The sequence below is a fragment of the Taudactylus pleione genome, unplaced genomic scaffold (genome assembly GCF_031769625.1).
Source record: "Taudactylus pleione unplaced genomic scaffold, aTauple2 ptg000404l, whole genome shotgun sequence".
Classification (NCBI taxonomy): Eukaryota; Metazoa; Chordata; class Amphibia; order Anura; family Myobatrachidae; genus Taudactylus; species Taudactylus pleione.
In genome coordinates, this window is record NW_028284806.1 from 175969 (window position 1) to 293587 (window position 117619).

Consider the following 117619-nt stretch of genomic DNA (forward strand, 5'->3'; position numbering starts at 1 on the left):
AGGTAGAACCCTGATGCCACTGGGAAGCACAAGGATAATACAAATCCCCAGGTTGTGATTAGCAGTAGAACAGGGGTTAACCAAAGCTCCAAGGGCAGAGCAGGAGTGCAACCAAGGAAGCAGGAGTAGAGAGGCACTGAATGCAGACTGGACTCCGACAGAAAAAAGAGACTAGGACTACAAGTACCAGGAGGGAGCAGGAAGAACCACTAAGCACAGACTGCAGCCTGAGACTATCACCGGCAGTGAAGTGCAGGGCTGACTGCCTTTTAACAGGACAGAGGGCCAACAAGAACCCAAGGAGACCTGTCCCTATATTAGAAGAGTGCATACAGTTGGAGAGCTGCACGTATAGAAGTGTCCCGGCTGATAAGTTAATTTCCAACAAAGAGCAGAAGGCTTTCCAAAATTGGTAACAAACTGAGGGCCTCTGACACAATATCCGATGGTAACTCATGTAGCCTAAAGACATGTATACACCGTGAGGCACTGGGAAGTTTTGCTAAGGGAACAAAGTGGGCAATTTTGCTGAAACGATCCACCACCACCCAGACGGTATCATATCCCGAGGAAATTGGCAGATCCACAATGAAATGTAATGATATGTGTGACCATGGTTTGGTAGGAATGGTCAGGGGGAGGAGATGTCCAGTTGGTAGCATCTGAGGAATGTTATTCTTAGCACAGACAAGCCTGAATACATTCTTTAACATCCAGAGAATTGGACGGCCACCAAACGGAACGAGATAGCAATTCCAGCGTCTTAGAAGTTCCAGGATAACCAGACACTTAATTGGAATGAAATTCCATCAACACAGTACCCCTTAAACTTTCTGTAATGTATAGAAGTCCCATTGGGGTCTCAGGGGGAGCCTTATCTTGCATGGATTGTAGCTGTGTGGTGAGATCTGGTGCCAAGCCAGCATAAATAGAGGTTGCAGGAATGACGAGTATTTTGGTTGTAGCGGTTTCATGTTCTCTAAGAAAGCTGCGTGACGAGGCATCTGCCTTTATATTTTTTTGAGCCAGGTCTATAGGTAATCGCAAGGTTAAACCTGGTAAAGAACAGGGCCCATCATGCTTGTCTGGTGTTTAGTCATCTGGCTGACTCGATATATAACAGGTTCTTATGGTCAGTAATGACCGTGATGGTATGCTTGGTCCCCTCCAACTGATGTCTCCAGTCCACAAAGGCCCATTTGGTAGCTAGTAATTCACTATTCCCAATATCATAGTTTGCTTCCACAGTTGAGAATTTGCGGGACAGAAAAGCACAAGGATGTAACTTATCTTTTGGGTCCCTTTGGGACAGAATAATTCCAACACTCACTTCAGAGGCGTCTACCTCAATAATAAAGGGTAGTTCAGGATTTGGATGAAGGAGTACTGGTGCAGAAATGAAAGCCTGTTTAAGAACTTTGAAGGCTGACACGGCCTAAGGGGACCAATTAGAAGGGTCTGCACCTTTCTTGGTTAAGGCAGTGATTGGAGTTGTCAACACAGAGAACGAGCGAATGAAGCCTATAATAATTTGCAAAGCCTAAAAACCTTTGGATGGCTTTCAGGTTAGTAGGCCTAATACAATTGATGATGGAGTGAAGTTTTCCGGGGTCCATGGAGAACCCCTTAGGGGTGAAGACGTACTGCAAGAAAGACACTTCTTTCACTGTAAATTCACACTTCTCAAGCTTGACGTATAGATGGTTTTCTCTAAGTTTCAACAGGACTTGCTTCACATGATCTCTGTTGCTTCAAGGACTGGGAATAGATCAAAATGTCGTCCAGGTAAACTACTACGAACTTCCCAAGGTATTCATGTAGAACATCATTTATCAAGTCTTGGAACATTATGGAGGCATTAGAGAGGCCGAAGGGCATAACCAAATATTCATAATGCCCAGAGTGGGTATTAAATGCGTTTTTACACTCGTCACCTTCCATAATATGGATGCAAGTCAATTTTGGAGAAGACTGTGGCTTCCCTGAGATGGTCAAATAATTCTGAGATCAGAGGCAGAGGATATGTGCTCTTAATAGTAACCTTATTCAGGGCCCCGTAGTCAATGCAGGGTCTGAGGCTACCATCTTTTTTGGCCACAAAGAAGAATCTTGCACCCACCGGGGATTTTGAGGGCCTGATAAAACCCTTGCTGAGATTCTCCTGGATATATTCATCCATGTTTTGAGTCTCGGGAATTGACAAGGCATATAGTCTTCCTTTGGGCAAGCAGGCACCGGGCATTAAATTAATGTCACAGTCATAATCCAGAGGAAGGGGTAAAATATCTGCTTTCTTGGAGAACACATCAGCAAACTCATGGCACTGGGAAAGCAAACCTTCAGGGATTAATTGGAGAGTCCGGACCGGCAAGGATGAACACCCCAAAGCACAATTTGTCCCCCACTGGGTAATTTCTCCAATCTCCCAATTGATCATAGGATTGTGACTTCTAAGCCAAGGATGGCCTAAAATTAGAGGTACCATAGGACAATGAATGAGGTAGAAAATAATTGTTTCACTGTACAAGGCACCCATGGTCACAAGCATTGGGGGAGTCTGAAGATTTATTTTGCCATTAGGAAGGGGATTGCCATCAAGACCACGGATGGTAACTGCGGGATTGAGGTCACACAGGAATGCCAAGTGTTAGAGCAAAAATTATGTCCAGGAATGCAGATATTTCTGCTGTCTGTTCATTAGAAGAAACCTGAGCTGGAACTAACACAGAATTTCTGAAACACCAGACGTATGCCAAAATGAACCTCCTCCAAATTCTCAGCCAGACACATTCGCATCAGTGTCTGTGGCTTTTGGTGGTCACCCATCTGTGACGTCATGCAAATGCCACTATGAGGCCCTATGCTGGTGTACAGCCGTGCGTCCAAATGTGCGAGATCCGAGACACCCACTTTCAGAGTCTGTAGACGTTGAAATACCGATCGAAGCAGATGCCCCATCGGTCACACTATGGCAGATGCCGTATCTTCATCAGATCATGGCCACCTATGTGAGTGGTTGAGCATCCTTGTACGGGAGCATTTTCAGTGACACGCCCACGAATATAAGGTGGACTATCTCCGTGCATCCGCTAAGCCCCCTCCCTGGAACATCTTCAAGACATCTCTGAAAAAATGTTAAAAGGCATTCACCAAAATGTACTAACAAATGCATTGGGCCATTTTCTGTGTTATCTTCTCCTGCTACAGTCCTACTCTAGCTACCCAGTAACATTGTGGGCCTGATTCAGAGCCACTCGCAATTAGCGCTCGCTCGTTCAGAAAAAGGGGGTGGCTATTCTAATGAACCGTTCGCTCCTTGCGGTCTGTTGACGCCTCCATGTCTGAACGAGCGAGCAAAACATACGCTCGTTTATTTGATAAAATTGCCCCCTGGCCGCTGGCATCATACGTCATGTCCGCTATTTATTAGATTAATCGAGTACATCGAACAGCGTATGAACTGCTCGCTAGTCTTGTGGTTGGTTTTTCCTACCGCAATCTTGCGAGCAGTTTTGGCTAAAAGACACCCAACTGACGTGGTTGATGACGCTGCTGTATTAATTATGCACACCCATAAAACGCCCGCTTTGACCTTTAAGCACGCCTGCGTTCGGATCTCCACTCCCCGTTTTCAAACACCTTACCCTGTTACCACCCACATACGCCTCATTCTGTCACTCAAAATAGCAGGCACTCGCTATCTAGCGGACAAACAATTTTCCGCCGCACAGACTGGTTCGTGCATGCGTATTACAATCCGTACGCATGCGCAATTGTGCAAACATCGCTCGGAGCGATATAGCAGCCGCTAACGAGCGGCTCTGAATCAGGCCCTGTGTTCATCCAGCATTTCATGTCTCTTAAACTAAGAAAACTTTTCCAGGATTCAGAAATCAAGGGTCTCCTCAACATGATAAAATTTGTGGTCATGTGGATTACATTGTGGAGTGGATTCTCAACTCCTGTTCAGTCGGGAGGCATGTTCGACTTCAAATTAAATGGAAGCGGTTTAGCTTGGAGGATTGGTTCTGGGAACCTTTCAAAAATATTCATGTTGACCTTCAACATTTGTTTCATCAGAATCCAAACAAGCCTGGTATACCTGGAAGTTGCCCTCGAGCAAAGAGCTTGCTGTCAGAACTCACCAGAGCATCGCAGGTTGGTGTATTGCAGGATACAGGAAGGTCTGCTGCGGTGGTCCAGGTGTAGTTGTCTCTTGCCAGCTGAGGTCTACATGGTATCAGGGCATTCATAATTAGAGATCATGGCAGTTTTCTACCATGGCGATCCTCTGGGACGCTGCCAGCATCTTGGTCCCACAGTGCATAACATGTCATTGTTGTACCAGTCTCCCACTCCCTCCGTGGATGACGTCTCCTGCCAACTCCACCTATGGCATCCCAAGGACAAAGTGCTTGGTTATTGCTACAAGCTATGGGTGTTCAGAGTGTGTTCTCCTACATCTTGTTTCCAGAAGTCTCTTGTCCGGTTTGCAGTGAACCGACCTCTGCCTGCATATTTCACCAGTCTTTGGGTCTCTCTTGAACTGTGCCTTACTACTTCAATCTCACGGTGTACCGAACGCTGCTTATATATTGTATCTGTTACCAGATTGTCCTGATGTTTTATCACGGTGCCATACAGTTCAACTGTGTTCCAGCTGGTTTGTACTCTGAACCACCAGAGTTTCCTATGAACTATACTCTGCAAAAGAGGATCTTTATTAGTGCCTATTTGAATTCCGCTCCACTCCATGCAATTGCTTTGCAGTTCTCAACAGTGACGCCTGCTGCCAGCTTTCAGAGCCCACTTCTATATCTCAAAAACAAAAAGCACTTACTGTGACCAGATGACCTCACTCGGATGACCACACAGATATTTGTTACCGATAGAACAGAGGGTGGGTCCTCATCTTATCCACGTGGGGGGAGTCAGTATGTGACAAGTATAAGTTTGTTTGCTGACAGCTCAGTTCACAACATCAAACCAACTGTTTGCTGTGCCTGAAAAGAATAAAGCTTCATGACATATATAAAAAATTCAATCTATTTTCCAACAGTAATTTCCTCAACATCGTGTTTCACTCATCAGCTATAATAAAGGATTGACCGCTTCACAATTTTCTTAGCAGCCTATCGGTATTAGAGAGTAATATTTACTCCGTTTTGAAAATGTTCACATTGTAATTGATAGAGGTCCACCAGAAGCGGATTGCGTGAGATGTGGATGATATGGATAAAATAACTGTTAGGAGTAAATTTACTAAAGTGAGAGTTTTTAGCAGTGGAGATGTTGCCTATAGCACCCAATCAGATTCTAGCTATTATCTTAAAGAAGGTGCTAGTTAAATGTTAAGTAGAATCTGATTGGTTGGTATGGGCAACATTTCCACTTCTAAAAACTCTCACTTGAGTAAATTTACCCATTAGACTGATAGGTGGGGTAGGTCCTCTCCAAACCTACCTCGGATTTTTCCTGGCGTGCTTACTCGTGTGACCAGTCTATGGCGGTTGAACTGTAATAAGGATCTTGAAGGTAGTTTGAAATCCAGTTTGACTATTGGATGACCATCTCACCCCTGCTATATATATATATATATATATATATATATATGCAGCAGAAGATCACAGCGCCAGTTGGGTGCAAATCCCTCAATGTGGTATTTTATCAGTTGTGTGTCTATTGTCTCACACTAAAATTTGTAATAATGTGACACTATTATAATGCACCCCCAAGAATGTGTGAGTGTCAGCTCAACCAGCAAAATAATGTAACAGTGGTGATCTATTACATATACAAACAAATAGAAAATACAAGGAGCTGGTATAGAGCGCCTACTGTGCTTATATAGCTTATTATAAAGTGCTAACAATATAAAGTGATATCGTGCAATAAAAGTGCTAATGCAAGGATAGTAATATCAAATTATCACTATCCTCAAATATTTATGCAATTTGTTATATATAGAGTATAACTTATAAAATAACAACGGTCTGTATGACTAAAGTGCTATTGCAGAGATCCTTCAAGGATCATAAACTGAATTAACAATCACAACATTCCATAAACGTGTGCAAAAAATGCATAAATAATTTAAAATGTGAATCAATAAAAGTGCAAAAATTCATTTAAAATAACAAATTAATTTTAATCAGACACAACAATAGATATCCTCCTACATGAAGGATAAATGACATAAAAACACATAAAACCATGGACAAAAATGTGTATATATAAAAAAGGACTATAAATTTATCAGAATAAATAGGAATAAAAATCGTAGCTTATCTGATAAAAATGGCAAGTTCATGAATGGAAAGATAATAGCAGCCTCCAACGCGTTTCGTCCGTATCCTGGACTTCTTCAAGGGATATTTTAGCTCCTGTGGGGTATCCAATATTTATACCCCCTCTAATAATGACAAACAAGAATTGACAGAGCTCCTTAGTGACATCACTTCCGGTTTTCTAAACAGTTCCTCTCTATTAAAGTGGAGTAACCACTTAGAATCACATTAGGCCATTTCCTTTATTAAAACATTGTTAAATTGGAAGTCTGTTTCCTAAATATAAATTATTTGCTAGCATATTACTCCTTCCTTGCTGTGTATCGCGTCGCGTCACTTCCGCCCTTGTTATTCGTGCATCGCGGTCCTTCCGCCCTTACTTAAACAGTTCACTACATCACTTCCTCCTCCGTTGTCAACATCCCCATTGCGCGCTATGCCTCCTCCTTCCTTGTGCAGGATAGGACCTTTTATCCACTCGTCCGCCCTTCACGTGTGTCACGTCCAGCGTCAAAGCATCTCCAGTTACTGGCGGCCTCCATCTTTGTACTCTAAATGTATCCTTTGCCCGCGGCCATCTTGCTACTCTCATAAGTTCCATTTTCTTTGCCATATTTATGCTCCCATCTGCATCATGTTATTTATAATCCTGGGGATAGTAGTTTAGTTATTATTTCCTATATGGAATAATGGATGACAATATTAGTTTAAATATATATAACCAGCCATATGCTTGGACTCTAAAAAATGATGAGAAATTGTGACAGTTTCTAATTATTCTCCACACCTATTCAGAATCATAACTAGAATTCAAACAACTCCATAAATAAATAAATATCACATATATTGATGTATAATGTAGACTTATATGTGGACACTAGTAAAAAATCCTAAAATCATACTATTGGGGACTAATATAGTACATCCTTAAAAAATAATAAGTAATGATGATATTAAAAATTCTTCTTAAAAAAAAATGGATGGCAATCTTCTTTAGGGATTTTATAGTTCATATGCATATATATATATATAGTCTTTTCACTCTGTAGGGTCAGTTGGTTCTTATGTGAGTCTTGAAACATGTAATCGATATTGTTGCATTCTGGAAATTCTTACTCCCATCTTCGGATTTATAAATCAGAGAATTCTTCTTAGGTCGTATGTCTTGGGGGATTCATGCTTATATGTCACATAAAGATACTACCGTACCTGGTCTTCCATAGAGGTCTCCCATCCAAGTACTAACCAGGCCCAATGGTGCTTAGCTTCCAAGATCAGACGAGATTGGGCGCTCTAACCCAGGTATGACGGTAGGTTATATTAGGACCTAACATGAAATCCCTTTTATCTTTTTCATCTTCATTAAAGAAATGGTGCTATCTCATAATTATCGTTAAATCCTCTAGGAGTCATAGTGTCCAATTCGAAAATCCAGAACATCTCACGTTTGGATAATTTATTTGCAAGATCTCCTCCTCTCTCTCCCAATTCCACATGTTCTATAGCTTTGAACGTTAGGTCATCTGGATCCGATCTATGGTGTGAAATAAAGTGTCTTGACACCATATGAGTCTCCACCTTGTTCTTGATATTCCTTATATGTTCTTGTATACGAAGTTTTAAAGGTCGTTTGGTCTTTCCTACATATTTTATTCCACATGAACATTCCAAGAGGTAAATGACTGAAGTTGAATTGCAATTAAGATGTTGTTTAATTTTGTATTCCTTGGTATTTGCAGAATTACTGAAGTTTTTTCTCTGCCGATGTAAAAATTTGCATATATTGCACTTGCACAGATATTACTGCTCCCACAGGCTGCATAGCCGGAGGCTGCCATAGTCTGTGTTAAGATTCAAAGTGTTCTGATTATAAGTGTAAATTACAACTACTGCTCCCATCAGATGCTGTTTTAGTGATTGCCTCAGCACAGTTTTGAAAATTTATACTGGGTAAATTACAACTACTGCTCCCATCAGATGCTGTTTTAGTGATTGCCTCAGCACAGTTTTGAAAATTTATACTGGGTAAATTACAACTACTGCTCCCATCAGATGCTGTTTTAGTGATTGCCTCAGCACAGTTTTGAAAATTTATACTGGGTAAATTACAACTACTGCTCCCATCAGATGCTGTTTTAGTGATTGCCTCAGCACAGTTTTGAAAATTTATACTGGGTAAATTACAACTACTGCTCCCATCAGATGCTGTTTTAGTGATTGCCTCAGCACAGTTTTGAAAATTTATACTGGGTAAATTACAACTACTGCTCCCATCAGATGCTGTTTTAGTGATTGCCTCAGCACAGTTTTGAAAATTTATACTGGGTAAATTACAACTACTGCTCCCATCAGATGCTGTTTTAGTGATTGCCTCAGCACAGTTTTGAAAATTTATACTGGGTAAATTACAACTACTGCTCCCATCAGATGCTGTTTTAGTGATTGCCTCAGCACAGTTTTGAAAATTTATACTGGGTAAATTACAACTACTGCTCCCATCAGATGCTGTTTTAGTGATTGCCTCAGCACAGTTTTGAAAATTTATACTGGGTAAATTACAACTACTGCTCCCATCAGATGCTGTTTTAGTGATTGCCTCAGCACAGTTTTGAAAATTTATACTGGGTAAATTACAACTACTGCTCCCATCAGATGCTGTTTTAGTGATTGCCTCAGCACAGTTTTGAAAATTTATACTGGGTAAATTACAACTACTGCTCCCATCAGATGCTGTTTTAGTGATTGCCTCAGCACAGTTTTGAAAATTTATACTGGGTAAATTACAACTACTGCTATACTAAGAGCAATTTATCTAAAGGAAGTTAGGAATGTATTGTGAATCTGTGTTGGCCTCCCCCTTCTCACAAATTGTTTATCTTAGACTTTATTGCATCCCAATTTAGTGTGTGTTAGAGCTTTTGGGGTGGGGTCCCAATCAGTGAGCACAGAGACACATGTTTGTAACTTTAGATATTACTGCTCCCACAGGCTGCATAGCCGGAGGCTGCCATAGTCTGTGTTAAGATTCAAAGTGTTCTGATTATAAGTGTAAATACAATTTGATAACTAAGTCGGAGTTACGCTGGAGTTAAACTGGAGGAAAACGAAACTCAAAACCAGAACACTTTCTGAACAACAAGAAGCAACATACTTATGTGAATGAACAAAATCAACATCTTCTGCTGTATCCAGGCAACTACTTACTGCACTCACTGCTTGGACACTGCAAGTGCTCCCCTGTCTGTGTGCTGCTCTTGTTGATTGATCTTTGTTGATCAGAACACTTTGGACTGGATCAGCTCGGGTACATTGTAATTTTGTCCTCATTCATTTTGCATTGCCTTTTCCAATTGTGTCACATCTATCCACATTAATAATTTGTTTATAAACTAATTCCTGCACCCACTACTCACATACCTCTCCTTTATATATCACTTTTGGAGCTGCGCTCATACATTAGCAGCACTGTTCTTTACATGTATTTTTGAACATTTAACAACTTTAATCCACACTGACTCTATATCTCACTGTCTCTACATCACACAGCCTCCACATTACACTGTCTCTATATCACACTGACTCTATATCTCACAGCCTCCACTCCAGTTTACATCTCAATTATTACCTTGTCCACAGCATGAACACCCTTACTTCACACAACCCCCATATTCTATGTCCACATAATCCTCTACTTTATCCGTCCCTCTCTTCCCCCTCCTGTTTCCTCCACTTGCTGTTCTTCCTTTTTTTCTCTCATCAGTCTGCTTCCAACCCTCTGCTTCTTTCCCCCACTTCTCCTATACCTCCACTCTCAACCACCTCCCTCCATGGTCTTGTTACCCCACTACTAAGCCCCATTCCCTCCTCGTTCTGTCACCTCCAGGGCTGCCAAGAGAAATTCTGGGCCCGGGTACTGCAACATCCTGTGGGACCACATCATGTATGGCTGCACCCATTTGTGAGTGGGTCTAGCATGTGAGATGCACCCACTCACAGGAGCATGGCATAGCACCCAGCAGCTGGAACTAAAGTAGTCACTACTGTATTAGGATGGCGGGACAGTCCCATAATAGCTGCATTTCTTGTCAGGCTGTATATAGATGCTAAAATGTAACACACAAATTAAAGTGCTTCTACTTTACTTTGTACATCTCTCATGTAAATAACACAAACAATCTATTTTCTATCATAGAGATAGATGTATGAAGGACTTAATTTTTACATAACATCAGGTCGTCTTATACACACACATTCCGCAGCACATATCCTAACCCACTGCTCCATGCTCCTTCTTCACTATCTACCCCTCTGTGTCACCCCTGTCTGTCTGCCCTTCCCCCTTAGAATGTAAGCTCTCACGAGCAGGGCCCTCATCCTCACGTGCTTCTCCTCCCCCTACTTATAGTATAATTTACTCCTAACTCCCTACAATGGCACCTACCACCTGGTTGCTCATGTCCTGCTGCTTGTGTTTTGCAGCTGAGTTTATAACCTTGTCCTTGTCCTGCATTGTTTTGTATTACTATTAACTGTTTTTCTTGTGTGCTCATTTATGTACTGTGTAAGGCGCTGCGGAACCTTTGTGGCGCCATATAAATAAAGGATAATAATAATAATAATAACTTGCCACATTTGTAACTCCCTGGACAGTTATGGATAATGTTGGATTTTGAAATATTAATATCACTTAACATACTAGGTGCTAGAGAATCTTTGAGATTCCTTGCCTTTCTGAATACAATGGGGGGTCTGGGTGGTAGAATTTCTTTTAAGACTGGATCCATTAGAAGGATCTTCCAATGCTTATTAAGGGAAATCTTAATGTCTCTCTCCTGTGCGTTATATGTTGTGATGGATGATATTCTTCTCTTCCTCTTCCACATTCTTATATTCCAATAACATATTCCTCTCCATGGTATCCATTTTCTCCTTTGCTTCCAATAATAACCTTGGAGGATATTCTTTCTCTAAAAATCGATTTGTATATATTTGGATTTGCTCGTTACATGTTTGTGTTTCACTGCAATTTCTTTTTATTCTGTGAAATTGTGAGTACGGAATATTCTCTTTCCATCTTCTTAGATGTCCGCTCTTAAAATGAAGATAACTATTGGTATCTACTTCCTTTATGAAGTTCTTTGTAATGATCGTGTTTTCTTCTCCACGTAGAACCAAATCCAGAAATTCAATAGTACTCTTATTTATTTTCGATGTGAATTTCAAATTCATATTATTCTCTGAAATGTGATTTAAAAACAATTGGAAATCTTCCTCCGACCCTTCCCATATTATCAGAATATCATCTATATATCTCTTAAAAAATATGATGTTATTTCTAAATGGATTATTTTCATAGACATAATTCTTTTCCCAACATCCCATAAAAAGATTGGCAAAGCTAGGGGCAAAAGTTGTCCCCATAGCAGTGCCGCAAATTTGCCGATAAAATTGGTGTAAAAATTTGTGTAAAATTTTAAATTTTTACACCAATTTTATCGGCAAATTTGCGGCACTGCTATGGGGACAACTTTTGCCCCTAGCTTTGCCAATCTTTTTATGGGATGTTGGGAAAAGAATTATGTCTATGAAAATAATCCATTTAGAAATAACATCATATTTTTTAAGAGATATATAGATGATATTCTGATAATATGGGAAGGGTCAGAGGAAGATTTCCAATTGTTTTTAAATCACATTTCAGAGAATAATATGAATTTGAAATTCACATCGAAAATAAATAAGAGTACTATTGAATTTCTGGATTTGGTTCTACGTGGAGAAGAAAACACGATCATTACAAAGAACTTCATACAGGAAGTAGATACCAATAGTTATCTTCATTTTAAGAGCGGACATCTAAGAAGATGGAAAGAGAATATTCCGTACTCACAATTTCACAGAATAAAAAGAAATTGCAGTGAAACACAAACATGTAACAAGCAAATCCAAATATATACAAATCGATTTTTAGAGAAAGAATATCCTCCAAGGTTATTATTGGAAGCAAAGGAGAAAATGGATACCATGGAGAGGAATATGTTATTGGAATATAAGAATGTGGAAGAGGAAGAGAAGAATATCATCCCATTCATCACAACATATAACGCACAGGAGAGAGACATTAAGATTTCCCTTAATAAGCATTGGAAGATCCTTCTAATGGATCCAGTCTTAAAAGAAATTCTACCACCCAGACCCCCCATTGTATTCAGAAAGGCAAGGAATCTCAAAGATTCTCTAGCACCTAGTATGTTAAGTGATATTAATATTTCAAAATCCAACATTATCCATAACTGTCCAGGGAGTTACAAATGTGGCAAGTGCAATATATGCAAATTTTTACATCGGCAGAGAAAAAACTTCAGTAATTCTGCAAATACCAAGGAATACAAAATTAAACAACATCTTAATTGCAATTCAACTTCAGTCATTTACCTCTTGGAATGTTCATGTGGAATAAAATATGTAGGAAAGACCAAACGACCTTTAAAACTTCGTATACAAGAACATATAAGGAATATCAAGAACAAGGTGGAGACTCATATGGTGTCAAGACACTTTATTTCACACCATAGATCGGATCCAGATGACCTAACGTTCAAAGCTATAGAACATGTGGAATTGGGAGAGAGAGGAGGAGATCTTGCAAATAAATTATCCAAACGTGAGATGTTCTGGATTTTCGAATTGGACACTATGACTCCTAGAGGATTTAACGATAATTATGAGATAGCACCATTTCTTTAATGAAGATGAAAAAGATAAAAGGGATTTCATGTTAGGTCCTAATATAACCTACCGTCATACCTGGGTTAGAGCGCCCAATCTCGTCTGATCTTGGAAGCTAAGCACCATTGGGCCTGGTTAGTACTTGGATGGGAGACCTCTATGGAAGACCAGGTACGGTAGTATCTTTATGTGACATATAAGCATGAATCCCCCAAGACATACGACCTAAGAAGAATTCTCTGATTTATAAATCCGAAGATGGGAGTAAGAATTTCCAGAATGCAACAATATCGATTACATGTTTCAAGACTCACATAAGAACCAACTGACCCTACACAGTGAAAAGACTATATATATATATATGCATATGAACTATAAAATCCCTAAAGAAGATTGCCATCCATTTTTTTTTAAGAAGAATTTTTAATATCATCATTACTTATTATTTTTTAAGGATGTACTATATTAGTCCCCAATAGTATGATTTTAGGATTTTTTACTAGTGTCCACATATAAGTCTACATTATACATCAATATATGTGATATTTATTTATTTATGGAGTTGTTTGAATTCTAGTTATGATTCTGAATAGGTGTGGAGAATAATTAGAAACTGTCACAATTTCTCATCATTTTTTAGAGTCCAAGCATATGGCTGGTTATATATATTTAAACTAATATTGTCATCCATTATTCCATATAGGAAATAATAACTAAACTACTATCCCCAGGATTATAAATAACATGATGCAGATGGGAGCATAAATATGGCAAAGAAAATGGAACTTATGAGAGTAGCAAGATGGCCGCGGGCAAAGGATACATTTAGAGTACAAAGATGGAGGCCGCCAGTAACTGGAGATGCTTTGACGCTGGACGTGACACACGTGACGGGCGGACGAGTGGATAAAAGGTCCTATCCTGCACAAGGAAGGAGGAGGCATAGCGCGCAATGGGGATGTTGACAACGGAGGAGGAAGTGATGTAGTGAACTGCTTAAGTAAGGGCGGAAGGACCGCGATGCACGAATAACAAGGGCGGAAGTGACGCGACGCGATACACAGCAAGGAAGGAGTAATATGCTAGCAAATAATTTATATTTAGGAAACAGACTTCCAATTTAACAATGTTTTAATAAAGGAAATGGCCTAATGTGATTCTAAGTGGTTACTCCACTTTAATAGAGAGGAACTGTTTAGAAAACCGGAAGTGATGTCACTAAGGAGCTCTGTCAATTCTTGTTTGTCATTATTAGAGGGGGTATAAATATTGGATACCCCACAGGAGCTAAAATATCCCTTGAAGAAGTCCAGGATACGGACGAAACGCGTTGGAGGCTGCTATTATCTTTCCATTCATGAACTTGCCATTTTTATCAGATAAGCTACGATTTTTATTCCTATTTATTCTGATAAATTTATAGTCCTTTTTTATATATACACATTTTTGTCCATGGTTTTATGTGTTTTTATGTCATTTATCCTTCATGTAGGAGGATATCTATTGTTGTGTCTGATTAAAATTAATTTGTTATTTTAAATGAATTTTTGCACTTTTATTGATTCACATTTTAAATTATTTATGCATTTTTTGCACACGTTTATGGAATGTTATGATTGTTAATTCAGTTTATGATCCTTGAAGGATCTCTGCAATAGCACTTTAGTCATACAGACCGTTGTTATTTTATAAGTTATACTCTATATATAACAAATTGCATAAATATTTGAGGATAGTGATAATTTGATATTACTATCCTTGCATTAGCACTTTTATTGCACGATATCACTTTATATTGTTAGCACTTTATAATAAGCTATATAAGCACAGTAGGCGCTCTATACCAGCTCCTTGTATTTTCTATATATATATATATATATATATATATCAGCTCCACCCCTCAGCTGCTCCACCACTCCTGCTCCCACTTCTATCCCCCACCTGATCCCATCCCGGATAAAAATTTCATAATAAAAGTTATGTTTGAAATTATAGGACCAATGCACCCTAATACTATCATATGATGACTGACTGACTCATCAATGCCCAGCCCAATCCCCTGGACCTAATTTAGGAACATGAAAATCAAGGAGCATATGCCCTCCATGACGTAGGTGCCCACTAGGAAGGGATGCCTCAGGACACTTGCAGAGGTGCCTCAGGTTGGTGGTCCAGCACCAAATCAAATTCTTTATGGTCAATGTAATGTAAATATGTGCACAAACAGAAGTGCAAACCTGTACACCACCACATAACTGAGCCTAAGGATGACAGGTAAGCTCAATTTACTTCACTTCATTTTTTTCTGAATTTCTCAATAACAAACTTAATCTTAGGGGTGCCATGTAAACAATGATGATACTCTAGGGCGCCGTGATTCAAAAAAGTTTGTTAACCACTGATCTAAGGTCTACCCTGGTGAAACCGGGTTCATCTGCTAATATATATATGTATATACTGTATACTAGGAAAGGGTAAGAAACAAGCGCTCTCTGGTGCAATAAATTAGTAGTAAAAGGAGATACAAAGGGGCATATGCAATTGGGCGCAAGGTTTAGCGTGGTTAAAAACCTTGCGTCCAGTTGTAGAGTACTGTGGGTATGCACGCTCCCGATACCTGCTGTATCAAAATATTCAGAGCTGAAAACCATGCGGCGCGAGAAAAGGAAATAAAGATTCTTCACTTACCTGCCCGGGGGTCTCCGTGGCTCCTGGTGGCCTCCCCTCCATCTTCTCTCTGGAGAGGAGGCTGCTGGGAGTCCTGGGGGCTGCTGGTAGGCTCCAGGGGCTGGTGGGTGGGGCAAGGGCTGCTGGGAGATGTAGTTCTCCCAGCACCCCTTCCGGGGAAGGGGGGGGAGCACACACACTTACAAACACACACTGACATACCCTGCAGCAGAGGACCGAGGACCCGGCTTCCGGCGCTGGATACAGAAGACAGCACTGCAGTAGGTGAGTAAATTAGTCCTCAAGGGGGGTGCCGCCGAGATCTGGAGGTGCGTGAAAATAACCTCCCGGGGCACAAAAATGAAAAAAAAAAACACGCACCTAATTGACTAGCAAAAATCCCGCGCCTGCACAGGTGCGGGATTTTTGCAGTTCACACACCCAGTTGAATAAGCCCCATAATATGCTTACCACAGTGTTGTATAAAAGATCATCAAAGTGGGTCTTTATGGAACCAGCAGGATCATCCTGCCAACCATCAGAGGATTACCAGGATACACCTCAGTGTGTATTATTCATGTGGATACAACAAATATATGCTCCCATGGTATAATATTGTAGTAGGAGTTTATTTGTACACACCACATATAAATACAAAATATAATAAAATCTTACATTCAGTTGCACCGGTTGAAGAAAGTACTGGTACAACGCTATACACTCAATGCGTTTCGTCTCTTATGCCCAGGATTAGACTGGTGGCCAGCAGTGATTGGGACACTGGGGCCGTAGTCGTGGGTGCAGGGGCACTGGGAGGTTCCTCACTATGGTTTCACAATTGGAGACAAACTGATGGTACAGTTGATCATCAAGTGGTGAGTGATGTAGAAGCCTCAGTGAAGTGGTGAGATTATCAACATTTCCAGGCCCCTTACAAGACCCCCTCCCATGCCCCCCAAATGGTGGCTCACCACACCAGTGAGTTGTACCTTTAGTCTAATGATCATTGTTTGATAGTGGAAAGGTTCTCAGTTCCAGCTGTAATGCTGTGATTATTCCCCTTGCATAATCCATTCTTCAATAAAGTTCCCATTGTGAATGAGATCTGAATAGTAGCATCAAATCAACATTAATCACCCACAACAGGAGTATGCACAGGTTGGACCATTGAGAGGACACACGAGCTTGGACACTGAGTGGGGCCCCGCCAGGCCTCTCCAACCAGTCCGGGCCCGGTCGAGTACTGTGGAGTGTGCAGGACACTAGATAGAACTATGAAAAAAGTGATTGTGTCACCATGCTGTAATCTTTGTCATCAAGTCATTGCCCTGATTGTTAGTGAAGGAGGAGGAGGAGGATGTACCCTGCTGCAGCAGTGCCACATCTGAGCTGACCAGCAGTATTTGCCATTAAAGGTATCTAGTCATCTGATTGCTGAACTAGGGAGACTAGTAGGTGCCTGTTTTTCCATCATATATTATATTTTCTGAAGATTTAAACCACGAGAAAATGGCCGCAGCTGTCCAGCGCATAAGGACCGGTTTCACTATGAAATTTGATATTGACCCGGCTCCTAGTGTTTGCTTCCACTAGGTACTAGGGGGTGTGACGTCACACGCTCCATATATGGTCATCCCCCTTGACCGCACTAGACGGGAACACTAGCCAATCAGCGCTCTAGAACCACCGTCTCCCGCCTAATCACAGCTGAGGGCTACATGTGAGGGCGGGACTGCAGCCACCTGGGGAAGGATAAATCGGGCACCATCCGGCGAATGGAACGCACGCTGCACAACCCGGAAGTCAGATTTAAAGAGATGCTTCTGTATTTATATCATACACTCCTAGAGGCTGCAGGTAGGTAGCTCATATTGTCACCTCATACACAGGAAGGCAGGAGCCTGCTGCTAGAGTGCCATGAGCATGTAGTCAGGTAGGAAGTGGTTATTTATCAGATTTATTCCTATTTTATACAATATACCATGACCCCTGCCATGTGAGCCGCATAATCAGAGGATTGGTCTCTATACAAGTCTTGCCACAGATGGTTACACCATATAATCTCTTGATAATCCTGATAAACGTCCGTCTCCGACGTGTGCAGACCGAGCTGGATGGTGCCTTGTGCGTGCCCCCTACTCACAGCTCCTGATGCTGCACGTTTAACGCCCCTCCCCCGGGCCAACTTGGCTAACCCACCTGCCAGCCCTCCCCAATACTCAATGGAGATATCGCTGTTTTGCTGTCCAGTTCAAATTTGGCAGGACGCACACATGGTCGCTGATGGCGCCACCGTCTTTTTATTTTAGAATTGCAAAATAAAATATAATACCGGACAGCAGTAGCACTGAGTCACCGTACTGCCCCCCCCCCTTCCCACACAGACAGACTTTCCCAACTGTAGGAGCCCCACAGATATTGGGGTACAAAGATGTGGGAAAAGGGGAAAAGAGAGAGAGACAGAAAAAGAGGGGGAGACAAAGAGATGGAGACAGGTAAAATGTGGGGGAGGGGGAGAGAGAAAGATGTGATGAGAGAGAGATACCGGAGGAAGAGGGGGAGATAAATTGGAAGAGAGAGAAAAGAAACTCCGGCAACGTCGGGCAACACAGCTATAGGTAGCCCCGTAGATCAGAGAGGTTTTTTCATGAATTTTGCAGGTTCGTGGTAAGGTTAATGATGGGCCTAGAATACTAGTTTTTCGCTTTAGGATCATTGTATTACTAAGCACCGCTCCCTGATACTGTGGTAATTGTTATATTACTTCATTTGATTTTACATTGGACAAACGGAAGCTGAGATGGCAGTAACTCAGTCCCATCTTTTGTTTATAACTTAGAGGACTTATGTGGGTCTCTATGGCGATCATCTAATTGGAAACAATTCAATTGTTCATCTTCTAACAGTCCTTGCTAGGAAGTGGAGCAGATTGCACCACATTGGTGACTGGGAAGACCAAGACTTCTAGCTACAAAAGGACCATTGGTTTCACCTTCAGCAGTAGCACATTGTGTGTAAGGGATTGGTACGCGGTTACCGGCGCTCGCGATCCCGGCGGTCAGAATCCTGACGCCGACATCCCGACCCAGGTTAGAATACCGACGCCCCCAGGTAAGTAACTTTAACCTAACCCTACTCCTAACCCTCCTTCCCTGCAGCCTAAACCTAACCTGCCCCCTAATGCCTAACCCTCCCGCTAGTGCCTAACCCTAACCCCTTATCCTAACCCTCCCCCTAATCCCAGTATTTATCTTCGGTATTCTGGCGGTCGGGATGGCGGCGCCGGTATTCGGATTCTGGCGTCTGAATTCTGACCGCCGGAATCCCCGCGGTCTGCATTCTGAGAGACTGCCATAGGGCTGGTGCAAGTTTTATCACATAGAATACATGAAAAGTTCATAAATCTATACGTTAACGGGGTCTTTTCACCCATTGATAGTTTATCAGGGATTTTTTTCGGGTCTCACCAGACCCCCCAAAAAAATCGCCGTCAAGGACTGGCTAATTGGATAGTCCCGGGGGACTAGCATACAGTGAGTTACCATGGCTAATTATAATCCCTCATTAGTGTTTCATATTTGATTATATATTTAGAGTGTGTTGCATTTATACTCTGTAATGCTTGTTATATTTCTAAACAGTTGAGCTGTGTGGATCAAGAGAGTCAGCATCAAGGTGGAACGCCCTGTATAGGTCAACGAGGATGGCCAAGGACCAGAGTCACATGACCAACAAAATATTAAATCTCACCCTGGAGATCATTTACCTAGTGACTGGGGAGGTGAGGGAGTCTGGGAGTGTCACAGTGACATCACTATTATCTCTTTTACTAACACAGGGACCTGACTGGGGAGGTGAGGGAGTCTGGGAGGGTCACAGTGACATCACTATTATCTCTTTTACTAACACAGGGAGCTGACTGGGGAGGTGAGGGAGTCTGGGAGTGTCATAGTGACATCACTGTTATCTCTATTACTAACACAGGGACCTGACTGGGGAGGTGAGGGAGTCTGGGAGTGTCACAGTGACATCAGTATTATCTCTATTACTAACACAGGGACATGACTGGGGAGGTGAGGGAGTCTGGGAGTGTCACAGTGACATCACTATTATCTCTTATTACTAACACAGGGACCTGACTGGGGAGGTGAGGGAGTCTGGAAGTGTCACAGTGACATCACTGTTATCTCTATTACTAACACAGGGACCTGACTGGGGAGGTGAGGGAGTCTGGGAGTGTCACAGTGACATCACTCATATCTCTATTATTAACACAGGGAGGTGAGGGAGTCTGGGAGTGTCACAGTAACATCACTATTATCTCTATTACTAACACAGGGAGCTGACTGGGGAGGTGAGGGTCTGGGAGTGTCATAGTGACTTCACTATTATCTCTATTACTAACATAAGGAGGTGAGGGGGTCTGGGAGTGTCACAGTGACATCACTATTATCTCTTTTACTAACACAGAGACCTGACTGGGGAGGTGAGGGAGTCTGGGAGTGTCATAGTGACATCACTAGTATCTCTATTACTAACACAGGGACCTGACTGGGAAGGTAGATAGAAATGTTTATGCACTTAAAGTTACAATCATATGTTTGTGAGTGGATGGTTCGTAGTTTTTGATCAACCCAGTAACCCTTATCACCATCACCATATACTAGTTCATCTTTTAAGGAGAGAGCTCTGTGACTCTCAGTAAAAGCAATTACAAAATCGCTGTTACTCTATTCTTTTCTGACACCTATAGAACCAGCTCACATCATTTTCAAAATCTACATAAACCCATTTCACCCACTAGCATTACAAATTCACATATGTGACACCCTAACTAATGATCAGACACAAAGACATCACAAGTGTAGTGCTCTAGCAACCTCACGAGAATAGAGTATGGAGATGGGACACCTCCAGCCTAGAGCAGCTCCCAAACCATTGACCTTGCACCACCAAACGCAGTTCCCCCTGCAACCATATTGCCTACTGATACAATTTTATTTAAATGTCATCATAATTTTATACCTAAAAACATTTGTTATAGAACATTCACACTGCGTGTTAACTAGGGATGTGCGGGCTTGGATTAGTTCGGATTTTCCCGCCAAGTTCTGATTTTTCCCGCCAAAAATCGGGACTCAGAAAGAGGCAAAACGTCATCTTTCATGGACAAACATCATTTTCCATGGAACTTTATCTAGGAATGATGATGTGTATCCATGAAAGATGAAGTTTTGCCTCTTTCTGAGAACCGATTTTTGGCGGGAAGTCTGAATTTGGCGGGAAAATCCGAACTAATCCAAGCCCGCACATCCCTAGTGTTAACAGCAGCTAAGAATTAGTACTGGGCACCTTATTAACATCGAAACAGTGAACATATTTCCGTAGCTTATTTTCATATATGGTTAATAAATTCATGAAAATTTGGAATTTTTCTTTTTTTTTTAATAATTGTTTTCAATTACGCTTTACAATTAGCTATGATTAGTTTTTAATAATATCTCTCAATGCACAGGATTACACAGTAGTGAAGAAGACATCTGGAGAGTGTGTGATACCCAGCAGCCGCCCCCGTGTGTCAGGAGGACTGAGCAGGACCCAGAGCCCCATCACGGTGCCTCCACCTCACTCACTGGTACATGAGAGACACAATGACCAGAAGATCCTGGACCTCACCAACAAGATCATTCAGCTGCTGACTGGAGAGGTGACTGCTGGGAATGGGACATTATACAGTAACATCGGGGGAAGTGTCTGGGTGATGACTGGAGAGGTGACTGCTGGGAATGGGACATTATACAGTAACACCGGGGGATGTGTCTGGGTGATGACCGGAAAGGTGACTGCTGGGAATGGGACATTATACAGTAACACCAGGGGATGTGTCTGGGTGATGACTGTATCATTGTGTGTCTCAGGTTCCTATAAGGTGTGAGGACGTCACTGTCTATTTCTCCATGGAGGAGTGGGAGTATGTAGAGGAACACAGGGGTCTGTACAAGGACGTGATGATGGAGAATCACCGGCCCCTCACATCACTGGGTAAGAGGAGACTGTCATGTACTGTAATGGGGAGAGCAGCTATGGGGCCACCTATATACACATCATCTGATAATCACATATATACAGTGTAATCAGTCACTGTGTGTCTCCTACAGATGGGGTCAGTAACAGGAATACCCCAGAGAGATGTCCCCGTCCTCTTTATTCCCAGGATGATACAGAGGAGAACCACAGTGTCCCACAGGAGGATCAGGTAGGTGGAAGTGAAGGTATCACCTAATATCAGAGATATTCTGCACTATATGGTCTGTAGAGAAGCTCTGTGGGTCTCATCTTAAGAGTGTTGTATTTATGACTCCCCTAATGCCCTGCACGTTTTGTTGGTTTCTCAGATTTTCCCTAACTTTACACCATTGCAGGCCTTGCTTGCGGGTAGAATTATACAGAAAGGCCCTCCCCTGTTGATGCAAGCTATTAAGATATGGAAATTGGTATCTAGTATTCTACAGTTTACGGGATTAGATCCAGACACTTCTCTATGTAGTTATCGTATATTACCTGAACTGGCCTCTTTACAGCTTGAGGTGACATGGGGTTCTAACGGTGTAACTACATTGGGTCATTTATATGACACTTCAATTCTTAAATCTTTTGCACAACTCCAAGAAGCTCATCTCCCTCAATCATATTTCTATAGATATTTACAATTACGGCATGCTCTCTCGGCTCAATTTTCAGATGGCCCTCCTCTAATTCAAATATCCCCATTGAAGTCATTCCTTTTATCTTTAGGTCCCCGGAAGACGCTTTCTTACTTATACTCCTATATATTGTCTTCTTATCATAGGGATAGTTTACCACATCTTAGATCAAAGTGGGAGAGAGATATTGGCCTTATAAGTGATACGGAATGGGATAATGCTCTAGAAGCTCCTCGTATTTCCACGACTTCTATAAGATTTCAACAGATTCAACTGTTTATTCTACACTGTACCTATTTAACTCCTGTTCGTTTGCTAAAATTTGGGGGGAGAGCATCTGACATATGCCCTAAGTGTAAAATTAGTAGCGGTACTTTCTGGCACCTTCTATGGGATTGTCCGGTGGTTAGCATTTTTTGGAATAAGGTTCTGAGAGTTTTGTCCAATACAGGTATTGCTCCCACTTTAGCTACGCCATTGACGTGCTGTTTAGGCTCTATGGACGATGGGGTAGTGGACAGATATCTTAAGCAATACATTGTCAATATGTGTACACTAGCTAAGGTATGTGTGGCTCGGTCGTGGATGGCTCCTACAGGACCAGATTATAATGCTTGGCTGTCCTTGGTCCGTACCACTGTTGAACATGAAAAACATGTGTTTATTTGTCGCAAAGCTGAGAAGAAGTATGAACGTATCTGGAGCAGTTGGCTTAAATCCTGTTATGCCCGTGCACTGCCTAATGATTGACCGGTATATTATTGTTAGGATAATGAGGTAGATTATTACTTTGTTGGAGGTAATGTGCTGTGTGATAAGTTGAGAGCAGAATTTATTGGGATCTAGTTAATTTTGCCAATTTTTCAGGTGTTATTTTTGACAATATTCCAATATTTGTATAGTGTGGTATATAGATAGATAGATAGATAGATAGAGATATATATATATATATATATATATATATAGATATAGATATAGATAAAAATAAATTATATATCTATATATATATATATATATATATATATATATATATATATCTATATATATATATATATTTTTTTTCTCTATGTTTATTGTTTTGGTATACAGATTAATATTATATTTTTTATAAGCAATGGATCTGGGATGCAGTTTGTAGATCTAGGTTTTATATTCCATGTGTGTGTGTGTGTGTGTGTGTGTGTGTGTGTGTGTGTGTGTGTGTGTGTGTGTGTGTGTGTGTGTGTGTGTGTGTGTGTGTGTGTGTGTGTGTGTGTGTGTGTATATATATATATATATATATATATGTATGTATATATATATATATAATACACACATATATGTATATTATATATTTTTTATTTATTTTGTTTGGTTATTTGTTGATGTTGTTGTCTATAAACCAATAAAAATTTACTCAATCTAAAAAAGAGTGTTGTATTTATTAACAACTTATTTCTTTAATATGTGATATTTGTATTGTGTTGGGAAATTATTTAGGATGAAGACCTAAATGATAGTAAAGTAGATGATAGAGAAGAAGAGACATGTGATGGGTGATCAGCAGAAGGAAATCCCTACAGATATCAGCACAGGTGAGTAATAATCACTAAGTACAGAACAGTCACATATTCTCCTTGTTCTGTCACTACAGCAATCTCTTATCCTACACCCTCCTCTGTCACTACAGCAATCTCTTATCCTACATCTTCCTCTGTCACTACAGCCATCTCTTATCCTACACCCTCCTCTTTCACTACAGCCATCTCTTATCCTACACCCTCCTCTGTCACTACAGCACTCTCTTATCCTACACCCTCCTCTGTCACTACAGCACTCTCTTATCCTACACCCTCCTCTGTCACTACAGCCATCTCTTATCCTACACCCTCCTCTGTCACTACAGCACTCTCTTATCCTACACCCTCCTCTGTCACTACAGCACTCTCTTATCCTACACCTTCCTCTGTCACTACAGCAATCTCTTATCCTACACCCTCCTCTGTCACTACAGCACTCTCTTATCCTACACCCTCCTCTTTCACTACAGCCATCTCTTATCCTACACCCTCCTCTGTCACTACAGCACTCTCTTATCCTACACCCTCCTCTGTCACTACAGCACTCTCTTATCCTACACCCTCCTCTGTCACTACAGCCATCTCTTATCCTACACCCTCCTCTGTCACTACAGCCATCTCTTATCCTACACCCTCCTGTCACTACAGCCATCTCTTATCCTACACCCTCCTCTGTCACTACAGCACTCTCTTATCCTACACCCTCCTCTGTCACTACAGCACTCTCTTATCCTACACCCTCCTCTGTCACTACAGCCATCTCTTATCCTACACCCTCCTGTCACTACAGCCATCTCTTATCCTACACCCTCCTCTGTCACTACAGCACTCTCTTATCCTACACCCTCCTCTGTCACTACAGCCATCTCTTATCCTACACCCTCCCCTGTCACTACAGCACTCTCTTATCTTACACCCTCCTCTGTCACTACAGACTAATGAGGACAATATATTTGCCTAGTGGAGGAGTCAGGAGCCATCAGCCCCTATTATACTCCTGCTCTCCTCTTCACATCCTGTCACTGTGTGTTACCAGCCCAGAGATCTGACCAGTCACCTCCCCACACTCTCTGGTGTATCTCATACATCAGGATCCATCAGCCCCTATTATACTCCTGCTCTCCTCCTCACATCATGTCACTGTGTGTTACCAGCCCAGAGATCTGACCAGTCTCCTCCCCACACACTTTAATGATAAATAGTCTGTTTCCACAACAAGTCGGACATGCAAGGGATGAGGCAGAGTAGACCGGGTAGGGGCAGTGTGTGTGAGGGCTCCTGGACAACCGCCCTGCCTATAATCCGGCCCTGTTGACCACAGATTACTTAATTAGTACCTCAGTCAATTTGATTTATCCACCAATGTTCAACCATGGATATCTCTAAAACCTGAATTGTTAGGGTGCCTTGAGGACCACGTTTGGGAACCTCTTCCCTAGAGCTTTAGTAATCTAAATTATATTGGTGCTAAACAAATTATCTGCAGTGTCTACATTAATTGAGCTGTGCCTGCCATAAAAACAGATACGACTGGCATCTGACGAGTTTCATTAGATTTCCCATCTCTTGTTGACGTGGGCACAAATGACACCCCTAGTACTGAAATGTGACTATAGAATCATTGTAAAATTAACTTTTTTAGTTGAAGCTTTTATCTTTCCATCCATTTATTCCCAGCAGATGGACAGAACAGCTGGAATTCCTTGGAGGGACTCATCCTTTTATCTGATTGTGAAACAGAAGATCACGCCATGACATCAGATTTTCCAGCAGGATATATTGTTACCTCAAACATACATCCAGTGCTGCATAGTACAGATAATGCAGATATTATTACCAATAACACAGCTCTTACAGGCGATAAAAAAATGTCCCTCCGCAGAAGGTGAAAATTGTTTTGCCGCGAATGTGAATATAAATATTTATCAGAGAACCCGTGCGGGCAAGAAACTATTTTCATGTTCTAAGTGTGGGAAACATTTCACCCGTAAATCGACTGTTGTGAGGCATCAGGCAGTTCACACGGGTAAGAAGCCGTTCGCGTGCTCCGAGTGTGGGAAACGTTTTAGGCGCAAGTCATCGCTTACTGGACATCAGAGGATTCACGCGGTTGATTAATTATTTTCGTGTTCTGATTGCAAGGAGAAGCTTTACGCACAAATCAGCTCTTGTCCCACATCGGAGAATCCATGCGTGGGAGAAGCCGGTTTCCAGATCTGAATGTGGGAAATGTTTCGTCAACAAGAAGCCATTTTCGTGTCTCGAATGTAAGAAGAGGCTTACACCGAAAGCCAATAGGGCTGTACACCGGTCACAAGGACCTTTTCATGTTCTGAGTGTGGGGAAGGTTTTACAGAGATACCATGTTGTTGAGCACATCATTCACTCACATTAAACATTAGATGTGGATCTTTATCCATCAGCCCCAGGGAACAGACAGTAGGGGTAAGAATGACTTGAGGGTCCCCCATGGCAGAAATCGCCTAAAGTACCCTGTCCCAGAAGGCCCGTATCAGGGGACACTCCCATAACAAATTCTATAAGATTTCCAGAGGTGCCTTACATTTAGGTCATAAAGAGCTGGACCGTCCCCCAATTCTACATAAATGAACAGGAGACTGGCAACTGAATGGCCAAAACATGTCGGAGCTATATGCACTGATAAAAGTGAGTGGAAGGTACACCAAATCCCAATTTAAGCTGAAGCATATAGCTGCCCAATAGAGAACACTCCCCACCTGCCCCACACGTCACTGGTTTGCAGTGCTGGTAGCTTAGAAAGTCCCCTGACATGCCACAAAGGAGTAGCTAGATCCAAACCCCAAGTCTGGAATATTTTTGTGACTAAGTAAATAAGGGGATCTTTGCGCCAAACCTCCTACCACCAAGCAATGCCTGAAGGGTGATGGTGGTGGTGTGTTCTGGGGTTGCCTGGACTACCAGAAGAGTATGTAATGCATTACTATAAGAATCTCAGAACCAATACCATAGGTGAGCCACCTTGGAAGCATAATACTAGAACTGGAAATGAGGGAGTGCCAGACCACATGGGGATCTAGTGCGTACATTAAGCTAACCACCCACCCAGACCAGAGAAGAAACAAGGCTATCTGTAAGGCCGGGTACACACTAGACGATATGTCATCCGATCCTTTGGATCGAGACAATATATCGGGCACATCGTCTCGTGTGTACCCACTATGCGCGCCCCAGCTGCCCGACATCGGGATCATTCCTTCGTCCATGCATGGGCGACAGAGCGACCCAGCTGCCGACGCTGGCAAGTTCAATGGTGCCGGTGAATAACCTATCAGACGGGCAGTCAATGGATCATGCAGTGTGTACCCTACCGCCCAATATGTCGTTCACCGGCACCATCGGGTGGTCGCCTAATGTGTACCCACCTTGCGTCACAAAAGTTTAAGTGGGAGGAAGACCTGAGATTGTTGGAAAACGTATAAAAGTTTGGGCTGTATAATAAATGTAACTAAATGAACACGAGCAGTGGGAGAAGGAGAAAGCCTACTCCATACTCTCTTACGGGCCTTAAGGTAATATAACTGCGGCTGACCATATAAAGCTACATAATTCCGGGAGCATTAGATACAAATATACACAGTTATTTACCCACTGCATCATGGGAGAGGCACAAGGGGACACACAGGGCGCCTACCTCGACGGGGAAAAATACAAGACTGGTATCCGGTCAGAAGGTCGATATTCAGGATGTCAACATAGACTTTAGGTCGACAACCCATGTGTTGACATTCAAGAAAAGTTGACATGGTTAAAAGATTGACATTGTTCATTATGTCCAATGTTGACATACATTTTGTTTTCTTCATGTGGACATTCAGAACCTGCTGCCATTCTTAATGTTGACTCTTCCTACCACACCCTACGAGACTTATCCCAGTTTAGAGTAAGTCCCGATAATGTGCCATATTGGTTTATTAGCTTAAGCATAATAGGGGGGTCAATCCGGAATGAAAATATGATATTCAAAAATAAAAAGCAGCTAATCATCAGCATATAGTGCCACCTTATCTGTTCTGGAGCCCAAAGCAAGGCCCTTGGTACCATGATGAAGCCTGTGTTAGGCATGCCAAGGGCTCAATCGAAGGTTAATGGAAGTAGATTGGCCTGGCATAATTCCCATCTGGTCTGGGTGGATCAAAAGCATGATCACTTGATTGAGCCTTGTAGCCAAAGTTTTGACATCTGTAGGGAGAAGAGATATAGAATGATCAGAATCGGGAAGTTTTTGGGTCACTCCCCGGTTTAGGCAATAATAAGAACTTCTGACATAGATTGCGGAAGGAGCACCCTCTCGTACAACCTACGATATAACTCAAGAAGACAACGGCATGTTTTTTGTACACCACCAAGTCCAGGAGCCTTACCGCCAGGGAAGGAAGGAATGGCTGCATTGACCTCTTCTGGTGGCGTTAGCTGAGAGTCCAAATAATCCATATCCTCATCAGACAAGGTGGGGAGTGCAACGGCAGTGACGTATGATTGCAGGTCAGCCAAACTACAGGTCAATTTAGACTTTCACAAAGACTGCAGAAGTATCCGGGGTCTGCACCCAAAGCCACCCTGTCAGTATCAAGAATCTCTACTACAACCAATGGAAGACAGCTCTGCCCAAACCACATTGGCAAGATAGCTGCCCTGCCTCTCAGCTCTGCCAAAATGGCTGCAAATCAACCACTACTCCAAGGAGTGTCCGAGGCGGCACTCCATCAAAACGGTCAGAGACATTATTAATATTTCCCAGACATACAACTGGGTTATCAGGAGACATAGCCATAAAAGCAGCAGCTTTTTTCAGGACTTCATGGAAATAGGCCGAGGGGATATAGATAATAGAAGGGGCATATAATTAATCCTACACTGCAGAAGCACATAATGCCCCCACGGGTCACTTTGCATAGATTCTAACATAAAACAGTTTTCCGTATAAGAATAGATAATCCCATAGAGGAGGAGATGTGAGAAACATGGAATAACCAGCCAACCCAAGGTCTTTTGAGGGACATTAGCATATCGACCACTAAATGAGCTTCAGTTAGACAATATCGGAGCCATAATGACGGATCTGGCGGAGGATTAGGGATCACTTAATGTTATCACTGATCCAGCGATTCTGAGATAAGACTGTAAGGGGGAGATTTAATAAAGCTTGGGGAGAGATAAAATAGGAGATAAATAGCACCAACCAATCAGCTCCTAACTATCATGTTACAGGCTGTGTTTGAAAAATGACAGGAGCTGATTGGTTGGTGCTATTTATCTCCAATTTTATCTCTCCCAGCTTTATTAAATGTCCCCCTAAGTTGGTTAACAGACATAAGATACTAGCAGGAATCGTACCAATATTCCCTCAAAAGCCAAGCAGCCCGCGTAGTGTCTTAAGGAAACACGGAATATCTGCTTGTACACGCCAATCACAAAAGAAGAAAAACAATAATAAAAAACCAGCAGAATAAACAATCGCAATGAAACAAAACAAACGAACCAAACCCATCCCAATTAATTCCCCCACCCTGTATACCTAACCCCAACTGTGGCACACCTGGAGCCCAAACCTAAACTCTACCGACTAACCTAACAGGTTGTGTGTCAGAACTCCCCCCTCCTTCCCCAAAGGATAGGTGGATCAATGAACCAAAGAGTCCCCAAGCCAGGGAACCCCCCCATCCAATTAACCATGTATATCATATAGAAGACAATTTAAAGGCCCCGGAAGTAAAAAAGGGGGTCAGTAGAACAGAGTACAACATAAAACAAATGAACAATTCATAGTTCTCAGATAAGGAGCCCACAAAAGACATCTGCCAGTAGTGACATGTCCAATGAGGATAGGTACTACGTGAGTCATTAGCCAATTGTCTTTGGCCTGGCATGCGACGGTAAAGCCACATAGCAGCTTCCCCCGGAGACAGGAAAAACTTGATATCACCATCAGCATTGACTCAATTCAGAGGGAGAAAGCATGGCCTATGTGAGATTTAAATTAACATCTCAGTGGGTAGAAGTTGAGCCAGGTCCTTCTGGGAACACCGATATCCGGCATCCATTTTGTTCCCATGGACCCTTGGTACCAGCCAATTGCAGAACGGTGTCACGGTCCTGGTAGTGGAGACATTTCTCTGTAAGAGGGAGCAAGGAAGTTGTACACGGGGAGCAGGGCTATTGGAGACGGGTGTTGTACACGGGGAGCAGGGCTATTGGAGACAGGGGTGTTGTACACGGGGAGCAGGGCTATTGGAGACAGGGGTGTTGTACACGGGGAGCAGGGCTATTGGAGACAGGGGTGTTGTACACGGGGAGAAGGGCTATTGGAGACAAGGGTGTTGTACACGGAGAGCAGGGCTATTGGAGACGGGTGTTGTACACGGGGAGCAGGGGTATTGGAGACAGGGGTGTTGTACACGGGGAGCAGGGGTATTGGAGACAGGGGTGTTGTACACGGGGAGCAGGGATATTGGAGACAAGGGTGTTGTACACGGGGAGCAGGGATATTGGAGACAAGGGTGTTGTACACGGGGAGCAGGGGTATTGGAGACAGGGTTGTTGTACGGAGACAGTGGTATTGCCTACCCACCAACATGACCCCTTCCATCAGGTACAAAATACTCTGCCCCTGGACTTACCACCTAATGTATGATTGGCATCACCTGTGTTGAGCTAGTTAATTGATGAGACAGGTGTTTCAACATAGGTGGCTGCACTCATCAATTAAGAAAGAAGTCCAGGAGCAGAGCATTTTCTACCTAATGGAACGGGTAATGTTGGAGGGTCTGGTATTGTACACGGGGAGCAGGGGTATTGTACACGGGGAGCAGGGGTATTGGAGACAGGGGTATTGTACACGGGGAGCAGGGGTATTGGAGACAGGGGTGTTGTACACGGGGAGCAGGGCTATTGGAGACAGGGGTGTTGTACACGGGGAGCAGGGCTATTGGAGACAGGGGTGTTGTACGCGGGGAGCAGGGCTATTGGAGACGGGTGTTGTACACGGGGAGCAGGGCTATTGGAGACGGGTGTTCTACACGGGGAGCAGGGGTAATGGAGACGGGTGTTGTACACGGGGAGCAGGGGTATTGGAGACAGAGGTGTTGTACACGGGGAGCAGGGGTATTGGAGACAGGCGTGTTGTTCACGGGGAGCAGGGGTATTGGAGACAGGGGTGTTGTACACGGGGAGAAGGGCTATTGGAAACAGGGGTGTTGTACACGGGGAGCAGGGGTATTGGAGACAAGGGTGCTGTACACGGGGAGCAGGGATATTGGAGACGGGTGTTGTACACGGGGAGCAGGGGTATTGGAGACGGGTGTTGTACACGGGGAGCAGGGGTATTGGAGACAGGGGTGTTGTTCACGGGGAGCAGGGGTATTGGAGACAGGGGTGTTGTTCACGGGGAGCAGGGGTATTGGAGACAAGGATGTTGTACACGGGGAGCAGGGCTATTGGAGACAGGGGTGTTGTACACGGGGAGCAGGGGTATTGGAGACAGGGGTGTTGTACACGGGGAGCAGGGATATTGGAGACAAGGGTGTTGTACACGGGGAGCAGGGGTATTGGAGACAGGGTTGTTGTACGGAGACAGGGGTATTGCCTACCCACCAACATGACCCCTTCCATCAGGTACAAAATACTCTGCCCCTGGACTTACCACCTAATGTATGATTGGCATCACCTGTGTTGAGCTAGTTAATTGATGAGACAGGTGTTTCAACATAGGTGGCTGCACTCATCAATTAAGAAAGAAGTCCAGGAGCAGAGCATTTTGTACCTAATGGAACGGGTCATGTTGGAGGGTCTGGTATTGTACACGGGGAGCAGGGGTATTGGAGACAGGGGTATTGTACACGGGGAGCAGGGGTATTGGAGACAGGGGTATTGTACACGGGGAGCAGGGGTATTGGAGACAGGGGTGTTGGAGACAGGGGTGTTGTACAGGGGGAGCAGGGGTATTGGAGACAGGGGTGTTGTACACGGGGAGCAGGGGTATTGGAGACAGGGGTGTTGTACAGGGGGAGCAGGGGTATTGGAGACAAGGGTGTTGTACAGGGGGAGCAGGGGTATTGGAGACAGGGGTGTTGTACACGGGGAGCAGGGGTATTGGAGACAGGGGTGTTGTACAGGGGGAGCAGGGGTATTGGAGACAGGGGTGTTGTACAGGGGGAGCAGGGGTATTGGAGACAGGGGTGTTGTACACGGGGAGCAGGGCTATTGGAGACAGGGGTGTTGTACGCGGGGAGCAGGGCTATTGGAGACAGGGGTGTTGTACGCGGGGAGCAGGGCTATTGGAGACGGGTATTGTACGCGGGGAGCAGGGCTATTGGAGACGGGTGTTCTACACGGGGAGCAGGGGTAATGGAGACGGGTGTTGTACACGGGGAGCAGGGGTATTGGAGACAGGGGTGTTGTACACGGGGAGCAGGGGTATTGGAGACAGGCGTGTTGTTCACGGGGAGCAGGGGTATTGGAGACAGGGGTGTTGTACACGGGGAGAAGGGCTATTGGAAACAGGGGTGTTGTACACGGGGAGCAGGGGTATTGGAGACAAGGGTGTTGTACACGGGGAGCAGGGATATTGGAGACGGGTGTTGTACACGGGGAGCAGGGGTATTGGAGACGGGTGTTGTACACGGGGAGCAGGGATATTGGAGACAGGGGTGTTGTACACGGGGAGCAGGGGTATTGGAGACGGGTGTTGTTCACGGGGAGCAGGGGTATTGGAGACAAGGGTGTTGTACACGGGGAGCAGGGCTATTGGAGACAGGGGTGTTGTACACGGGGAGCAGGGGTATTGGAGACAGGGGTGTTGTTCACGGGGAGCAGGGGTATTGGAGACAAGGGTGTTGTACAGGGGGAGCAGGGGTATTGGAGACAGGGGTGTTGTACAGGGGGAGCAGGGGTATTGGAGACAGGGGTGTTGTACACGGGGAGCAGGGGTATTGGAGACAGGGGTGTTGTACAGGGGGAGCAGGGGTATTGGAGACAGGGGTGTTGTACAGGGGGAGCAGGGGTATTGGAGACAGGGGTGTTGTACACGGGGAGCAGGGGTATTGGAGACAGGGGTGTTGTACAGGGGGAGCAGGGGTATTGGAGACAGTGGTGTTGTACAGGGGGAGCAGGGGTATTGGAGACAGGGGTGTTGTACACGGGGAGCAGGGCTATTGGAGACGGGTGTTGTACGCGGGGAGCAGGGCTATTGGAGACAGGGGTGTTGTACGCGGGGAGCAGGGCTATTGGAGACGGGTGTTCTACACGGGGAGCAGGGGTAATGGAGACGGGTGTTGTACACGGGGAGCAGGGGTATTGGAGACAGGGGTGTTGTACACGGGGAGCAGGGGTATTGGAGACAGGCGTGTTGTTCACGGGGAGCAGGGGTATTGGAGACAGGGGTGTTGTACACGGGGAGCAGGGGTATTGGAGACAGGGGTGTTGTACACGGGGAGCAGGGATATTGGAGACAAGGGTGTTGTACACGGGGAGCAGGGGTATTGGAGACAGGGTTGTTGTACGGAGACAGGGGTATTGCCTACCCACCAACATGACCCCTTCCATCAGGTACAAAATACTCTGCCCCTGGACTTACCACCTAATGTATGATTGGCATCACCTGTGTTGAGCTAGTTAATTGATGAGACAGGTGTTTCAACATAGGTGGCTGCACTCATCAATTAAGAAAGAAGTCCAGGAGCAGAGCATTTTTTACCTAATGGAACGGGTCATGTTGGAGGGTCTGGTATTGTACACGGGGAGCAGGGGTATTGGAGACAGGGGTATTGTACACGGGGAGCAGGGGTATTGGAGACAGGGGTATTGTACACGGGGAGCAGGGGTATTGGAGACAGGGGTGTTGTACAGGGGGAGCAGGGGTATTGGAGACAGGGGTGTTGTACACGGGGACCAGGGGTATTGGAGACAGGGGTGTTGTACAGGGGGAGCAGGGGTATTGGAGACAGGGGTGTTGTACACGGGGAGCAGGGGTATTGGAGACAGGGGTGTTGTACAGGGGGAGCAGGGGTATTGGAGACAGGGATGTTGTACACGGGGAGCAGGGGTATTGGAGACAGGGGTGTTGTACAGGGGGAGCAGGGGTATTGGAGACAGGGGTGTTGTACAGGGGGAGCAGGGGTATTGGAGACAGGGGTGTTGTACAGGGGGAGCAGGGGTATTGGAGACAGGGGTGTTGTACAGGGGGAGCAGGGGTATTGGAGACAGGGGTGTTGTACAGGGGGAGCAGGGGTATTGGAGACGGGTGTTGTACAGGGGGAGCAGGGGTATTGGAGACAGGGGTGTTGTACAGGGGGAGCAGGGGTATTGGAGACAGGGGTGTTGTACAGGGGGAGCAGGGGTATTGGAGACAGGGGTATTGTACACGGGCAGCAGGGGTATTGGAGACAGGGGTGTTATACAGGGGGAGCAGGGGTATTGGAGACGGGTGTTGTACAGGGGGAGCAGGGGTGTTGTACAGGGGGAGCAGGGGTATTGGAGACAGGGGTGTTGTACAGGGGGAGCAGGGGTAATGGAGACAGGGGTGTTGTACAGGGGGAGCAGGGGTATTGGAGACAGGGGTGTTGTACACGGGCAGCAGGGGTATTGGAGACAGGGGTGTTGTACAGGGGGAGCAGGGGTATTGGAGACGGGTGTTGTACAGGGGGAGCAGGGGTATTGGAGACAGGGGTGTTGTACAGGGGGAGCAGGGGTATTGGAGACAGGGGTGTTGTACAGGGGGAGCAGGGGTATTGGAGACAGGGGTGTTGTACAGGGGGAGCAGGGGTATTGGAGACGGGTGTTGTACAGGGGGAGCAGGGGTATTGGAGACAGGGGTGTTGTACAGGGGGAGCAGGGGTATTGGAGACGGGTGTTGTACAGGGGGAGCAGGGGTATTGGAGACAGGGGTGTTGTACAGGGGGAGCAGGGGTATTGGAGACAGGGGTATTGTACACGGGCAGCAGGGGTATTGGAGACTGGGGTGTTGTACAGGGGGAGCAGGGGTATTGGAGACGGATGTTGTACAGGGGGAGCAGGGGTATTGGAGACAGGGGTGTTGTACACGGGGAGCAGGGGTATTGGAGACAGGCGTGTTGTTCACGGGGAGCAGGGGTATTGGAGACAGGGGTGTTGTACACGGGGAGAAGGGCTATTGGAAACAGGGGTGTTGTACACGGGGAGCAGGGGTATTGGAGACAAGGGTGCTGTACACGGGGAGCAGGGATATTGGAGACGGGTGTTGTACACGGGGAGCAGGGGTATTGGAGACGGGTGTTGTACACGGGGAGCAGGGATATTGGAGACGGGTGTTGTACACGGGGAGCAGGGGTATTGGAGACGGGTGTTGTTCACGGGGAGCAGGGGTATTGGAGACAAGGGTGTTGTACACGGGGAGCAGGGCTATTGGAGACAGGGGTGTTGTACACGGGGAGCAGGGGTATTGGAGACAGGGGTGTTGTTCACGGGGAGCAGGGGTATTGGAGACAAGGGTGTTGTACACGGGGAGCAGGGCTATTGGAGACAGGGGTGTTGTACACGGGGAGCAGGGGTATTGGAGACAGGGGTGTTGTACACGGGGAGCAGGGATATTGGAGACAAGGGTGTTGTACACGGGGAGCAGGGGTATTGGAGACAGGGTTGTTGTACGGAGACAGGGGTATTGCCTACCCACCAACATGACCCCTTCCATCAGGTACAAAATACTCTGCCCCTGGACTTACCACCTAATGTATGATTGGCATCACCGGTGTTGAGCTAGTTAATTGATGAGACAGGTGTTTCAACATAGGTGGCTGCACTCATCAATTAAGAAAGAAGTCCAGGAGCAGAGCATTTTGTACCTAATGGAACGGGTCATGTTGAAGGGTCTGGTATTGTACACGGGGAGCAGGGGTATTGGAGACAGGGTATTGTACACGGGGAGCAGGGGTATTGGAGACAGGGGTATTGTACACGGGGAGCAGGGGTATTGGAGACAGGGGTGTTGGAGACAGGGGTGTTGTACAGGGGGAGCAGGGGTATTGGAGACAGGGGTGTTGTACACGGGGAGCAGGGGTATTGGAGACAGGGGTGTTGTACAGGGGGAGCAGGGGTATTGGAGACAGGGGTGTTGTACAGGGGGAGCAGGGGTATTGGAGACAGGGGTGTTGTACACGGGGAGCAGGGGTATTGGAGACAGGGGTGTTGTACAGGGGGAGCAGGGGTATTGGAGACAGGGGTGTTGTACAGGGGGAGCAGGGGTATTGGAGACAGGGGTGTTGTACACGGGGAGCAGGGCTATTGGAGACAGGGGTGTTGTACGCGGGGAGCAGGGCTATTGGAGACAGGGGTGTTGTACGCGGGGAGCAGGGCTATTGGAGACGGGTATTGTACGCGGGGAGCAGGGCTATTGGAGACGGGTGTTCTACGCGGGGAGCAGGGGTAATGGAGACGGGTGTTGTACGCGGGGAGCAGGGGTATTGGAGACAGGGGTGTTGTACACGGGGAGCAGGGGTATTGGAGACAGGCATGTTGTTCACGGGGAGCAGGGGTATTGGAGACAGGGGTGTTGTACACGGGGAGAAGGGCTATTGGAAACAGGGGTGTTGTACACGGGGAGCAGGGGTATTGGAGACAAGGGTGTTGTACACGGGGAGCAGGGATATTGGAGACGGGTGTTGTACACGGGGAGCAGGGGTATTGGAGACGGGTGTTGTACACGGGGAGCAGGGATATTGGAGACAGGGGTGTTGTACACGGGGAGCAGGGGTATTGGAGACGGGTGTTGTTCACGGGGAGCAGGGGTATTGGAGACAAGGGTGTTGTACACGGGGAGCAGGGCTATTGGAGACAGGGGTGTTGTACACGGGGAGCAGGGGTATTGGAGACAGGGGTGTTGTTCACGGGGAGCAGGGGTATTGGAGACAAGGGTGTTGTACAGGGGGAGCAGGGGTATTGGAGACAGGGGTGTTGTACAGGGGGAGCAGGGGTATTGGAGACAGGGGTGTTGTACATGGGGAGCAGGGGTATTGGAGACAGGGGTGTTGTACAGGGGGAGCAGGGGTATTGGAGACAGGGGTGTTGTACAGGGGGAGCAGGGGTATTGGAGACAGGGGTGTTGTACAGGGGGAGCAGGGGTATTGGTGACAGGGGTGTTGTACAGGGGGAGCAGGGGTATTGGAGACAGGGGTGTTGTACAGGGGGAGCAGGGGTATTGGAGACAGGGGTGTTGTACACGGGGAGCAGGGCTATTGGAGACGGGTGTTGTACGCGGGGAGCAGGGCTATTGGAGACAGGGGTGTTGTACGCGGGGAGCAGGGCTATTGGAGACGGGTGTTCTACACGGGGAGCAGGGGTAATGGAGACGGGTGTTGTACACGGGGAGCAGGGGTATTGGAGACAGGGGTGTTGTACACGGGGAGCAGGGGTATTGGAGACAGGCGTGTTGTTCACGGGCAGCAGGGGTATTGGAGACAGGGGTGTTGTACACGGGGAGCAGGGGTATTGGAGACAGGGGTGTTGTACACGGGGAGCAGGGATATTGGAGACAAGGGTGTTGTACACGGGGAGCAGGGGTATTGGAGACAGGGTTGTTGTACGGAGACAGGGGTATTGCCTACCCACCAACATGACCCCTTCCATCAGGTACAAAATACTCTGCCCCTGGACTTACCACCTAATGTATGATTGGCATCACCTGTGTTGAGCTAGTTAATTGATGAGACAGGTGTTTCAACATAGGTGGCTGCACTCATCAATTAAGAAAGAAGTCCAGGAGCAGAGCATTTTGTACCTAATGGAACGGGTCATGTTGGAGGGTCTGGTATTGTACACGGGGAGCAGGGGTATTGGAGACAGGGGTATTGTACACGGGGAGCAGGGGTATTGGAGACAGGGGTATTGTACACGGGGAGCAGGGGTATTGGAGACAGGGGTGTTGTACAGGGGGAGCAGGGGTATTGGAGACAGGGGTGTTGTACACGGGGAGCAGGGGTATTGGAGACAGGGGTGTTGTACAGGGGGAGCAGGGGTATTGGAGACAGGGGTGTTGTACACGGGGAGCAGGGGTATTGGAGACAGGGGTGTTGTACAGGGGGAGCAGGGGTATTGGAGACAGGGGTGTTGTACAGGGGGAGCAGGGGTATTGGAGACAGGGGTGTTGTACACGGGGAGCAGGGGTATTGGAGACAGGGGTGTTGTACAGGGGGAGCAGGGGTATTGGAGACAGGGGTGTTGTACAGGGGGAGCAGGGGTATTGGAGACAGGGGTGTTGTACACGGGCAGCAGGGGTATTGGAGACAGGGGTGTTGTACAGGGGGAGCAGGGGTATTGGAGACGGGTGTTGTACAGGGGGAGCAGGGGTATTGGAGACAGGGGTGTTGTACAGGGGGAGCAGGGGTATTGGAGACAGGGGTGTTGTACACGGGGAGCAGGGGTATTGGAGACAGGGGTGTTGTACAGGGGGAGCAGGGGTATTGGAGACAGGGGTGTTGTACAGGGGGAGCAGGGGTATTGGAGACAGGAGTGTTGTACAGGGGGAGCAGGGGTATTGGAGACAGGGGTATTGTACACGGGCAGCAGGGGTATTGGAGACAGGGGTGTTGTACAGGGGGAGCAGGGGTATTGGAGACGGGTGTTGTACAGGGGGAGCAGGGGTATTGGAGACAGGGGTGTTGTACAGGGGGAGCAGGGGTATTGGAGACAGGGGTGTTGTACAGGGGGAGCAGGGGTATTGGAGACAGGGGTGTTGTACAGGGGGAGCAGGGGTATTGGAGACGGGTGTTGTACAGGGGGAGCAGGGGTATTGGAGACAGGGGTGTTGTACAGGGGGAGCAGGGGTATTGGAGACGGGTGTTGTACAGGGGGAGCAGGGGTATTGGAGACAGGGGTGTTGTACAGGGGGAGCAGGGGTATTGGAGACAGGGGTGTTGTACAGGGGGAGCAGGGGTATTGGAGACAGGGGTGTTGTACAGGGGGAGCAGGGGTATTGGAGACAGGGGTATTGTACACGGGCAGCAGGGGTATTGGAGACAGGGGTTTTGTACAGGGGGAGCAGGGGTATTGGAGACGGGTGTTGTACAGGGGGAGCAGGGGTGTTGTACAGGGGGAGCAGGGGTATTGGAGACAGGGGTGTTGTACAGGGGGAGCAGGGGTAATGGAGACAGGGGTGTTGTACAGGGGGAGCAGGGGTATTGGAGACAGGGGTGTTGTACACGGGCAGCAGGGGTATTGGAGACAGGGGTGTTGTACAGGGGGAGCAGGGGTATTGGAGACGGGTGTTGTACAGGGGGAGCAGGGGTATTGGAGACAGGGGTGTTGTACAGGGGGAGCAGGGGTATTGGAGACAGGGGTGTTGTACAGGGGGAGCAGGGGTATTGGAGACAGGGGTGTTGTACAGGGGGAGCAGGGGTATTGGAGACGGGTGTTGTACAGGGGGAGCAGGGGTATTGGAGACAGGGGTGTTGTACAGGGGGAGCAGGGGTATTGGAGACGGGTGTTGTACAGGGGGAGCAGGGGTATTGGAGACAGGGGTGTTGTACAGGGGGAGCAGGGGTATTGGAGACAGGGGTATTGTACACGGGCAGCAGGGGTATTGGAGACTGGGGTGTTGTACAGGGGGAGCAGGGGTATTGGAGACGGGTGTTGTACAGGGGGAGCAGGGGTATTGGAGACAGGGGCGTTGTACACGGGGAGCAGGGGTATTGGAGACAGGCGTGTTGTTCACGGGGAGCAGGGGTATTGGAGACAGGGGTGTTGTACACGGGGAGAAGGGCTATTGGAAACAGGGGTGTTGTACACGGGGAGCAGGGGTATTGGAGACAAGGGTGCTGTACACGGAGAGCAGGGATATTGGAGACGGGTGTTGTACACGGGGAGCAGGGGTATTGGAGACGGGTGTTGTACACGGGGAGCAGGGATATTGGAGACAGGGGTGTTGTACACGGGGAGCAGGGGTATTGGAGACGGGTGTTGTTCACGGGGAGCAGGGGTATTGGAGACAAGGGTGTTGTACACGGGGAGCAGGGCTATTGGAGACAGGGGTGTTGTACACGGGGAGCAGGGGTATTGGAGACAGGGGTGTTGTTCACGGGGAGCAGGGGTATTGGAGACAAGTGTGTTGTACACGGGGAGCAGGGCTATTGGAGACAGGGGTGTTGTACACGGGGAGCAGGGGTATTGGAGACAGGGGTATTGGAGACAGGGGTGTTGTACACGGGGAGCAGGGATATTGGAGACAAGGGTGTTGTACACGGGGAGCAGGGGTATTGGAGACAGGGTTGTTGTACGGAGACAGGGGTATTGCCTACCCACCAACATGACCCCTTCCATCAGGTACAAAATACTCTGCCCCTGGACTTACCACCTAATGTATGATTGGCATCACCGGTGTTGAGCTAGTTAATTGATGAGACAGGTGTTTCAACATAGGTGGCTGCACTCATCAATTAAGAAAGAAGTCCAGGAGCAGAGCATTTTGTACCTAATGGAACGGGTCATGTTGAAGGGTCTGGTATTGTACACGGGGAGCAGGGGTATTGGAGACAGGGGTATTGTACACGGGGAGCAGGGGTATTGGAGACAGGGGTATTGTACACGGGGAGCAGGGGTATTGGAGACAGGGGTGTTGGAGACAGGGGTGTTGTACAGGGGGAGCAGGGGTATTGGAGACAGGGGTGTTGTACACGGGGAGCAGGGGTATTGGAGACAGGGGTGTTGTACAGGGGGAGCAGGGGTATTGGAGACAGGGGTGTTGTACAGGGGGAGCAGGGGTATTGGAGACAGGGGTGTTGTACACGGGGAGCAGGGGTATTGGAGACAGGGGTGTTGTACAGGGGGAGCAGGGGTATTGGAGACAGGGGTGTTGTACAGGGGGAGCAGGGGTATTGGAGACAGGGGTGTTGTACACGGGGAGCAGGGCTATTGGAGACAGGGGTGTTGTACGCGGGGAGCAGGGCTATTGGAGACAGGGGTGTTGTACGCGGGGAGCAGGGCTATTGGAGACGGGTATTGTACGCGGGGAGCAGGGCTATTGGAGACGGGTGTTCTACGCGGGGAGCAGGGGTAATGGAGACGGGTGTTGTACACGGGGAGCAGGGGTATTGGAGACAGGGGTGTTGTACACGGGGAGCAGGGGTATTGGAGACAGGTGTGTTGTTCACGGGGAGCAGGGGTATTGGAGACAGGGGTGTTGTACACGGGGAGAAGGGCTATTGGAAACAGGGGTGTTGTACACGGGGAGCAGGGGTATTGGAGACAAGGGTGTTGTACACGGGGAGAAGGGATATTGGAGACGGGTGTTGTACACGGGGAGCAGGGGTATTGGAGACGGGTGTTGTACACGGGGAGCAGGGATATTGGAGACAGGGGTGTTGTACACGGGGAGCAGGGGTATTGGAGACGGGTGTTGTTCACGGGGAGCAGGGGTATTGGAGACAAGGGTGTTGTACACGGGAAGCAGGGCTATTGGAGACAGGGGTGTTGTACACGGGGAGCAGGGGTATTGGAGACAGGGGTGTTGTTCACGGGGAGCAGGGGTATTGGAGACAAGGGTGTTGTACAGGGGGAGCAGGGGTATTGGAGACAGGGGTGTTGTACAGGGGGAGCAGGGGTATTGGAGACAGGGGTGTTGTACAGGGGGAGCAGGGGTATTGGAGACAGGGGTGTTGTACACGGGGAGCAGGGGTATTGGAGACAGGGGTGTTGTACAGGGGGAGCAGGGGTATTGGAGACAGGGGTGTTGTACAGGGGGAGCAGGGGTATTGGAGACAGGGGTGTTGTACAGGGGGAGCAGGGGTATTGGTGACAGGGGTGTTGTACAGGGGGAGCAGGGGTATTGGAGACAGGGGTGTTGTACACGGGGAGCAGGGGTATTGGAGACAGGGGTGTTGTACACGGGGAGCAGGGGTATTGGAGACAGGCGTGTTGTTCACGGGGAGCAGGGGTATTGGAGACAGGGGTGTTGTACACGGGGAGCAGGGGTATTGGAGACGGGTGTTGTACACGGGGAGCAGGGATATTGGAGACAAGGGTGTTGTACAAGGGGAGCAGGGGTATTGGAGACAGGGTTGTTGTACGGAGACAGGGGTATTACCTACCCACCAACATGACCCCTTCCATCAGGTACAAAATACTCTGCACCTGGACTTACCACCTAATGTATGATTGGCATCACCTGTGTTGAGCTAGTTAATTGATGAGACAGGTGTTTCAACATAGGTGGCTGCACTCATCAATTAAGAAAGAAGTCCAGGAGCAGAGCATTTTGTACCTAATGGAACGGGTCATGTTGGAGGGTCTGGTATTGTACACGGGGAGCAGGGGTATTGGAGACAGGGGTGTTGTACACGGGGAGCAGGGCTATTGGAGGCGGGTGTTGTACGCGGGGAGCAGGGCTATTGGAGACAGGGGTGTTGTACGTGGGGAGCAGGGCTATTGGAGACGGGTGTTCTACACGGGGAGCAGGGGTAATGGAGACGGGTGTTGTACACGGGGAGCAGGGGTATTGGAGACAGGGGTGTTGTACACGGGGAGCAGGGGTATTGGAGACAGGCGTGTTGTTCACGGGGAGCAGGGGTATTGGAGACAGGGGTGTTGTACACGGGGAGCAGGGGTATTGGAGACAGGGGTGTTGTACATGGGGAGCAGGGATATTGGAGACAAGGGTGTTGTACACGGGGAGCAGGGGTATTGGAGACAGGGTTGTTGTACGGAGACAGGGGTATTGCCTACCCACCAACATGACCCCTTCCATCAGGTACAAAATACTCTGCCCCTGGACTTACCACCTAATGTATGATTGGCATCACCTGTGTTGAGCTAGTTAATTGATGAGACAGGTGTTTCAACATAGGTGGCTGCACTCATCAATTAAGAAAGAAGTCCAGGAGCAGAGCATTTTGTACCTAATGGAACGGGTCATGTTGGAGGGTCTGGTATTGTACACGGGGAGCAGGGGTATTGGAGACAGGGGTATTGTACACGGGGAGCAGGGGTATTGGAGACAGGGGTATTGTACACGGGGAGCAGGGGTATTGGAGACAGGGGTGTTGTACAGGGGGAGCAGGGGTATTGGAGACAGGGGTGTTGTACAGGGGGAGCAGGGGTATTGGAGACAGGGGTGTTGTACACGGGGAGCAGGGGTATTGGAGACAGGGGTGTTGTACAGGGGGAGCAGGGGTATTGGAGACAGGGGTGTTGTACAGGGGGAGCAGGGGTATTGGAGACAGGGGTGTTGTACACGGGGAGCAGGGGTATTGGAGACAGGGGTGTTGTACAGGGGGAGCAGGGGTATTGGAGACAGGGGTGTTGTACAGGGGGAGCAGGGGTATTGGAGACAGGGGTGTTGTACACGGGGAGCAGGGGTATTGGAGACAGGGGTGTTGTACAGGGGGAGCAGGGGTATTGGAGACAGGGGTGTTGTACAGGGGGAGCAGGGGTATTGGAGACAGGGGTATTGTACACGGGCAGCAGGGGTATTGGAGACAGGGGTGTTGTACAGGGGGAGCAGGGGTATTGGAGACAGGGGTATTGTACACGGGCAGCAGGGGTATTGGAGACTGGGGTGTTGTACAGGGGGAGCAGGGGTATTGGAGACGGGTGTTGTACAGGGGGAGCAGGGGTATTGGAGACAGGGGTGTTGTACACGGGGAGCAGGGGTATTGGAGACAGGCGTGTTGTTCACGGGGAGCAGGGGTATTGGAGACAGGGGTGTTGTACACGGGGAGAAGGGCTATTGGAAACAGGGGTGTTGTACACGGGGAGCAGGGGTATTGGAGACAAGGGTGCTGTACACGGAGAGCAGGGATATTGGAGACGGGTGTTGTACACGGGGAGCAGGGGTATTGGAGACGGGTGTTGTACACGGGGAGCAGGGATATTGGAGACAGGGGTGTTGTACACGGGGAGCAGGGGTATTGGAGACGGGTGTTGTTCACGGGGAGCAGGGGTATTGGAGACAAGGGTGTTGTACACGGGGAGCAGGGCTATTGGAGACAGGGGTGTTGTACACGGGGAGCAGGGGTATTGGAGACAGGGGTGTTGTTCACGGGGAGCAGGGGTATTGGAGACAAGTGTGTTGTACACGGGGAGCAGGGCTATTGGAGACAGGGGTGTTGTACACGGGGAGCAGGGGTATTGGAGACAGGGGTATTGGAGACAGGGGTGTTGTACACGGGGAGCAGGGATATTGGAGACAAGGGTGTTGTACACGGGGAGCAGGGGTATTGGAGACAGGGTTGTTGTACGGAGACAGGGGTATTGCCTACCCACCAACATGACCCCTTCCATCAGGTACAAAATACTCTGCCCCTGGACTTACCACCTAATGTATGATTGGCATCACCGGTGTTGAGCTAGTTAATTGATGAGACAGGTGTTTCAACATAGGTGGCTGCACTCATCAATTAAGAAAGAAGTCCAGGAGCAGAGCATTTTGTACCTAATGGAACGGGTCATGTTGAAGGGTCTGGTATTGTACACGGGGAGCAGGGGTATTGGAGACAGGGGTATTGTACACGGGGAGCAGGGGTATTGGAGACAGGGGTATTGTACACGGGGAGCAGGGGTATTGGAGACAGGGGTGTTGGAGACAGGGGTGTTGTACAGGGGGAGCAGGGGTATTGGAGACAGGGGTGTTGTACACGGGGAGCAGGGGTATTGGAGACAGGGGTGTTGTACAGGGGGAGCAGGGGTATTGGAGACAGGGGTGTTGTACAGGGGGAGCAGGGGTATTGGAGACAGGGGTGTTGTACACGGGGAGCAGGGGTATTGGAGACAGGGGTGTTGTACAGGGGGAGCAGGGGTATTGGAGACAGGGGTGTTGTACAGGGGGAGCAGGGGTATTGGAGACAGGGGTGTTGTACACGGGGAGCAGGGCTATTGGAGACAGGGGTGTTGTACGCGGGGAGCAGGGCTATTGGAGACAGGGGTGTTGTACGCGGGGAGCAGGGCTATTGGAGACGGGTATTGTACGCGGGGAGCAGGGCTATTGGAGACGGGTGTTCTACGCGGGGAGCAGGGGTAATGGAGACGGGTGTTGTACACGGGGAGCAGGGGTATTGGAGACAGGGGTGTTGTACACGGGGAGCAGGGGTATTGGAGACAGGTGTGTTGTTCACGGGGAGCAGGGGTATTGGAGACAGGGGTGTTGTACACGGGGAGAAGGGCTATTGGAAACAGGGGTGTTGTACACGGGGAGCAGGGGTATTGGAGACAAGGGTGTTGTACACGGGGAGAAGGGATATTGGAGACGGGTGTTGTACACGGGGAGCAGGGGTATTGGAGACGGGTGTTGTACACGGGGAGCAGGGATATTGGAGACAGGGGTGTTGTACACGGGGAGCAGGGGTATTGGAGACGGGTGTTGTTCACGGGGAGCAGGGGTATTGGAGACAAGGGTGTTGTACACGGGAAGCAGGGCTATTGGAGACAGGGGTGTTTTACACGGGGAGCAGGGGTATTGGAGACAGGGGTGTTGTTCACGGGGAGCAGGGGTATTGGAGACAAGGGTGTTGTACAGGGGGAGCAGGGGTATTGGAGACAGGGGTGTTGTACAGGGGGAGCAGGGGTATTGGAGACAGGGGTGTTGTACAGGGGGAGCAGGGGTATTGGAGACAGGGGTGTTGTACACGGGGAGCAGGGGTATTGGAGACAGGGGTGTTGTACAGGGGGAGCAGGGGTATTGGAGACAGGGGTGTTGTACAGGGGGAGCAGGGGTATTGGAGACAGGGGTGTTGTACAGGGGGAGCAGGGGTATTGGTGACAGGGGTGTTGTACAGGGGGAGCAGGGGTATTGGAGACAGGGGTGTTGTACACGGGGAGCAGGGGTATTGGAGACAGGGGTGTTGTACACGGGGAGCAGGGGTATTGGAGACAGGCGTGTTGTTCACGGGGAGCAGGGGTATTGGAGACAGGGGTGTTGTACACGGGGAGCAGGGGTATTGGAGACGGGTGTTGTACACGGGGAGCAGGGATATTGGAGACAAGGGTGTTGTACAAGGGGAGCAGGGGTATTGGAGACAGGGTTGTTGTACGGAGACAGGGGTATTACCTACCCACCAACATGACCCCTTCCATCAGGTACAAAATACTCTGCACCTGGACTTACCACCTAATGTATGATTGGCATCACCTGTGTTGAGCTAGTTAATTGATGAGACAGGTGTTTCAACATAGGTGGCTGCACTCATCAATTAAGAAAGAAGTCCAGGAGCAGAGCATTTTGTACCTAATGGAACGGGTCATGTTGGAGGGTCTGGTATTGTACACGGGGAGCAGGGGTATTGGAGACAGGGGTGTTGTACACGGGGAGCAGGGCTATTGGAGGCGGGTGTTGTACGCGGGGAGCAGGGCTATTGGAGACAGGGGTGTTGTACGTGGGGAGCAGGGCTATTGGAGACGGGTGTTCTACACGGGGAGCAGGGGTAATGGAGACGGGTGTTGTACACGGGGAGCAGGGGTATTGGAGACAGGGGTGTTGTACACGGGGAGCAGGGGTATTGGAGACAGGCGTGTTGTTCACGGGGAGCAGGGGTATTGGAGACAGGGGTGTTGTACACGGGGAGCAGGGGTATTGGAGACAGGGGTGTTGTACATGGGGAGCAGGGATATTGGAGACAAGGGTGTTGTACACGGGGAGCAGGGGTATTGGAGACAGGGTTGTTGTACGGAGACAGGGGTATTGCCTACCCACCAACATGACCCCTTCCATCAGGTACAAAATACTCTGCCCCTGGACTTACCACCTAATGTATGATTGGCATCACCTGTGTTGAGCTAGTTAATTGATGAGACAGGTGTTTCAACATAGGTGGCTGCACTCATCAATTAAGAAAGAAGTCCAGGAGCAGAGCATTTTGTACCTAATGGAACGGGTCATGTTGGAGGGTCTGGTATTGTACACGGGGAGCAGGGGTATTGGAGACAGGGGTATTGTACACGGGGAGCAGGGGTATTGGAGACAGGGGTATTGTACACGGGGAGCAGGGGTATTGGAGACAGGGGTGTTGTACAGGGGGAGCAGGGGTATTGGAGACAGGGGTGTTGTACAGGGGGAGCAGGGGTATTGGAGACAGGGGTGTTGTACACGGGGAGCAGGGGTATTGGAGACAGGGGTGTTGTACAGGGGGAGCAGGGGTATTGGAGACAGGGGTGTTGTACAGGGGGAGCAGGGGTATTGGAGACAGGGGTGTTGTACACGGGGAGCAGGGGTATTGGAGACAGGGGTGTTGTACAGGGGGAGCAGGGGTATTGGAGACAGGGGTGTTGTACAGGGGGAGCAGGGGTATTGGAGACAGGGGTGTTGTACACGGGGAGCAGGGGTATTGGAGACAGGGGTGTTGTACAGGGGGAGCAGGGGTATTGGAGACAGGGGTGTTGTACAGGGGGAGCAGGGGTATTGGAGACAGGGGTATTGTACACGGGCAGCAGGGGTATTGGAGACAGGGGTGTTGTACAGGGGGAGCAGGGGTATTGGAGACAGGGGTATTGTACACGGGCAGCAGGGGTATTGGAGACTGGGGTGTTGTACAGGGGGAGCAGGGGTATTGGAGACAGGGGTGTTGTACACGGGGAGCAGGGGTATTGGAGACAGGGGTGTTGTACAGGGGGAGCAGGGGTATTGGAGACAGGGGTGTTGTACAGGGGGAGCAGGGGTATTGGAGACAGGGGTATTGTACACGGGCAGCAGGGGTATTGGAGACAGGGGTGTTGTACAGGGGGAGCAGGGGTATTGGAGACGGGTGTTGTACAGGGGGAGCAGGGGTATTGGAGACAGGGGTATTGTACAGGGGGAGCAGGGGTATTGGAGACAGGGGTGTTGTACACGGGGAGCAGGGGTATTGGAGACAGCGGTGTTGTACACGGGGAGCAGGGGTATTGGAGACAGGGGTGTTGTACAGGGGGAGCAGGGGTATTGGAGACAGGGGTGTTGTACAGGGGGAGCAGGGGTATTGGAGACAGGGGTATTGTACACGGGCAGCAGGGGTATTGGAGACAGGGGTGTTGTACAGGGGGAGCAGGGGTATTGGAGACGGGTGTTGTACAGGGGGAGCAGGGGTATTGGAGACAGGGGTGTTGTACAGGGGGAGCAGGGGTATTGGAGACAGGGGTGTTGTACAGGGGGAGCAGGGGTATTGGAGACAGGGGTGTTGTACAGGGGGAGCAGGGGTATTGGAGACAGGTGTTGTACAGGGGGAGCAGGGGTATTGGAGACAGGGGTGTTGTACAGGGGGAGCAGGGGTATTGGAGACGGGTGTTGTACAGGGGGAGCAGGGGTATTGGAGACAGGGGTGTTGTACAGGGGGAGCAGGGGTATTGGAGACAGGGGTGTTGTACAGGGGGAGCAGGGGTATTGGAGACAGGGGTGTTGTACAGGGGGAGCAGGGGTATTGGAGACAGGGGTATTGTACACGGGCAGCAGGGGTATTGGAGACAGGGGTGTTGTACAGGGGGAGCAGGGGTATTGGAGACGGGTGTTGTACAGGGGGAGCAGGGGTGTTGTACAGGGGGAGCAGGGGTATTGGAGACAGGGGTGTTGTACAGGGGGAGCAAGGGTATTGGAGACAGGGGTGTTGTACAGGGGGAGCAGGGGTATTGGAGACAGGGGTGTTGTACACGGGCAGCAGGGGTATTGGAGACAGGGGTGTTGTACAGGGGGAGCAGGGGTATTGGAGACGGGTGTTGTACAGGGGGAGCAGGGGTATTGGAGACAGGGGTGTTGTACAGGGGGAGCAGGGGTATTGGAGACAGGGGTGTTGTACAGGGGGAGCAGGGGTATTGGAGACAGGGGTGTTGTACAGGGGGAGCAGGGGTATTGGAGACGGGTGTTGTACAGGGGGAGCAGGGGTATTGGAGACAGGGGTGTTGTACAGGGGGAGCAGGGGTATTGGAGACGGGTGTTGTACAGGGGGAGCAGGGGTATTGGAGACAGGGGTGTTGTACAGGGGGAGCAGGGGTATTGGAGACAGGGGTATTGTACACGGGCAGCAGGGGTATTGGAGACTGGGGTGTTGTACAGGGGGAGCAGGGGTATTGGAGACGGGTGTTGTACAGGGGGAGCAGGGGTATTGGAGACAGGGGTGTTGTACAGGGGGAGCAGGGGTATTGGAGACGGGTGTTGTACAGGGGGAGCAGGGGTATTGGAGACAGGGGTGTTGTACAGGGGGAGCAGGGGTATTGGAGACGGGTGTTGTACAGGGGGAGCAGGGGTATTGGAGACAGGGGTGTTGTACAGGGGGAGCAGGGGTATTGGAGAAAGGGGTGTTGTACAGGGGGAGCAGGGGTATTGGAGACAGGGGTGTTGTACAGGGGGAGCAGGGATATTGGAGACAGGGGTGTTGTACAGGGGGAGCAGGGGTATTGGAGACGGGTGTTGTACAGGGGGAGCAGGGGTATTGGAGACAGGGGTGTTGTACAGGGGGAGCAGGGGTATTGGAGACGTGTGTTGTACAGGGGGAGCAGGGGTATTGGAGACAGGGGTGTTGTACAGGGGGAGCAGGGGTATTGGAGATAGGGGTGTTGTACACGGGGAGCAGGGCTATTGGAGACGGGTGTTGTACGCGGGGAGCAGGGCTATTGGAGACAGGGGTGTTGTACGCGGGGAGCAGGGCTATTGGAGACGGGTGTTCTACACGGGGAGCAGGGGTAATGGAGACGGGTGTTGTACACGGGGAGCAGGGGTATTGGAGACAGGGGTGTTGTACACGGGGAGCAGGGGTATTGGAGACAGGCGTGTTGTTCACGGGGAGCAGGGGTATTGGAGACAGGGGTGTTGTACACGGGGAGCAGGGGTATTGGAGACAGGGGTGTTGTACACGGGGAGCAGGGATATTGGAGACAAGGGTGTTGTACACGGGGAGCAGGGGTATTGGAGACAGGGTTGTTGTACGGAGACAGGGGTATTGCCTACCCACCAACATGACCCCTTCCATCAGGTACAAAATACTCTGCAGCTGGACTTACCACCTAATGTATGATTGGCATCACCTGTGTTGAGCTAGTTAATTGATGAGACAGGTGTTTCAACATAGGTGGCTGCACTCATCAATTAAGAAAGAAGTCCAGGAGCAGAGCATTTTGTACCTAATGGAACGGGTCATGTTGGAGGGTCTGGTATTGTACACGGGGAGCAGGGGTATTGGAGACAGGGGTATTGTACACGGGGAGCAGGGGTATTGGAGACAGGGGTATTGTACACGGGGAGCAGGGGTATTGGAGACAGGGGTGTTGTACAGGGGGAGCAGGGGTATTGGAGACAGGGGTGTTGTACAGGGGGAGCAGGGGTATTGGAGACAGGGGTGTTGTACAGGGGGAACAGGGGTATTGGAGACAGGGGTGTTGTACAGGGGGAGCAGGGGTATTGGAGACAGGGGTGTTGTACAGGGGGAGCAGGGGTATTGGAGACAGGGGTGTTGTACAGGGGGAGCAGGGGTATTGGAGACGGGTGTTGTACAGGGGGAGCAGGGGTATTGGAGACAGGGGTGTTGTACAGGGGGAGCAGGGGTATTGGAGACAGGGGTGTTGTACAGGGGGAGCAGGGGTATTGGAGACGGGTGTTGTACAGGGGGAGCAGGGGTATTGGAGACAGGGGTGTTGTACAGGGGGAGCAGGGGTATTGGAGACGTGTGTTGTACAGGGGGAGCAGGGGTATTGGAGACAGGGGTGTTGTACAGGGGGAGCAGGGGTATTGGAGACAGGGGTGTTGTACAGGGGGAGCAGGGGTATTGGAGACAGGGGTGTTGTACAGGGGGAGCAGGGGTATTGGAGACAGGGGTGTTGTACAGGGGGAGCAGGGGTATTGGAGACAGGGGTGTTGTACAGGGGGAGCAGGGGTATTGGAGACAGGGGTGTTGTACAGGGGGAGCAGGGGTATTGGAGACAGGGGTGTTGTACAGGGGGAGCAGGGGTATTGGAGACAGGGGTGTTGTACAGGGGGAGCAGGGGTATTGGAGACAGGGGTGTTGTACAGGGGGAGCAGGGGTATTGGAGACAGGGGTGTTGTACAGGGGGAGCAGGGGTATTGGAGACAGGGGTGTTGTACAGGGGGAGCAGGGGTATTGGAGACAGGGGTGTTGTACAGGGGGAGCAGGGGTATTGGAGACAGGGGTGTTGTACAGGGGGAGCAGGGGTATTGGAGACAGGGGTGTTGTACAGGGGGAGCAGGGGTATTGGAGACAGGGGTGTTGTACAGGGGGAGCAGGGGTATTGGAGACAGGGGTGTTGTACAGGGGGAGCAGGGGTATTGGAGACAGGGGTGTTGTACAGGGGGAGCAGGGGTATTGGAGACAGGGGTGTTGTACAGGGGGAGCAGGGGTATTGGAGACAGGGTGTTGTACAGGGGGAGCAGGGGTATTGGAGACAGGGGTGTTGTACAGGGGGAGCAGGGGTATTGGAGACAGGGGTGTTGTACAGGGGGAGCAGGGGTATTGGAGACGGGTGTTGTACAGGGGGAGCAGGGGTATTGGAGACAGGGGTGTTGTACAGGGGGAGCAGGGGTATTGGAGACAGGGGTGTTGTACAGGGGGAGCAGGGGTATTGGAGACAGGGGTGTTGTACAGGGGGAGCAGGGGTATTGGAGACAGGGGTGTTGTACAGGGGGAGCAGGGGTATTGGAGACAGGGGTGTTGTACAGGGGGAGCAGGGGTATTGGAGACAGGGGTGTTGTACAGGGGGAGCAGGGGTATTGGAGACAGGGGTGTTGTACAGGGGGAGCAGGGGTATTGGAGACAGGGGTGTTGTACAGGGGGAGCAGGGGTATTGGAGACAGGGGTGTTGTACAGGGGGAGCAGGGGTATTGGAGATAGGGGTGTTGTACAGGGGGAGCAGGGGTATTGGAGACGGGTGTTGTACAGGGGGAGCAGGGGTATTGGAGACAGGGGTGTTGTACAGGGGGAGCAGGGGTATTGGAGACAGGGGTGTTGTACAGGGGGAGCAGGGGTATTGGAGACAGGGGTGTTGTACAGGGGGAGCAGGGGTATTGGAGACAGGGGTGTTGTACAGGGGGAGCAGGGGTATTGGAGACGGGTGTTGTACAGGGGGAACAGGGGTATTGGAGACAGGGGTGTTGTACAGGGGGAGCAGGGGTATTGGAGACAGGGGTGTTGTACAGGGGGAGCAGGGGTATTGGAGACAGGGGTGTTGTACAGGGGGAGCAGGGGTATTGGAGACAGGGGTGTTGTACAGGGGGAGCAGGGGTATTGGAGACAGGGGTGTTGTACAGGGGGAGCAGGGGTATTGGAGACAGGGGTGTTGTACAGGGGGAGCAGGGGTATTGGAGACAGGGGTGTTGTACAGGGGGAGCAGGGGTATTGGAGACAGGGGTGTTGTACAGGGGGAGCAGGGGTATTGGAGACAGGGGTGTTGTACAGGGGGAGCAGGGGTATTGGAGACAGGGGTGTTGTACAGGGGGAGCAGGGGTATTGGAGACAGGGGTGTTGTACAGGGGGAGCAGGGGTATTGGAGACAGGGGTGTTGTACAGGGGGAGCAGGGGTATTGGAGACAGGGGTGTTGTACAGGGGGAGCAGGGGTATTGGAGACAGGGGTGTTGTACAGGGGGAGCAGGGGTATTGGAGACAGGGGTGTTGTACAGGGGGAGCAGGGGTATTGGAGACAGGGGTGTTGTACAGGCGGAGCAGGGGTATTGGAGACAGGGGTGTTGTACAGGGGGAGCAGGGGTATTGGAGACAGGGGTGTTGTACAGGGGGAGCAGGGGTATTGGAGACAGGGGTGTTGTACAGGGGGAGCAGGGGTATTGGAGACAGGGGTGTTGTACAGGGGGAGCAGGGGTATTGGAGACAGGGGTGTTGTACAGGGGGAGCAGGGGTATTGGAGACAGGGATGTTGTACAGGGGGAGCAGGGGTATTGGAGACAGGGGTGTTGTACAGGGGGAGCAGGGGTATTGGAGACAGGGGTGTTGTACAGGGGGAGCAGGGGTATTGGAGACAGGGGTGTTGTACAGGGGGAGCAGGGGTATTGGAGACAGGGGTGTTGTACAGGGGGAGCAGGGGTATTGGAGACAGGGGTGTTGTACAGGGGGAGCAGGGGTATTGGAGACAGGGGTGTTGTACAGGGGGAGCAGGGGTATTGGAGACAGGGGTGTTGTACAGGGGGAGCAGGGGTATTGGAGACAGGGGTGTTGTACAGGGGGAGCAGGGGTATTGGAGACGGGTGTTGTACAGGGGGAGCAGGGGTATTGGAGACAGGGGTGTTGTACAGGGGGAGCAGGGGTATTGGAGACAGGGGTATTGTACACGGGCAGCAGGGGTATTGGAGACTGGGGTGTTGTACAGGGGGAGCAGGGGTATTGGAGACGGTGTTGTACAGGGGGAGCAGGGGTATTGGAGACAGGGGTGTTGTACAGGGGGAGCAGGGGTATTGGAGACGGTGTTGTACAGGGGGAGCAGGGGTATTGGAGACAGGGGTGTTGTACACGGGGAGCAGGGGTATTGGAGACAGGCGTGTTGTTCACGGGGAGCAGGGGTATTGGAGACAGGGGTGTTGTACACGGGGAGAAGGGCTATTGGAAACAGGGGTGTTGTACACGGGGAGCAGGGGTATTGGAGACAAGGGTGCTGTACACGGGGAGCAGGGATATTGGAGACGGGTGTTGTACACGGGGAGCAGGGGTATTGGAGACGGGTGTTGTACACGGGGAGCAGGGGTATTGGAGACAGGGGTGTTGTACACGGGGAGCAGGGGTATTGGAGACGGGTGTTGTTCACGGGGAGCAGGGGTATTGGAGACAAGGGTGTTGTACACGGGGAGCAGGGCTATTGGAGACAGGGGTGTTGTACACGGGGAGCAGGGGTATTGGAGACAGGGGTGTTGTTCACGGGGAGCAGGGGTATTGGAGACAAGGGTGTTGTACACGGGGAGCAGGGCTATTGGAGACAGGGGTGTTGTACACGGGGAGCAGGGGTATTGGAGACAGGGGTATTGGAGACAGGGGTGTTGTACACGGGGAGCAGGGATATTGGAGACAAGGGTGTTGTACACGGGGAGCAGGGGTATTGGAGACAGGGTTGTTGTACGGAGACAGGGGTATTGCCTACCCACCAACATGACCCCTTCCATCAGGTACAAAATACTCTGCCCCTGGACTTACCACCTAATGTATGATTGGCATCACCGGTGTTGAGCTAGTTAATTGATGAGACAGGTGTTTCAACATAGGTGGCTGCACTCATCAATTAAGAAAGAAGTCCAGGAGCAGAGCATTTTGTACCTAATGGAACGGGTCATGTTGAAGGGTCTGGTATTGTACACGGGGAGCAGGGGTATTGGAGACAGGGGTATTGTACACGGGGAGCAGGGGTATTGGAGACAGGGGTATTGTACACGGGGAGCAGGGGTATTGGAGACAGGGGTGTTGGAGACAGGGGTGTTGTACAGGGGGAGCAGGGGTATTGGAGACAGGGGTGTTGTACACGGGGAGCAGGGGTATTGGAGACAGGGGTGTTGTACAGGGGGAGCAGGGGTATTGGAGACAGGGGTGTTGTACAGGGGGAGCAGGGGTATTGGAGACAGGGGTGTTGTACACGGGGAGCAGGGGTATTGGAGACAGGGGTGTTGTACAGGGGGAGCAGGGGTATTGGAGACAGGGGTGTTGTACAGGGGGAGCAGGGGTATTGGAGACAGGGGTGTTGTACACGGGGAGCAGGGCTATTGGAGACAGGGGTGTTGTACGCGGGGAGCAGGGCTATTGGAGACAGGGGTGTTGTACGCGGGGAGCAGGGCTATTGGAGACGGGTATTGTACGCGGGGAGCAGGGCTATTGGAGACGGGTGTTCTACGCGGGGAGCAGGGGTAATGGAGACGGGTGTTGTACACGGGGAGCAGGGGTATTGGAGACAGGGGTGTTGTACACGGGGAGCAGGGGTATTGGAGACAGGCGTGTTGTTCACGGGGAGCAGGGGTATTGGAGACAGGGGTGTTGTACACGGGGAGAAGGGCTATTGGAAACAGGGGTGTTGTACACGGGGAGCAGGGGTATTGGAGACAATGGTGTTGTACACGGGGAGAAGGGATATTGGAGACGGGTGTTGTACACGGGGAGCAGGGGTATTGGAGACGGGTGTTGTACACGGGGAGCAGGGATATTGGAGACAGGGGTGTTGTACACGGGGAGCAGGGGTATTGGAGACGGGTGTTGTTCACGGGGAGCAGGGGTATTGGAGACAAGGGTGTTGTACACGGGGAGCAGGGCTATTGGAGACAGGGGTGTTGTACACGGGGAGCAGGGGTATTGGAGACAGGGGTGTTGTTCACGGGGAGCAGGGGTATTGGAGACAAGGGTGTTGTACAGGGGGAGCAGGGGTATTGGAGACAGGGGTGTTGTACAGGGGGAGCAGGGGTATTGGAGACAGGGGTGTTGTACAGGGGGAGCAGGGGTATTGGAGACAGGGGTGTTGTACACGGGGAGCAGGGGTATTGGAGACAGGGGTGTTGTACAGGGGGAGCAGGGGTATTGGAGACAGGGGTGTTGTACAGGGGGAGCAGGGGTATTGGAGACAGGGGTGTTGTACAGGGGGAGCAGGGGTATTGGAGACAGGGGTGTTGTACAGGGGGAGCAGGGGTATTGGTGACAGGGGTGTTGTACAGGGGGAGCAGGGGTATTGGAGACAGGGGTGTTGTACACGGGGAGCAGGGGTATTGGAGACAGGGGTGTTGTACACGGGGAGCAGGGGTATTGGAGACAGGCGTGTTGTTCACGGGGAGCAGGGGTATTGGAGACAGGGGTGTTGTACACGGGGAGCAGGGGTATTGGAGACGGGTGTTGTACATGGGGAGCAGGGATATTGGAGACAAGGGTGTTGTACACGGGGAGCAGGGGTATTGGAGACAGGGTTGTTGTACGGAGACAGGGGTATTGCCTACCCACCAACATGACCCCTTCCATCAGGTACAAAATACTCTGCACCTGGACTTACCACCTAATGTATGATTGGCATCACCTGTGTTGAGCTAGTTAATTGATGAGACAGGTGTTTCAACATAGGTGGCTGCACTCATCAATTAAGAAAGAAGTCCAGGAGCAGAGCATTTTGTACCTAATGGAACGGGTCATGTTGGAGGGTCTGGTATTGTACACGGGGAGCAGGGGTATTGGAGACAGGGGTGTTGTACACGGGGAGCAGGGCTATTGGAGGCGGGTGTTGTACGCGGGGAGCAGGGCTATTGGAGACAGGGGTGTTGTACGCGGGGAGCAGGGCTATTGGAGACGGGTGTTCTACACGGGGAGCAGGGGTAATGGAGACGGGTGTTGTACACGGGGAGCAGGGGTATTGGAGACAGGGGTGTTGTACACGGGGAGCAGGGGTATTGGAGACAGGCGTGTTGTTCACGGGGAGCAGGGGTATTGGAGACAGGGGTGTTGTACACGGGGAGCAGGGGTATTGGAGACAGGGGTGTTGTACACGGGGAGCAGGGATATTGGAGACAAGGGTGTTGTACACGGGGAGCAGGGGTATTGGAGACAGGGTTGTTGTACGGAGACAGGGGTATTGCCTACCCACCAACATGACCCCTTCCATCAGGTACAAAATACTCTGCACCTGGACTTACCACCTAATGTATGATTGGCATCACCTGTGTTGAGCTAGTTAATTGATGAGACAGGTGTTTCAACATAGGTGGCTGCACTCATCAATTAAGAAAGAAGTCCAGGAGCAGAGCATTTTGTACCTAATGGAACGGGTCATGTTGGAGGGTCTGGTATTGTACACGGGGAGCAGGGGTATTGGAGACAGGGGTATTGTACACGGGGAGCAGGGGTATTGGAGACAGGGGTATTGTACACGGGGAGCAGGGGTATTGGAGACAGGGGTGTTGTACAGGGGGAGCAGGGGTATTGGAGACAGGGGTGTTGTACAGGGGGAGTAGGGGTATTGGAGACAGGGGTGTTGTACACGGGGAGCAGGGGTATTGGAGACAGGGGTGTTGTACAGGGGGAGCAGGGGTATTGGAGACAGGGGTGTTGTACAGGGGGAGCAGGGGTATTGGAGACAGGGGTGTTGTACACGGGGAGCAGGGGTATTGGAGACAGGGGTGTTGTACAGGGGGAGCAGGGGTATTGGAGACAGGGGTGTTGTACAGGGGGAGCAGGGGTATTGGAGACAGGGGTGTTGTACACGGGGAGCAGGGGTATTGGAGACAGGGGTGTTGTACAGGGGGAGCAGGGGTATTGGAGACAGGGGTGTTGTACAGGGGGAGCAGGGGTATTGGAGACAGGGGTATTGTACACGGGCAGCAGGGGTATTGGAGACAGGGGTGTTGTACAGGGGGAGCAGGGGTATTGGAGACGGGTGTTGTACAGGGGGAGCAGGGGTATTGGAGACAGGGGTATTGTACAGGGGGAGCAGGGGTATTGGAGACAGGGGTGTTGTACACGGGGAGCAGGGGTATTGGAGACAGGGGTGTTGTACACGGGGAGCAGGGGTATTGGAGACAGGGGTGTTGTACAGGGGGAGCAGGGGTATTGGAGACAGGGGTGTTGTACAGGGGGAGCAGGGGTATTGGAGACAGGGGTGTTGTACACGGGCAGCAGGGGTATTGGAGACAGGGGTGTTGTACAGGGGGAGCAGGGGTATTGGAGACGGGTGTTGTACAGGGGGAGCAGGGGTATTGGAGACAGGGGTGTTGTACAGGGGGAGCAGGGGTATTGGAGACAGGGGTGTTGTACAGGGGGAGCAGGGGTATTGGAGACAGGGGTGTTGTACAGGGGGAGCAGGGGTATTGGAGACGGGTGTTGTACAGGGGGAGCAGGGGTATTGGAGACAGGGGTGTTGTACAGGGGGAGCAGGGGTATTGGAGACGGGTGTTGTACAGGGGGAGCAGGGGTATTGGAGACAGGGGTGTTGTACAGGGGGAGCAGGGGTATTGGAGACAGGGGTGTTGTACAGGGGGAGCAGGGGTATTGGAGACAGGGGTGTTGTACAGGGGGAGCAGGGGTATTGGAGACAGGGGTATTGTACACGGGCAGCAGGGGTATTGGAGACAGGGGTGTTGTACAGGGGGAGCAGGGGTATTGGAGACGGGTGTTGTACAGGGGGAGCAGGGGTGTTGTACAGGGGGAGCAGGGGTATTGGAGACAGGGGTGTTGTACAGGGGGAGCAGGGGTATTGGAGACAGGGGTGTTGTACAGGGGGAGCAGGGGTATTGGAGACAGGGGTGTTGTACACGGGCAGCAGGGGTATTGGAGACAGGGGTGTTGTACAGGGGGAGCAGGGGTATTGGAGACGGGTGTTGTACAGGGGGAGCAGGGGTATTGGAGACAGGGGTGTTGTACAGGGGGAGCAGGGGTATTGGAGACAGGGGTGTTGTACAGGGGGAGCAGGGGTATTGGAGACAGGGGTGTTGTACAGGGGGAGCAGGGGTATTGGAGACGGGTGTTGTACAGGGGGAGCAGGGGTATTGGAGACAGGGGTGTTGTACAGGGGGAGCAGGGGTATTGGAGACGGGTGTTGTACAGGGGGAGCAGGGGTATTGGAGACAGGGGTGTTGTACAGGGGGAGCAGGGGTATTGGAGACAGGGGTATTGTACACGGGCAGCAGGGGTATTGGAGACTGGGGTGTTGTACAGGGGGAGCAGGGGTATTGGAGACGGGTGTTGTACAGGGGGAGCAGGGGTATTGGAGACAGGGGTGTTGTACAGGGGGAGCAGGGGTATTGGAGACGGGTGTTGTACAGGGGGAGCAGGGGTATTGGAGACAGGGGTGTTGTACAGGGGGAGCAGGGGTATTGGAGACGGGTGTTGTACAGGGGGAGCAGGGGTATTGGAGACAGGGGTGTTGTACAGGGGGAGCAGGGGTATTGGAGACAGGGGTGTTGTACAGGGGGAGCAGGGGTATTGGAGACAGGGGTGTTGTACAGGGGGAGCAGGGATATTGGAGACAGGGGTGTTGTACAGGGGGAGCAGGGGTATTGGAGACGGGTGTTGTACAGGGGGAGCAGGGGTATTGGAGACAGGGGTGTTGTACAGGGGGAGCAGGGGTATTGGAGACGTGTGTTGTACAGGGGGAGCAGGGGTATTGGAGACAGGGGTGTTGTACAGGGGGAGCAGGGGTATTGGAGATAGGGGTGTTGTACACGGGGAGCAGGGCTATTGGAGACGGGTGTTGTACGCGGGGAGCAGGGCTATTGGAGACAGGGGTGTTGTACGCGGGGAGCAGGGGTAATGGAGACGGGTGTTGTACACGGGGAGCAGGGGTATTGGAGACAGGGGTGTTGTACACGGGGAGCAGGGGTATTGGAGACAGGGGTGTTGTACACGGGGAGCAGGGGTATTGGAGACAGGCGTGTTGTTCACGGGGAGCAGGGGTATTGGAGACAGGGGTGTTGTACACGGGGAGCAGGGGTATTGGAGACAGGGGTGTTGTACACGGGGAGCAGGGATATTGGAGACAAGGGTGTTGTACACGGGGAGCAGGGGTATTGGAGACAGGGTTGTTGTACGGAGACAGGGGTATTGCCTACCCACCAACATGACCCCTTCCATCAGGTACAAAATACTCTGCAGCTGGACTTACCACCTAATGTATGATTGGCATCACCTGTGTTGAGCTAGTTAATTGATGAGACAGGTGTTTCAACATAGGTGGCTGCACTCATCAATTAAGAAAGAAGTCCAGGAGCAGAGCATTTTGTACCTAATGGAACGGGTCATGTTGGAGGGTCTGGTATTGTACACGGGGAGCAGGGGTATTGGAGACAGGGGTATTGTACACGGGGAGCAGGGGTATTGGAGACAGGGGTATTGTACACGGGGAGCAGGGGTATTGGAGACAGGGGTGTTGTACAGGGGGAGCAGGGGTATTGGAGACAGGGGTGTTGTACAGGGGGAGCAGGGGTATTGGAGACAGGGGTGTTGTACACGGGGAGCAGGGGTATTGGAGACAGGGGTGTTGTACAGGGGGAGCAGGGGTATTGGAGACAGGGGTGTTGTACAGGGGGAGCAGGGGTATTGGAGACAGGGGTGTTGTACACGGGGAGCAGGGGTATTGGAGACAGGGGTGTTGTACAGGGGGAGCAGGGGTATTGGAGACAGGGGTGTTGTACACGGGCAACAGGGGTATTGGAGACAGGGGTGTTGTACAGGGGGAGCAGGGGTATTGGAGACAGGGGTGTTGTACACGGGCAACAGGGGTATTGGAGACAGGGGTGTTGTACAGGGGGAGCAGGGGTATTGGAGACGGGTGTTGTACAGGGGGAGCAGGGGTATTGGAGACGGGTGTTGTACAGGGGGAGCAGGGGTATTGGAGACGGGTGTTGTACAGGGGGAGCAGGGGTATTGGAGACGGGTGTTGTACAGGGGGAGCAGAGGTATTGGAGACGGGTGTTGTACAGGGGGAGCAGGGGTATTGGAGACAGGGGTGTTGTACAGGGGGAGCAGGGGTATTGGAGACAGGGGTGTTGTACAGGGGGAGCAGGGGTATTGGAGACAGGGGTGTTGTACAGGGGGAGCAGGGGTATTGGAGACAGGGGTGTTGTACAGGGGGAGCAGGGGTATTGGAGACAGGGGTGTTGTACAGGGGGAGCAGGGGTATTGGAGACAGGGGTGTTGTACAGGGGGAGCAGGGGTATTGGAGACAGGGGTGTTGTACAGGGGGAGCAGGGGTATTGGAGACAGGGGTGTTGTACAGGGGGAGCAGGGGTATTGGAGACAGGGGTGTTGTACAGGGGGAGCAGGGGTATTGGAGACAGGGGTGTTGTACAGGGGGAGCAGGGGTATTGGAGACAGGGGTGTTGTACAGGGGGAGCAGGGGTATTGGAGACAGGGGTGTTGTACAGGGGGAGCAGGGGTATTGGAGACAGGGGTGTTGTACAGGGGGAGCAGGGGTATTGGAGACAGGGGTGTTGTACAGGGGGAGCAGGGGTATTGGAGACAGGGGTGTTGTACAGGGGGAGCAGGGGTATTGGAGACAGGGGTGTTGTACAGGGGGAGCAGGGGTATTGGAGACAGGGGTGTTGTACAGGGGGAGCAGGGGTATTGGAGACGGGTGTTGTACAGGGGGAGCAGGGGTATTGGAGACAGGGGTGTTGTACAGGGGGAGCAGGGGTATTGGAGACAGGGGTGTTGTACAGGGGGAGCAGGGGTATTGGAGACAGCGGTGTTGTACAGGGGGAGCAGGGGTATTGGAGACAGGGGTGTTGTACAGGGGGAGCAGGGGTATTGGAGACAGGGGTGTTGTACAGGGGGAGCAGGGGTATTGGAGACAGGGGTGTTGTACAGGGGGAGCAGGGGTATTGGAGACAGGGGTGTTGTACAGGGGGAGCAGGGGTATTGGAGACAGGGGTGTTGTACAGGGGGAGCAGGGGTATTGGAGACAGGGGTGTTGTACAGGGGGAGCAGGGGTATTGGAGACAGGGGTGTTGTACAGGGGGAGCAGGGGTATTGGAGACAGGGGTGTTGTACAGGGGGAGCAGGGGTATTGGAGACAGGGGTGTTGTACAGGGGGAGCAGGGGTATTGGAGACAGGGGTGTTGTACAGGGGGAGCAGGGGTATTGGAGACAGGGGTGTTGTACAGGGGGAGCAGGGGTATTGGAGACAGGGTGTTGTACAGGGGGAGCAGGGGTATTGGAGACAGGGGTGTTGTACAGGGGGAGCAGGGGTATTGGAGACAGGGGTGTTGTACAGGGGGAGCAGGGGTATTGGAGACAGGGGTGTTGTACAGGGGGAGCAGGGGTATTGGAGACAGGGGTGTTGTACAGGGGGAGCAGGGGTATTGGAGACAGGGGTGTTGTACAGGGGGAGCAGGGGTATTGGAGACAGGGGTGTTGTACAGGGGGAGCAGGGGTATTGGAGACAGGGGTGTTGTACAGGGGGAGCAGGGGTATTGGAGACAGGGGTGTTGTACAGGGGGAGCAGGGGTATTGGAGACGGGTGTTGTACAGGGGGAGCAGGGGTATTGGAGACGGGTGTTGTACAGGGGGAGCAGGGGTATTGGAGACAGGGGTGTTGTACAGGGGGAGCAGGGGTATTGGAGACAGGGGTGTTGTACAGGGGGAGCAGGGGTATTGGAGACAGGGGTGTTGTACAGGGGGAGCAGGGGTATTGGAGACAGGGGTGTTGTACAGGGGGAGCAGGGGTATTGGAGACAGGGGTGTTGTACAGGGGGAGCAGGGGTATTGGAGACAGGGGTGTTGTACAGGGGGAGCAGGGGTATTGGAGACAGGGGTGTTGTACAGGGGGAGCAGGGGTATTGGAGACAGGGGTGTTGTACAGGGGGAGCAGGGGTATTGGAGACAGGGGTGTTGTACAGGGGGAGCAGGGGTATTGGAGACAGGGGTGTTGTACAGGGGGAGCAGGGGTATTGGAGACAGGGGTGTTGTACAGGGGGAGCAGGGGTATTGGAGACAGGGGTGTTGTACAGGGGGAGCAGGGGTATTGGAGACAGGGGTGTTGTACAGGGGGAGCAGGGGTATTGGAGACAGGGGTGTTGTACAGGGGGAGCAGGGGTATTGGAGATAGGGGTGTTGTACAGGGGGAGCAGGGGTATTGGAGACGGGTGTTGTACAGGGGGAGCAGGGGTATTGGAGACAGGGGTGTTGTACAGGGGGAGCAGGGGTATTGGAGACGGGTGTTGTACAGGGGGAGCAGGGGTATTGGAGACAGGGGTGTTGTACAGGGGGAGCAGGGGTATTGGAGACAGGGGTGTTGTACAGGGGGAGCAGGGGTATTGGAGACAGGGGTGTTGTACAGGGGGAGCAGGGGTATTGGAGACAGGGGTGTTGTACAGGGGGAGCAGGGGTATTGGAGACAGGGGTGTTGTACAGGGGGAGCAGGGGTATTGGAGACAGGGGTGTTGTACAGGGGGAGCAGGGGTATTGGAGACAGGGGTGTTGTACAGGGGGAGCAGGGGTATTGGAGACAGGGGTGTTGTACAGGGGGAGCAGGGGTATTGGAGACAGGGGTGTTGTACAGGGGGAGCAGGGGTATTGGAGACAGGGGTGTTGTACAGGGGGAGCAGGGGTATTGGAGACAGGGGTGTTGTACAGGGGGAGCAGGGGTATTGGAGACAGGGGTGTTGTACAGGGGGAGCAGGGGTATTGGAGACAGGGGTGTTGTACAGGGGGAGCTGGGGTAGTATTATAACATGCACAATGATATCTGTGTGTGACCTGTGACGAGTGACATAGAGCCACTACCGCCACCCGTGCAGCAGCGGCCGCCGCCGGCAGGGGGCGCTCTCTACAACACACAGCCGTACTACCCGGCGTCTCTGCCTGATGCGGGGACCGGACGGTCGGTGCTCGGTGATAACCCGTTGCCGGTAGTCATCTCCCCGCCGAAGCCGATACGTCCCCGGTCACCGGGGATTAGGGCGCCGCAGGTGAGTGCGGCGGTGACGTCACGGGTGGCTCAGTGGGTACGTGCTCCCCTCCTCCTATAGACTCACACACACTGCACCTCACATCACCCCACACTGACACCCGCCCGTAGTCACCACAGGGCCCTGTGTCCCTCCAGCTCTTCTTGTCATGGCATTCTGGGACTTGTTGTTCTTCCACATCACCTGCGGGGAGGGGGCTCATATTGTCCTAATCATCGATGAAGCTGGGGGCCACAAGTTGCCCCCTCATTGCAGGAGTAATATAGGAATATCGCCCGCCCCCCAAATATACCTGCCCCTTCTGGTGCCCTCATGCCCTTCCTTTGCTCCAAAACCGCCCAGCCGCAGAGCGGATGGTGCAAAAGGCACCGCACTGTGCCCCCTCCTGATTGGCTGCACAGCGCGGAGGAGGTCTGGTGACGCAGGCGTACCGGGGAGACGGAGAGAGGTGCTGGGCGTAAGGCGGAGAGGACCCTGCCATCGAGAGCTTACACTCTACGGGGGAGGGGGCTTAATAAGGGAGCGTGGCAGCAGATGGTACAGTCTTACCACCCAACGTATCGAGGCCAAAATATATCCTGTCCAAAAGTAGACCCACGCCCCACCCCCAAAAAAAACCCCTACACTTTTGAGTGAAACTCCGCCGCTTGCGATGTCCGCAGATTGAGACTGTCCTGTAGAAATCTGGACAGCTGGGTGGTTATGGCCAAGCGGACATGGTGGGTGGAGGAGACCGCGGGGGTGGTCATGAAGGTTGAAGAGGTGGGTATTCAGGGAACGGTTTGTAGGATTGTCAGATGAAGGACAGTCCATAGGTGGGGAACGGAGCTGGAGAAGCCTTGGAGACCGGGGTCACAGAAGGTTATGAGTGGGAGGGATGTGGAGGTCACTCCAATGAAAAGACCTTCTGATGGTATTGCAGCTGATAAAGAGATCAAAGTGACCCCAAAGTGTCGTTTGAAGAAAACAGCATCAATTTGCGACCTCATCCTTGTCGTAGAGTCTCCAGCCTTTGGCCATTGGTCGCCATCTATCTCGACATAGATGGTAGGATCCACCAGCGTCTGACAACACAGCACACGGACCATCCTGTACCATCCCGCTTCCATTCTCCCTCACGTTTCTTTTTATACGTATGAATACATATATATCACAAAACAGAAAGTTTTTAGTGTAAAAATAAAATGAAACAGGACAGTCGCATAAGAGAAATTGCCAGGTGCAGTGCAAACATGCTTGTATATAACATTTCTCATTGACAGTAATATAGCCACAATTAATAAGCTAATAACATGACAAGAAAGCAGGAAGCTGGAGGCAAACGGAAGCGTGTTACTAAGGCCGGGTATACACTGGCCGATGTCTAGTGTGTACGACATCGGCAGCGGCGGGGTGCCGGCATTGGCAAGTGCGTACACACTTGCCGATGGCGGGCGCGACGGCGGGGGCCATGCTGCATTCGGCAACGTGGTCCTCGCTGACAATATCACCGTCTGAACTGCATGCAATAACATTGCACGCATCGCCAGCGACATAGCAGGTAGACACTGGCCAGTGTACCCGATATGTTGTCCGATCCGCCGGATCGGACGACATATCGTCTAGTGTGTACGTGGCATAAGATTTCTCGGGGGAAGAGTGCGGTGCTGAGGCACCATGTTACACGAGTTGGTGACCTCTTTGGCAAGTGAATATTTGCATATTATCATATTTTTAAGTGCAAAACTCTGGTGCATTGATTGCTATTACCCGAATCCAACCCACATACATTGGAGTCAACTGTTATTTCAGATACACACAGCAGGAGGTCTCATTTAGCGTGGCTGAGGAAACGTGTTCCGTTGTTAAATGTCGAGGTTCTCTGCTCTTTTACGGTCCCTCAGGCACTGTGGAAAGCCTCTCCAAAGATGGCGGCATACCCACAGCATATAATATGTGATTAATATGCAGAATGGCCTCAGAAAGTAATAGCCACTTAATTAGGACCTTATTGAATTGGTATATTACGTTTGTGTCATACAATGGCTGTACGGGAACTTTCAGGAGACTCCTAGTAAGAGACGCACACACCTTTAGATAAATGTTTTGAAGTGTAATTTGCTAGTCCCAACTCATAGTCTTATTTCCTGGTTTATTATATCTAGTTGTACATTCATGATCTTTTCTGTCATATTTAGATTAAGCTGCAAGGATATTCCTGTTTTGGCCACCCGTCTGGCTAACTAAAGATGGAAAAGGTCAAGAGTCCACTGACCGAGAGGATACTACATCTCACCCTGGAAATCTTCTACCTGCTGACTGGGGAGGTGAGGGAGTCTGGGAGTGTCACAGTGACATCACTTTTATCTCTATTACTAACACAGGGACCTGACTGGGGAGGTGAGGGAGTCTGGGTGTGTCACAGTGACATCACTATTATATCTATTACTAATACAGGGACCTGACTGGGGAGGTGAGGGAGTCTGGGAGTGTCACAGTGACATCGCTCTTATCTCTATTACTAACACAGGGACCTGACTGGGGAGGTGAGGGAGTCTGGGAGTGTCACAGTGACATCGCTCTTATCTCTATTACTAACACAGGGACCTGACTGGGGAGGTGAGGGAGTCTGGGAGTGTCACAGTGACATAACTTTTATCTCTATTACTAACACAGGGACCTGACTGGGGAGGTGAGGGAGTCTGGGTGTGTCACAGTGACATCACTATTATATCTATTACTAATACAGGGACCTGACTGGGGAGGTGAGGGAGTCTGGGAGTGTCACAGTGACATCACTATTATCTCTATTACTAACACAGGGACCTGACTGGGGAGGTGAGGGAGTCTGGGAGTGTCACAGTGACATCACTATTATCTCTATTACTAACACAGGGAGCTGACTGGGGAGGTGAGGGAGTCTGGGAGTGTCATAGAGAAATAGGCATGTGATACAAAAGGCTAAGTGCTACATATTGGTTTTTTTTTTCAGAATAGGAGCAATTACTGCTTGAATAATGAAGAAAGATCATTAGGGAGAGAGATTACAGATTTTGATTAAGATTGGGATGAGCACAGGAGACAGAGCTTGAGGTTGTAGCATATAGAGAAGAGGTAGTAGAGTAGGAAGATGAGAAGAGTGTAGATAGATCATCTTCGTTCATGGGATGGGATAAAATAAAGAGAAGGTGCCAGAGGGTTCAGGGAAAGAATTGAGTAGGTTACTGACTGAGGAAGAGCATAACATAATGTATATCACAACAGCATTACTTGTATCTTTGTTAATACAATCTATTCTCAATACGCAGGATTATATAGCAGAGAAGAAGATAACTAATGAATCTGAGACACTCAGCAGCCGTCCCCATGTGTCAGGAGGACTAAGCAGGACCCAGAGCTCCATCACGGTGCCTCCACCTCACTCACTGATACATGAGAGACACAATGACCAGAAGATCCTGGAACTCACCAACAAGATCATTCAGCTGCTCACTGGAGAGGTGACTGCTGGGAATGGGACATTATACAGTAACACCAGGGGATGTGTCTGGGTGATGACTGGAGAGGTGACTGCTGGGAATGGGACATTGTACAGTAACACCAGGGGATGTGTCTGGGTGCTGACTGGAGAGGTGACTGCTGGGAATGGGACATTGTACAGTAACACCAGGGGATGTGTCTGGGTGCTGACTGGAGAGGTGACTGCTGGGAATGGGACATTGTACAGTAACACCAGGGGATGTGTCTGGGGGATGACTGGAGAGGTGACTGCTGGGAATGGGACATTGTACAGTAACACCAGGGGATGTGTCTGGGGGATGACTGGAGCGGTGACTGCTGGGAATGGGACATTGTACAGTAACACCAGGGGATGTGTCTGGGGGATGACTGGAGCGGTGACTGCTGGGAATGGGACATTGTACAGTAACACCAGGGGATGTGTCTGGGTGATGACTGGAGCGGTGACTGCTGGGAATGGGACATTGTACAGTAACACCAGGGGATGTGTCTGGGTGATGACTGGAGAGGTGACTGCTGGGAATGGGACATTGTACAGTAACACCAGGGGATGTGTCTGGGTGATGACTGGAGCGGTGACTGCTGGGAATGGGACATTGTACAGTAACACCAGGGGATGTGTCTGGGTGATGACTGGAGCGGTGACTGCTGGGAATGGGACATTGTACAGTAACCCCAGGGGATGTGTCTGGGTGATGACTGGAGAGGTGACTGCTGGGAATGGGACATTGTACAGTAACCCCAGGGGATGTGTCTGGGTGATGACTGGAGAGGTGACTGCTGGGAATGGGACATTGTACAGTAACCCCAGGGGATGTGTCTGGGTGATGACTGGAGAGGTGACTGCTGGGAATGGGACATTGTACAGTAACCCCAGGGGATGTGTCTGGGTGATGACTGGAGAGGTGACTGCTGGGAATGGGACATTGTACAGTAACCCCAGGGGATGTGTCTGGGTGATGACTGGAGAGGTGACAGCTGGGAATGGGACATTGTACAGTAACACCAGGGGATGTGTCTGGGTGATGACTGGAGAGGTGACAGCTGGGAATGGGACATTGTACAGTAACACCAGGGGATGTGTCTGGGTGATGACTGGAGAGGTGACTGCTGGGAATGGGACATTATACAGTAACACCAGGGGATGTGTCTGGGTGATGACTGGAGAGGTGACTGCTGGGAATGGGACATTATACAGTAACACCAGGGGATGTGTCTGGGTGATGACTGGGGAGGTGACTGTTGGGAATGGGACATTATACAGTAACACCAGGGATTGTGTCTGGGTGATGACTGGGGAGGTGACTGTTGGGAATGGGACATTATACAGTAGCACCAGGGGATGTGTCTGGGTGATGACTGGAGAGGTGACTGCTGGGAATGGGACATTATACAGTAGCACCAGGGGATGTGTCTGGGTGATGACTGGAGCGGTGACTGCTGGGAATGGGACATTATACAGTAACACCAGGAGATGTGTCTGGGTGATGACTGGAGCGGTGACTGCTGGGAATGGGACATTATACAGTAACACCAGGGGATGTGTCTGGGTGATGACTGGAGAGGTGACTGCTGGGAATGGGACATTATACAGTAACACCAGGGGCTGTGTCTGGGTGATGACTGGAGAGGTGACTGCTGGGAATGGGACATTATACAGTAACACCAGGGGATGTGTCTGGGTGATGACTGGAGAATTGTACAGTAACACCAGGGGATGTGTCTGGGTGATGACTGGGGAGGTGACTGTTGGGAATGGGACATTATACAGTAACACCAGGGATTGTGTCTGGGTGATGACTGGAGAGGTGACTGCTGGGAATGGGACATTATACAGTAACACCAGGGCATGTGTCTGGGTGATGACTGGAGAGGTGACTGCTGGGAATGGGACATTATACAGTAACACCAGGGGATGTGTCTGGGTGATGACTGGAGAGGTGACTGCTGGGAATGGGACATTATACAGTAACACCAGGGGATGTGTCTGGGTGATGACTGGAGAGGTGACTGCTGGGAATGGGACATTATACAGTAACCCCAGGGGATGTGTCTGGGTGATGACTGGAGAGGTGACTGCTGGGAATGGGACATTATACAGTAACCCCAGGGGATGTGTCTGGGTGATGACTGGAGAGGTGACTGCTGGGAATGGGACATTATACAGTAACACCAGGGGATGTGTCTGGGTGATGACTGGAGAGGTGACTTCTGGGAATGGGACATTATACAGTAACACCAGGGGATGTGTCTGGGTGATGACTGGAGAGGTGACTTCTGGGAATGGGACATTATACAGTAACACCAGGGGATGTGTCTGGGTGATGACTGGAGAGGTGACAGCTGGGAATGGGACATTGTACAGTAACACCAGGGGATGTGTCTGGGTGATGACTGGAGAGGTGACTTCTGGGAATGGGACATTATACAGTAACACCAGGGGATGTGTCTGGGTGATGACTGGAGAGGTGACTTCTGGGAATGGGACATTATACAGTAACACCAGGGGATGTGTCTGGGTGATGACTGGAGAGGTGACTGCTGGGAATGGGACATTATACAGTAACACCAGGGGATGTGTCTGGGTGATGACTGGAGAGGTGACTGCTGGGAATGGGACATTATACAGTAACACCAGGGGATGTGTCTGGGTGATGACTGTATCATTGTGTGTGTCAGGTTCCTGTAAGGTGTGAGGACGTCACTGTGTATTTCTCCATGGAGGAGTGGGAGTATATAGAAGGACACAGGGGTCTGTACAAGGACGTGATGATTGAGAATCACCGGCCCCTCACATCACTGGGTAAGAGGAGACTGTCATGTATTGTAATGGGGAGAGCAGCTATGGGGCCACCTATATACACATCATCTGATAATCACATATATACAGTGCAGTCAGTCACTGTGTGTCTCCTACAGATGGGGCCAGTAACAGGAATACCCCAGAGAGATGTCCCCGTCCTCTTTATTCCCAGGATGATACAGAGGAGAACCACAGTGTCCCACAGGGGGATCAGGTAGGTGGAAGTCAGGGTCTTGCTAGATGCCAAAGTTAATTTACACTTTTTTATCTGCAGAGAACCTGGGTCTAATGCGCTGTTTGTTCTAGATTCATAAGACACTAGTACAATGTTTTATTGGTGTTTTCTTGTGGATTGTTTAGGGTGGAGACCTGACTGATTTCAAAGTAAAAGATATAAAAGAGGAAGAAGAGACGTATGTGACTGATATGAAGGCAGAAGATATAGAGGGAGAAGAAGAGACGTATGTGACTGATATGAAGGCAGAAGATATAGAGGGAGAAGAAGAGACGTATGTGATGGGTGATCAGCAGTGTAAGGAGGAGGAAATCCCTACAGGTATCAGCACAGGTGAGTAATAATCACTAACTACAGAAACATATTACAGTTTCTCCTTGTTTAGCCATTACAACAGTATTTTATTCTTGCCCCCCAATCTCCTGGGCTCTTATCAGTATGCTAAGTGAGATAAGATATATCTTGCATTAGGGCTGTATAATCGTCACCACTACATGACTGTGGCTAGTTTTGGTGATTAGTCCTCCCTGGTTTCCCCCCTTCAGATCTGGATTTTTTTGGGACCTTTTGCTGTTGGAGGTTCTCTACGTTTTTTCTCAGCCTCCGCTACCCCATCATGACCTATAGGTCTGGATCCGCTTTTTCCTAACCAGCAGCTTTTGCGTTTTGCACCCCCATCCTCATTCACTGGTCACAGCGGTCCTGATGGATCTTCTGCAGCATTTATGGAAGAAGTGCGCTGCCACCTACAGGAAGATATATAAGTACTCGGCGCAGGGAGGTCAGGCGGGTGACCGATAATATAGCCAGTCCCGCGGCTGCGCCTTCAGAGCTCCGCCACTCCCCCCCCTTCCCCCCACTACTGACCACGTCGACTCTGCTGCTTATATCCTCTCCTATAATAGAAAACATCCCTATGCTTCCCGTGACGGCATCCGGTCAGAATGTAGACACCAGAAGGTCCACGTGTTTTGAATGCCAGCAGGTAACATGCCGACATACAGAAATGTCGGCACGGTCATAATGTTGACATGTTCATTGTCTCTGCATTCTGTGTCGACAGTCAAATGTCAGTATAGCATTTCATTATTTTAGCCTAAATGCACAAGACTGGCATTGTGACCATGTCAACATTCGGATTGTCGACATATCATGCAACACCCTCCTTGGCACACACCAGCCTACTTCCAGCACTGTGTGTACTGTATCTATAGCTTATAGTAAGGATTGAAAATGGGGGATAAAGTTACTTTAATCTATTCCTTATTTTATTCCTAACAGATGGACATGGGAGCAAAAATACCTCCAGGAAACATCTAATTTTATCTCCAGATTGTGACAATCCTCCAGAAGAAACCACCATTGTCCCAAATATACGCCCAGTATTTCCCAGCGCAGATATATATCCTAATCATTTGGGGTGTTTTCCTAATGACTCCGCTATTGTTGCACATAATGTAAATAACGGACTGGATAACTGTTTTACTCAGAATCCTAAACTTATTATGCACCAGAATATCCTCCTAGGTGAGAAACCATTTCCGTGTGCTGAATGTGGGAAGCGTTTTTCATACAAATCAACGCTGTTGGTACATCAGAGAAACCACACGGGCGAGAAGCCATTTCTGTGCTCGGAGTGCGGGAAATGTTTCACGCGCAAATCGCTTCTGGTTAAACATCAGCGAGTTCACACGGGCGAGAGGCCCTTTTCATGTTCTGACTGCGGGAAACGTTTTACCCAGAAAGCTGATCTTGTTAAACATCAGAGAATCCACACAGGCCAGACGCCATCTCCGTATTCTAACCTCGGGAAATGTTTTGACCTTAAATCAGTTCTTTTTAATTATCAGAAGATTTACGCACGGGAAAAACCGTTTTCATGTCCTGAGTGCGGAAAATCTTTTGCGAAGAAGTCAGATCGTTCAAAACACCAGCGAATCCACACGGGCGAGAAGCCGTTTCCGTGTTCGGAGTGTGGCAAGTGGTTTACGCAGAAGTCAAATCTTGTTCGACATCAGAGAACTCACACCGGCGAGAAGCCATTTCCGTGTTCCGAGTGCGGGAAATGTTTTACACACCAATCAAATCTTGCCCGACATGAGAAAATTCACACGGGTGAGAAGCCATTTTCGTGTTCTGAATGTGGAAAATGTTTCGCACAGGAATCAAATCTGGTGGAGCACAGGAAAATCCACAGAGGAGACAAGCCGTTTTCATGTTCCGAGTGCGGCAGATGCTTTACACGCCGATCAGTCCTTGTCAAACACCAAAGTACCCATGCACGTGAGAAGCCGATTCCGTGTTCGGAGAGCGAGAAAATGTTAACGCCGAAATCGGTTCTCACAAATCGTAGAACTCTCACAAGTGAAAAAACGTTGGCGTGTCCCGAATGCGGGAAATGTTTTTCTCAGAAATCAATCCTTTTTAGGCATCAGCGAATTCACTCACATTTACGTAGGTGAAAAACTGTTGTTATGTAAAAATGTTTTAAATAAAGTTTATTAAACAAAAAAAGGGCCTGGTTATGAGTTGCCACTGCGAACATATGCATCTAAGTCATTTCATTATTTAATTTCTCTCCGTTGATGTCAGATGGACGTTACTGGGCCTACGCATGTAAATGATCTGTCTGGGCATGGCGTGTAGGTAGCCAGAGTTACACCATATTCTGAATCATGAGTATGCCGAGCGGATACCTCTCTTCTGCACTTAGCATGGGATAGGTGTAAGTGCCAGTGATAGCAATGGCGGCTGCTGTAGTGGACCTAGAGCAATGACCAGAGAGCCCTGAGACACAGTAGCTACTCGCGTTTGACTTCCATTCATGTAGGGAAATTCCAGCAGAGTTGGGTGGGACTCACAATTCAGGTCATCTGTACCGTGAGTATATGTTTGTATTTGAATCCTTGTCTCAATAAAAAAATATTGTTACAAAGAAAAGACCAGCCCCACAGCCAGGGTTGCATAAAATTAGATTTAAAAAAAAAAAAAATCAAAAACTGATTTATTTTTTTTTTTTAAATTGAGTAAATTTTTATTGGTTTATAGAAATACATTAACAAATAACCAAACAAAATAAATAATAAAAAATTATATATAATAAAAAAATAAAAAAAATAATAACATATATATATATATATATATATATATATATATATACATATACACACACACATACATACACACATATACACATAAATACATAATCAAATAACAGTATCTGCAATATAAAACCTAGATCTACAAACTGCATCCCAGATCCATTGCTTATAAAAAATATAATATTAATTTGTATACCAAAACAATAAACATAGAGAATATATATATATATACATACACACATATATATACACATAAAACATATTAAAAAAAAAATAATAAAAATTTAAAAAACAAAAATACCACACTATACAAATATTGGAATATTGTCAAAAATAACACCTGAAACATTGGCAAAATCAACTAGATCAGGGCCGAAACTAGGATTTTTGTCACCAGGGCAAGACAGTAATTTGGCGCCCCCCATGTAATTCCCCCTGCAGTAGTGCCCATATTGTAATGCCCCCATAGTAATGCCCATATGTTAATACCCCCATAGTAATGCCCCTGTAGTGCCCACCATACAGTAATGCCCCTGTAGTGCCCATGCTCCCATATTAATGCCCCTGTAGTGCCCATGCTTTCATAGTAATGCCCCTGTAGTGCCCATGCTCTCATAGTAATGCCCCTGTATTGCCCATGCCCCATAGTAATATCCCTGTAGTGCCCTTACAGTAATGCCCCTGTAGTGCTCATGCCCCCACAGTAATGCCCCTGTGGTAATGCCCCTGTAGTGCCCATGCCCCAATAGTAATGCCCCTGTAGTGCTCATGCCCCATTAGTAATGCCCCTTATTGTCTATGCCCCCATAGTAATGCCCCTGTGGTAATGCCCCTGCCCCCATAATAATGCCCCTGTAGTGCAGCTTATTAAAAAAAAAAATACTTACCTTGAACCCCGCTCCTGCATCCAGCGTCGCATCCGGTCCGCCGGCTGCTCCTTGGAACTATGGGGGAGATGTCATGACGTCTCCCCCATAGTGCCCGTGGGGAGAGCCGGAAGCTGGAGTTTGGGAGAGAACTCCAGCCTCCGGCTCCACCGCGTCGCTGCAGAGAAGGAGCCGGGCGCCCGCTGGTAATAAATATTACCAGCGGACGTCCGGCTTGGAGCCTCTCTGCAGCACCGGGCTGGAGGTCACTGGCACCAGGTACAGCGGCTCACCCGGTGCACGTGCACCTCCAGCCCCCCCCTAGTTGCGGCCCTGACTAGATCCCAATAAATTCTCAACTTATCACACAGCACATTACCTCCAACAAAGTAATAATCTACCTCATTATCCTAACAATAATATACCGGTCAATCATTAGGCAGTGCACGGGCATAACAGGATTTAAGCCAACTGCTCCAGATACGTTCATACTTCTTCTCAGCTTTGCGACAAATAAACACATGTTTTTCATGTTCAACAGTGGTACGGACCAAGGACAGCCAAGCATTATAATCTGGTCCTGTAGGAGCCATCCACGACCGAGCCACACATACCTTAGCTAGTGTACACATATTGACAATGTATTGTTTAAGATATCTGTCCACTACCTCATCGTCCATAGAGCCTAAACAGCACGTCAATGGCGTAGCTAAAGTGGGAGCAATACCTGTATTGGACAAAACTCTTAGAACCTTATTCCAAAAAGTGCTAACCACAGGACAATCCCATAGAAGGTGCCAGAAAGTACCGCTACTAATTTTACACTTAGGGCATATGTCAGATGCTCTCCCCCCAAATTTCAGCAAACGAACAGGAGTTAAATAGGTACAGTGTAGAATAAACAGTTGAATCTGTTGAAATCTTATAGAAGTCGTGGAAATACGAGGAGCTTCTAGAGCATTATCCCATTCCGTATCACTTATAAGGCCAATATATCTCTCCCACTTTGATCTAAGATGTGGTAAACTATCCTTATGATAAGAAGACAATATATAGGAGTATAAGTAAGAAAGCGTCTTCTGGGGACCTAAAGATAAAAGGAATGACTTCAATGGGGATATTTGAATTAGAGGAGGGCCATCTGAAAATTGAGCCGAGAGAGCATGCCGTAATTGTAAATATCTATAGAAATATGATTGAGGGAGATGATGAGCTTCTTGGAGTTGTGCAAAAGATTTAAGAATTGAAGTGTCATATAAATGACCCAATGTAGTTACACCGTTAGAACCCCATGTCACCTCAAGCTGTAAAGAGGCCAGTTCAGGTAATATACGATAACTACATAGAGAAGTGTCTGGATCTAATCCCGTAAACTGTAGAATACTAGATACCAATTTCCATATCTTAATAGCTTGCATCAACAGGGGAGGGCCTTTCTGTATAATTCTACCCGCAAGCAAGGCCTGTAATGGTGTAAAGTTAGGGAAAATCTGAGAAACCAACAAAACGTGCAGGGCGTTAGGGGAGTCATCTTGAAGCCATAACCGAAATTTGGAAGAGCCAAACCTCCCCCAGACCTAGATCGGGTCAGAGCTGCCAATTGAATACGTGGTCGACGATTCACCCAGACCAATGAAGAAAGAAGACTATTCAAACGCCTAAACAATGTATCTGTAATAAAAACAGGAGAATGCTGCAAAACGTACACAAATTTTGGCTGCAACACCATCTTTATTAAGTTAATTCTACCAGTAACGGTAAGAGGGAGCCAGCGCCAGGACTGAAGTTTGCCCTTTAAGTAGACAAACAAGGGCTCAACATTCAATACTATATAGTCCTTTGGGGAATTAGTTATCCAGATACCTAAATATTTAAATTTATTTACCCAACAGAGAGGGAGAGTGACAATGGGAACAGTCGGATACAACCCCCTAAGAGGAAGGATAGATGATTTGTCCCAGTTTATCTTAAGACCAGAAAAGATTCCAAATTGTTCTATGACTTGAAGAACCACAGGCATAGCTGTTACATAGTCAGACAAAAAAAGTAATAAATCATCTGCATATAAGAAAAATTTTTCCATTCTATTACCCAATTGTAGACCTATAATATCAGGGTGAGAACGTATAATACAGGCTAACGGCTCAATAGCCAATGCAAACGGTTGGGGACAAGGGGCAACCCTGTCTTGTGCCCCGAGACAGGGGGAAGGATGGGGAGATAAACCCATTCACTGACACCCTGGCAGTAGGGTTCGCATACATAAGCTTTACCCATTTCAAGAACACCGGCCCAAACCCAAAACATAACATGACCTCCCACAGAAAGGGCCACTCCACAGAGTCAAATGCTTTTGCAGCATCTAATGACACAATAACAGAGGACGATTCCTCGCCATGGGAGGCCTGTAAGTGAGTGTGCAGCCTTCTAATGTTCTCCGACGTCAACTTGCCTGGCATAAATCTTGATTGGTCTGGGTGAACAATCGAAGTAATAACAGTGTTTAGCCGAATAGAAAGGATCTTAGCCAAAATTTTGGCATCTGTGGGAATTAGAGAAATTGGCCTATAGGAATCAGGGTATCTAGGGTCCTTCCCGGGTTTATGAAAAAAAACTGATTTATTTGATTTAAATAATTATTATTTTTTTAATTTGAATAGGATTTTTTATTAAAAAAATGTTTAAGTAAACATTTTAAATTCTTAAACGTTTATTTAAAAAAAAAAAATGTAATAAAAAAAACCCTATTTAAATCAAATAAATCAGTTTTAATTTTATGCAACCCTGCCCGACCACAGCACAGTTATCAAGTACTCGCGATATATACATATATAAGCCAAAAATGCAATGTGAGTTGATCAATCTCCCTCTAAGATCCCTGGCTTTCAATCATTTAGGATCTTAACAAATACTTGTAAATCCCAAGAGCTCATCAACGATGCGCTCCTGTCTTCATGGAGGATACCACCAACACTGCACATAAACGTGACATAAAACTTATGACAACAATGGCGCCTCGTTTAAATGTACAAACCTAACATACAAGGTATAAAACCGAATATAATAGCGATCTGTGTTGACCAAATAGAGTCTATAAAATGTTCTTTACTGAATGGCTTTGGCCACAGAATATAAAAGGGCATTAGTAACAAAATGCAAAAGAAGACTGATATTGCCTATTTTGCTATTGCTCTTTTAAATCCAGCGGTCAAAGGCACCGAGAACCAGCGGCTTTAACAAAAAAAGCGGCTGCTTAATAAATATAACCGTTGTGGTATAGGAGAACCGCTCAACCAAGGAGGCTGGGGGGAGGTTCTGGAAGAATGCCCAACTTCTCCAAAATATTTTTGGCCTTGCTCTAGAGTCTTAGCCGTGTATAGTGTGTTGGCCGCCATGATTTGTAGCTGAAAGGGGAAATTCTACCGCTATTTGATAATATTCTTTCATAGCACCTTGGTTATGGGAGGAAGATCCTGGAAAATTCGAATGTGCATGTCTCAAATCTATAGAGGGACTGTCCCTTGTCGTGGCGATAATCCTCTCTTCTGTATGAAAATAATGCAATCTTGTAATGATATCTTGAGGTTTCTGTCGGGGCGAGGGCTTGGAGCATAGTGCCCGATGTACCCTATCAAACAGAAAGTCATGTTCATCTTAGTCACGTAGGACCTCACTCGGCCAGTCGATCACAGATTTTTTACACTTATATAGTATAGGAGGTGGTTACTCTTCCCTGAGTAACCTGAGGGCTCACTCCACCACTCCTAGGGATTCCCTTCTCATTGTCAGTAACTGCCTGTTACTGACGACTGCGTAGTGGGTGGGTAACTCGCCACCACCAGGATCCTACACCGGCACCTGGAACCTCTTGTTCCACACAGGCTCCTACCATTGGCACCTGGAACTGCCTACTTCTAGGCACGCTGCTACAACACTTCTTGGGTAATGTAGGCCAATTCCCACCTTACTATGGACCAGTCTACACTGAGTAGCTGGCAGAGGGTTATAGCTTGGAGACACTGGGCTCAAAGCCAAGAGAAAAATAGCATTTTTGTGCTATTCTGGTGATCACAGGATGCAAGCAGATGCAGGCGTTTTGAAGCAAGTAGATGCTTATTGCTCCACAGCTTTCAAGATGTTACAGAAGTTTTTTCCTCCCGAGATGGCCAGAGGATACATACATACATTCTGGGCTCGCAGGCCCCTTTTTTAATCCAGTTCTAACACAATGCTACAGCAGGGGGATAGCCCACCGTGGGCCCCTTAACCTGTCAAGCTAAGTGCATGTGCTGTGCATGCACACATTTAACATTGTCCCTAAAGAAACAATGGGGAGTGGACATTCTGCTGTTCCTGAGACCACCTGGATAGGTAAACACACCCCAGGTGCCAGCAAGTCTGGAGGGGGGGAAAACCTGATGCACCTTTAGTGCTGGGGCCCCTAGAGCTTGACTCATGGTCCCCGGTGTGTGGCACTCAACCCTGCAGCCTGGGACTATGTCCTGGATGCAGTGGCTCTTTTTCTTTCCCCCGTTTGTTAAACATATACCGTCACAGTCATGGACTTGGTCCAGGCTGGGCTTCTTCTCCGCACTGGGAGCCAGCTCTCCCTGTACCCCTGCAGTGGTTCTGTGCACACTCCATTGGGAGATTAACCACTGCCTAGCCGCAGCCGCCAGAGGTGATGCGGTGCATACAACAAAAAAGGAAACGATTGTAACCTCTCTGACTTCCCTTGGTGCCGGGACTTTAACCATTACTTTGCCGCAGCTGCCAGAGGTTGACCCGGCTGCGGCACACAAGTTCTACACATGGCACCTGGCGCCAACTTTTTTATTTGAAATTGGCACCGATTAGTTCATTTTAAAGTGGCGCCACTGGGGACGTGGCCTGGACAGGAATGGTTAAGCTCTCCAGCCTGTAAATGCTGCTGACATATCCTGTGGCTGCACCGAGACTCCTCCTTGCCTCTATTCCTCACCGGGCCTCCTCCTGCAGCCCTGTAGGTGTTCTTGTTGGGATCCGGACTGCATGTTGAGTTGTCTCTTATATGGTGCGTCAAGCTATGCCACAACCATGGGTTCGGATTGCTCATACTGACAATCGTCTTTCCACCAATGAGGGCTATAATGCTCCTGTCATTGCCCGGCTGACCCCCTTGGAATCTCAGCAGGTGTCATGCCTGAAACCACTTCCTGTCATCAAAGGAAGTCTCAATTCAACCTCCATTTGCTGAATTTGGTGGCCAGGGAGTAATGGACATCCAAGAATTCTATTCAGCTGTCCATAATTTTAAATAATTTCTTGCTTCTTTCTGGGTGGCTTTTTGAAGACCGCTCCCATTTCTTTGATCCTGCCCAAGAAGTTGCAGCATGTCTTATTTTACAGACTCTGTGGTGTTACGACCCTCCTTGATGGCCTGGTTTGGACTGTGTATTCCGGGATGGGGTACCTTAAATGCATTTGAAATATCATCCTCGTTTGATTATGTCTGCCTGTCTTATTAATGCTCCATTATTTGCATCTGTTTTTAAAATTCTGTTATTACTGTTATATCCTGTTTCTGTCTTTTTTTCACACTCGCTAGTATTTGACGGTCCCCCGGGGCTTGGTCTTTGATCTGTGTATTTATCCTTCTGATTTTTCTGTTTGCCTAGTTTTTGTAGTAGGATTAGATATTTTTTATTTATTACCTTATGGAGACTCTTTTTTGCCCCTTTGATCCTGGGCTGAGCACTTGCAACTGGGTCGATGTTAAGGCCCTGCGCACACGCAGCGTCCGCACTGCGCGTGCGCAAGCCTCGGAGCGAGAGAGAAACTCTCTCGCTCCGGAGCTCACTACAAAAGCATCGACAGCTCGCCCCGTTTTGTAGGTGGGGCGGGGGGTGGCTACACAAACGCTGGCGTCCCCGACGGAACGCCTGCCGTTTTGTGGGCGGCTGCACTGTCATCAGCAGTGATGTCAGTGGGGAGCTTCCTGCTCGATCAGAGCAGGAAGCTCCCTGGGGCTTGCGGTTGCCGAGACCCAACCTTAGGGTCTCATCGCAAGCCGCAATGGTCTTGACTATCGCAACCATCAACCTGGTCGGTCGCTAAAGCTGTGGGTGGTAACCCACAGCTTAGCTAGCGACCAGGAGGCCGCACTAAAAAAAACAAGCGGCCGCCCACATTCAGAACGAGCGCTCGCTTCTTGCGAGCGCCTCTGAATGAGGGCCCATGTGCTTAGGATACACGGGTTTAGTTGCCCTCACCTTTTTGTATTGAGGGCTTAGGTAATGTAGTTAGAGGGGGTTTGTTAGGAGATCTAGGTGTGCCATAAGTTGGGGGGTACTTGGGGGAGGGTGTTTACTGTTGTGTTCTTGTCCATGTTTTAGAGATTATGGCTATTTTGTGCTTTGTTATTCTTAATAATAATGTTTTGATACGCCTGCCTTATGTAGGCAGGTTGGCATCAGAGAGATCCGGTCGGGTGATGGGGTAATCCTTATCTGTTTATTTTAGATAGAGCAATGCAATGATCCTTGTTGCAGAGATGAGCTTCTACTTCTCATACTGTTACCTACCACTCTCTTGGTTTAGTGTTGCGTGGGCCTGAATGGCACCTACGGGTACCTGCTTCATTACTTCTATGCACTATGGGGTTTTAGTGTATGTCATTTGTTTGTATTGTGAGAGTTACTACTCCCCTGCTTTTGTTTCTTTGCGAAGTTGTTACCTGTCAGTTATGTTAGATGTTAAGTCTTTGAGCCGCTTGTTTTTGTTTGTGTTGTGTTTACGTTGCTGTGTTTTTGCTGGGTTTCCCATATTTCTTATTTTGTATTTTTCTATCTTATGTTTATCTATGTCTTATGTCTATCTTATGCCTCCTTATCTGCTGGCCCGATCTATATACTTTGCTGTATTACTGCACACTTGTCATGTCTCCTATTTATTTTGCCTACTGATTTTCTGTGGGTGTAAGTTTTCAAAATCCAAAAATAAACAATTTATTTATCTTTTTTTAAATGGTGCCATGGCACGAGCGTTAACCCCTTAAGTGCTTCGGATGCCACCTTAGCCATGTGGGGGAACCAGCAACTGGACAACAACCCGGCCACACTTAGGGCCTCATTCAGAGGCGGTCGGAGGATGCAAGCGGTCGCTCAGAAACTGGGCGGCCGCTTGCATCCTGACCGCCCGCCTCTGTTTCGGTCGTTAGGCTGTGGGTTAACACCCACAGCTCTAATGACCGCTCTGGTTATGGTCACGATGGTCAGAGACCATCGCGACCATCGGGGCTTACGACGAGACCCTAGGGTAGGGTCTCACTTGTCGTAAGCCCCGGAGAGCTTCTGGCTCTGTCAGAGCCGGAAGCTCTCCACTGACATCACTAGTGATGTCAGTGGGGCCTCCCCCAAACGGCAGGCGTTCCCATGGGAACGCCTCCGTTTGGGCTGCCACCCCCCCGGCCCGCCTTCCAAACGGGGCGAGCTGTCACTCAACATCGACAGCTCGCCCCCTTTGGGAAGAGACCCGCTACGACCGTCGCTGTCGGTCGTAGCGGGTCTCACGCATGCGCACGAGGGAGTCGGCTCCCTCGTGCGCATGCGCACTGGCCAAACATCGAGGCGGTCGTAGACCGTACGGCCGCCTCTGAATGAAGGTCTTAGTCTTCCTGTTTATCCTTCATATCGTGAATCTCCATTCGGAAAAGGAAGGTCATCAGTCTTAGTCTGAAGGACGGCTTTCTCAGATTTGAACTCGTCCACAGCCTTTTTCAGCTCTTGCTGGAAAGTAAATTTAATTCTATCCACCAGATTAGACAAAATTGCGTCTATCTCCAACTCTGTAGGAGATGTTGGACAGGAGAAACTAGATTGTTCTACCAATTGTATGGATTTAGGGCCTGATTCAGACCCACTCGCAAGCGGCTGTCCGCTCGCAAGTGGGTCGATGTTGTGCACTGCGCATGCGCACGACGGCGGGAGCTCCGTCGTGCGCATACGCCAGACGCGACGAGCGAAGGAAAGTCCTTCGCTCGTTGTGTCTGATCAAAGGGGGCGTGCTGTCGATGTTGATTGACAGCACGCCCCCTTTGGTGGGCGTGCCGGGGGCGTGCCTCCCTGACGGAGGCGTTCCCAAGGGAACGCCTACCGTCAGAAGCCGGCCCACTGACATCACTAGTGATGTCAGTGGGAGTGATTTTGGCTCTGATAGAGCCAAAATCACTCCGGGCCTTGCGGTTGAAAACCTCAACCGCAGGCTCCGGCTCGCAGTTTCGATGGTCGCGATGGTCACGACCATCGCGGCCATCAAACTGCACGCTCGTATAGGCTGTGGGTGGTGACCCACAGCTATACGAGCGTCCAGGAGGACGCTCCAGAATTATGGAGGGCGGCCCTCATTCAGAGCGTGCGCTCTGCTCAGAGCGTACGGCTCTGAATGAGGGCCTTAGTGTTGAAAATGCTTGACACATTAGCGGCTGCTGATTTCTTAATTTTATAAGACATGACACATGCAGCACGGTGCTTTGGAGGACACAGTCTTAGGTATAAGTGGCGAAAGGAGGCTTGGATCTACTTTTAGATTCAGATGAAAGGGCCAATAAAGTCTAGGACTAAAGGTGCCAAATCACAGTGCGATATAGCAGTAGCCGATCCAACGGATTGGTACGATTTTGCTGCTATATTGTACCGTGTATGGGCATGATATCGGCAAGTGCGCGCTCTCTTGGGGTCGTACATCGCACCTCCAGATCTTACTGCAGGTTCAGTTGATCTGGGGGATGCGATGTGCGATCCCATGCAGCGCTATGTGGGGGGAGGGGGTGCCGGCATATAGGTCGGACGGCCACCCAATCACACCGTGTGTGAGGACCGCCCGATATGTTGGCCATCGGATCCCCCGTCGCGTCGTAAGGTTCATATAGCACCGTGTATGGGCGGCTTAAAACTATCCTTGAAAACAATAAAAAAGGTGTACATAGAAATAAGTAAATACACATATCAAACATAACCACAATCAACAGTAGCACAACAAACAACGGCATAAATACACCGATCGTGATACAAAACTAGAGTATCAAACAATTCCATATTTCTAATTTACAATACTGGATAAAAGAAAAAAAAACAAACTATCCTAAAGCAGTTCTGCGGAAGGACTTTATGGAGGAGAGCAGGGCAGGTAAGACCACCATGGAGAGCAAGGAGGGGGTGTGGAATCGGCACAAGGCCAAGCAAGGGAATCCCAGAGAGGCTGAGCAATGCCACACAGCGCTCTGTGTATAGAGCTGGGTATCAGGAGCAGGTGGATTACATACGGGACAAGCGCTGGAATGGTTACCCAGACCAGTATCTGCTGCCACAGGTACAAGGAGGTGGAGAGTTTATGGCTCCAGTTTGCAGAGAGAAGCTGGTTGATCACCCCAGCATATAGTGGTGGGAACTCCGGGGCAGGACTGAACCAGCTACAGGGCTTGATTCCAGGAGGAGAGGATGATGGAGGACAGAGTGTCACCGGACGAAAGGATGCTCCCGGACAGGAGACCATATCTGGCCAGAGTGGAACTCACTATTGGCTGGTCAAAGAAGGCGGCCCAAGGGATGATCCGACCGCTCAACCTCCTTGGAGATGAGCATGGTAAATCCAGAAGGGCTAAAAGGGGTGTCACTGAAGCTGATCAGACCACACCAGGGCCACAAGATGGCTACAGGTTTCACCTAGGTAGGAGCAGAGACCTGGATCTCGGGTGTAGAAGCTTCCACAGAGCATATAAGGAAGCTTTGGGTAGACAAAGTGGGCAGCTAGCCGATGTGGAGTAAGCTAGCTGTTTATTTACTGGTAGGCAGCAAAAAAAAGATTTAACAGGCAGGGTGTGGGAGCTGAGCTAAATCCTGTCACCTATCTCCACGCCCCAATAAATATACCCTATGGTGCACTTTAAGGAAAGTTATAAATTGTTTCATCACTAATATATAGGTAAATGTCATTATAATGCTGCACAACGCAAGCATCGGTGAGTCTTTCCTATTTTTTAAAATGGCAATCATTTAAAGGGCAAAGCCAGATTGGGTTTGCCTTTTAAATTATTGCCCCTTTAAAACATCAGGAAAACTCAAAAGGAACTCGCTGATGCCTGCGTCTCGCCAACTATTACATTTGCCGCATGGAAAGAAGGGCATGTAAGTAAGAAGAAAGATAAGGGTTAGGAGGATCAATAAGCTATATAAAAGGGCACAACATTTTTTCATAGTTAAACCAGAACGTCCAACCCGCCATACCTCCCCAACTTTTCAGATTAGCCCTCACAAAATAATAGTTGCTATAGGGAACCTCTCATTACCCCTTTGACCAACTGCACACATATTAGTGAAGTGTGGTCTGATAAAGTAGCAATCTCATGCAGCTGGTAATCTCGAGAAGTTTACCCGTCGCCGCCACCACTTGGTCCAATAAGGTGATGGAACAGACCAATGCACCGTGGCCTCCTCCAGACATGGAGGCTCTCTACTTCAATCCGCTTGCTTGAGTCACCTGACTCCATCTAAACCATCTCTCAGGCAGGCAACTCTCTAAGTATTACTGATTTCCTATATCATAACTCTTAAGATTGAGATGTCAAAGATCATGGAGTGTACTACAGATGGCTCTACAAAATAGTGATGGAAAATCTAGTTCATCTTGGTGATCAGTTCATTATGATCTAGTTCACTCAAAAGATTAGTACAAAAGAATCATTTATGTAGTTCATATAGGGCCTGATTCAGAGCCGCTCGTAAGCGGCCGCTCGTTCGCTCCGAGCGATGTTCGCACATCTGCGCATGCGTATGGGTTGTAATGCGCATGCGCGAACCAGTCAGTGCGGTCCCAAATCGTGTGCTCGCAAAATAGCGAGTGCCTGCTAATATGAGTGACAGGATGAGGCGTTTGTGGGTGGTAACAGGGGAAGGTGCTTGAAAACGGGGAGTGGAGATCCGAACGCAGACGTGCCAAACGGTCAAAATGGGCGTTTGAAGGGTGTGCATAATTAACAAAGCAGCGTCATCGACCACGTCACTTGGTTGTCTTTTAGCCTGAACTGCTCGCATGATTGCGGTAGGAAAATCCAACCACAAGCACTGCGAGCAGTTCATACGCCGTTCGATGTACTCGATTAATCTAATAAATAGCGGAGATGACGTATGGTGCGAGCGGCCAGGGGGCGTTTTTTTCAAAATAGCGAGTGCGTTTTGTTCGCTCGTTCAGACATAGAGGCGTCAACATAGCGCAAAGGCCGAGCGCTTAATTTAAATATCTGGCCCCTTTTTCAGAACGACCGTCCGCAAATAGCGTTCGGCTCTGAATCAGACCCATAGTTCATTATTTCACTGGCTCTGGAACAGTGCAGAGAGCAGTGATTGGAAACATAGGAGCGGATTCAGACCCGGACGCTAAGCTGCGCTCTAACGCAGCTAAAAGGGGCCGGGTATGCAAATGCCGCGATCGCACTGTCTGGTGGAAGGACGCCCTCTATGTCTTAGAGAGCGACGGCAGAGCGAACGCGTGCCAGTATAAAGACGCCCACCTTTCTTACTTAGCACACGTCATCTCCAAGAAGTATGTCATTAATTGGTAACATCGAGAGCCATCGGAGCTGCACGCAGTGCTTGAGGTAGACCCTACCCCACCGCAAGCACTGCGATCACTGCTGGCTAAAAAACAACCAAATGACGTGTACAATGACGCTTCTTTGCTAATTATGCACACCCCTAAAACGCCGTTTAGACGCCCAGACACGCCTGCGTCCACACATCCACTTCCCCGTTCACAAGCACCTTCCCCTGTTACCACCCACAAACGGCGCTACCTGTCACTCAAATTAGCGTCCAGTTTGTGTACTATGAGCACACGATTCCCGGCCGCAGTGACTGGTTCGCGCATGCGTACTTTGACGCATACGCAAATGTGCGATAATCTCCCCTAGCATGCGTTAATCAGGCCCATAGAACTAGCTATTTCTACTACTAGTTCATTGGATGAGTCATAGTCTTGTTCAAGTGGTCAGATATGTTTAATATGTCTGATCTTTAAATATTTGTTTTTTAAAAAAGCAATTACTTATACATCAAACTAGGAGTGACATGTTTAGTTCTGCAATATTAATGACATTAATACTGATAATTTTTGTTATCAATTTTTACTTACATAATATACAAGTGAGAAAGACCCCAAGGGGCAGATGTACTAAGCCGTGGAGAGAGATAAAATACCAACCAATCAGCTCCTGTCATTTTTTAATTCATAGCCTGTAAAGTGACAGTTAGGAGCTGATTGGTTGGTACTTTATCCCTCTCCAAGACTTAGTACATCTGCCCCAAATTCAGAATATTGTAACGTGTCACTTTTTTGGGGTCTGGGGACTACAGCTCCAGGCCTCCACATAAACATAGGCCTACCACCATTACAGCACGATGATGCCCAGTTGCTTAGCTGGCACACAGGGCCTGATTCAGACCTGCTCGCGAGCACTATGCGCTCGTGAGCACTATGCGCTCGCAAGCGGGTCGATGGTGGCCCAGTGCGCATGACGGAGCTGGCTCCGTCGTGCGCATGCACGAGACCCGGATAGCGACGGCCAAGTCGTCGCTCCGGGTCTCGTACCAAAGGGGGCGTGCTGTCGATGTTGAGTGACAGCACGCCCCCTTTGGTGGGCGGGCCGGGGGCGTGTCGGCCCAGACGGAGGCGTTCCCATGGGACAGCCTACCGTCTGGGGCCGGCACCACTGACATCACAAGTGATGTCAGTGGGAGTGAGCACTCTGGGGCTTGCGGCAACGAGACCCTACCGCAAGGGTCTCGTCGCAAGCCCGATGGTCGCGATGGTCTTGACCATTGCGACCATCATCATGGCTGCTCGCATAAGCTGTGGGTGGTAAAAAAAAAAACGCCCTGATTCAGAGCGGGCGCTCGTTCAGAGCGTCCGGCTCTGAATCAGGCCCTCAGTCTGCTATACATCATAAGTATTCTAATTGCATTTCTGTTTTCCTTTCAAAATTATACAATGTCTCTAATTTTCAGTATATAGGGAGATAATGGGTGTGATGGTGTAGGGGGTTGTACATGCCGGCTTCTGTCATTTATCTAGCATATGACAAAAGCTGGTTGGTTGTTTTGGGCAACTTTTCCATTTGATCGCTCTTGGAATATTTGATACATCTCCCCCTATGTCTTGCGGAGTAAACTGAACTACAGTATATACAGATGCATACCTCCCAACTGGGGGGGGGGGGAGTTGGGGAGAGCACAAACCCTGCTCTGCTGGTGTGCAGGAGGAGTGCAGCATCAGTTCTCTTGTGTACGGACTGCCTGGGGCTGCCCAGCATTTCGGCGAGTGCTGGGCACGCCCCCAAAGTGACGAAAACGGGGGAAGTCGCGAGGCTCTGTCCCGTTTTCCATAGACTCCACCCCTTTTTCACAAGCCACACCCCCTATGTTAAAATGTTTGAGGTATGCAGATGTGTCCTTTCTCATCTAGCCTCAATATGCCACATCACTCAATATGCCTGCCATGAATAAGCCGTCAGATCTCGTGCAACGTGCGTCACCAGCAGACTGTGCTGATTCATTTGCTATGTGACACTTGTATATCTGTGTGCGACTGAGTCTGAAAACAGAACTTGGTGTGGAATAAAGCTGCGATCGTTGCATCTTAGCAGTTCGTACGCTGATTGAGAGACTAAGGGTCTGATTCAGAGCCGCTCGCATTTAGCGCTCGTTCGTTCAGAAAAAGGGGTGGCTATTCAAATGAACCGTTCGCTCTTTGCGGTCTGTTGACGCCTCCATGTCTGAACGAGCGAACAAAACATGCGGTCGTTTATTTGAAAAAAACGCCACCTGGCCGCTCGCACCGTACGTCATGTCCGCTATTTATTAGATTAATCGAGTACATCGAACAGCGTATGAACTGCTCGCTATTCTTGTGGTTGGTTTTTCCTACTGCAATCTTGCGAGCAGTTTTGGCTAAAAGACACCCAAGTGACGTGGTCAATGACGCTGCTGTTTTAATTATGCACACCCATAAAACGCCCGCTTTGACCTTTAAGCACGCCTGCGTTCGGATCTCCACTCCCCATTTTCAAGCACCTTCCTCTGTTACCACCCACATACGCCTCCTGTCACTCATATTAGCAGGCATTCGCTATATAGCGAACTAACGATTTTCCGCCGCACAGACTGGTTCCCACATGCGTATTATAAACCGTACGCATGCGCAGATGTGCGAACATCGCTCGGTGCGAACGAGCGGCCGCTAACGAGCGGCTCTGAATCAGGCCCTAAGTCGCACACAGATACACTGTACAAGTGTCACATATCAAATTCATCAACACAGTCTCCTGCTGCGTCCTAGTCAACTCACATTGCTACTTAGATGCATTTTCAGCAAAAAAAGACACAAAAAAGACTCCCGATGCTGAGGCTCACAGGACCAATCGCGACGGGAGTGGTTGTTAGGCGCGACAGCAGCAAAGACGAGTGAGGACACATCTGTAGCATCCAGCACTGTGGACCTCATTCAGAGTCGGTCGTTGCGGCCGCTCGGTCGTAGGGGAAAGGGGCCGGATATGCAAATGAAGCGATCACAAGTTGCGGTCCTAAGGTGAGATCGTTAGCTGAACGACCGAGAGTAAGAAGCGGCCGTAAGACTAAATCACGCCCCCTTCTCGTTCACCACACACGTCATCTCCTGGGATATAAGGATTAATCGCGACCATCGGAACTGGTCGTAGAGCATAAGGTTGACCATACCCTCTCTTAAGCTCTACGATCATGTCAGTGTACAAACCTCCCATGTCACGTGTGCCATGATACTACTTTGTTAATTATGCACTCCCATAAAACGCCGTTCGCATAATTAGGCACGCCTGCGTTCGGATCTCCACTCCCCCGTTTTCAAGCACCTTCCCCTGTTACCACCCACAAACGCCTCATCCTGTCACTCAAACTACCGCCCTGGCTGTGTTCAAGGAGAGAGAAATTTGTGATCGTAAGAGCTAGTTTGCGCACGCGCATTGCGAACTTTACGCATGCGCAGTTTAGCGAACATCGGTGGCGTACGACCGTGCGGCCGCAACGACAGACTCTGAATGAGGTCCTGTGTCTTGAGCTGATAAGAAGTCTATCTTGTGAACTAATATACTTGAATGAATCATGACAATATAGTTCAGTTCCATGCGTTGCATATGTCTGAGCGCAGCAGTGCCACACATGGTAGTTTAGAGGTACTAACTCATGATGAATGTATGAGAGCTGATGGGAAACAAATGTATCATGTGACTTGTGATTTAAATGAGCCACTGAACTAAATGAGCCAGTGAACTATATGCCAGGAGAATGACTCATTGTGACCATCTAGTTCAATCAGCTCCAGCAGCTGCTCCTGAGGGGGCTGCTGGTCTGGCCGTGCGGGCGCCTGGGTCCCGTCGCCTGCACAATAGATCTGGCGCATGAGCAGTGGTGGCGCCACTTTGCATGACACTGGGTTCTGGTCACAGGGCCTGATTCAGAGGCGCTCGCTCTGAATCAGGGTGGGGTGTTTTGTTTTTTTTACCCGGCTTCCAGGCCGCTCGCTAAGCTGTGGGTGACCACCCACAGGTTTAGCGGGTGGCCTGGCAATGGTCGCGATTATTGTGACCATCGGGCTTGTGAGGAGACCCTGTGGTAGGGGCTCAGGTCTCGCAAGCCCAAGTGGACTTCCTGCTCTATTAGAGCAGGAAGTCCGCTACTGACATCACGAGTGATGTCAGTAGGGCCGCCCACAAACGGGAACGCCTCCGTTTGTCCAGCCACCCCCCCCCTACCTGCCTACAAAACAGGGCGAGCTGTCGATCAACATCGACAGCCGCCCCGTCTTGAAGCGGGCCCCGGAGCGAGTGAAGTTCTCACTCACTATGGGGCTTGCGCACGCACATGGCGCACGCCGTGCTTGCGCACTGGGCCACCATCGACCCGCTTGCGAGCGCTGTGCGCTCGCGAGCGGATCTGAATGAGGACCACAGTCTGCATTGGCTCACTGAAGTGGAGGATTTTACTGCGGGGTAAAATCCGCCACTGATCAGCTCCACAGAGTCCTCACAATGTCTGAGCACAGCAGTGCTACCTGAAGGCTGACCCGGGACTAAAGATAGGGATCGAAATGCTGACGCCTATCTTTAGCCCTACGCCAAAATCCCGGCGCTCGGCATTCCGAACGAGGTAATCTGGAAATAGTTAGGTTGTAACCGCGAGGGGGGAGGAGAGTTAGACACCCCCGGGGGGACTTAAGGGTTAGGCAACTCCCCTGGGAGGGTTAGGTTTAGGGTGCGGGAGCGGGAAGGGGGGGTTAGGTTTAGGCATCCTGGGGGAGGACTTAGTGTTGGGCACCACTGGGGGGAGTTTAGGGTTACGGGGGGAGAGGGTTGGGTTAGAGTACTTACCAGCCGCTATCGGGATGTCCTCTCTTTGGTCTTCCGGTGTCGGTATGAGAACCTGTGGCTATTCAGCCATCTGCTTTTCATACCGATTCCCATGTAAGAGCTGAAAAGCAGTGCACATGCAGTAGCACCTACAAACCTAGTATAAGATTTAGCACAGCGGGTAGGTTCAGGACCAAGTACCAGGGCCAGCAGCAAGTGTCACCAGGGTCATAGCAAAACCTTTGGGGATCCCATCAGGCCCACCAAGAGCCGCGCAGGGCCCGGGTAAAAAGGGGGCATGGCCAAATCATGTGGCCACACCCCCTTAGGTAAATAAAAAAATCACAGAAAAGTTTTGGCGGTACCTGCTCTCCCCCCTCTCGGCACCCCTGGATCCCATAGCAAAATTTCCACAGGGCCCACTTTGCAAATTTAGTATTATAAACAAAAACATATATTTTCTAAAAAAAATGATATCTCCCTAATCCTAAATGTTTATGATATCAGGTGTTATATATGAAGGCTTTGATTCACTATTAGATCAATCAGTGAGGAGAGATGGAGGCGGCTGAGCCAGTGACATTAGATGTCCAGCAACAGCACTCTGGTGAGAATAGAAATGTCTGGGCTAAGGAGATGGCAGTGTAACCCAGTGTATGGAGAGGGCAGAGCCCCAGAGGTGGCCTGGATCCCCCCCCCCTGTTCTCTGCACATACTGTAGCTATGACCTTGCCTGTGAGTGGCAGCCTGTCTGCCAGAGATTGGACGGTGCGTGTACTTTGACGCAATCCTTTTAGGAGACTCTTTCAGCAGACGTAAATCTGAGATCTGCTGAAAAATAGGACAGCTGTGTAGGCATATATTGGGTATTGGAACTGCGACCAGGCCTCCAGTAGGATTGTGTCAACAGTCTCTTCAGGAGTTGGATCCCCGGAGGATTGGACAAGTGTGTATCCATCTTAAGCCATGCAATGTCATATCAGATGAATAATTTACTATATCTATTGTTTCTAAATTGAAAAATGGCAGATGGAATGGTGGGAAGGTGTCTGAAGGGGTAAGGGTGACGGGCCATAATTTGTTATATAGTCCTTACCTGAAGATGTTATTCAGATTATTTTCCTGAAGATGTTTCTGTTCAGGAAATTATTGGAAGATGTTATCCAAAGTCCTTATTAGTAGTCGTTATGGAAAGTTGCTTAAATAAAGCAGGAACTACTCAGAGATTATCCATGTAGGACAAAATGTCACCACAAAATGGCTGCAAGTAGCTGGCCATCCTTTATATAGGGCTGTGACCTGCATTGTGACATCACAATACCTGCAGGCAGCAGCTAGAGATGGCTGTAGCTGAGATCAGCTCGGGGCCCAGATGCCCTGCAGCAGCACTCTGGTGACAACAGAAAAGCCGGGGCTGAGGAGATGGCAGTATAACTCGGAGGAGGGAGAGGGCCAGGCCCCAGAGGCAGCTTGGACCCGTAACAGACGCATTCTCTACACCTACTATAGCTACATCCTTGGTTCACACTGTGTTTGCTGGGCTATGTTGTACTTTCAACTTTCCTTTTACAGCATCAAATTCAGGAACTCAAAAACCAGTGGGAGTGAGACAGTGAGTAATCCTAATGGAGCTGCTGTGCTCTATCTCACTGTGTCTAACTCCTTCCATTTTGCTTTAGTTCCTGATAAACTGATCATTGTCAGAGCTGTGAACTAAATGAACTAGTTCATTTTTGAAGATTAGTTCATTTTGAACTGATCATTCATGAACTACCCATCTCTACTACAAAGGGCAAATGATCTTCATAGTTAGGGCGAGGAGGCGTAATGGTCGTTTGGCGTGCCCACCTGGAGAAATGTTTGAGATTGAAAATTATGAGACACATAAACTACCCCCCCATGTTGGTGGTAGAACAGGCCCATATAGTCAACCAACAGACCTGCCCATGGTCCCTCTCGATGCCCAATTCTAGCAATGCATGTTATTCCCAGTTACATGGAACAGAACAGATGCAATATATTCCTAGATTATGCTCCTTTATTATCAAGAAAGAGCAGCCACCCTTAAGCCTCAAGGTGGTCAGCTCCCCATCTGAAACTGACTGGTGTTCTTTGCCAAGTTCCACCTGAGTGGACCACCATTTTGAATGTGGTGTTGATGGCCATGACCCCGTAGGCCCAATTACATTTGGCTGAGAACATGGCAATGCTAACGTTAATATATTTCTAATTATAATGCACATCGGGGCTGAACTTGGTGCTCCTCTGTGAGTAGATGAATCTTCAGCTGCAGATGCCATGTTGGGAGGAGGATGTTGATTCCTTGGTATTTCCTTGTATTTGAACAGGCTTAGGCCACCTGCCACCATGCTACTTTCTGCATGGGTACAAGCTTTGTTTCCTTATGGAAATGCGGAAGAACCGATTGGTAAACAATTATGCTTGTTAATTCTAACAGGACGATGTTCAGAATTGATCTTGTATTCTGTTAACCAAAATCGTCAAACCCACCTGACACTACCAATTCCCCAGAGAGATTTGCTTCTACAGAAGTGAACCGCAGGTTGCAGCAGTGAATTACACTGGAGAGACTTCCCAGAAAGCAACGCACAACATTATACGGGGTTTAGATGCCATAAGAAATAAAAACCCTCAAATATCAATTTTAGACAGTAGATGGCAGCATTACTCTACCTAAATATAAAATATATGGTCATTATGTAATAGTAGATGCAGCGTTATTTAAGCTTGCTGCCATATTTCTCATTAAGGTCAATACACGACATGTGATACAGGTAAACAAGAAACAGTACTTTCCCATTGACTTGGTAGACTCCTAGGTAGAACATTTACTAAGGTGCGACTTTCTGTGCAGGTTGCAACCTGCCACACATTGGATTTGGTTTTTAGTGTCAAGCAACTGAATTTACTATTCTGCAGTATGGAGGCTGAAAACTAAGGACCTGATTCAGCTTAGGACGGAATTGCAACTCCATCCTTGCAATTATGGTTATGCAGCAGAGGCATCATGCCTCCTGCATGTATTACTTATTCGAGCTGCGTTGTACCCGGAGGGTGATTGGGCCACACAAAATACTGGATAGCACAGGGCCCCTGGTTTCCCTGGCTTTTGGGCATCAGGATAATACACTAAAATATAGCACACACCCTGTCGGTTTTTCTCATAGGCTTTATTCCAATGTACAACTTATTAATGATTTGTTACTTAGAGGAACCACCGGTACCTTCGTTCTTCAACAGAAGCTTAAACTCCTGTTCTCTGCATTGTACCAAATTCTACATTTCCTTCAGACCAGACTCCCCGCTAGGCCTCTCAACTAAACCTTTTTGTCTCCTTAGTCCCGGGACTATAGGCCTAATTTCATCTCTTTGTCACTCAGTCCTTACAAAAACTAACTCCCTAAAATCTACTCACGAGCTGAGGGCCGGATTCAATCACCAGCGATATTTTATGGCCAATTTTTCATGTAAAAATGGAGAAAACTTTTCTCCATCTTGAGAAATGGGAAAAAAATTAGCATAATTTTTCGGTAAAAATGTGGGGATTTCTTACAGAACCCTAATGATACTTTAGGGGAAAAACATTTCGTAAGTTGCTTTCTTTGGCGAAAAATGAACGCTGAAATTTCGGTCTAAATATTTTTTTCCCGTGAAAATTTTGTTTAATGTATTGGGTCTGGTATTTCTGAACATTGGGAATCTGCGTTCAGCTGGGCACTATTGGATCAGGCTCAGAATCCCTTATCATATGAACATGTAACTAGCTAGAGACCCCATCTGATGCCGTGAATGTAAGTCATCTGATATAAGAGTGAGCCAAAACAATAGTACATTGCAGCTTGTGAGAGCCACCTTAGTTTAGAAGCCTCAGTAGCCCAAGTGAGGATGGCATTGCACACCTCCAAGGAAACAAAATGGCAATTGACTCATCTGAGGGGATTTAGACTGTGAGCTCCCGTGGGTAGGGACACTTTTATATTCCATTTTAATGCTATTGTATAGAAATAAATCAAGGCATCAGGCCCAGAATCCCAATCAGCCAGGCGGCTTCAACATGGCGCATTTTACTATCTCGTAAACAATGGCGTCAAAAAGCTGACCAGATGTAGAACCTATAAATTGGTTCATCGGAGGACGCTCTTCCAATATTCCCATAGCCGAGCGATGTTTTGCTGCCATGAAGAAGTCAGAGAACCCAAGTGTCCCATGCCGTTCACAATTACGTACGGGGTCGCTGAAACTGGAGAAGGGGTTGGCGATCCCTGGGCGTATCTGGGTGGAAACTGAGAGGTGACCTAGGGGCCGTTTCATGGGCACGTCTGGGAATTCTGCTGTGTTCCCAATCGCAAATCCGCAGCCTCAGAGGCCATGTGTAGTTGGATTAGAGGAGAGTAGCTAGAGTAGACCCTAGGCTACTGCAAACATCGATGTTGCATCGATGTTGGAGCGTTCACAATCTCCATCGCAACTGCACAGACCACACAGCCTGAAAGTGGGCGTCTCACAGCTTGTACGCTCCATCTCACGGTGTAGCACAAAGGGAAGGCTGAGATTAGCATTTGCATATTCCTGCAACCGCGACTGCAAGAGCGCCTGAAACCGCGGCTGCATTACCAACCAACTCTGCTTCAGGCCCACAGTACATTACAGATTCCAATGAACTGGGTGCTGGACTGTTGAACCAAAGCGTCTTTCATTTATTCTCAGATGCCCAATCTGAACGGAGTCCGGAGTCCTGGGTCCTTCCATTCACAGCCTGATGGACGGCCGCGCAATCCCACACAGTACTTTTCCACCGTGAACGGGCAGGTCTTGGAAAAGAGGCAAAGGGCTTCTGCATAGGCCGTCCTGCCAGTATCATCATACAAAAAGGCCTTGAAAAATGAATCCGTAAACAAAAGTCCAGGGCTGTAGGGGACTTAAGCTGGATGCCCACGTCTGTGGATCTCCTTGAGGAAGAGACACAATGATTCAAACATGTTGTTGTTCTTAAAACATGGCCTAGGTTTAAGGTATAATATATGACCAGAAAATTGATTAACAGGTTTAACTTTGTTACCTTGAGATGCCCTAGATGCCCCTTCTTGTACAGAAAGGCTATTATAGAGGTCTTGTACTGTGTATACAATAATTCCCTAAGGTCTGTCCCACCTCCAATGTGCATACACAGTAGGAGCCAGGGTGCGTGCGGCAACGGCTCCTACTGTTAGGTAGACAGGGACAGACCTAGCATAGGAGGAGGACCGGCCACCTGGGGAAGTTAGGGGGAGTCAGTGGAGGACGTACCAGAAGGGGATTCTTCGTGTTGTCTCCCTTGTGTTGGATAAATAATGACAAAGTAAAGTGCGATTTACAGGAGATGAGTGATCACATTTTAGGACTCTGTGATGATGGGATGATTATCCGTTGTGCCCCGATAGGAAGAGGGAACAGTTTCTCTTACCCACCACCCTGCAGGTTCCCATGTATTTCTACTTCAGGGTCCATAGGGGGTCCACAGGGTTGACCTTGGGGTATAGGTTGGGAACCAAATCCGGGCACCACGCAGTTAAAGCTTTTAGCTCCCAGGATGCACTGGGTCCACTCTCCCTATAACCCCACCCCCAAGCCAGAGGCACCTCAGTTTAAGTTGGTGCCCGGCCGGAGTCGGGTCACCGTTAGCGCAGGGGGAGCTGATTAGCAGCCCCTAAGCTTATTTTATTTTTTTAGGGACAAAGTTTTTTCATGGACTTTGGACTCTTCAGAGCGGCAGCGTCGGACTGTCCATAGGACGTCTAAGCTGCCGCTCCGTCACCCCGCTGGCGCTGAGACGCCAGTACAGATCTGGGGATCTCAGCGGGACCCCAGAGTCTGTACTAGCCGGACTCTGCGGGCGCCCAGGACTGCTGCCGGATCCACGGGGAGCAGGTAAGGTCGCGGATCACCGCTTGCGGTGATCCGCGCATTTCAAATGCAGTCCTGTGCCTCCGGTCTCAGGGGACAGACCGGAGGCGCCGGCAGTGGCGGCGGGCCCCCCATACCCCGTGTGTCCACTAGACCACCAGGGACTTAACGATCGGTGCAGGGAGCCGGCGTCCCGGGGGTTAATAGCCGGCCAGGGGAGGCAGCCTTCCCTGTTACAGCGGCTCCTCCCCTCAGCTCAGCGCGCCTTTCAGTATCCATAGTCTGGCGTCGCTGAGCTGCTTCCTCCGCGGGCCACGCTTCCTCTGAGGTCTCCAGCGGCCATTTTATCTCTGTGGTGCAGCAGAAATCTCTCAGGATGGCAGTGAGTCCAGTCCCCCTGCGTACCTCACCATCAGGTCAGTGTACACAGCGCTGTAGCCTTCCCAGACACTGAATCTGGGCAGTTGAATGCAGTGTAATAGTGCAGTATATTATATGACATGTTTATGTATATATGTATATATCTGCATTGTATGTGACTTATGCTAGTGCTGACTGTACTTTATTCTCTCACCTGTCAGTGTATATCTATTCCTTTTTCTTTATCTGCTCTAATACAGCTGTACTTAGGGTGGTTCTGAGACCTCACATTTATATACTTGTTAATATTTGTGTGGTTTGTCACATACTGTTGCGTGCTGCACGTTGCCATATTTTAGATGGAACTGTGTGTTGCATACGCTGAAAATGGGTCCCTGCAGCTATTTTTGGCATCAGTCAGGACCAGTATAGTGCTGCTTAATATTTCCGCCAAGATGGGTCAGATATGTCTGACCAGGAGATAGAGCGTTATACTGCACCCATTTTTACTATCCTGCAAGTCATGTGCTGCAGGTGTTAGTGCGGAGGATTTGACTCATAAAGGGTTCTGTATGTGGCGTCATCTGGTGCCGGCCTCTTTCACGACCCCCTTGGGCGGTTTATTTTCTCGGGATCCTCTCAATTGCGGATCGCCGGGCGGGCCCCATTGTTGTACCTCACTTGGGGTTACTTCACCATACTGCCCTTTTCATCTCAGGGTATCTCGCAGCTTCTTGCACTCTTCCCCTGTGACACAGACTACCGCTCCCTGCAGGGGTTTTTTGCAGTATATGAATTCCCCCTGGTGCCACAATAGTCTGTCATTCCCCTTGCAGGGATTACCACAACAGCCACCCTGGGTGGATGTCGTTTTCTACGAAACGCTAATTGGCGTGGTTGACGCCCTGTGGTTACTTCCCAGTTGGCTCTGCCGTGAACTGGGTACTGTTCGGGGCTCTTTCCCTCTTACACGGGGGGAAGCCTATTTCAGGTATTATTATCCCTGCTTTAGGGCTGGTAGCAGGTCCATTCTGGTTAGAGTGAATGTTGACCTGCACCTGTATCATACACCCTCAGTATTGCGTGCCTTCGGGTTACCTGTTGCTGACTAGCGGGTGGATCGCATAGCGGGACTCTGGCTGTTGCCAGATAGGAGGTGTTACAACAGTGTTTGGCCTCCTGTCCCAAATTCCCTGAGGGTCATCACGAGCCCCTCCTGGGGGGGATGGGCGTGTTACTCGTCTGATTACAGACGTTACTACGCCTCCCATTCCTGCGTGGTCGGATTCTTCGGATCCGTAGGTGGTAACTCTGCCTGAAATCAGTATACTTGCTTTCGGGAGTTGTTACCCATCCTACCATGGCTATAGCATGGTTGGTTAATACTATTGCATATTGGGTTGATGCATTTGTAACGTTTTTTCCCCTCCAACACGTCGGGGGTTCAAATGTATTTGGTCGCTCATGTAATATATGCAGTTGTCATAGGTGGACATGCCTATATTGGATACCAGTCTCCTAACTTTCAGAGTTCCGGCTGCGACTGTATCCTCCGTAATACCCTATGGCTGCGCTCTGAGAATGCAGAGGTGCAGATACCATCTTTAGGGTTGATATTGTTTGGTCCTGACCTTGACAAGATTGTAGTAACATTGGCAGTATTACTAACGACAAGTTTACCGCTTTCAGCTATGCACACTACAAGGCCTCAGACTAAGTCTGTTAAGTCTTTTTTGTCCTCTCGGTCAGCCTAAAGGTCTGTTTCTTCGTAGACTGTCGGCATCTACAAGGGCCGACATATCCAGTACCGAGCAGGCCTGGACTGCCAGCCGATCCTGCTTCTGAACCTACGGATATCTCTTCAGTCTGACGGGACAGGCCTACAACTGGGAGATACCGATTTTCTCAGTTCGCCCGGTATTAGTGTCAAGTTGCCGCGGCTACGTGGGTAGGAGGGTACGCCCTCTTTACAAGGGCCTTACAGATCCAGAAAGCTATGCAGTTGTTGCGGTAAGCGGAGCTAATTGGGCCATCCCCACTATCTCAGTGAGGGACTGGTTGTTCTGTTTTCTTTCTGGTGCGGTGGCTGAATGGTCCTCTTTGGCCTGTTCTCTGTCTCAATTCCCTGAACCAGTTCCTAAAGCTACCTGGGCTCAGGAGGAAATCCCTATGCTCCATCATACGATGTTTGGAACCTGGGGACTTTAGGGTATCACTGGATATACAGGACGCGTGCCTACGGGTACTTACAGAGACCTTTCTTCAGCATGGGCTGAGGTTTGCTGTATCACAGCAACACTTACAATTTTTCGGGCTCTGCCTGTTGGGACTGTCCTCAGCCCCACAGGGGTTTACCAGCGTTTTGGATTTTCTGACAGTTCTTCTGTTCAGTATATCCCAATGCTCCTGTACCTGGACGGCCTCCTGCTCTTAGCGGGATCACCGGGGTACTTTACGGCCAGGTCAGGATGACTGTGGCTTCTTCAGGGTGCAGACGTTTAATCAACGGGGAAAAAGTCCTCCCTGCATCCCTCTCTGGGTATTCTTCATCTAGGATCCCTGCTGGATTCTCAGAATCTGAGAATTCTTCTGGCGTAAGACGGAATCTCCTCTCTTCCATTAGGAGTACATGGTTGTCTGCGCAGTCGACAGATGTCTTTACACTCTGGGATGCATGGTGGAATGGGCTCAGTTCCATTCCAGGCCTTTCCATAATTGGCTCATCTCCAGATGGAATGAGTTTTTTCTGTCGGATAACTGTTCAAACGATGATGCTCTCTCCGGAGGCAAGTCGGTCCCTGTCCGGGTGGCTATGGCCATCTCGTCCAGGGTTTTCTTTGCTAGGGACAGTGTCTGGACCGAATCCTTTTCAGTGCAGTTGGACGTCTGTCGATTCCACCCTGTCAATTAACTTACTCTGGCATAACTCTTGTTTCCCGGTGAACCTGAAAAGGTTCAGTCCGACAGGGTCAGGACAGTGGCTTCCTTTTTAGCAACACTGTTCGTTGGGTGGCAATGACAGGTATGTCACATATTCGGACATAGTCCGAGGGTCTCCTCCCGACCATCTCGGCAGCGTTCATTTCAGGAGCTCTCCATTGGGAAGCGGGAGTCCTCAGCCGTCACGACGTGCATCCCGGGGACTAGTCTCTTCCCCAAGAGAGGTTTCATCTCCTGGTGAGCAGGGGGGGCCCCCCTGAGGTGACCCTCATGGCCTTCTGACTTTATCACACTAGGGTGTTACAGTTCAGCTCTGGGGATTCTGAAGCAAACTTCAGCGACTCTTTGTCTGTGAAGTGGTCCTTCCACTTTGTGTACCTGTGTTCTCCGGTCTCCCTTCTTCCTCGAGGTCTTTGGAAGTGTTTTCAATCGAGACGGAGATGCTTTCCTGCTGGTGGCTCCTGATTGCCCCAGATGTCAGGGGTACTTGGATCTTCGGAGTCTCTACATCGATACTCCATCCCTGATGCTTCACTGCCCGGACCTGTTGTCTCAGGGTCCTTGGTTTTGCCTTGGACCTGGGTCGTTTGTCTTTGACTGTGTCCTTACAGTGGTCTTACGGCTTCCCTGGCTTTGTCATCGTTGGAATGATTAGAGCACATGGATCAGCTTTTGCTGGGACCTACCACAAACTGTGGCAGCCATAAATCTTATGGTATTGTACCTGTCGATACAATCCTCCGGTGTCCAGGATTTCCAGATATTCTGGCATTCCTTCCGGCTGGCTTGGGTTTCACACTTGGCCTGGTCTTCCTGACAGTGCGGATCTCTACACTGTCAGTATGGTTAAGATATGGAATTGCTTCACTCTGGTATCCAGTTCATCCTTTGGAGTGTTTTCTTGATTATGCCTCCATTTGTCCTCCCTAGGGACTCCTTGGGAGTAAGTAGTGGTTCTTCGTTACCTCCGGGGACAGTCAATGGAACCGCTGGTTGTGATAGCCATTACATGGTCTATTGCTTAGGCTCTCTCTTTCTCTCAGGGTGTTTATATCAACCAGGAGAGTGTCTGAATTGGGAGCGTTCTCATGTGGCTCCCTCTTCTGGAGGGCATCATGTCAGGGTGGGAGTTGCTCTCGCCCTGTGTTTCTTCTTAGTGGTTTTCAGGTTCCATATTATTCTGGAACTTATGGTACGGCCATTCTGTCCCCAGTCCTCTCGGCTGGTGTGGCCTCATTGACTGTGGTCTGGCCTCTTTGGATTTATGTGATCCGTTCAGGTTCCTTACGGAAATCGGACTCCTTATTGGTGGTCTGAGATTTCTGGTTTTCACAGGAAAGGATGGCCGGCCTATAACCAAATGTTGACTTGGATGGCCTCGTAGGTCTTCCTCAGGGGCCTACCCATGGGTAGGCCTTCCTGTTGTTGATGCTTGTTTTTTCTCGGGCCATGTGACCCTCGTGTGCGGCTCGCTGTGGCGCCTCGGCTGTTTTGCCTTACTAGGTGGCCACGTGGTCTTCTGTCCACACCTTTTTAAAGTTCTAGGCATTGGTTTCCTTTGCCTCTCAGGATGCTTCCTTTTTGGCGACGGATTCTCCTCTCAGCACAGGAGCGTCCCCACCCTTGGTTGAACTGCTTTGGGACATCCCCAAGGTCAACCCTGTGGACCCCCTATGGACCCTGAAGTAGAAAACAAGAGATATGGTAAGAACTTACCTTTGTTATCTCTGTTTCTACGAAGTCCATAGGGTCCACAGGGCGCCCGCCCTGACGCACCTGGCTTCATATGGGCTGTGTGGCTGGTCACCGGTTTTCCGTCTCCCATTTCGGTGAGTATGGTTATTGAGTGTTCCAGTTTTCTCTCTCTTTTTCTCTCCTCCTCCGGCCTTTGGCTACTTACAAATTGAGGTGCCTCTGGCTTGGGGGTGGGGTTATAGGGAGAGTGGACCCAGTGCATCCTGGGAGCTAAAAGCTTTAACTGCGTGGTGCCCGGATTTGGTTCCCAACCTATACCCCAAGGTCAACCCTGTGGACCCTATGGACTTCGTAGAAACAGAGATAACAAAGGTAAGTTCTTACCATATCTCTTGTTTTTACCACGTTGTGATGATAATAATCATTTGGGCAACATCAGGAATGCTGGTTTTGCATTAGACCCTTTGTCAAAAAGGGCAGATTATAATTTCTCTATGATTTAGCCATTTGCTTTCAAATTTCCACGTGGCGAATAACTTACATTCTGTGAAGCCTACGTGGCTTGATCAGATGATAATATAGAAAAGCTGAAATTAATTCATCGGTAGAACAAAAGAGACCATGGGAAGGACACCGAAGAGACGTTTTTACTATCGCTAGAGGAGCGGCCCCATCCTGTACCACAAATCCTGCAAATGCTTGAGCCGTCTGCATGGACTGGTTACCTAGGAGCAGGCAGCGGGTGTGTATCCATACACTGTGGGCTTCATATACACACAATGGCAGGGCTAGGTGACTCAAGCGCCCAGAACAGTCCCATGCACCGCCTTCCCCCATAATTTAATCAGACCCGCAGGTGGATGGAGGGCAGGGACATTTTCCTGCTGACTCCCGATGCCCCTGTGCAACCGCGCATAAGGAACACGCCAGGAGCCAGCCCCGATATACACATATATATATATATACAGTAACTATATACTCATATATATATATATACACACATTATATATATATATATATATATTAATATATATAGTAACTATACACACACACATATATATATTATATAGTAACTATATACACACACACACACATATATATATACTGTATATATAGCTGTGGGACAGACTGATGCACTTTTCAGGCAGGGATGTCACACACTGACTGACCCCCACACCACAATCCCCTTTGCAGCAGCAGCAGCAGCAGCAGAAGCCTTTTACCGGGCGCTGCCTGATGACGTCACTCGCTGCCAGAGCACAGCGGCATGACAGCAGCCGGGCATTGTGGGAAATGTAGTCCCTTATCCTCCTCACTTGCCGTGACATCATCAGTTTGCGCCCGGTAACAGAGGCTGCTCTGCTGTCACAGGGCTACCTACCCAGCAGTGCTGCTGCTCACAGGTTGGTTATAAGCAGTGTGATGTCTTTGCCATATAAGTTATATATATATATATATATATATATATATGTATATGTACTCTGTATAGTGTGCTATTGTAGGAATGATATGCTTTCTGGGGTTACCTGGATCTCAGGTGAGGACTTTAAGGGGTTCTTATCTTAACACCTCATTTACCAGAGGCCGGGGCCGTCCCTCAGGGAGGGGTATGCGCTGCCATGTCTGTCACTGGGACCTTCTGTAACCCGGCGCTTATCTGGTGTTATTCCAATGTGCCAATGTGGGCATATCCCATCTAGCTACACATTAGATATATATATATATATATATCCGAAGACCGCGCCACATTAGGGATCCCATAGATCAGACGCCTCTCCTCGCCCTCAGAATGGTTTTGGGGTCCTCTCAGTGAAAGACACCTCCCCCCACCCCTGTACTCCCCCTGGGCTGTGCTGGGAGATGGGCTATGTCAGCTTAGCATGTGGGAGGAGGTATGGCGAGGGCCGGGGGTAACAGAGAACGCTATAGAAGCCCCCCTACCACCCGGAGATTGGGAATAAGGTGCTGGTTACATGCATTCTGCTACACAGCGTATTGTACCAATTGGGGACTATATCTGCAGTGTAGACCCTTTGTGGTTTATTTGGATATTTTATGGCCCAGTCTCATTTTAGGTAACTAGTTATGGTTAATGCAAGTTGAAATACTGGCCAGGTCTAAGCTATTGTAGTAAATCATACTTGATATACTGTATGGATCGAGTTCAGTGCTGCCTGTTCCCACAGTGGCTCTTACCTGGCCTTCCTCGCACAGTGTGATCAGTCTCCTCTCTGCTCGGATCCCCCTACACTGTGTCTCATTTGGGAACCCCCCCTCTACTCTCCGGGACAGCGAGGTGAGATGCCAGGTACTGTAACACTCGCTTTCACATCATAGTAGGGGGATTACACCCCGTTGTTATATAGTGATTTATATAGCAAGAGCCCAATTGCAAATTACCTATTCTACCAATATCTACTATATAGGTCACTTTGTCCATACCAGTCTCAAATAAGCCCTGATGTACAACCTCCCCCAAGCCCCTCCCAGTTGAACTTATTTGCCCGTATGACCCAACTCGCATGGGTTAAATCTTCCCACTCAGTCCTGGACTCCGTAGTTCCTAATTTGCCCTGGGTGGTCCTTAGTTCCTTAGAAAAACCCAGCGGTGCAAGATTTTTGGAAAATTGGCTCCCAGTTGGATACGCCCCATTGAGCTTAGTGCGTACCGGTCCGATAATCGCACCGTCGGATCGGAGCGTTTATCGGATCAGCATACGCTATTTGGTAGCTTGTACCCAGCTTTAGTATCGACCAACCAGTGCTGGAAACATTGTGGCCAAATTGTCACCTAGAATCGCATTTGGTGGTCGTGCAAAAAACAAAATAGATCTATCTGTGAAAAGATGTACAGACCATTATACTCGCCTGTTACGTGATGCCATGTCCTGGCTCTCCCGAACTGTGCGCATCAGTAGATACCATTAACGACCATGTAGATAGGACCATTATTCGTGCTTCTTGCGCTGCAAAATTTTCGATTGCCCGCCACTGGAAAAAAACACAATGCAGCTTACCCTTCAAGGAGTGAGAGACCATATCTGGTTCATTGGTGATGTGGAAGATAGAATGTGGCTACTACAAAACACTGATAAGAACTTCCATAAAGAGTGGGACACCAGGGTGGATATTTATTAACTTGTGATGTTGCACATAGCAACCAGTCAGATTCTACTTAACATTTATCTAGCACCTTCTAGAAGATAATAGCTAGAATCTGGTTGCTATGGGCAACATCACCACTTCTAAAAACCCGCACTTTAGTAAATATTCCCCTTACTCCCCATTGCTCACTATTGCAGCCAATAACGTTAGACGGATACTAAAAATCATTTTGACTACATTAGGCAATATGCAGAATACAAAACACCACACAAATCAGGACATTGTATGTTTGTACTGTATGTATGGTTTATTGACAGGTTCTTATATGGTTACAGGAATTGTCACATTTTCATTGTCCTTTTTATGCTTCATATGTGTAACCCTGACTGACTTTTGTGTTCAGTCTTCAAATAATAAGAACAAAAATCTCATTTACCACTGGCACATGATATATATATTACAGATTTACTTAGTTTTGTTCCTTTATTTTTTTATATAGAGGTCACCACAGGCGCATCCTCTTTAACTTGGGCTTGTGTTCTTTCAGACAGTCACCAGGATGGACAGAAGTCACATAGCAGAGAGGATATTACATCTCACCCTGGAGATCATCTTCCTGCTGACTGGGGAGGTGAGGGAGTCTGGGACTGTCACAGTGACATCACTATTATCTCTATTACTAACACAGGGACCTGACTGGGGAGGTGAGGGAGTCTGGGAGTGTCACAGTGACATCACTATTATCTCTATTACTAACACAGGGACCTGACTGGGGAGGTGAGGGAGTCTGGGAGTGTCACAGTCACATCACTAATATCTCTATTACTAACACAGGGACCTGACTGGGGAGGTGAGGGAATCTGGGAATGTCACAGTGACATCACTATTATCTCTATTACTAACACAGGGACCTGACTGGGGGGGTGAGGGAGTCTGGGAGTGTCACAGTGACATCACTCTTATCTCTATTACTAACACAGGGACCTGACTGGGGGGGTGAGGGAGTCTGGGAGTGTCACAGTGATATCACTATTATCTCTATTACTAACACAGGGACCTGACTGGGGAGGTGAGGGAGTCTGGGAGTGTCACAGTCACATCACTAATATCTCTATTACTAATACAGGGACCTGACTGGGGAGGTGAGGGAGTCTGGGAGTGTCACAGTGACATCACTATTATCTCTATTACTAACACAGGGACCTGACTGGGGAGGTGAGGGAGTCTGGGAGTGTCACAGTCACATCACTAATATCTCTATTACTAACACAGGGACCTGACTGGGGAGGTGAGGGAGTCTGGGAGTGTCACAGTGACATCACTCTTATCTCTATTACTAACACAGGGACCTGACTGGGGAGGTGAGGGAGTCTGGGAGTGTCACAGTCACATCACTAATATCTCTATTACTAACACAGGGACATGACTGGGGAGGTGAGGGAGTCTGGGAGTGTCACAGTGACATCACTATTATCTCTATTACTAACACAGGGACCTGACTGGGGAGGTGAGGGAGTCTGGGAGTGTCACAGTCACATCACTAATATCTCTATTACTAACACAGGGACCTGACTGGGGAGGTGAGGGAATCTGGGAATGTCACAGTGACATCACTATTATCTCTATTACTAACACAGGGACCTGACTGGGGGGGTGAGGGAGTCTGGGAGTGTCACAGTGACATCACTCTTATCTCTATTACTAACACAGGGACCTGACTGGGGGGGTGAGGGAGTCTGGGAGTGTCACAGTGATATCACTATTATCTCTATTACTAACACAGGGACCTGACTGGGGAGGTGAGGGAGTCTGGGAGTGTCACAGTCACATCACTAATATCTCTATTACTAACACAGGGACCTGACTGGGGAGGTGAGGGAGTCTGGGAGTGTCACAGTGACATCACTATTATCTCTATTACTAACACAGGGACCTGACTGGGGAGGTGAGGGAGTCTGGGAGTGTCACAGTCACATCACTAATATCTCTATTACTAACACAGGGACCTGACTGGGGAGGTGAGGGAATCTGGGAATGTCACAGTGACATCACTATTATCTCTATTACTAACACAGGGACCTGACTGGGGGGGTGAGGGAGTCTGGGAGTGTCACAGTGACATCACTCTTATCTCTATTACTAACACAGGGACCTGACTGGGGGGGTGAGGGAGTCTGGGAGTGTCACAGTGATATCACTATTATCTCTATTACTAACACAGGGACCTGACTGGGGAGGTGAGGGAGTCTGGGAGTGTCACAGTGATATCACTCTTATCTCTATTACTAACACAGGGACCTGACTGGGGAGGTGAGGGAGTATGGGAGTGTCACAGTGACATCACTAATATCTCTATTACTAACACAGGGACCTGACTGGGGAGGTGAGGAATCCTGGGAGTGTCACAGTGACATCACTATTATCTCTATTACTAACACAGGGACCTGACTGGGGAGGTGAGGGAGTCTGGGAGTGTCACAGTGACATCACTCTTATCTCTATTACTAACACAGGGACCTGACTGGAGAGGTGAGGGAGTCTGGGAGTGTCACAGTGACATCACTAATATCTCTATTACTAACACAGGGACCTGACTGGGGAGGTGAGGGAATCTGGGAGTGTCACAGTGACATCACTATTATCTCTATTACTAACACAGGGACCTGACTGGGGGAGGTGAGGGAGTCTGGGAGTGTCACAGTGACATCACTCTTATCTCTATTACTAACACAGGGACCTGACTGGGGAGGTGAGGGAGTCTGGGAGTGTCACAGTGACATCACTAATATCTCTATTACTAACACAGGCACCTGACTGGGGAGGTGAGGGAGTCTGGGAGTGTCACAGTGACATCACTAATATCTCTATTACTAACACAGGGACCTGACTGGGGAGGTGAGGGAATCTGGGAATGTCAAAGTGACATCACTATTATCTCTATTACTAACACAGGGACCTGACTGGGGGGGTGAGGGAGTCTGGGAGTGTCACAGTGACATCACTCTTATCTCTATTACTAACACAGGGACCTGACTGGGGGGGTGAGGGAGTCTGGGAATGTCAAAGTGACATCACTAATATCTCTATTACTAACACAGGGACCTGACTGGGGAGGTGAGGGAATCTGGGAGTGTCACAGTGACATCACTATTATCTCTATTACTAACACAGGGACCTGATTGGGGGAGGTGAGGGGAGTCTGGGAGTGTCACAGTGACATCACTCTTATCTCTATTACTAACACAGGGACCTGACTGGGGAGGTGAGGGAGTCTGGGAGTGTCACAGTGACATCACTCTTATCTCTATTACTAACACAGGGACCTGACTGGGGAGGTGAGGGAGTCTGGGAGTGTCACAGTGACATCACTCCTATTTATAGTACGAATTACTGTCTCTCAATACACAGGATTACACAGTAGTGAAGAAGACATCTGGGGAGTGTGAGACACCCAGCAGCTGTCCCCGTGTGTCAGGACTGAACAGGACCCAGAGCCCCATCACGGTGCCTCCACCTCACTCACTGATACATAAGAGACACAATGACCAGAAGATCCTGGAACTCACCAACAAGATCATCCAGCTGCTGACTGGAGAGGTGACTGCTGGGAATGGGACATTATACAGTAACACCAGGGGATGTGTCTGGGTGATGACTGGAGAGGTGGCTGCTGGGAATGGGACATTATACAGTAACACCAGGGGATGTGTCTGGGTGATGACTGGAGAGGTGACTGCTGGGAATGGGACATTATACAGTAACCCCAGGGGATGTGTCTGGGTGTTGACTGGAGAGGTGACTGCTGGGAATGGGACATTATACAGTAAGACCAGGGGATGTGTCTGGGTGATGACTGGAGAGGTGACTGCTGGGAATGGGACATTATACAGTAACACCAGGGGATGTGTCTGGGTGATGACTGGAGAGGTGACTGCTGGGAATGGGACATTATACAGTAACACCAGGGTATGTGACTGGGTGATGACTGTATCATTGTGTGTGTCAGGTTCCTATAAGGTGTGAGGACGTCACTGTCTATGTCTCCATGGAGGAGTGGGAGTATATAGAGGAACACAGGGGTCTGTACAAGGACGTGATGATGGAGAATCACCGGCCCCTCACATCACTGGGTAAGAGGAGACTGTCATGTATTGTAATGGGGAGAGCAGCTATGGGGACACCTATATACACATCACCTGATAATCACATATATACAGTGTAATCAGTCACTGTGTGTCTCCTACAGATGGGGCCAGTAACAGGAATACCCCAGAGAGATGTCCCCGTCCTCTTTATTCCCAGGATGATACAGAGGAGAATCACAGTGTCCCACAGGAGGGTCAGGTAGGTGGAGTTGATGCCTTTGACAAAACCTCTCTTACAATCTGTGTTGTGTAGGGGAACATATAAGGGGTCATATGCAAACTGGAAAAAAAGTGCACATTGTATTTATGACCACGACACACGTACAGCATATGGATAACCCCTACTATATGGGAAGTAGTCCATGCAGACAGGCTGAGTGACTATATGCTGGGTTGTAGTATAAGGTGGGAGATGCTCATCGGTCAGAAGGAAAAACATCTCTTCATCATCCTTCCTACAACGTCTTTACTTCCACCTCTAATTTAGTTTCATCTTTTCTCGTTCTCTCATAAAATCCATCCTGTACTGTATAAGCCACATTGCGTTGACAGTAAAACCTTGCACACAAGGATGTTTTGTATGAAGTGGGGCTAGTAACGAGTATGGACATCACCTTGTAATGTGTCCTTATGTTAATGCGCACTCACGTAACGTATGAAGGGCATTCTTTACCGCGTCCATCAGCTTCCCTCATCTTTACCTCTGGAATGAACAACCACTTCCCCAATTAGTTTCACAATATTGCCCAGAGGATCATCACCACGTGTGAGGGTGTGGATTGCAAAACCTACAGTGAAAAGGGTAACAATGTCTAGATACACAGCAGATGTTAGATGGTCAGTAGGTCGGCATGGACAAAAGTCCGACATGTAAGATGGTCGACAGGTACAAAAGTTTGACACTGAAATGGTCGACACGTTTTATTGTTGTTTTCTAACCATAATCTTCACCCTAACCCTCCCTTCTAGTGCCTAACCCTCCTTCCTGGTGCCTAACCCTCCCTTCTAGTGCCTAAACCTCCTTCCTGGTGCCATCCCTCCCTTCTAGAGCCTAAGCCTCCTTCCTGGTGCCTAACCTTAGTAGTCTCGGTAGGTGCCTGACCCTAACTGTCCCCTCTAGTGTCTAACCTTAACCCTCTGGTAAGTGCCTAACCCTTACAGTCGGGATTAGTGCCTCCAGTAAGTGCCTAACCCTTACAGTCGGGATTAGTGCCTCCAGTAAGTGCCCAACCCTTACAGTCGGGATTAGTGCCTCCAGTAAGTGCCTAACCCTTACAGTCGGGATAAGTGCCTCCAGTAAGTGCCCAACCCTTACAGTCGGGATTAGTGCCTCCAGTAAGTGCCCAACCCTTACAGTCGGGATTAGTGCCTCCAGTAAGTGCCCAACCCTTACAGTCGGGATTAGTGCCTCCAGTAAATGCCCAACCCTTACAGTCGGGATTAGTGCCTCCAGTAAGTGCCCAACCCTTACAGTCGGGATTAGTGCCTCCAGTAAGTGCCGAACCCTTACAGTCGGGATAAGTGCCTCCAGTAAGTGCCCAACCCTTACAGTCGGGATTAGTGCCTCCAGTAAATGCCCAACCCTTACAGTCGGGATTAGTGCCTCCAGTAAGTGCCCAACCCTTACAGTCGGGATTAGTGCCTCCAGTAAGTGCCCAACCCTTACAGTCGGGATAAGTGCCTCCAGTAAGTGCCCAACCCTTACAGTCGGGATAAGTGCCTCCAGTAAGTGCCTAACCCTTACAGTCGGGATAAGTGGCTCCAGTAAGTGCCTAACCCTTACAGTCGGGATAAGTGCCTCCAGTAAGTGCCTAACCCTTATTGTCGGGATAAGTGCCTCCAGTAAGTGCCCAACCCTTACAGTCGGGATAAGTGCCTCCAGTAAGTGCCCAACCCTTACAGTCGGGATAAGTGCCTCCAGTAAGTGCCCAACCCTTACAGTCGGGATAAGTGCCTCCAGTAAGTGCCCAACCCTTACGTTCGGGATAAGTGCCTCCAGTAAGTGCCTAACCCTTGCAGTCGGAGTAAGTGCCGAACCCTTACAGTCGGGGTAAGTGCCTCCAGTAAGTGCCGAACCCTTACAGTCGGGGTAAGTGCCTCCAGTAAGTGCCTAACCCTTACAGTCGGGATAAGTGGCTCCAGTAAGTGCCTAACCCTAAAAAAAAAACAAAAAAAACCCACATGTCGTTCATTTTTGTGCCGACTTTTTTGTCAATGTCAACCTGGCCACCTGGCGACTTTCTTTCATGTCGACCTTTAGTGTGTCAATCTTTTGTTCCTGTCGACCTATTGACTGTCTAACATCTGGTGTCTATCTAGACCGTGTCGACCTTCTTACTGTAGACTGGATCTCCACTGTGATGGGCTCTGAGTGTATGACCGAAGCTAGTGACAACCAACACGAGAGCAAGTACAGTGATGTGATAAAGAAATGGTGCCCTCTTGCTTATCAGGGCATATTTAATACTCATCTATGGCCCGATTCAGACCTGTTCGCACGCAGCCGTCAGGGGGCCGAGTATGCAAATCCCGCGAACGCACGGCAAGTCATCAGGACGCCCACAATGTCTTCGCGTGCGGCGGCAGTGCGATCGCAGCCAGTGTATTGACGCCTACTTTCCCTTTCGCAACACACGTCATCTCCAGGAAGTACATGTAACAATCGGTAACATCGAGAACCATCGGCTGCATAAGCAGCGCATGTTTTTGACCCTACCCTACCGCGAGCACTGTGAGTTCTGCTGTGTTTTAAACAGGCAGGTGATGTGTACAATGACGCTGCCTTTTAATTATGCACGCCCAAAGAACGCCGTTTTAACGCTCAGGCACGCCTGCGTTCGCACCACCACTCCCGCGTTTTACTGGACCTTCCCCTGTCACCAGCCACAAACGACACGTCCTGTCACTCAAACTAGCGGGGGGCAATCGCTTCCTGATCGCAATGACTGGCTCGCACACCGAGACGCACGCGCAGATTGCACAAATCGTCCGTCTGCGTGCGAACGCAGTTTAGCGAACGGGTCGCCCCTAGTCCTCACCGAGTCCTAAAATGTGATCACAGAATGCCATCACTAGTTATCACATATAAGCAGCTATTTGGCATATGTCATATATTGCTATAATACGGGCATGGTTGCCTATACCCGTATATCTGGTGTAAGACTTATGTATATCCTACAAAGGTGCTAAGGGGAACATTACATCTAAGTGCAAATTTTAATGTCCATGTGTCAGTGTAGTTTTAACCTTGTGCCTGTGGAAATGAGGAAGAGTCAGTATTTCCTTATATACATATAGATGTGGGGGATTGATGTAGGATGGGATCAGGGCCCATATCTAGGGGTCCACACGCCCCCTTGCAAAGTTAAGGACTGGATGCAGCCCCATCATCCTTATACAGTATTCTGTGTGTGTGTAATTTCACTAATTGAAAAAGTCACTAAATCGGCCCCTCATAACTTTTGATGAATATAAGCTCGTTATTCCGAACGTCTATCCCAGGTTTACGTCTGGGTACAGAGACAGAATAGTAACAAAAATCAGCTTAGTAATGTCCCGGTTCTGCAAAACCCCCCCAGAAACCTGAATATACAGAGACGTGAAACTACATTACTGAGGCTAATCTGTATTCACCAAGACATTCCCTGACCCTCCCAGCTACAGGGGGAACATTTATCACACACAGGGATCAGCATCCTGTTCCTCAGTTCATTATAATAAACAATATTAAAGGTGTCATTGTTTTAGGATGAATTGATTGGTACTAACAATATAAAGGAGGAAGAGGAGACGTATGTGAGGGGTGATCAGCAGTGTAAGGAGAAGGAAATCCCTACAGCTATCAGCACAGGTGAGTATCTCATACATCAGGAGCCATCAGCCCCTATTATACTCCTGCTCTCCCCCTCACATCATGTCACTGTGTGTTACCAGCCCAGAGATCTGACCAGTCTCCTCCCCACACTCTCTGGTGTATCTCATACATCAGGAGCCATCAACCCCTATTATACTCCTGCTCTCCCCCTCACATTATGTCACTGTGTGTTACCAGCCCAGAGATCTGACCAGTCTCCTCCCCACACTCTCTGGTGTATCTCATACATCAGGAGCCATCAGCCCCTATTATACTCCTGCTCTCCCTCTCACATCATGTCACTGTGTGTTACCAGCCCAGAGATCTGACCAGTCTCCTCCCCACACTCTCTGGTGTATCTCATACATCAGGAGCCATCAGCCCCTATTATACTCCTGCTCTCCCCCTCACATTATGTCACTGTGTGTTACCAGCCCAGAGATCTGACCAGTCTCCTCCCCACACTCTCTGGTGTATCTCATACATCAGGAGCCATCAGCCCCTATTATACTCCTGCTCTCCCCCTCACATCATGTCACTGTGTGTTACCAGCCCAGAGATCTGACCAGTCTCCTCCCCACACTCTCTGATGTATCTCATACATCAGGAGCCATCAGCCCCTATTATACTCCTGCTCTCCCCCTCACATTATGTCACTGTGTGTTACCAGCCCAGAGATCTGACCAGTCTCCTCCCCACACTCTCTGGTGTATCTCATACATCAGGAGCCATCAGCCCCTATTATACTCCTGCTCTCCCTCTCACATCATGTCACTGTGTGTTACCAGCCCAGAGATCTGACCAGTCTCCTCCCCACACTCTCTGGTGTATCTCATACATCAGGAGCCATCAGCCCCTATTATACTCCTGCTCTCCCCCTCACATTATGTCACTGTGTGTTACCAGCCCAGAGATCTGACCAGTCTCCTCCCCACACTCTCTGGTGTATCTCATACATCAGGAGCCATCAGCCCCTATTATACTCCTGCTCTCCCTCTCTCATCATGTCACTGTGTGTTACCAGCCCAGAGATCTGACCAGTCTCCTCCCCACACTCTCTGGTGTATCTCTTACATCAGGAGCCATCAGCCCCTATTATACTCCTGCTCTCCCCCTCACATCATGTCACTGTGTGTTACCAGCCCAGAGATCTGACCAGTCTTACGGCTCTCACAAGTCACAGCCTTCTCCTAAGTGCCTTATTGCCTCTTGGTCACTCAGAGGTCATTCCCCATGACTTACATTCTCTATTCAATGCTCAGTAGTCTCTGCCTAGTTACATGTCCAAAACGATATGGGAAACTGTGCAGTAGGAGTATTGTAAATGCTAAAACTTTACTAGGATTAAAGTGCCCTTTACATTTTAAATTGTCGGTTGTGTCATCACTGTGTTTATTCCCAGCAGACGGAGATAACGGCAGGGACACACCAGAAGGGCATCTCATGGTGACCTCAGACTGTAAGACGGAGGATAATGACCTCACACCCAATTCTCCAGTGCTTCCAAACGCAGTTTTGTCGCCTGATACCTACAAATGCCCTGACAGACCAAATGTAGATACACACGGGGCAGTCTATGGCGGTTATAGGGTGTCTCTGTGCTGTGAATCTGCTAAATACATTACCCAGAATGCAACTGTGATTACACAACAAAAGCGCCACAAAACTGAGAAGCCGTTTTCCTGCTCGCAGTGCGGGAAGCGCTTCACCCAGAGATCCATCCTTCTTAAACATCAGAAAACCCACACCGGCGAGAAGCCGTTTCCCTGCTCCGATTGTGGGAAATTGTTCACGCAGAAGTCCCACCTTTCTCAGCATCGAAGAGTCCACACAGGCGAGAAGCCATTTCCGTGTTCTGAGTGTGGGAAGTGTTTCAGGTTTAAGTCCGACCTTGTGAAACACATGAGGACCCACACGGGGGAGAAGCCGTTCCCCTGCCCTCAGTGCGGGAAGCGTTTTACTTATCAGTCCGTTCTCGTCCAACACCAGAGGACTCACAATGGGGAGAGGCCCTTCTCCTGCCCCGAGTGTGGGAAACTGTTTACACAGAGGTCCCACCTTGATAGACATCTGAGAATACACGCAGGTTTACACAGGTGAAAAGCTCCTTTGTAAGAATAAATCTCATTAAACCAAGTGTTTCTCCGGAGACGACCTCTGCTTTTATCTATGTGTCCACTTGTTTAACTTTTCCCTTGAGGGGGTTTATTTACTAAAGGTTGATTTTGAACGATTCAAAATCGATCAACATCGATGCGTTTCTAGGCCTAAATCACACATTCACTAATAGACCATTTTTTATTTGCTTTTTAAAGTATGAGTAAAAAAAAAACACAACTTCGATGTTGATTTTTTTTTTTTTTAATCTATTTTAAATTGATTAAAATCGACTTTTAGTGAATAGACCCTGAGATGTTATCTTAGGGCCTGATTTAGAGATGTACGCTAACCCGATGGTTAGCGTACATCTCTGATTGTGTGTACTGTGCAAGTGCAGCCCTCCATCTGCGAGTCTGCTTGCAGTGCCTCCTAGCCACTGCCTGATTGACAGGCTGCGGTGTTTGGGAGGTGGAGCGAGGGCGTTTCTGGGCAGAGTTGCCCCCCGTTTCCGTTAGGGACGAAGCCAGGGTCTGTGTAGGTGGACGCAGATTTCCTGGCCTCACAAGCTGTCGGACGCTTCACCTACTGCAGCCTGGTCAAAGGGGCAGGCTTTGGGACCGATGGTCGCTGTAGTGATCCCAGGCTGCGACCTCGGATGCAGCGCTGGGATCGCAGATAGCTTTTTAGATGCACAGAATTGTACAGCCGCTTGTGTGCAGCTCTGCAATTCCATCCATCTCTGAGTGATGCCCCTAATCCAATTTCATTTATTATTATTATCATCTTTAATTTTTAAGCCCACATAGTTTCTGCAGCTCCATGTAAGGAATACGGAAAGTAACAGTGAAATGGGACATATCATGGGTACAGTAAGTATATTGACATATAATTGGAACAGCCACCCAGAGCAATAAATTGACAAACTAGGTGGGACGTGGACAAAGGTCAAGGGTTACGTAGCTGGCTGTGTAATGACCGGCGAGTCTGGGTTTGTCACAGTGTAGCACCCCGTGAGCCTGTAACGAAGAGTAAACACAGAGAGTCAGAGTCGCTGAATGAAATGAGGAATGGGTGCGCCCATAGGTTATACTTGCCTTTCTGCTGTGCGCCGCGCAAATCACTGGGCAAATGGTGCTGATGGCATTTTACTGGAGACAAGCACGGTACAGAAATCACCGGTAAGATGGCTTCTGCGCATGTCAGAATCTGCAAGGACGCCTGCGCCAGTGAGGGGGAAGGGGTTGCACGGAGGCCCCTCATTTCTTGAACAACCCCAGGGACAAGGAGCACAGGAAGCGAGGATAGTGCTAGGGATGAACACGAGGAAGGGTGGGAGAGAGTGGAGAGTTAGGAGGAAGGATGGAAAGCTTTGGTGAAAAGTTGAAGCTGGTGAGACTGACTTATAGCGCTTTGGAACAGCGTTCCAAACCAGCGTTCAGATCCGGAATTTAGCCGGCGCCGACCCAGGAAATCCCAGAGTTGGTGCCGTTCACACCGGAGCCGGGTCTGGAGTGATCCGGCTCTTCCGGCGTGGAAGTGGACGCTTGGAGATGACGTAGTCTCCAAGCGCCACTGAAGCCGGCCAATCGTCCGGGATGCGGTGTGCTCCAGGTCATCGTGACCCGGATCGCGCTGTTTATACTGCAGGGTTTCACAAGTTATTCCCGTGTTAAACCCTGCAAGTTACCTGGGTTGGATTGCTGAGTCACTCGACCCGGGAATCCAACCCAGTCCCCTTTTACACCAAGGAGCTACCCGGGTTAACCCTGCAATAACCCGGGTTTTAGCTTTGGTGTAAAAGGGGTATCACAAAGGAAGTGATTTCCAGAGGGTGGGGACAGAGCCGGAGGAATCTTGGGAAGTGGGGGAGAGAGACAAAGTACCAACCAATCAGCTCCTAACTGTCATGTTACAGGCTGTGTTTGAAAAATGAAAGTTAGGAGCTGATTGGTTGGTACTTTATCTCACAATTTTCGCTCTCTCCAACCTTTGCGAAGTACCCCCCTTGGTCAGAAAGTAAAGCACTTCGGTTACATGGAATTTGACAAGTGCATCTTGATCCCCCCCACCAGTATTACTTCTATTAGTGCGGATACAGCGGTCCGCAGCGGGAAAGCAACTGCAATAGGATTTGCATGCACCTCTGAATCAAGCAGCTTAGTGTTAATAAACATCCAGACACAGTCATAGTGTTCATTCTAGCACCTGTGACACCCCGTGCAGTTCCTCTTTCCTGCCTGGGGTGTCGCTCTCTGCTCTGGTGCTTCTAGCACACTCTGGTCTGTATCTCATCAATTTGTTGCATCAGCTGAGTGTGCTAGAAGCACCAGAGCAGAGAGCGACACCTCTGGCAGGAAAGAGGAACTGCACGGGTTGTGACAGGTGCAGGGTGCTAGAATGAAGACTACAGTCAGCCTTGTGTATAAGTATCGCATGGCAGTGTGGCTTGATCCGGTCCTAAATGCAGTTTGTAACTATCCACCCTCTGGTGGAATAGTGGCAACAGGTACAAGAAGTAGCCTCAAACGTGAGGTCTCACATCATCGCTGTATAGATTATTAATTACTCACAGCCTCCTTTTCCCCATCCAACTGATCTACTCCCACTCAGCTCGCCCTTCATCTATAACTACGTAAGTGCTTCCAGAAAGCCAAAAATATTCTTTCTATTTGTTTGAAGTATGGGTATTGTACATGTTTCTAATTTGCAAACTGGTCGTACGATAGATAATTTTGATGCGGATCGAAACGATATATCGTACACCTAGTCTATTATGTCCGCCCGATCTGTTGTTCCCCGCATCGTCTAATCTTCTGTTCTACCGGATGACTGCGATGGTTGCTTCTTTGGCCGGGCTGCATCAACCGAAAATTACCTCAGCCTGGCCGGGTTCTGGTCACTTCTGAGGCCAGGAAACATGTGTCCTACAAAAAAAGACCCTGGCCTCGTCGTTGCCGGAAAATGGGGCAGTAAGTCCGGGAACTATGGCCAGCCACGCCCCAAATGTGGCTTGGGGGGGACTGTGATGGAGATCACACGACCCGTTCTGGACATGCACAGAACGGATCCTGCATCTCCGCAGACCTCTGACCCACAATCCATCAGGCCCTAAATGTTCATCCCTTCCGAAAGTACCAGAGGCTTCATTCTTCAGACAAAGTTGGGCTGTTTCGAGGGACAAGGTGGCATGTTTTTTTATTCCGTCCATAATGTACTTCTGGAATGGGCGTAGCTCTTTTCAGGATATCTGAAACATTGAGATACTAAACAATATAACAACAGTATGCCACATGAGCTATGAAAGGACGTGGTTGCGCCACGGGCAGGGGTCGCA

The 117619-nt window shown here is 49.1% G+C and overlaps 2 protein-coding genes and 2 pseudogenes across 4 annotated transcripts; 3 read left to right on the forward strand and 1 right to left on the reverse strand.

Annotated features, from left to right (window-relative positions):
• Positions 1-7484: 7484 nt before the first annotated feature.
• Positions 7485-7603, reverse strand: LOC148506433 (5S ribosomal RNA; annotated as a pseudogene).
• Positions 7604-13080: 5477 nt separating this feature from the next.
• On the forward strand, positions 13081-13199 carry LOC148506434 (5S ribosomal RNA; annotated as a pseudogene).
• Positions 13200-17447: 4248 nt separating this feature from the next.
• On the forward strand, positions 17448-114469 carry LOC148506435 (uncharacterized). The gene is made up of 14 exons (XM_088446743.1): positions 17448-17540; positions 19325-19464; positions 21199-21390; positions 21602-21725; positions 21842-21939; positions 25876-26021; positions 26089-26213; positions 103269-103390; positions 104735-104818; positions 107596-107784; positions 108194-108317; positions 108434-108531; positions 112080-112182; positions 113588-114469. Exons 1-14 carry the CDS (start codon positions 17459-17461, stop codon positions 114283-114285), a joined length of 2325 nt encoding a protein of 774 aa, XP_088302869.1. The 5' UTR covers positions 17448-17458; the 3' UTR covers positions 114286-114469.
• Positions 59580-72267, forward strand: LOC148506436 (uncharacterized). 3 transcript variants are annotated; one of them, XM_088446758.1, is made up of 7 exons: positions 59580-59614; positions 65447-65575; positions 66557-66748; positions 69447-69570; positions 69687-69784; positions 69931-70138; positions 71087-72267. In XM_088446758.1, the coding sequence occupies exons 2-7, from the start codon at positions 65498-65500 to the stop codon at positions 72265-72267; spliced, it is 1881 nt and encodes a 626-aa protein (XP_088302884.1). In that variant the 5' UTR covers positions 59580-59614; positions 65447-65497. The 3 variants fall into 3 exon arrangements, with proteins under 3 accessions (XP_088302884.1, XP_088302883.1, XP_088302882.1); XM_088446757.1 differs by lacking the exon at positions 59580-59614 and adding an exon at positions 63061-63305; XM_088446756.1 differs by lacking the exon at positions 59580-59614 and adding an exon at positions 63061-63269.
• Positions 114470-117619: the final 3150 nt, after the last annotated feature.

What these genes read in the sequence shown, in the direction of transcription:
- LOC148506435 (XM_088446743.1), top strand. Translation starts at nt 17,459, where the DNA reads ATGGAACGCACGCTGCACAACCCGGAAGTCAGATTTAAAGAGATGCTT. An exon ending in TTCAGCTGCTGACTGGAGAG is followed by an intron (nt 21,391 to 21,601) that starts GTGACTGCTGGG and finishes TGTGTGTCTCAG; the next exon opens with GTTCCTATAAGGTGTGAGGA. An exon ending in CCGGCCCCTCACATCACTGG is followed by an intron (nt 21,726 to 21,841) that starts GTAAGAGGAGAC and finishes TGTCTCCTACAG; the next exon opens with ATGGGGTCAGTAACAGGAAT.
- LOC148506436 (XM_088446758.1), top strand. Translation starts at nt 65,498, where the DNA reads ATGGAAAAGGTCAAGAGTCCACTGACCGAGAGGATACTACATCTCACC. An exon ending in TTCAGCTGCTCACTGGAGAG is followed by an intron (nt 66,749 to 69,446) that starts GTGACTGCTGGG and finishes TGTGTGTGTCAG; the next exon opens with GTTCCTGTAAGGTGTGAGGA. An exon ending in CCCTACAGGTATCAGCACAG is followed by an intron (nt 70,139 to 71,086) that starts GTGAGTAATAAT and finishes TATTCCTAACAG; the next exon opens with ATGGACATGGGAGCAAAAAT.